Consider the following 144,179-nt stretch of genomic DNA (forward strand, 5'->3'; position numbering starts at 1 on the left):
GGACAACCAGCATGCAAATGAGCTTCCCTGAGACGGTTTCTGACAGTTTGTGCAGAAATTCTTCAGTTGTGCAAACCAACAGTTTCATCGGGTGGCTGTTCTCCAGATGATCCCGCAGGTGAAAAAGCCAGATGTGGAGGTCCTGGGCTGGCGTTGTTACACGTTGGCTGTGGTTGTGAGGCATTCTCTGGCAAAAGCTCTGGTTGGAATTCCTGCAGTCAGCATCCCAATTGCACGCTCCCTCAAAACTTGAGACATCTGTGGTATTGTGTTGTGTGACAAAACTGCACATTTTCGAGTGGCCTTTTATTGTCCCCTCACAATGTGCACCTGTGTAATGATCATGCTGTTTAATCAGCTTCTTGATATGCCACACCTGACAGTGGATGGATTATCTTGGCAAAGGAGAAATGCTCACTAATAGTGATGTTAACAAATGTGTGCAACAAAGAAAAGAGAGAAATAAGCTTTTAGAGCATATAGAAAAGTTCTGGGATCTTTTATTTCAACTCATGAAACATGGGACCAAGACTTTACATGTTGCATTTATAGTTTTGAACACAATGGTTTTCTCCATTTTGCTGTATGACCCGTACAAGTGTCACGTGACTCGTCTGAAGGTGTTAAATATGTGTAATATACAATATATACAATATATACAATATATAAATATATATATATATATATATATGCACACACTGTATATAGAGACGTGCTCAAATTTGCTGGTACCCCTCCACAAAAAATGCACACTTTTCTCTGAAATAACTTGAAACTGACAAGAGTAATGTCACGCCCTGATCTGTTTCACCTGTCTTTGTGATTGTCTCCACCCACCTCCAGATGTCACCCGTTTACCCCATTAGTCCCTGGGTATTTATTCCGGTATTCCCTGTTTGTCCGTTGCCAGTTCGTCTTGTCAACCAGCGTGGTTTGCGTGCTCCTGCTTTTTCCTTATCGCTCTTTTGCCAGTCATCCTGATTTTGACTCTTGCCTGCCTTGACTCTGAAAGCGCCTGCCTGACCATACTGCCTGCCCTGACCTCGAGCCTGTCTGCCACTCTGTACCTCCTGGACTCTGACCTTGTTTATGATCTTTAGCCTGTCCACGACCATCTGGGTCTCGCTCTGTGCCTTTAAGTAATTGAAAAACATCCACCTTTGATTATTCCATATTTAACAGAAAGACTTTGCTTTTTATTTTTTATTCTACATAATATTGTAAGTAATAAAACAAATGACAAATTATAGGACCCTTAACCTAATATTTTGTTGTACAACCTTTAGAGGCAATCACTGCAAACAAATGTTTTCTGTAACTCTCAATGAGAATTCTGCACTTGATAACAGGTCCTTTGACTCTTCCTGAGCAAACTGTTCCAGCTGTCTCAGGTTTACCTTCACCTTGGAGTTCAGCTCGTATCTCTTTTGGCAGTTATTCTTGGTTCTTTTTCTACCAATCGCACTATCCTTCTGTTCAATCTGTGGTGGATTTTCCTCGTGCGGCCACGCCCAAGGAGGTTGGCTACAGTTCCATTGACCTTAAACTTCTTTTAATAATATTTGCTGTATTTACTGTTGTCACAGGAACATCAAGCTGCTTGGAGATGGTCTTGTAGCCTTTACCTTTACCATGCTTGTATATTATTTTCTTTCTGATCTCCTTTGCTTTCTCTGCTACATGTTCAGTGTGGTGCACACAATTATACCAAACTACTTTTCTCCATTTAAATAGGCTGAATGACTGATTACAAGATTGGAGACATGTGTGCTACTAATTAAATAAATGAATTTGTTTGAAATATCACCATAATCCAATTATTTATTTTATTTTCTAAGTGATACCAACAAATGTGTCCAGGCCATTTTAGAATATCTTTGTAGAATAAGCAACAATTAATCTCTTTTCACAGGTTATTTGCTTTATTCTATGGCATACCAAAGGCATGCAAGTATACATGATAAAATAGCTTTTCATGTCATCACTTTTCAGGAGGAATGAAGCACTTTTTTGAGCTGTAAGGGTACCGACACATTTGAGTACGTCTGTATATCATGAGCGTTCATATATCTCAGATATAAGACAGGCACTTCAAAACCTTATTCCTTATAGTACATTTTTTGACTGTCCCGTTTTCCTTTTATACGTGTGCTGCTCAATGTGTTTCTATAGGCTGCAGTACTAAAGGCCAAATTCCATATTTAAAGGGGTCCTAAAATTCAAAATCAAATAGTAAAATGATCTATGGTTTGTCCATCTTAAAACAAGTTCATAGATTAGCTTAGACGTTTAGAGGTTAACTGGGATGCCATTCCTTCTTCTGGGAAACCAAAAACAACTAGCTGAAAGCCACGCCTAGAATAAACCACTTCTGTGATCTTCTAATAGGCTCACTTTGTTGCAGTATGCTGCCAATCAGCAAGTGATGTGCATGTTGCTAGTGGAAGCAAGTGTTTGTAGTTTACAGGCAGCAATTTACCAGTAAGTTATTTTCACTTCTACAATAGCTTACTGACAAGTAGTTTCCATTTAAGAAATTACAAATTCACAGCAACTTCTTGCAACAAGTCACCGTTAAAGCTGCAATGTGTAACTTAACTTTTTGGGCAGGCCAACCAAATTAACATAGAAATGTGAGTTATAGATCTATCAATTTGAGTGATTTCTGCATGGTGCACCTTTAAGTTACTGGAGAATGCACAATAACCTCTTGACACATTCTCTTACCTTGTTTACAGAACAGAGGTGTTCTACTTGCATGGGTATAAACATCAAACACTTAAACTGCTAAAACACTTCCACTGACGATTCGCACAAATACATGTATATTTGACTGTGCCCTCAGATCTGCTAATGAGCCCCACTAGCACATTGCCCACACCTATCAAGGTGCAGTAATGATTTTACCAAAACCAATATTGGGTTTGAAAGATGTCCCATTATACTCTACAATGTACCGAACTGTGCCATGTGAGTTCACATGAATCCCTGTGAAGTGTACCATTGATCTTTTCGTACCACAGATAACAGAGTACCCTAACCAAACCCTCATTTTAGAATATAGTATGAATAAGTATGAACCTGGTGGCACTGCAAATGTATCGATGCACTCCCAACCGAGAGGTTGCAGGTTCAAATCCTCAAAGAATATATGTACACTACCGTTCAAAAGTTTGGGGTTACTTAGAAATATCCTTCTTTTTGAAAGAAAAGCAAACGTTCTGTCTGTTAAAATAACATCAAATTAATCAGAAATACGGTGTAGACATCGTTAATGTTGTAAATGACTATTGTAGCAGGAAACGGCAGATATTTTATGGAATATCTACATAGGTGTACAGAGGCCCATTATCAGCAACCATCACTTGGGGGTTCCAATGACATGTGGTGTTAGCTAATCCAAGTTTATCATTTTAAAAGGCTAATTTATCATTAGAAAACCTTTTTGCAATTATGTTAGCACAGCTGAAAACTGTTGTTCTGATTAAAGAAGCAATACAATTGGCTTTCTTTAGACTAGTTGAGTATCTGGAGCATCAGCATTTGTGTGTTCGATTACAGGCTCAAAACAAAGAACTTTGTACTACTCCCTTCACAGAACAGAGCAAACTGGCTCTAACTAGACTAGAAAGAGGAGTGGGAGGCCCCGGTGCATAACTGAGCAAGGGGACAAGTACATTAGAGTTTCTAGTTTGAGAAACAGACGCCTCATAAGTCCTCAACTGGCAGCTTCTTTAAATAGTACCCGCAAAACACCAGTCTCAACGTCAACAGTGAAGAGGCCACTCTGGGAGGCTGGCCTTCTAGGCAGAGTTCCTCTGTCCAGTGTCTGTGTTCTTTTGCCCATCTTAATCTTTTATTTTTATTGGCCAGGATGAGATATGGCTTTTTCTTTGCAAATCTGCCTACAAGGCCAGCATCCCGGAGTCGCCTCTTTTCTGTTGACGTTGACAGTAGGTGACGTCAAGTGTCCTTGAGCACTACTAGTTTTATATTGTAATGTCCCCCCATACACTGCTGCTACTCTCTGTTATTATTTATGCATAGTCACTTTAATAACTCTACCTACATGTGCATAATTACCTCAATTACCTCAACATTGACTCTGTACCGATATCCCCTGTATATGGCCCCGCTATAGTTATTTACTGCCACTCTTCAATTATTTGTTATTATTATCTAGGTTTTTCGGACTGGCTGCACATACACAGTGCTGTATATTCATCTAACTCCTATAGCAGTCAGTATACACAACATAATCAAAAGTATATGGACACCCGTTCAAATGAGTGGATTCGGATATTTCAGCGACACCTGTAGCTGACAGATGTATAAAATCGAGCACACTCCCATGCAATCTCCATAGACAAACCTTGGCAGTAGAATGGCTCATAGTGAAGAGCTCAGTGACTTTATACGTGGCAATGTCTTAGGATGCCACCTTTCCAACAAGTCAGTTTGTCAAATATTTGCCCTGCTAGTGCTGCCCTGGTCAACTGTAAGTGCTTTTATTGTGAAGTGGAAAAATCTGGGAGCAACAAGGGCTCAGCCTCGAAGTGGTAGGCCACACAAGCTTACAGAACTGCACTGCCGAGTGCAAAAGTGCATAAAAATCATCTGTCCTCGGTTGCAACACTCACTACTGACTTCCAAACTGCCACACACAAGCCTGAGATCACTACGCGCAATGTCAAGCGTCGGCTGAAGTGGTGTAAAGCTTGCCACCATTGGACTCTGAAGCAGTCTAAACGCATTCTCTGAAGTGATGAATCACACTTGCCAGGATAATGCTACCTGCCCCAATACATAGTGCCAACTGTAAAGTTTGGTGGAGGAGGAATAATGGTCTGAGGCTGTTTTTCATGGTTCGGGTTAGGCGCCTTAGTTCCAGTGAAGGGAAATATTAACGCTACAACATACAATTACATTCTAGATGATTCTGTGCTTCCAACTTTGTGGCAACAGTTTGGGGAAGGCCCTTTCCTGTTTCAGCATACCAATGCCCCCGTGCACAAAGTGAGGTCCATACTGAAATGGTTTGTCGAGATCAGTGTGGAAGAACTTGACTGGCCTGCACAGAGCCCTGACCTCAACCCCATCAGACACCTTTGGGAGAGATTTGAACGCTGACTGCGAGCCAGGCCTAATCGCCCAACATTAGTGCCTGACCTCACTAATGCTCTTGTGGCTGAATGGAAGCAAGCCCCTGCAGCAATGTTCCAACATCTAGTGGAAAGCCTTCCCAGAAGAATAGAGGCTGTAATAGCAGCAAAGGGGGGAACAACTCCATAATAATGCCTGTGATTTTGGAATGCGATGTTCGACAAGCAGGTGTCCACATACTTTTGGTAATGTAGTGTACGTGCTGAATGTATTTATATAAGTCCTGCAGCATCCTTTGCTGAATGGAGAGAAAAGATCTTGAAGACTAGAACACAGTGAGAAGGAGACAGCTATCATTCTGCTATTATAATGGGACTGTCATAGAGAGAGAAAGTTGTACCACCCAATGTGTAAAACAATCTCCTCTAGTCCAGAAAGTTGCTGGTTAAAATCCTGATTGGGGAGATACATTGTGAACAATTAACTGGCAGCCGAAACACTCTAGCCTAGTTTTCAGATCCCAGGTACCATCCCTTACCCTTGATCTGAAACAGCCCCAGGGCATTCCATCTCTTCTACCCATGCCCAACATCACTCCATCATTACCACTGATGTATCCTTTAACTTCAGCTCATTAACCAGCTTTAATTATTCATTAGTCTTTCTGCTTGGTTAATTAAATTAAAGGTCCGGCTCATTGGGACTGACCCCACTGTTTTCCATTGGGAAAGAGAGAGGGAGGAGAGAGGGAGGGAGGAGGAAGAGAGGGAATAGGGAGAGAGATAGAGATGCAGATATAGGGGCTGGGGAAGAGAGAAATGGGAGAGAGAGAGAGAGAGAGAGAGAGAGAGAGAGAGAAAGAGAGAGAGAGAGGAGAGCAATGAGGGATGAGTGGAGAGACAGAGGAGAGAGAAAGATGGAAGAAGGAGAATGAGAGAAGAAAGGGAGAGATAATGAAAAAGAGAAATAGAGCGGGCAGGGGGAGTGATAGGAGGTTAGTGAGGAAAGAGAGTGATGAGAGGAGATATTGGGAATGATTTAAAGTAGGTTGTGTGGGGAAACTGTGCCGGATACAAATCAGTGTATGTGTGTGTGTGTGTGTGTGTGTGTGTGTAGTTGGGATCACTGTTGACCCATCTTATTGTTGTGTGAGTTTCACCCTGCAGCGCAGAAAGCAGTAATACTATTGGATGTATATTAGCATCAGTGTGTGTGTGTGTGTGTGTGTGTGTAAGCAGGGTTAGGCAGGTTACATTCTAAATGTAATCCGTTACTAGTTACCTGTCAAAAATTGTAATCAGTACCATAACTTTTGGATTACCCAAACTCAGTAACATAATCTAATTACTTTCAGTTACTTTCAGATTATTTTCCCTTTAAAACGCACACATTAGAAGAAGACAAAAAGGATCCATCAAATGCATTTGGTGTGTCATCATAATGGTCTCTCACTCAACAAGATCTCATAGTTTTCCTTCAAAATTCGACTAATTATGGATTAACGTCTATTTTTTACAGATTTATTCCGAGAGATTAAGGTTAGGTCTATGGTTTGGGGAACATTCTGCAAACCGCTTGCTAGAGCGTTGTGAACTGCCGCAGCACAGTGGTCTGAGCAGAGCATTTCAGCTCTTAGCATTGTGTTTTACCCAGGGCTGGGCAATTGTTTTTCTTGTTTTTGGTGAGCACCAAGGCATGCATCGACATGCTCAGGACCTTTTCAAACGTCCACATATTAAGTCTATTTTTAGTGATCAGGCTGTTCTGACTTGTTGTCAGACTGGCTCAGGTGGAACAAACTTAAAGGCCCAATGCAACTGTTTTTATCTCAATATCAAATCATTTCACAGTCACAATGAAGTATCTTACTGTGATTGTTTTCAATCAAAATGATAAAAAAGAAAAAGAAATAGCTTTTTTTAGCAATTTTTTTAGCAATAGCAAGTATTTAGCTAGTACTGGTTGGGGAGTGGTCTGAGTGGGAGGGTAAAACTGAAAACTAGCTGTTATTGGCAGAGAGGTTTGGAACTCTCATTCTTACAACATTATGAAATCAGTTACTCTCCAACCCTATGTTTGTGAGTGTATGTCTATTACCCTCACTCGGTTTGATTAATGCCCTACACCACAGGTCATGCACCGTCTCGGTTCACTATAGAATAAGTGTACGTGTGTATAGGGGCCTAAGAGTGTTTGAGTGAGTGTGTGTTGTGTGAAAGACAGCTACTCTCATTGCATTCGTGGTGACGTGCAGAGTCCATACATTCATGTATGTGAGGAGAGAGAGAGAGAGTGAGAGAGCGAGAGAGAGAGAGAGAGAGAGAGAGAGAGAGCGAGAGAGGAGAGAGAGAGAGAGAGAGCAAGAGAGAGACAGAGAGAGAGATTTCCTGCCTCCCTCTGATAGAACAGGAGCTGCTTTTCTCCTGCAGGCGGACTTGAAGCTCCTGGAGTGAATTAGAACTCTCCTAGATCTATTACAGGTTGACTGTCTCCCGCCCAGGCGTGTGTAGGCTACCATCACATAGGCTACACATTCCCGGTCTCGGAAGTTTAATTATTTTAATGACATCTGGACTAAACAGCCATCAGCTGCCCCTGTGAGACGGGAAGAACAACAGAGTTAGAAATAGCATACTGCTTGCTTTCTGACGTCCTTCTCTCCTTCCGTCAACCCCCCACCCTCTCTCTCATTCTCTTTCTCTTTCGCTCACTCAAGCGCACACACCATCCTCCATCACACACTCACAGATGAAAGTTTGACTGCGTGTGGCTTCTGGTGAAGGATAGAGCGTTTTTAACAGAATCCTCGAATCGAAGTCAGAGAGGAACGGGCACTCTCAAACCTTTTAGCAGACACCGGACATTCAGTCAGTCAAGCAGTTTTCTTGGTCCCACGGCAGGTCTCTGTCTCGCATGGACGAACGTTATTACCTGGGAAACTTTGGATGATTTTCAACAATCGCTCCTTCCAGAGAGGATGTTATCGTTAATGGTCCGTTTCACATGAAAACACTCTGTCTGAGTCTGTGTGTCTGTGCAGCCTGTGTGTATGGTACCAAATGAGGACCTGCGTGTGTTTGTTTTTGGTTTCGTCCGGCACGGCTGTGGTTTTTGGATTATTAACCGGTGAGGAGCAGTGTTAGAGATGTTTCTCTGTTTTAACGATTTACCAATTTATTTAGCCGTTAACGGCTGACCCGGAAAGTCCACATTCCGCCTCGTGACTTCGGGATTACTGCTCTGGAATCTGCAATGATTCTGTTGAACGTTTTCAGCGTGCTGTTTCTGCTGGGTGAGTACACACACACACACACACACACACACACACACACACACACACACAATGACCAAACATTCAGTTAGGGACATACCAATAGCTCATGCCTCCACACACTAAACAATTAGGGTTCTTTGGGAAGCGTTGTGGTTTTATGTGTAACCATAATGACTCAAAGATCTTCAACAGTTTTTTATTGTTCACAAAAAGGTGCTTTGCTCTTTTAGTGATAATTAAAATTTAGGGGAGGTGGCTAATTAGCATGTTTGGGGGCGTAGTTTTGTCACAGCTCTTTTTGTGCAATCGTGAGTGATAGTGTCATTCCAATGTATCTTTAGTGTTGTGTTATGCCATTCCATATTATAAGATGGTGTATGGCGAGATGACACAAGGCAGAAAGAAGAGCACGATGTTTCAAACCCAGACCGAAATACAAGCAGAGAACTTTCTCCTTTGAGTCAAACAGAAGACATAATTACATGTTACTCTCCTGAAAACACTGAGCAGTCGACGGAGAGTGAACTCTCTGAAATGTTACCTGACAGAAGTGAGGTGAAGGCTTCTGAGCCTCAACGCAATGACGAGGAAAATGCCCAGTATGACTCTGGCCCCGTGGGAGTACGTCTTGTGAAGAATGCGGATCCATTCCTTTTGGCCGATCTGTTTGTGGTATCAGGCTGGGTGAAGAAGGGTTTGGGTTTTGTCAAGAAGTTAACTTTTTGTGCGTCTGCTGGTCAGGGGGAGAAGGCGCTATGTGTTTCAGGATGAGGGTTGTGTCCTTCTTTGCTCTCCGGAGTAGAGTGCCGCTGAAAGGAGTGATAACTGGGGTGGCAGTTGAGTGTTGAAGTGAAGTTGAGGATCCCCGGTGTCTGTAGTAAAGGACCAATGCACTACCTTCATGAACATTTTTTTAATATATTTTTTGAATTCTGATTTATCAGGAGGTGCTGCAGCACCCCCAGCTATAATGGCCAGAACCCCAGAAGATTGAATTGGTGGAAGCAGCAGAGATGTTTTTGGGTGTCAGAGATTTTAGTGCAGAAAAACTGCAGGGGGTTTTGAGAGATGGGGTTCCAGCCTCCCAGGGCGACGGCCTGGTGTAGGATCTGTTAGGGCCAAAGTAGTGGAAGGGAGTGGTGGGGTGTGTTGCTGATAGTGGTAATTATATATGGCATTAGATGGTGGTGAAACTTTGTTTACTTTCCATTTTTTTTTAAAAATGAGACCATATGTGCAATGCACTATCCGAACTGTGAAAGGCAGCAAAGTGTCTAGTCTGACGGAAAACCACATGAATAAGAGTAGTATTACTTTTTATATATGACTATGACCAGTGACAGTATCTTGTGAAAGACTCATGTATTGCCTTGTGTCAATTGAAAACGATTGACTAAATCATTTAGAACTGTATGAACATGGTTCTTCATAGAACCTTCCAAAAAGGGTTCCACTATGGTTACAAGACAAAGAACCCCTATCTGGTACTATTTAGAACCATACTTTTTGTGTGTGCACTTGGTGCCTTGCTGCTGCTAGGGAAGGTTTGTGATCTAAAGGGATGTTGGTAAAAGTAGAATGTAGAGCCTATTATTTGATAATTATGTGACCTGATGTAATAAGCATCTAAAGGTGATTCAGGGTAATATATATCAAACATAGTTCTTTAGATGGTAAAATATGAAGAGACGTTCAAGCTCTCCCGTCTGGTAGAAGCTGACGGTCAAAGGGACAGCGCATGAGGCACGTTCCCTCCGTCTCAGCTGCTTGCTAAAGTGTGTGTGCATGTGAATCTGGTTGCCGCTGTGTCTGACGACTGCATGGGCTCGCGCGGCAGAACTGTCCTTGGTGCTGAAATCTGTTCACGGTCGTGGCACTAGCCTGTGGTGTGTCACATTTTTGCCTTCCACGTGCTACCTGCATGTTTGTCCAGTCAGGCACACTGTGTAATCGCTATGAGTTTTTTATAGATTCATCTAGAACCCATTACTCACAAATCCAGAAGTTTACACAGTTTTCCTATATTTACATTATTGATATTTTTGTCATGTTTTGAGGTGATCTAAAACAGGAGAGAAGAGGGAAATGGGGAGGGGTGAGAGAGAGAGAGAGAGGGGGGAGATTGGGATGGAGAGGACAGGAGGGAATGGATAGGAGTGGAGAAGGGAGAGGAGAGTAGAGGATGTGAGGAGAGAGGCTAGAAGGATGGAAGAGGTGGAGGATAGAGGAGAGGTTATTTCCCCTGACAGTATTTGACACGTTCAGAGAACTCCCCTGTAAACAGCATGTAGCCAGCTCTACACTGCTACCACACATACACCAGTAGCGTAGCCAGAAATTCATTGCAGAAATGTTGTTTGCACAGTTCACAATTGGCTCGGCAGACCTCTCAGTTTAACTGGATCCCATCCAGGATATCGGCTGAACTAATTGGGGTGGTGGGGGAACTAATAGTCTGATTCGTGACAATATTATTAATAGCCTATACTCATTGTCAAATCATGAGTGAAGATGCTGATGTACAGCGTGTGCATTTGAGGCAGCAAACAGAGACATGCTTTTTTTTATATACCAAAATGTGAATTCTTCACATCAAGTTCCATGCAGTCCAGACCTCTTGAATTAGATGTAAAGCTGTCCTATCAGACATCTATCAGAAGAGAGTCTCAGGTTCACAATGCACATATGCGTTGATTTTAGAATCAGTGTTCCACAGGTATAAAATACAGGAGTGTTGACTGTGATTAAGGCAATGGACTATGAGCTGTCTTATTTGCTAACTGAACAAATTCAGAAGCACAGTGACATCATTTCCTCAATGCGCAATAAATCCGCAATAAATCAATTTAATACACCGTCACAAAGAAATGTGTGATTTCGTTTAGGCAGGTCTTTAAGGAAGCTTATGGTGCAAAAAAAAAAATATATGTGTTTAAAATGAACATAAAGGCCAATCAGATCAGATTTTTGTTGCATTAGATTAGGCATGCACTCTCTTACACCAAACAAAGGTCATGATAATAGGCTACAATGTACAGCACAGTAAACCAGTGCAACATACAGGAAAGAAACAGGGGGAAAAAATAACCTAGAACTGCCATCATTGTCAGACTCACAGTCACAGCAGAAGATGACAGGGCTTGGTGTTGAACTTTGAAATGATATCGTCATAAGCCAAAGACTCAGTTCTCCTTCAAAAGAGAGCAGTGACAAATTGTTCAAGCACCCTGTGAGCATGGATGTCCTGTTGCACGCTTTGATCCGATTGACAGTGGAGAATAGACATTCTACAGTGTAGCTGGTGATAGGCAGAGTGATTACGTCTCGAGGAAGCCTGTTCATGTTGGGGGAAATGTATTTGGGACAGGTATCAAGCACCACGATGAGTGTCTTGCAATGTAGATGGGGAGGCAGGGTAGCCTAGTGGGTTAGAGCGTTGGACTAGTAACCGGAAGGTTGCTAGTCCCCGAGCTGACAAGGTACAGATCTGTCGTTCTGCCCCTGAACAGGCAGTTAACCCACTGTTCCGAGACCGTCAATGAAAATAAGAATTTGTTCTTAACTGACTTTCCTATAAATAAAATGTAAAGCTGTCCTATCAGGGCTCATCAGAGTTCCATTCTTGGGTTGTTACTCCAGTTGTTTTTTTTAAATCTCGGGGTGCAAGTTAATTAAGAGCCTCCTGGTTTTCGTGGTGCCCACGCAATAGCATGTACTGCTTGGCACATAAAAGCACAATACCTCTTACAGCTTTGATGTGTGCTCGACTCCTTTCAATGTAGGATGCTGCACATGCCTCTGTTGACCTGCTTAAGAATATTTCCACATCTTGACTGGTGCCATTCTTCGAAGGCTGTGGCTCTGGCCACTGCAGCCATGTATGCATTGCTAGCTTCACCTCTTAAGGATCCGTCCCTTTTTTTCAATTATCGCCTAAAATGACAAACACAAATCTAACTGCCCGTAGCTCAGGTCCTAATGCAAGGATATGCATATTCTTGAAACCATTTGAAAGGAACCACTTTGAAGTTAATGTCGGAGAATATAACACATTAAATCTGGTAAAAGATAATACAAAGAAAAAAACATGCTTTTTTGTGTGTTTTTTATTGTACCATCATCTTCAAAATGCAAGAGAAAGGCCATAATGTATTATTCCAGCCCAGGTTCAGTTTGGATTTAGGCCTCTAGGTGGCAGCAGTGTATGTGCAAAGTGTTGGCCTGATCCAATGAACCATTGCATTTCTTTTCAACATTTTGTGCCAAGACTGCCCAAATGTGCCTAATTGGTTTATTAATACATTTTCAAGTTCATAACTGTGCACTCTCCTCAAACTACAGCATGGCATTATTTCACTGTAATAGCTACTGTAAATTGGACAGTGCAGTTAGATTAACAAGAATTTAAGTTTTCTGCCAATATCAGATATATCTATGTCCTGGGAAATGTTCTTGTTACTTACAACCTCATGCTAATCACATTAGCCTATGTTAGCTCAACCGTATCGCTGGGGACCCACCGATCCTGTAGAGGTTATAACACAAAACTGTCTGATATGCTTCAAATCTTTAAAACCAATCTTAATGAACCAATCCTCCATATCCACATCAGGAAAAAGGCTGACTTTCTGGCTATACAAAGCATCTCTTGATATATTATATATTTCATCCCTTGAAATGATTCTATCCTTGCCCATAATCGTTAGTGTTGCAGGGAACGCTGGCAGTTTGCGCTGGGAAGCAGGCTCGTGTATTGCCGACATGTCTGCAGGTTCTGATGAAGCCGGGGCAAGGGCTGTGGCCGAAGGAACTGAAACCAGGGAAGTGGTTTCAGTTCCTTCAGCTTCGGGGTCAGTCGTTGGTGACTTCAGGGGTCAGTCTTTGGTGGCTTCGAGGTCAGTCGTTGATGGGTTCGGCTTCGCAGTCAGTTGTTGGTGGCTTAAGCTTCGGGGTCAGTCGTTGGTGGCTTAAGCTTCGGGGTCAGTCGTTGGTGGCTTCGGGGGTTAGTCGTTGGTGGCTTCGGCTTCGGGGTCAGTCATTGGTGGCTTCGGGGTCAGTCTTAGTGGCTTTGGCTTCGGAGTCAGCCATTGGTGGCTTCGGCTTCTAGGTCAGTCATTGGTCGCTTCGGGTTCGGGGTCAGTCGTTGGTGGCTTCAGGATCTGTCGTTGGTGGCGCAATAAGATGCTCGGGAGGAGACCGCCTATCCTCCTCTTCTATATGTGGTCGCTTCAAAGGTTTGAACAGTGAGGTTTGTTTGTCAATTTTACTTGTTTTTGTTAGTCAAGTTGGCTAGTGAGACTATAATTACGATCTTACCCCCCAGATGCTGTGTGGGTAGGGGGTGTTAGTGTCAGGGTTAACAATTATTAACATCATGATTGATCATTATTCCTCTTCTCTCTCTGCTGCAGGGTGTGTTTGTGTGGTGTGTGTGTGTGGACATGGATGGAGGGAGTCCCTGGAGTGTGTGCGGGCATTAGAGCTGTGTAACGGGGACAGCCAGTGCAGCTCCAGCTACAGGATTATGCGTCAGTGCCTGTCAGGCGGGGCACGGGATCGCCAGACCATGCTGGCTAGCAGGGAGTGCCAGGGTGCCATAGAGGTCCTACAGGATTCGTCGCTCTACAACTGTCGCTGTAAGAGAGGCATGAAGAAAGAACTACAGTGTCTGCAGAACTACTGGAGTATACACCAGGGCCTGACAGAAACCGGTGAGTTACCTGGGCTACGCACAAGGAGGGAGGGGATTGCCTGGAGTGCATCTGCTGGCTCCGAACTCAATGCTCCCTTTGTGTTTGTGTGTATTGTGTGTGTGTTCATGGAGGCTCCACACACACACAAACTCTCTCTCTTTCTGGGCACGGGTAGCTGGCCTAGTTTAGTGGTTGCGGCAGTAGGCCTCATTAAGGAGTTTGTCTCTTTGTTCTCCCTTCCTCTCTGGACGTTTGCTGCCAACACAAACCCACAAACACATGAACACACATATGACAATGCACAAACACACAGGCACACACTCAAGGGCATACACACTCTCCCCCTCAGCATGACTGGTGGCACACAGAGCTCAAGGGCACAGACAGAGACTGTTATCAGATATAATACATTTGTCACTGTGGCTTCCTGTTTTGCCCATAAAGAAAAATTAAAATGCTGTGTTTATATAAGCATCCCAGCTTTGTGTGTGTGTGTGTGTGTGTGGGGGGGGTCTGTATTATACTCTAGTATTTTCAGAAATATACTGGCTCACTAAACAAATAGAGGGAGGAGAGGAGAGGAATGGAGAAGACAATGAGGTGAAGAGAGGTGAAGAGGAGAGGAATGGAGAAGACAATGAGGTGAAGAGAGGTGAAGAGGAGAGGAATGGAGAAGACAATGAGGTGAAGAGAGGTGAAGAGGAGAGGAATGGAGAAGACAATGAGGTGAAGAGAGGTGAAGAGGAGAGGAATGGAGAAGACAATGAGGTGAAGAGAGGTGAAGAGGAGAGGAATGGAGAAGACAATGAGGTGAAGAGAGGTGAAGAGGAGAGGAATGGAGAAGACAATGAGGTGAAGAGAGGTGAAGAGGAGAGGAATGGAAAGGAATGTGTGACAACAAACAACAAATATATAAAGATAACTCTATTCCATTACTCAACCATATGAAAACAGATCTAATTACATTGAATAATCTTCCCATAAATTGTACAGGTAGAATGAACCTCTTTACAATGTCTTTGTGTTTACTTTCAGTAAGTAATACCAATTACCCCACCGAAGTATACCTGGTCACAAGACTTTATATGGGCAAATAAAACTAATAGAATGAAAAGGAAAGTTTGACATCTTCCTAAGTCAGAGGGTGGTTTTAACCTTCCAGACTTGGAATTATATCAACTCTCTACCCAGGGCTTTTACTTGTGACACATCGTTAAATGCACTAATGAGGAACAATGCTTACATCTTCAAGATGTGCACGCTCATCCCCAGAATCGTTTCACGTGTCCATTTTCAAAAGATAAAGCTAAGAACATTAACAACTTCATAGTATAACAATATGGAAGAAAATGAAAGGTATTCTACAAGAACCAATATCACTTCCTACAAAAACAACCTTATGGAACTATCATTGGATAGCTTTTCAGAATTCACTGATTGTCACGCCCTGGCCATAGAGGTTTTCATTCTCTATTTTGGTTTGGCCAGGGTGTGACTAGGTTTGGCATTCTAGTTTCTTTATTTCTATGTTGGTGTGGTTCCCAATGAGAGGTAGCTGTCTATCGTTGTCTCTGATTGGGGATCATATATAAGTTGTCCTTTTTGTTTGGGTTGTAGTTGTTTTCTGTTTTTAGTGTCTGCACCTGACAGGACTGTTTCGGTTTTCCCTCTTTGTTATTTTGTTTGAGTGTTTTGAGTATTAAATTTATCATGAACACTTACCACACTGCATTTTGGTCCACTCCTTCATACGACGATCGTTACAGAACTACCCACCAAAAAAGGACCAAGCAGCATGTTCAAGAGGAACAGGGATCCTGGGCCCGGGAGAAAAGAGAGTGGAGGACATCCTGGACCTGGGAGGAGGTTATGGCAGGGGACAATACCCTGCCATGGAAACAGGTGGAAACAGCGAAAGAGGAACGGTGACGATACGAGGGGACACGGCTAGCACGGAAACCCGAGAGGCAGCTCCAAAAAGATTTGGAGAGGGGGCACATGAGGAGAGTGGCAGAGTTCAGGGTTCAGACCTGAGCCAACTCCTCGTGCTTACCGTGGGGAGCGTGTGACTGGTCAGGCACCGTGTTATGCAACACACGGTGTCTCCAGTGCGCATTCACAGCGCAGTGCGTCCTGTGCCAGCTCCCCGCATTTGCAGGGCGAAAATAAACATCCAGCCAGGACGGGTTGTGCCAGCTCTACGCTCCAGACCTCCAGTGCGCCTCCACAGTCCAGTACGTCCTGTGCCTCTTCCCCACACTGCCCTGAGGTGCGTGTCTTCAGCCCAGAGCCACCTGTACCGGTCCCACGCATAAGGCCTGCAGTGCACCTCCACAGGCCAGAGCTTCCGCCACATTTTCTTACAGCCTTATTCTAAAATTGATTGAATAAAATGTTTTCCTCATCAATCTACACACAATACCCCATAATGACAAAGCAAAAACATATATTTTTTAAATTGTTGCAAATGTATTAAAAATAAAAAACAAAAATACCTTGAGCTCAGGTGTATCATGTTCCCTTTGATCATCCTTCAGATGATTCTACAACTTCATTGGAGTCCACCTGTGATAAATTCAATTGATTGGACATGATTTGGAAAGGTACACACCTGTCTACATAAGGTCCCACGGTTGACAGTGCATGTCAGAGCAAAAAGTATTGATCTGTGGAAGGGTACCAAAACATTTCTGCAGCATTTAATGTCCCCAAGAACAGTGGCCTCCATCATTCTTAAATGGAAGAAGTTTGGAACCACCAAGACTCTTCCTAGAGCTGGCTGCCTGGCCAAACTGACCAATCGGGGGAGATGGTCCTTGGTCAGGGAGGTGACCAATAAGCAGATGGTCACTGACAGCGCTCCAGAGCTCTTCTGTGGAGATGGGAGAACCTTCCAGAAGGACAACCATCTTTCGCAGCACTCCACCAATCAGGCCTTTATGGTAGAGTGACCAGACGGAAGACACTCCTCAGTAAAAGTGAGAAACTAGTCAAGATTGAGGGAAAGATGAATGGAGCAAAGTACTGAGAGGTCCTTGATAAACCTGCTCCAGAGCTTTCAGACTGGTGTGATGGTTCACCTTCCAACTGGACAACGACCCTAAGCACACAGCCAAATAGCTATGCAGTGACACTCCCCATCCAACCTGACAGAGAAAAATGGGAGAAACTCCCCAAATACAGGTGTGCCAATCTTATTTTAGTCAGAAAATAATGTCCATATGATACCTTGCAGTGAGCCTATCCAATTGAAAATCTCTTAGAAAAAAATATAAACTATTGGAACCCAGACTTAAAAAGAACTGATGTTCCCACAAGAGGGAAAGTTGCAGCATAACTAACAAAATGACACTAAAACATATAAACTAATATAGAGAATTTATAACATGAGACTAAATGTACAAATGTTACAGCACAACGACAGAGTCATGCCTTTAGTGTAAAACTAATAATGACTCAATAATCCATGCTTTCTGGGAATGCTATAAAGACCAGAAGTTGTGGGCGGAGCTGTCCATTTGTATGTAAACGTACTTTTAATCCATCTGTCTGCATATTTCAAGACATGGGGGTGTCAAATTATGTATTATTTACATTTTGAAAAGCATGGGCTTGGTAATGTTCTCTAGTTGTGCCGTGATTGGTTCAGTGTTCTGTCACGCATGGGATAACTACGTTACCGCAAAATCCACAGGGAAAGTTCGAAAGTTCAAGCCCCTTGGATGCTGCCATAGATTTACATTACTGTAAGTGCCCATCCAAGAAGGCTCAAAGTCATTAACCGCAGAGAAAATAAGGTCAAATCACGCTGTGTCTACCGTAGATTTGATTTGGCTAATCATGTCAACATTATTCCTTTGAAATCTTAGCTAGCAAGCTAGACAAGCAGTCATCGTCATGAATCAAGTCGACAGTGTATTGGCAAATCCTTTTCAATCCTTGTCATATAACGAGAAATTATAGATTAAATTTATCGGTGCTCATCGGCCAATGAACATAAACATTACACAGCAAGTAGGAAATCGCAAATTCAACCATTAGTGGTTTGGAAGGAATCAGTGGCTAGCTGTAAGCGTTGCAAAGCAATCACTAGCCTGCTCTTCGGTGGAGAGGGTGTGTGGTCTAAGTCTGGTTTAAGGGTCTCTTTTCTAAGCTTAAAATGATAAACATTCACATGCATCACCATGGGCCAGAAAAGGTTAAATATGTTGGCCATGCTGTCAATCCAGCATGACTTCGCCCATGTTCAAAACAACTGGAAACTCTGAACTGGGAAATCTCAGACTTCAGTGAGTTCAAGACATCTGGGAACAAGATCCGACTGGGAAAATCTGTTTTGAACGGTCATCCGACTCGGAATTCCAAGTTGGGAACACAGGACTCTTTCTAGAGCTCCGACCTGAAGATCACTGACGTCGTGATTCAACCTTGTTTTTTTACAAGTTCCCACTTGTCTTGAAAGAACCGTACATACAGAGAATGCCAGACTTTGATGACAAAGTTTGATGACAAAACATACCCATAAGAAGGACCGCTGCGCCACCTTCCTGTTCATGTGAGCACAGCACACCAAGGTGAGTCCAACAATGTATTGTATGCTGCTGCATAAATGATGCAATATGCCAGGGAGATATATATACTGTAGCTAAGATTGTAAAACTAAGTTAATATTGTGTAGTAAGTTGTTAAAACCTCTCTGGGATATGTGGGACGCTAGCGTCCCAAATTCAAATAAATTACTATAAAAATCTAACTTTCATTAAATCACACATGCAAGATAGCAAATTAAAGCTACACTTGTTGTGAATCCAGCCAACATGTCAGATTTCAAAAAGGCTTTTCGGCGAAAGCAAACAATGCTATTGTCTGAGGATAGCACTTCTGTAAACAAAGAGAGAAACCATATTTCAACCCTGCAGGCGCGACACAAAACGCAGAAATAAAAATATAATTCATGCCTTACCTTTGACGACCTTCTTTTGTTGGCACTCCAATATGTCCCATAAACATCATAAATGGTCCTTTTGTTCGATTAATTCCGTCGATATATATCCAAAATGTCCATTTAATTGGCGTGTTGATCCAGAAAAACACTGGTTCCAACTTGCTCAACGTGACGACAAAATATCTCAAAAGTTACCTGTAAACTTTTCCAAAACATTTTAAACTACTTTTGTAATACAACTATTTTTTTATGTAAATAATCGATAAAATTGATCTGTGTTCAGTACAGGAAGAAAACAAACTGAAGTTAGCTTTCTGGTCACGCACCTCTATCTAACAGTACACTTCAAATGACCCTCGTTCAAGATGGCCGTACTTCTTCATTACACAAAGGAATAACCTCAACCAATTTCTAAAGACTGTTGACATCCAGTGGAAGCGATAGGAACTGCAAGAAGGTCCCTTCGAAATCTGGATTCCCAATGAAAGCCCATTGAAAAGAGAGTGACCTCAATAAAAAGAAATCTGAATGGTTTGTCCTCAGGGTTTCGCCTGCTAAATAAGTTCACAGACATGATTCAAACAGTTTTAGAAAGTTCAGAGTGTTTTCTATCCAAATCTATGCATATCTTATCTTCTGGGGATGAGTAGCAGGCAGTTGAATTTGGGCATGCATTTCTTCCGGATGTGAAAATACTGCCCCCTGTCACCAAGAAGTTAATAGCCCTAATAATTTGGTATTTTCCCCCTCATAACTTGGCCTAATGTTCTGACTTGGTGGTGCACATGTAGCCTATAGCCTATTTTAGAGAAATGTCATAATTTAATATACTAAGAGCTTTCACTGTCTGCTTATATGCCCCCTTTATTTATCCTACATTTCTGACTTGGTGTACAGGGAGAATAATTTAAGAACAGCCCATGTACTGAATTCTGTCACTCTACATTTTAAAAGTGCTGAACAAGTAGCTATATTGACTACGTCCCTCTTAGCTCGCTCATTAATGTCTTAATCGAAATTACAGATTGCCAAATTGCCTCTTATCCTCTCATTGTTTCCTTATGCCATAGTTTGTACATCTCAATTGTCAGTAGAAACCACATTCGTTTAAGCAAGTCAACCATACCTGCTATATATTTTTTTTAAGGCAGTAAATGAGGCAGAATGAACTGTTTCGCAGCCAGACAAGGCTCCGCTGATAGCCAGGTGTAGCTGTGGTAAGGATTCACTCCATGCTTCTGAAAAGAAAGCACTGGCCGTTTTTGGGCACCGATTGTTACCGTTATAGTGCAAATAATGCATTGTTTAGTGTTGTGTAGTGGCTTTGCTGGCATGCATTAAACTTTTTTTCTTAGTTTGCCCCACCAAGATGTAAATGCTAACATCCCCACTGGGAACCATAATGACTCTAAGAACCCTTTCAGCTCTTCCATGCTTCTTTACAGTTCACAAAACGGTTCTTTGCTCTTTTAGTGATAATTCAAATGTAGGGGAGGCGGCTCATTCTAATATTTTGGGGCATGGTTTGCTCAGGCAGGTAGGTAACCCGTGATACAAGTCAGTATTCAATGTCCATCCATGTCTGAGGACGTTGGGAGATGATGTGGAAACCGGCCACTAGGGGCAACAGTGAGCACTGTTACCTTCAAGTAGGCGTCGTGGACGGGGACAGGGACGTGGACTGGAACTGGAACGGTGGACGGGCATAAGAATCATGTTTAAATCCAGTGATATAACACTTTTTATACAGTATATACAGTATATCACAAAAGTGAGTACACCCCTCACATTTTTGTAAATATTTGAGTATATCTTTTCATGTGACAACACTGAAGAAATGACACTTTGCTACAATGTAAAGTAGTGAGTGTACAGCTTGTAGAACAGTGTTAATTTGCTGTCCCCTCAAAATAACTCAACACACAGCCATTAATGTCTAAACCGCTGGCAACAAAAGTGAGTACACCCCTAAGTGAAAATGTCCAAATTGGGCCCAAAGTGTCAATATTGTGTGGACACCATCATTTTCCAGCACTGCCTTAACCCTCTTGGGCGTGGAGTTCACCAGAGCTTCACAACTTGCCACTGTATCCTCCTACACTCCTCCATGACGACATCACAGAGCTGGTGGATGTTAGAGACCTTGCACTCCTCCACCTTCCGTTTGAGAATGCCCCACACAATAGGGTTTAGATCTGGAGACATGCTTGGCCAGTCCATCACCTTTACCCTCAGCTTTTTTAGTAAGGCAGTGGTCGTCTTGGAGGTGTGTTTGGGGTCGTTATCATGTTGGAATACTGCCCTGCGGCCCAGTCTCCGAAGGGAGGGGATCATGCTCTGCTTCAGTATGTCACAGTACATGTTGGCATTTATGGTTCCCTCAATGAACTGTAGCTCCCCAGTGGCGGCAGCACTCATGCAGCCCCAGACCATGACACTCCCACCACCATGCTTGACTGTAGGCAAGACACACTTGTCTTTGTACTCCTCACCTGGTTGCCGCCACACACGCTTGACACCATCTGAACCAAATAAGTTTATCTTGGTCTCATCAGACCACAGGACCTGGTTCCAGTAATCCATGTCCTTAGTCTGCTTGTCTTCAGCAAACTGTTTGCGGGCTTTCTTGTGCATCATCTTTAGAAGAGGCTTCCTTCTGCGACGACAGCCATGCAGACCAATTTGATGCAGTGTACGGCGTATGGTCTGAGCACGGACAGGCTGACCCCCCACCCCTTCAACCTCTGCAGCAATGCTGGCAGCACTCATACGTCTTTTTCCCAAAGACAACCTCTGGATATGACGCTGAGCACGTGCACTCAACTTCTTTGGTCGACCGTGGCGAGGCCTGTTCTGAATGGAACCTTTCCAGTTAAACCGTTGTATGGTCTTGGCCACCGTGCTGTAGCTCAGTTTCAGAGTCTTGGCAATCTTCTTATGGCCCAGGCCATCTTCATATAGAGCAACAATTTATTTTTTCAGATCCTCAGAGAGTTCTTTGCCATGAGGTGCCATGTTGAACTTCCAGTGACCAGTCAGTATGAGGGAGTGTGAGAGCGATGACACCAAATTTAATTAACACACCTGCTCCCCATTCACACCTGGACCTTGTAACGAGTCACATGACACAGGGGTAGGAAAATGGCTAATTGGGCCCAATTTGGACATTTTCACTTAGGGTTGTACTCACTTTTGTTGCCAGTGGTTTAGACATTAATGGCTATGTGTTGAGTTATTTTGAGGGGACAGCAAATGTACACTGTTATACAAGCTGTACACTCACTACTTTACATTGTAGTAAAGTGTAATTTCTTCAGTGTTGTCACATGAAAATATATACTCAAATATTTACAAAAATGTGAGGGGTGTACTCACTTTTGTGATATACTGTATATATATTTGTGTTAAGCCTATCGCAAACCTTAACCATTTGGAGTTAATGTCCAACCTTAACCTTGGAACGATACAGAGAAGTAATCAAGCACTTCTAAATTTGAAGTTTGAGAGACATGGATGAATGTCTAATTCTGACCTGAGACTGTGAGAGCTAGTTGGGTTTGCTCACAGAAAACCGTACGTGATAGTGTCATACCAGTTGATCTAATTTCTTCTTATGCCATTACATATTATATATGACCATGGCCTGTGACGGCTTCTTGTGAGTGACTCACGCATGGCCTTGTGTCATTTGAGAACATTTGACGAAATCAATCAGTGGTTCTCAATTCTCTCCTCAGGGACCCCAGCTGTTCCAGAGGTAGCTCACTTGATTGAGCTAAAACACGAAAACATAATGGTTCTAAATAGTACCAGATAGTGTTTCTTTGGGTTGTAACCATAGTGGAGCCCTTTTTTGGTGCTATATAGAACCTTTTTTAAATGGTTCTTTATATCAGCAAGAAAAAGGGTTCTGCTATGGTTACAACCCAAAGAACCTCTATCTGGTACTATTTAGAACCATTATGTTTTTGTGTGTACTACAGCGTTTCCCAAACTCGGTCCTCAGGACCCCAAGGGGTGCATGTTTCACCCAGACACTACACAGCTGATTCAAATGATCAAAGCTCGATGATTAGTTGATTATTTGAAATCAGCAGTGTAGTGCTAGGGCAAAAAAACAAAATGTGCCCCCCTTTGGGGTCCCGAGGACCGAGTTTGGAAAACCCTGGTGTAGGAGATAGGAAGACAGAAGAGAGAAAAGAGGAGAGTGGAGGAGAAGATTCATAAAGCTCTGATATATCTGTTGGTCCTTTTTTATCCTGTCGACAGCTGGAGGAAAACAAAATCAGCATTCTGTACATCAAATAACAACAGAACAGATGTGTTTATATACCAGGCATATGTTCACACAAATGTTAACTACAGTTTCTAATGGCCTGAGTAAACTGTAGCTAATCAGGTGAGTCATCCTAGCTTGTTATGAATAAGTTGTTGTTTAAGACTCCCTGGGTTGCAATTGTGTCACACCCATTATTTGCTGCTTCCCACTTACAAGTAGTGTTTGACATAATGGAAGCCCACAACGTTTTTTTCTAAAATTATCAGCAGCCAAAACTGGTCTTAGAAGATGATAGGCTCTGGTTCTGCTGGCATGCATCGAAATGCGTGGCCTTTTTTTGTGTCTTTCTTTTTGCAAATGACTATGAATTAACATTATTTTTTATCCCCTAAAACGTGTTAATACCATACCTCATATTAAGGTGGTGGGAAATTCACTGTGTGACAATAACTAGCAGGTCTATTAGGTTCCAGCAGCTAGAATTTAAACGTCTACAAATCAACTTGGCGTCTTTCAACACCAGACAACATAAAGAGCTGGCTGCATATATACATATCTAAGAGATTGTACACTAGATTGTTTGTGAGGAGATTACCGCTGCTCTTGACTTACAATTAAAACCAGTCAAATGAATCATTGGCGGTGCTCACTGCTAAAGTGGATACCTATTCAACTGAAGTGCAAAGACTGGAGAAGACCGCCAATGTGACAGAGGTGTGACTCCTTCACCCGGGAACAGCATGAGCTAAGTAGGAAGGGATGATCAAACGGAAACGGAATCACTCGAACATCATTCCCCGTAAATTCAATGTGTGAATCACGGGGTTTGAAACTCATGAGGAAGCGGGCAAACCAACTTCCTTCATGAGCAATCTTTTCTGCAGGGAAGGGGGATCAGCGTCGACCCAGATCTCAGTGCCGATCTGACAAAACAGAGAGACCTACAACGAGGTGAGATCCCAGCTACACAAGCTAAACCCTGAGATGCTGTTTTGTCCACCGGTAAAATGAATCTTGACACTCCAGAACACAACACACACATTTTCCAATGTCAAGGAAGCACATCAAACCCAACACACAAGGGGACAAGCCGACAGATGGAACCACATAACTAGCTCATTATTGAGCTATGCAATCCATGCACAATCACGCAGTCTAGCCTATGGCTATGATGTTGCCCTCAGCATAAGACAATGATGAGGACACCCCCTAATGTTTGGGTACAAGGAGTAATATTAGTATTACTGCTGAGTATTGGACTTGTTCTAATTATATTTCCTATGGTCCTGGACATTTACATAGTGATGACACCATGTCAATTACTGAACAATTGACAATATCTGGGGGTGTCATTGGTACTGGGACTGCTTTCTTGTGTGGCTACAGCACATTGAATCCATTTGGGCTAAATATGACAATAAGTCGATAGCTATCCCCGACAATTTTTGGTTTAATTTTGTATTTATTTTTTACTACTGGCGAGGAGAGATGGTCATTCCATTGTGGGCTACTTACTGTAAGTGATAATGCCAGAGAAGCCGATGTTTGGAAGATATATTGGCACGGGTATTGTTAGGCCCAAGACGATGTCGGGCAAACATCGGTTTCGAGGGAATTATAACTTTTATTGAAGGGGTTACCAACATATTTAAATCATGATTGACATATTTTCATTTAAAACATTATTTTGATTAATTTATTCAGACTATCTAATCCTTCCACGAGATATAGTCCCAACACAAATTTAAGGTTGCTAACCAAGCCGGCTGGTCGGTCGTTTGTTCTATTGGTTCGGTTACGACCCAGAAGTTCAGTCTTTTTTGTTCTGTATCTATGGATGCGACCCAGTCATTCATTCTAAATGTTCCATTGCCATACTGGCTGACGAAGTTCTTATCCCTTGCTTGCTAGCTAGCCACGGCTAACTTGCAGTCTTGTCAAAAAGCGCAGCCAGAATAATAGCAAAGTAGCTGCATTCGTCTAAGCTGTTTTCTAGTGACATTTATTTGGATATCCATAACAATGAGCTGATGTGCTCACTCGTCAGTTCACTATTGTTAGCCAACAATCACATCAAACTAAAGCTGGAAAGACTGCATACTAGCTGCACTTCGTTTCATTTGACCTTTTGTCAATTGACAATTCTTTGTGTACTGTATATCCACGAAAATGATGCCAGCTGATTCATGATTTAGACTGGCTGAGAAACGCTGCCTGTCTGTCTCATCCCGACTCCGAACACATTCATTACTTAGGGGCCGGCTGGAGATCGAATTTGAATAAAGAAACAATGTTGCAAATGTCGGAGAGACAGACAGCAAGGTTTATCTTCTCGTATGCTGCTGTGGTGCCAAACTGCTGCAGAACTTTACTTGGTAGTTTATGCTGGTAACAGCTTTCACCAGCCAGCTTCAGTCCATACCGCACCAGGAGTATGGAGTTGAGTGTGCAGTGACATTCTATTTCTTAACTTTGACTTGACCACACTCATTTGGCTGAACAGCCGTTCAACCTCCGCCTTTGAGTGTGGCAAAGAGAGGGTAGCGAGTGTAGCTTTGCACAGTTCTTCAAATGGATTTGACCCGGAAAAGTCAGTGTATGTATTCACTTCACTCCAAAACTCGACTGTATTTTCAGTTGAGTCCCACCTAAACAGATGGATGTTTCTCCATTGGGAAATGATTTTATCAATTGTTTGTGGCTGGTACCCCAGTAGCTCAGCTACATTAATCATTTCAGTGGTGCCTTTATTGTGCTTTAGCGTTTCCTTAACACTGAACAAGGCCATGTTTCACAGGGATTCTAGGTTGTATGGGAGCCTTGCTTGCAGCTCCTTGCTTAAAGCAACAATGTAGTTGATGCACTGTCTCCGAATGACCTTTTCGTCCGCTGGTGCAAGACTGAGTTGGTACACCGTGCTCTCGAAAAGGTACCCAAGGTATGGTGATGGACTGAGATGTCCATCAATGGCATCTTTCAGGACATCAATTTTTGCCATAGGGTTGACTACCCTGCTGCAAATTGATGTTAAGAGGTGTACCAGATTGTACAAAGCTTGACAGGATCTGTTTGATCTCCCTCAAATGACTTCACTGCAACTTGTACGTCGGACAGGATTGATTTCAAGAATGTCAGGTTGACATAGTTGGTCTTGTCCATGTACGTGGCGTGGAGCACATCCACCATGTATCAATGCTCACTGGCCTTGGTCACCTCAAAGTGGAGTTTCAGTTCTTCCCACTGGCTCAATATACGAGTTACCACAGGCTCAATCGATAGCCAAAATGTGGCACAAACTTTGGTGATCTGCAGTGGTTTTTGTCCAAAATTAATGGTGGCATACACTGCTTTGTACGCCTCGAGCCGTTTTGTGGAAATCGAAAACCAGTTGTAGGTTTCCCTAATTACTCAACACTCTTAGGGATGGTTTCTTTGGATGCTGCACTGACAGCCAATTGTAAAGAATGGCACACACAGTCGATGAGTACCAAATTGGTCAATGCACATTTTTTCTTTAAAATCCTGTGCACCGCGTTGTGCACCCCAGTCATCACGCATTATCAGTAATAATAAGTAATAATAAACTGAAGATTCTCTTTTTAAGGTTACACTTAAGGGTAAAGTTACACAACTACCGCCTCTCAAATATAAAATATATTTAGATTTGTTTAACACTTTTTTGGTTACTACATGATACTATATGTGTTATTTCATACTTTTGACATCTTCACTAGTATTCTACATTGTAGAAAATAGTAAAAATAAAGAAAAACCCTTGAATGAGTAGGTGTCCAAACTTTTCACTGGTACTGTATCTCTTAAGACCAAAAAAATGCTGCTTCAGAGATTCCATATGTTACGCTACAACCCTGTAATTATAGGGCAAGGGGAGGGGAACCGAGGAGGGAGGGCTGAGGCCTAGATAGAAGTGGGCAGATGATGCTACAGGACTGTTTTGCTAGCACAGACTGGAATATGTTCCCGGGATTCTTCTGATGGCATTGAGGAGTACGCCACATCCGTCGCTGGCTTCACGAATAAGTGCATCAATTACGTTGTCCCCACAGTGACTGTACGAACATACCCAAACCAGAAGCCATGGATTACAGGCAACATCCGCACTGAGCTAAAGGGTAGAGCTGCGGTTTTCAAGGAGCGGAACTCTAACCTGGATGCTTGTAAGAAGTCCCGCTGTGCCCTCTGACGAACCATCAAACAGGCAAAGTGTCAATACAGGACTTAGATTGAATCGTACTACACCAGTCTGACACTCGTCGGATGAGGCAGGGCTGGCAAACTATTACAGACTACAAAGGGAAGCACAGCCATGAGCTTCCCAGTGACATGCGCCTACCAGACGAGTTAAATTACTTCTCTGCTCACTTCGAGGCAAGCAACACTGAAGCATGCATGTGAGCATCAGCTATCAGGACAGCGATTATTCACCTCGTACTGGACAAAGATTTTTTCATTAACAAGTCGGACGCAAAAGATTTACTTCAGACACCCGACAAGGAACAAATCCCTTCCTTTAAAAGTTTTGAGCTAATGCCACAACCATTTGTGGTAGATGGTGGCAGATTATGGTAAATTGCAGCATTCAAGCAACAATGGCTGACACTTAAATAACATGCCATAGAATTCTGCGGCACCTAGCAAGCTGTGCTGCAGTACACCACAACTTTTAAAGGAAGAACCACAGGACCAACGGGACATTAAAAACTGTAATATCTTATGTTTCACCGAGTCATGGCTGAACGACGACATGAATAACATACAGCTGGCGGGGTTTACGCTGCATCGGCAAGATAGAACAGCCGCCTCTGTTAAGACAAGGGGTGGTTATCTGTGTATATTTGTAAACAACAGCTGGTGCATGAAATCTAATAGTAAGGAAGTCTCAAGGTTTTGCTGGCCTGAGGTAGAGTATCTCAAGATAAGCTGTAGATATTTACCAAGAGAGTTTTCATCTATATGTTTCGTAGCTGTCTATTTACCACCACAAACTGATGCTCAATGAGTTGTATAAGGTCATAAGCAAACAGGAAAATGCTCATCCAGAGGCTACGCTCTTAGTGGCTGGGGACTTTAATGCAGTGACAATTATACCTAATTTCAACCAACATGTTAAAATGTGCAACCAGAGGGGGAAAAAACTCTAGATCACTTTTACTCCACACACAGAGACGTGTACAAAGCTCGCCCTCCATTTGGCAAATCTGACCATAATTCGATCTTCCTGATTCCTGCTTACAAACAAAAATTAAAGCAGGAAGCACTAGTGAATCAGTCAATAAAGAAGTGGGCAGATGATGCTACAGGACTGTTTTGCTAGCACAGACTGGAATATGTTCCCGGGATTCTTCTGATGGCATTGAGGAGTACGCCACATCCGTCGCTGGCTTCACGAATAAGTGCATCAATTACGTTGTCCCCACAGTGACTGTACGAACATACCCAAACCAGAAGCCATGGATGACAGGCAACATCCGCACTGAGCTAAAGGGTAGAGCTGCGGTTTTCAAGGAGCGGAACTCTAACCTGGATGCTTGTAAGAAGTCCCGCTGTGCCCTCTGACGAACCATCAAACAGGCAAAGTGTCAATACAGGACTTAGATTGAATCGTACTACACCAGTCCGACACTCGTCGGATGAGGCAGGGCTGGCAAACTATTACAGACTACAAAGGGAAGCACAGCCATGAGCTTCCCAGTGACATGCGCCTACCAGACGAGTTAAATTACTTCTCTGCTCACTTCGAGGCAAGCAACACTGAAGCATGCATGTGAGCATCAGCTGTTCCGGACGACTGTGTGATCAAGCTCTCCGTAGCCGATGTGATAAGACCTTTAAACAGGTCAACATTCACAAGGCCGCAGGGCCAGACGGATTACCAGGACGTGTACTCCGAGCATGCGCTGACCAACTGGCAATTGTCTTCACTGACATTTTCAAACTGAGTCTGCAATACCAAAATGTTTCAAGCAGATGGTCCCTGTGCCCAAGAACACTAAGGTAAATGACTACTGACCCGTAGCACTAACATCTATAGCCATGAAGTTCTTTGAAAGGCTGGTCATGACTCACATTAACACCATTATCCCAGAAACCCTAGATCCACTCCAATTTGCATACCGCCCCAACATATCCACAGATGAGTCAATCTCTATTGCACTCCACACTGCCCTTTCCCACCTGGACAACAGAAACACCTACGTGAGAATGCTATTCATTGACTACAGCTCAGCATTCAACACCATACTGCCCTCAAAGCTCATCACGAAGCTAAGGACCCTGGGACTAAACACCTCCCTATGCAACTGGATCCTGGACTTGCTGACAGACCGCACCCTTGATGGTAAGTGTAGGTAGAAACACACCTGCCATGCTGATCCTCAACACAGGGGACCCTCTGTGGTGCGTGCTGAGTCCCCTCCTGTACTTCCTGTTCATTCATGACTGCATGGTCATGTACGACTCCAACACCATCATTAAGTTTGGCGATGACACAACAGCGGTAGGCCTGATCACCAACAACGATGAGACAGTCTATAGGGAGGAGGTCAAAGACCTGGCCGTGTGGTGCAAGGATAACAACCTCTCCCTGAACATGATCAAGACAAAGGAGATAGTTGTGGACTACAGGAAATGTAAGGAGCTGTAGTGGAGCAGGTTGAGAGCTTCAAGTTCCATGGTGTCCATAATCACCAACAAACAGCATGGTCCAAACACACCAAGACAGTCATGAAGAGAGCATCACATAGCCTTTTCCCTCTCAGGAGACTGAAAAGGTTTGGCATGGGTCCTTAGATCCTCTTAAAGTGCATCATCTAGATCATCCTGACTGGTTGCATCACTGCCTGGAATGGCAACTGCTCGGCCTCTGACCGTAAGGCACTACAGAGGGTAGTGCGTACGGCCCAGTACATCACTGGGGCCTCTATTCCAGGTGGTGTTAGAGGAATGGCCCTAAAAATTGCCATCCTAGTCATAGACTGTTTTCTCTGCTACCACACAGCAAGCAATACCGGAGCACCAAGTCTAGGTTCAAAAGTTTTCTTAACAGCTTCTATCCTCAAGCCATTAGATTCCTGAACAGCTAATCAAATGCCTACCTAGACTATTTGCATTTTTTCTTAACACTTTCTTTTCTTAAAACTGCATTGTTGGTTAAGGGCTTGTAAGTAAGCATTTCACTGTTGTCTTCGGGGGATGTGACAAATACAATTTGATTTGGTTTGAGAACTAAATCTATTGGTAAGACCGAGAGCAGACTTTGCAATCCATCGAGTTAAACTCAACCATTACTTCCATGTAATCAACTCTGTTGTCGACTGGCTAACAAGCTTTGCGGCAAAGACCAATTAGTGGATATTGCAACTATTGAATCTGAATCAGGTGAATCGATACGTACTTACCCAAATTGGTACATCTGAACTAAAGCGGGTTTGCTAAAAGTCTTCAATGAAATGGCAAACTGTAGATTTCCGCCTAAATAGACCCAAAAGTAACTGCTATTCATGTATAATTCTATGACTGTGACATGCAAAAACTTGGTATATATGGAATGAACACATCTGGTAGATTATGAGGAAATGATGAGAATATAGGAGTTACATAGTTCAGAATACACTAGATAAAGCACACACAAAATAACATATATATATTTCTTTCAAAGTCATCTTTCATTGACAAGTGAATTATTGATGACTAGAGCTGGAAACACATCAGATGGCTTCCACAACATGTGAACAATATCAGAAAAAATGGGATTGATAGACCTTGCAACTAGAAATAAATTATAGTACAACTCTGTACAAAAGCAATAATGGCATTAAAATGAAGAATTGTCTATATGACAGCAGTCTAAAATAGTCATGTCAAATACCATGGCAAATGTATCTGTTTCTTTTTCATCAAAATGGAGGTAGCACATGATCTCTCTGAAGCAATCCCGTGACATGGTTTCTCCAAAGAATAGTATCCCATGCATGCCTGACCAGAAGCTCCCCATATACACGCTCTTTCGACCAAATTCTCCACGGACATACAGGATTGAAATGAAGGCTTCAGCTCATCAACAGATAGATCCCAGACAGTGTCTCCATGCTCTGTGTGTGCCTAAGCCACAGTACAGTCCCTGAATTCTGTAGTATGTCCATGTCACTTAAACAATGAAAGCTGGCGAGTGCATTGCTGATGTTGTTTTTTGCTTGAGAGGGTAGGGCCTGCTCTTTCAGTTATGACATTTTGTGCTGATAATCGGCCTGTAGAACCTATAGAACCGGCTTGTTCTATCTAAACGGTGCCGTCCTTTCCTCTCTCCTGTCTCACCGTTTCATTTGGTGGTGGCAGTGGGCCCCTGCTCATTGTGCATCGTCCTGGCTTTTTTGCGCTTAGGTCTCGGAGGTGTCGGTTATTCAGGCTGAGGCTCAGAATTAGAAGAAGAATCCTCAGAGATGTCATGATTCATTTCTTCCCTGCCATCTGAGTCGTTTTCGTTCAGATCTTGTAGCAGCGCTAACACAGCATTCGTCTTGGTCTTCTTGTCATTGAAAATTACCCAAGCTCTCACTGTGTACTCCTAGTAGGCCAGAGTAGACTGATAAAACTGCTTGGATTTCGTGGACATATAGGGTACATATCATTTTGATATTACAATTAGAATTGATCAATACAATAGAATGGCTCGCCCTGTTCTTCATTCACAATTAGTGATTCCATAATTATGCATCGTTCCCTTCCTCAAACTCATCAACTCACCCATTCTACCCCATTCTACTTTAACTTAATTTACTTCTTCTTTTGTTATGTGTGAAATTAGTTTCGGTATGGTTTAAATTTAGTTTCAAGGCAATTATCGGGGTGACTATCAACTGGGCGCGGCACATTCCACTGTCAGGAGAAGGTCAACGGGAGAAAATCATTGTTTTAAATGACGTACCCTCATAAAACTGGTTATAGCTCCAGATCGGTTTGTGATATTAAGATTCTAACAATGGCAGTGTCTTATTATATAAATTATATTAAATTATATTAAATTATATAACACCCCCTATGTTGTTTTTCTATGTTGTGTTTTGTGTTTGGCAGTCGTTAGTTGTCTCTGAAAAAAGGTGGGGTGTGGATGTGTTTTGCTTGTGTATTGTGCCTGTAGCCCCTCCCCCTCTCCCCAACAAGAAAAAGATATGGTCACAAACATATATATTTTCTATCAGCAGCCAGTCCCAAACAGATCGGTTAATCAGGGTTGGCTATCATTGGCTGTTAATCACAGCCCTTGTTTGTGGGTTCTTCGTGTTAAGTGCTTATGAAACTGACGGGACTGTGGCTTATCCATCACACACACACACACACCACACACACACACACACACACACACACACACACACACACACACACACACACACACACACACACACACACACACACACACACACACACACACACACACACACACATGGCTGAAAGGAATACAGCAGAGCAGGATTCATCAGGTATTGTTCTCTGCAACACATTGGGGAACGAAGAGCAGCCTAGTGATGCCGAACAGTTAGCATCCAAGCTAATAAATCAGCTTTCACTCTAATGACTCCGCCATGTAGCAGTCAGGCACTCCGGTATTTGGCGATCAAGCTAATCTCTCAGGTTTCTAGTATTGACTCAGGTATTTAGCATGCAGGCTAACACATCAACAAGGATAATTCAGACTAATGGATTACTCATTTAGCATTGACTCAGGTATTTAGCCTACAAGCTAATCACTGGGGTACGTAGCATTCGGGATAATAAATAACTAATTTGCCATTCAGACTAATGAGGGAGCTTAGTGCTGTTCCACTGAGGAATGGCACTGTTGTTCTCTGTGTACTCACTTCATTTTCTGGCATGAAACACACACACACACACACACACACACACAAACACACACGTACAGTCAAGTAAAAAGAAACAGCTTGTGTGACTCATGAGATGAATGATTAAGCGAATCCAAAGACCGAGTAGGCAGAAAAATAGGGTGTTAGAACATGCATATGTATGTGTGTGTGTCGCTGGTGATTTAGAGTATGTGTAGGGCTAGAACAAAACTGTGCACTGTGTGGTGGTGCCTCAGGAGAGAATTGAGAAACAGTGATTTAGTGCTAAGTATGCAACTGAACTAGAGCAGAAAGACCCTTGTGAAAAATAAATGAACTACATATGCAAGAGAAGAACTCACAGCTCGCTCATTAGTGTGTCCCACCCACACACACACACATACACCGGCAAACGCACATACACAGGAACACACATGCACACAGACAGACAGACAGTGTAGGGTAATTAAAAGTAATTATTCTCAATTCTGCTAGGTCTGCGTGGATCAGTGTTCAGGTTGTAGAGGCAGTTTACTGTTTCACTCATTACAGGATAAACCAAACAAATCTACATCCCTCCCTCCTCTCCCTCAGTAATAATTAAAAAGGGGATGAGGAGGAGGAGTGAAAGATGAGAGGAGGGCTTGAGAGAGGAATGCAGCTAAAGCAGTTTCTCACTCCTCAAATTCAGCTTACTCCACAACACGCATGCAATAACCCCCCCCACACACACACACACACACACACTACACCAGTGGTTCCCAATCATCAGTACTAGGACTTGAGAAAAGACTAATGAGACCATAGGCCTACTGGTACAATGCACATGAGGGGGTACTTCTGGGCAGAGCAAAATTCAGTTGGTGGTACAGCAGCTTCAAGTTTCAAGTTCTACTAGTATACCATATGTATGTCCAGCAAAATGCTTACTTGTAGGTTCCTTCTTGCAACAACAATACGAAACAAAAGATATTATGAACATAAAGTAAATGGCTCAGTATAATATAATGAACATTTTAGCATAAAAAGGCACACTTTACAGTACAATATTTACACGTGTTTTGGAGAAGGGGGGATTGGAGGCTAGTGTTTAAGTTGTGCAGTATTTAGCACTAATAATAATAATAATAATGAGAGTCTGGTAGCAGTCGTGATGTGTGTGTAGCATGAGTTTAAATGTGTGCGTGTGTACAGTGCCTTCAGAAAGTATTCACACCCGGTGACTTTTTCTACATGTTGTTGTGTTACAGCCTGAAAGGGAAACTATTGGTAGATGGGTCAAAAAAAAGAAGTTAAAAGCTGACATTGAATAACCATTTGAGCATGGTGAAGTTATGAATTACCCTTTAGATGGTGTATCAATACACCTAGTCATTTGATGCAGGCGTCCTTCCTAACTCAGTTGCCGGAGAGGAAGGAAACCACTCAGGTATTTCACCATGTGGTCAATGGTGACTCTAAAACAGTTTAATGGCTGGGATAGGAGAAAACTGAGGATGGATCAACAACACTGTAGTTACTTCACAATACTAACCAACAGTATCTGACAGAGTGAAAATAAGCAAGCCTGTGCAGAATACAAATATTCCAAAACATGAATCATGTTTGCAACATGGCGCTAAATTAATACTGCAAAAAACGTGTCAAAGCAATTTACTATTTGTCCTGAATAAAAAGTGTTATGTTTGGGGCAAATCCAATACAACACATTATTGAGTACCACACTCCATATTGTCAAGCATAGCGGTCGCTGCATCATGTTATGGGAATGCTTGTAATCATTAGACTGGGGAGTTATCCAGGATAAAAAAGTAACAGAATGGAGGTAGCACAGGCAAAATCCTAGAGGAAAACCTGGTTCAGTCTGCTTTACATAAGACACTGGGAGGTAAATTTACCTTTCAGCAGGACAATAACCTAAAACACAAGGCCAAATCTACAATGCATCACTGCCTGGTAAGGCAACTGCTCGGCCTCCGACTGCAAAGCACTGCAGAGGGTAATGTGTACGGCCCAGTACATCACCGGGGCCAAGCTTCCTACCATCCAGGACTTCTATACCAGGCGGTGTCAGAGGAAGGCCCTAAAAATGGTCAAGTCTCCAGCGAGGCACTTGTCATAGACTGTTCTCTCTGCTACTGCACGGCAAGCAGTACCGGAGCGCCAAGTCTATGTCCAAGAGGCTTCTAAACAGCTTCTACCCCCAAGCCATAAGACTCCTGAACAGCAAATCAACCCCCCCCAATACAAATACAATTTGATTTGATTTGACGCTGGAGTTGTTTACCAAGAACACATTGAATGTTCTTGAGTGGCCAGGTTCCAGTTTTGACTTAAATCTGCTTGGCAAGACTTGAAAATGGTTATCTAGCAATGAGCTTGAAGAATTTTGAAAAGAATAATGGACATATTGTACAATCCAGGTGTACAAAGCTCTTATAGACTTACCCAGAAAGACTCATAGCTGTAATCCCTACCAAAGGTGATTCAAACGTATTGACTCATGGGTGTGACTACTTACGTAAATGAGATATTTCTGTATTTCATTTTCAATAAATTTGCAAAAATGTATTAAAACATGTCTTTACTTTGACATTAAGGGGTATTGTGTGTAGATAAAAAAAATATATTTAATCCATTTTGAATTCAGGCTGTAACAACAAAATGTGGAATAAATCAAGGGGTTTGAATACTTTCTGAAGGCACTGTATGTATATGAGCGTGTGTGTGTGTGTGTGTATGTGTGTATATCTGTGTGGGTGTGTGAGTGCATGTGTGCTATGGTGCAGTCAGTGCAGGTGGTCAGTCCAGTTCAAGTGTTCAGCAGTCTGATGGCTTGTAGACCAAAAAAGGTAGGGAGCCACTGCTCTACACACACAAACACCAACACACACACACACACAAAGACACGCACATGCGGATTGTATATTTCTTCCTCTAGCAAACTGAGTCACTGTAATGTGAAGCATTTTAACTTTGAACTAACATTGAGTTAATTTGAACTAGAATTGAACTTACATTCAGCTAATGTGGACCTGAACTGAAAATAACATTGACTTGGAGACGTATAAATGCGTAGACCAGGTGCGTTCTGAGCCCTCTCCTGTACTCCCTGTTCACCCACGACTGCGTGGCCACGCACGCCTCCAACTCAATCATCAAGTTTGCGGACGACACAACAGTGGTAGGCTTGATTACCAACAACGACGAGACGGCCTACAGGGAGGAGGTGAGGGCCCTCGGAGTGTGGTGTCAGGAAAATAACCTCACACTCAACGTCAACAAAACTAAGGAGATGATTGTGGACTTCAGGAAACAGCAGAGGGAACACCCCCTATCCACATCGATGGAACAGTAGTGGAGAGGGTAGCAAGTTTTAAGTTCCTCGGCATACACATCACAGACAAACTGAATTGGTCCACTCACACAGACAGCATCGTGAAGAAGGCGCAGCAGCGCCTCTTCAACCTCAGGAGGCTGAAGAAATTCGGCTTGTCACCAAAAGCACTCACAAACTTCTACAGATGCACAATCGAGAGCATCCTGGCGGGCTGTATCACCGCCTGGTACGGCAACTGCTCCGCCCTCAACCGTAAGGCTCTCCAGAGGGCAGTGAGGTCTGCACAACGCATCACCGGGGGCAAACTACCTGCCCTCCAGGACACCTACACCACCCGATGTTACAGGAAGGCCAAAAAGATCATCAAGGACATCAACCACCCGAGCCACTGCCTGTTCACCCCGCTATCATCCAGAAGGCGAGGTCAGTACAGGTGCATCAAAGCTGGGACCGAGAGACTGAAAAACAGCGTCTATCTCAAGGCCATCAGACTGTTAAACAGCCACCACTAACATTGAGTGGCTGCTGCCAACACACTGACAATGACACTGACTCAACTCCAGCCACTTTAATAATGGGAATTGATGGGAAATGATGTAAATATATAAACAATGCTACCTTATATAATGTTACTTACCCTACATTATTCATCTCATATGCATACGTATATACTGTACTCTATATCATCGACTGCATCCTTATGTAATACATGTATCACTAGCCACTTTAACTATGCCACTTTGTTTAAATTCTCATCTCATATGTATATACTGTACTCGATATCAGCTACTGTATCTTGCCTATGCTGCTCTGTACCATCACTCATTCATATATCCTTATGTACATATACTTTATCCCCTTGCACTGTGTATAAGACAGTAGTTTTGGAATTGTTAGTTAGATTACTTGTTGGTTATTACTGTATTGTCGGAACTAGAAGCACAAGCATTTCACTACACTCGCATTAACATCTGCTAACCACGTGTATGTGACAAATAAAATTTGATTTGATTTGAATGTAATACCCAGGGAGAGAGGAGGCAAACCTCATAACAATTGTGATGTCGATGTTTATAGTGTTTCCATAACTATAGGGCCAGATTGGCATTGTGAGCATTGGTGTTTTCGTTACCCACTTCCTGTCATCATGACGGGTTTTGACTGAGCGTTTTGATGTTAGCCAGGCAGGTGGTCAGCTAATAATATCAGCTCTCTCCTGAGCAATATTTATGAGCACAGAGAAATAGAGAGAGAGACTCATACGTGTAATCAGAGGTAGTGTGTTGGAAGCGAAACAGCGACTTTACATAAATTACCCACCTGTAATCTGAACGCCCCCTCAATGAAGTCTCCTCAGGGGTGTGTGTGTGGGTGTGTGTGTATGTGTGTGTGTGTGTGCGTGCATGTTTTGGAATGGAGTGTAGCAATGAGGAGGAGGCCAAGGGATGGTGGATTAGCTCTCTGATGAGCAATGGCATTGGTGAGCTGAGCCTTGAAGGAATTGGCAAGGTGAGGTTGGAGGATTGCAATAAAGCTGACCACACACATGCCGGTCAGGTGAGAGGGGAGGGTTGTAGGAGAGGAAGAGGTGGAGGACAAAGGTGAGGAGAGGGGATGATAGAGAAGACAGGATAGGAGAGGATAAGGATTTGATGGAGTAGAAAAGAGATGGGAGGAGAGGCGAGGGGAGGGGGAGGTTGAGTCAGTAACTGTATGTGTAACTGCAGGTGGAATCAGTCTTACATACAGAAACATTGCTTCAGAGCCTCATAAATAAACATGGAGCCTTGTCACCTGCTTCACTAAACCTCTAAGGTACCATACCCCTACACACGCACACGTACACGCACACATGCACACACACACAAACCCACACACACACGCACAAACATCAAAGTAGAGAGTCACCAGCAGAATTCAATGTGCTTGGTCAGGTCTAGTGTGAATTCTTGATAATGTGTAGTCAACTGTTAAAAGTAAGGCAACATTGTTGCTGGAATTGAAAATGAAATGGTATATGCGTTTTGATTTTATGTTCTAAGAGTGGTTTAATGGCTGCTGTCCTGGGTTCCATCCCAGTGCTAAAAAGCTCCTAATACCTCTGTTTCTATGTAACACACACACGCTCGCTCTCTCACACTCACTCATGTTTTTTTGTGTTCCAGGGGAGGACTTCTATGAGCTGTCGCCCTATGAGCTCCACGAATTCTCAGAAGAGTTTAGACACGCCTCCATCATCTCAGGTACCACTGGATGTGTGTGTGTGTGTGTCCAGGCAGGTCACACCAGATCGACTTCAGTATTCAACGTTTGCCCTGTCCCCCGGGACGTTGGGAGATGCCTTCAATACTGTCCACTAGGGGCAACCTGAGCACCTATTACCAATTAGTAGGCTCCTGGCTTGCTAGGGCATTGTGGATGGGGATAGAGGAAGGCCTTTAACTGCACACTCTGGCTTCAAGGAAAGGGAAAGGGGGATAACCTAGTCAGTTGGATAACTGAATGCATTCAACTGAAATGTGTCTTCCCCATTTAACCCAACCCTGGGTTCAATCTCAGTGTTAGGCTCTAGATTTGATTTGTTCTGTTTTAAAACTATCCCAAGCCTTAACCCTTACCTTAACCAGTCAGAATGAATGCCTAAACTTAACTGTCGAAATTTGACATTTATCCCCCACCTTGGACAAATGTTCAATACTGAAGTTAGACCATGATACCTTGTTGCTATGTCTGTTAAGGTAACAGGGTTGGTGTATGTCGGCCTGTTTCTGATAAGGAGGGGCTACTTAGAATACAAATCTCCCCTGTTGATTGAGATGAATGAACAGAAGCCATTTCCTGTGTGTGTGTGTGTGTGTGTGTGTGTGTGTGTGTGTGTGTGTGTGTGTGTGTGTGTGTGTGTGTGTGTGTAACTGAAGCTATCCTCCATCCCCGCATGAAAAGCTATTTTCTTTCCAATTTCCTTTTGCACCAGTTCACATTTCTCATTATTTAAAGCACTGAGAAGTCATCTGCAGCTTCTCTAGGAGACATACGAGCTTCACTACAGAAGAAATTACATCCACCACACACATTCCGCCATTTCTTGGTATATGTGGAAGAGAGAGTGTTTATATTTTATATAATTTGTGTATTCCCTCTCAGTTCATCAAAGATAAACACTCTATCTGACGATTGATCATACTTCATTTGAACTCTCTCTCTGTTTCGGTATTTCACACAGACTCCTGACTCCTCTTTAGATTCAATCGGAAGATCCACGTTAAAATGTAAACATACGTTTCGATGGAACTGACAGTCTTTGCAACCGCGGGAGCATTGCCTATAATTGTCAGTCGCGCTACAAAGAGGATCTTCAGAGCTACAGATTGCATTGAGCCCTTAAAGCGGCAATCTGCAGTTCAAACAATAACAAAGCAGACACCCTGCCACTGATTTGGTAAACAGCTGAGGGATGGGGCTGAAGAAATTGAACCACTTTCAAATTCATGGTCAGAGCTATGGATACAAGGGCTGACCATCAATCATATCACAATTAGAGTTGTAAACATGTTTTGAGGCTCCAAAGTGTGTTCACATTCACATTGTTTTACAACCAATGGAGTAAAACAAACATAGTTTGGGTTCTGACAGGGAACGACTGTTCAACTAAGCTCATGAGGCACCTATAAGTTATATTCTTCAAGAATCAATGGATAGATATGATTCATTTAAAGGGGAATTTCACCCTGGAGACCCTGTTTTTTAATCATGTCCAAGTCAGTGAGATGTGTTTCACACATACAGTACCAGTCAAATTTGGACACACCTAATCCTTCCATGTTTTTTATTTATTTGTACTGTTTTCTACATTGTAGAATTATAGTAAAGACATCGAAACTATGAAATAACACGGTTTACCAGCAAACGTTAGCACATGACTGGTGTTGGCTAGCTAGTTAGCCTGGTGCTTGTGAACTTGCTATCTGCCAAGCTTTTACATTTGTAACTTGTTAGCAAACATGTAACACCAGGAAATGTAAATCATTTTAATTGACAAGGGTTGATATTTTAAATGATGATGTAAGTTGGATGCATTTCAAATCTCGCAAAATTATAGGTATGATGCGAGATAGGATCCCCCCCCCCCCATCCATTGACTTTGACAAGTCATTCTTGTCTATAGTAACCTTTGGAAGGTTTTGTTGTAGTAATGTCTTTGTGTTGTGTTTTGAGAATCTTCAGAGAGAAAAATGAGGTGGTTGTGTAATTCAAAATGAGGTGGTTGTGTAATTACTGTTGTAGTCTTGACTTTATACTTTTCAGTGTACCTCGTGCTCGTGTACCCAAAATGCAGCTACTTTGTGGTGTATTTCCGCAGGACACTGTGGAAGGATTACAGATAACCCGAGTTTTCCAAAGACAAAAGGTAAATAGAGAAAAGGGGTAGCCTAAATTGATTACGTGGTCTGTAAGGTACTCTGTGGTCCTCAGACTACCTCTAACCACATAACACAAACCCATACGAACATTACCCAATTCATCTTTATGTCATGCTCAGTAGCAGTGCGTGGGTAAAAGCACTGGGGAAGCCAGAAAAAAAGAGCCATATTACAAACTGTGTTGTGATAATTGCGTTGTTTGCTCTGTAACCTGTTAGTTCATGTGCCTTGCCGTCGTGACATATGGGCCTAAGGCAGAGACAATAAGAAGACACAGTGGCAGAATAAATTCACCCACACCTTTGTTTCATCACAAAACCGGGGAGCAACCAGTGGAATCCATAAAGCATATCGCATGAAACAAACAGTTACGTGACCTACAGGTCAATCAAGTTCATGTTTCTTACATTTTTGGACTACTAAACGATTATTGATTTAGAACACCGGAGAAATATTTGGCTGTCCATGTTACTGGTGTGTGTGTGTGTGTGTGTAAGTACAAAAAACATGTTGACTCACCCTACTTGTAGAGAACCGCTAATGCCATCCTCCTCTCTTTCTGTTGCCAAAACGGTCTATGACTTTGTCATACAGTACACACTTTTAGTTTGTTGTCGTAGGTTGCATGGCTAAAACACTTGCTCGTTAGCCTAACATGCTTTCGATGAGCAAGTGTAACAGTATAACTTTAGAGCGTCCCCTCGCCCATACCCGGGCGCGAACCAGGGACCCTCTGCAAACATCAACAACAGTCACCCACGAAGCATCGCTACCCATCGCTCCACAAAAGCCGTGGCTCTTGCAGAGCAAGGGGAACTACTACTTCAAGGTCTCAGAGCAAGTGACGTCACCGATTGAAACGCTATTTAGCGCGCACCACCGCTAACTAGCTAGCCGTTTCACATCCGTTATACAAGCTAGTTAAAATGAGCATACTACATTTAGCTACATTTTGAACTTCCTTTCAGGGGTACAATGTATGAATTTACGTTTGGATCAGAATCGCTGTTATAATTGTTGTCCAGTACGAAGAATTAAGTGAAACCACAAGTCCAAATCCCCTTCTCCAGCCATAGCTAACTTAGGAAAGGGACAATTTTAGCTATCTAGACACCGGAGAACAACAACTGGCAGCAAGATTGCTAGCCAACTGAGAACCAACTAACTAACCAACCAAAGATTATTTATACACATTCATCATTGCTACCAACACACAGAGAGTGAGTTAGCTATATCGGCAACTCTATTTTTTAGTAACATAGTGTTTTCCAGACAAGAGTGTAATTGATGGATACCAGATTTAGCTGCTCATATTTGCTGATATCTGCTGTGCTGTACAGAAACCCAGCCTAAAACCCCAAACAGCAAGCAATGCAGGTGTAGAAGCACGGTGGCTAGGAAAAACTCCCTAGAAAGGCCAAAACCTAGGAAGAAACCTAGAGAGGAACCAGGCTATGAGGGGTGACCAGTCCTCTTCTGGTTGTGCCGGGTGGAGATTATAACAGAACATGGCCAAGATGTTCAAATGTTCATAAATAACCAGCATGGTCAAATAACAATAATCACAGTAGTTGTCGAGGGTGGAACAAGTCAGCACTTCAGGAGTAAATGTCAGTTGGCTTTTCATAGCCGATCATTAAGAGTATCTCTACCAATCCTGCTGTCTCTAGAGAGTTGAAAACAGCAGGTCTGGGACAGGTAGCACGTCCGGTGAACAGGTCAGGGTTCCATAGCCGCATGCAGAACAGCTGAAAATGGAGCAGCACCATGGCCAGGTGGACTGGGGAGGGCAAGGAGTCGTCATGTCAAGTAGTCCTGAGGCATGGTCCTAGGGCTCAGGTCCTCCAAGAGAAAGAAAGAAAGAAAGAAAGAAAGAAAGAAAGAAAGAAAGAAAGAAAGAGAGAAAGAAAGAAAGAGAGAATTATAGAGAGCATACTTAAATTCACACAGGACACCAGATAAGACAGGAGAAGACAGGAGAAGTACTCCAGATATAACAGACTGACCCTAGCCCCCCGACACATAAACTACTGCAGCATAAATACTGGAGGCTGAGACAGGAGGGGTCAGGAGACACTGTGGCCCCATCCGATGATACCCCGGACAGGGCCAAATAGGCAGGATATAATCCCACCCACTTTGCCAAAGCACAACCCCCACACCGCTAGAGGGATATCTTCAACCACCCACTTACCATCCTGAGACAAGGCCGAGTATAGCCCACAAAGATCTCCGCCACGGCACAACCCATGGGGGGGGACCAACCCAGACAGGATGATCACATCAGTGACTCAACCCACTCAAGTGACGCACCCCTTCTAGAGACGGCATGGAAGAGCACCAGTAAGCCAGTGACTCAGCCCCTGAAATAGGGTTAGAGGGAGAGAATCCCAGTGGAGAGAGTGGAACCGGCCAGGCAGAGACAGCAAGGGCAGTTATTTGCTCCAGAGCCTTTCCGTTCACCTTCACACACCTGGGTCAGACTACACTCAATCATATGACCCACTGAAGAGATGAGTCTTCAGTAAAGACTTAAAGGTTGAGACCGAGTCTGCGTCTCTCACATGGGTAGGCAGACCATTCCATAAAAATGGAGCTCTATAGGAGAAAGCCCTGCCTCCAGCTGTTTGCTTAGAAATTCTAGGGACAATTAGGAGGCCTGCGTCTTGTGACCGTAGCGTATGTGTAGGTATGTACGGCAGGACCAAATCGGAAAGATAGGTAGGAGAAAGCCCATGTAATGCTTTGTAGGTTAGCAGTAAAACCTTGAAATCAGCCCTTGCCTTAACAGGAAACCAGTGTAGGGAGGCTAGCACTGGAGTAATATGATCACATTTTTTGGTTCTAGTCAGGATTCTAGCAGCTGTATTTTTGCACTAACTGAAGTTTATTTAGTGCTTTATCCGGGTAGCCGGAAAGTAGAGCATTGCAGTAGTCTAACCTAGAAGTAACAAAAGCATGGATTCATTTTTCTGCATCATTTTTGGACAGAAAGTTTCTGATTTTTGCAATGTTACGTAGATGGAAAAAAGCTGTCCTTGAAACACTCTTGATATGTTCCTCAAAAATTAACCAGAAACTGGTAGCTACCATGGCATACCCAGTTAGCAATGATCACTCAGGAGGCCGGCATCCTTCCAGAGTGGTCAAGTGCCATGCGACAGCTTTTTGCCCATCGCCTCATTCATGGTGCACCTGCGATAGGCTGCCGTGCTCTTGCTGTTAACATGGCGTATTCCCCTCACACAACCTACCCGCCTTTCACCCACCCTTCTCCCGACCGGCGACCCAACAGATGCAAGTCCGAAGCGGGATGCTTTTTCAGCGACAAGCCAACGGCATGCCCTACTCCCTGTCGCCACTTATTTACGTAAAATATATTTATTGATTTTTATTATTTACGATTCATTGGATGCTATGGCCATTTGAAAAAGGTTTTTGGAAAAGTACTGTAAATGGTTATGTGCAAAACATATCAGAACACAAAGTCCTGGTGGATCCACTGGTGACAACAAATCAATTACTTTCTGTTGGTTGCTGTATGGCATCAGTGGACACTCAGACTGCTCTCAGGGCAGATCTGACGGTTTTGACTAGCAGAAGTTACTTTCTGTTGGTTGCTGAATGGCATCAGTGGACACTCAGACTGCTCTGCAGGGCATCAGATCTGCTCTCAGGGCAGATCTGACGTTTTGACTAGCAGAAGTTACTTTCTGTTGGTTGCTGAATGGCATCAGTGGACACTCAGACTGCTCTCAGGGCAGATCTGACGGTTTTGACTAGCAGAAGTTACTTTCTGTTGGTTGCTGAATGGCATCAGTGGACACTCAGACTGCTCTCAGGGCAGATCTGACGGTTTTGACTAGCAGAAGTTACTTTCTGTTGGTTGCTGAATGGCATCAGTGGACACTCAGACTGCTCTCAGGGCAGATCTGACGGTTTTGACTAGCAGAAGTTACTTTCTGTTGGTTGCTGAATGGCATCAGTGGACACTCAGACTGCTCTCAGGGCAGATCTGACGGTTTTGACTAGCAGAAGTTACTTTCTGTTGGTTGCTGTAGGGCATCAGTGGACACTCAGACTGCTCTCAGGGCAGATCTGACGGTTTTGACTAGCAGAAGTTACTTTCTGTTGGTTGCTGTAGGGCATCAGTGGACACTCAGACTGCTCTCAGGGCAGATCTGACGGTTTTGACTAGCAGAAGTTACTTTCTGTTGGTTGCTGAATGGCATCAGTGGACACTCAGACTGCTCTCAGGGCAGATCTGACGGTTTTGACTAGCAGAAGTTACTTTCTGTTGGTTGATGTATGGCATCAGTGGACACAGATCAGACTGCTTTCAGGGCATCAGATCTGCTCTCAGGGCAGATCTGTTTTGACTAGCAGAAGTTACTTTCTGTTGGTTGCTGAATGGCATCAGTGGACACTCAGACTGCTCTCAGGGCAGATCTGACGGTTTTGACTAGCAGAAGTTACTTTCTGTTGGTTGCTGAATGGCATCAGTGGACACTCAGACTGCTCTCAGGGCAGATCTGACGGTTTTGACTAGCAGAAGTTACTTTCTGTTGGTTGCTGAATGGCATCAGTGGACACTCAGACTGCTCTCAGGGCAGATCTGACGGTTTTGACTAGCAGAAGTTACTTTTTGTAGAAGGATAGAACTAGGATAGAAGCAGCAGTTTAGGAGAATTAACGTGCCAGGTTAGGAGAATTAGGTTAAAGATTATGAAAAGGGTTGTCTAAAATGCTAAAATTGTCCCTTGATGCACCAAAAAACTATCTAGCTACATCCAGGCTTGCTCTGATAACAATTTGTTTCCACTAATGTGATTCTGCTTTGATGTTGGACTCTTCAACTTCTTCTGTGGGGGTTAATAATTATTAGATCGGACCCTTTTTCCCGCCTAAAATGACATACCCAAATCTAACTGCCTGTATCCAAGCACCTGAAGCAAGGATATGCATATTCTTGATACCATTTGAAAGAAACAGTTTGAAGTGTGTGGAAATGTGAAATGAATGTAGGAGAATATAACACATTAAACATGGTAGAAGATAAAACAAAGAAAAGACATGCATTCCATCATCTTTGAAATGCAAGAGAAAGGCCAGTATAAGACTCAAGGCACAATTTAGATTTTGGCCACTAAATGGCAGTAGTGTACAAAGTTTTAGACTGATCCAATGAACCATTGCATTTATGTTCAAAATGCTGTATCAAGACTGCCCAAATGTACCTAATTGGTTTATTAATACATTTTCAAGTTCATAACTTTGCACTCTCCTCAAACAATAGCATGGTATTATTTCACTGTAATAGCTACTGTAAATTGGACAGTGCAGTTAGATTAACAAGAATTTAAGCTTTCTGCCCTTATCAGATATGCCTATGTCCTGGGAAATGTTCTTGTTACTTACAACCTCATGCTAATCACATTAGCCTGCGTTAGCTCAACCGTCCCGCGGGGGGACACCAATCCTGAGGTGCCACCACCTACTGTACATAGTGTGGACCTCTCTACTTTCAGGATTGAGAGTATGAGTCAGATTTTACCCTACAGTATATCAAAAACCTTAATGCATGTGACATTATTGGTAACAGTTCAAAGTCTTAACATCCTCCCAATGAAATGGCTATGGATACCAAACACTATAGCAATGCAGACTTCATTGAAATAATAGATAGCAGCAACTATGGATTGGACAATATCCATGTATGACAGTGCAACATCTGAACAGGTCCACTATTTGACAAAGATGACGAAGAAGCAAACAACAACGAGATGCTACAATTCAAGTTCTGTCAATGATTTTGATTTGATGTTATTGGTGAGATGCCAAATTGGCTTCCGTTTACAATTTTTTGGATGAGCCAGGACCATTCACAGTTGAGCTTACCCAGTTTAGCTCAACACTGATTGGCTATTATTGTATTCAAAAAAATATCAAGGGAGGCCAAATGCTTGCTTGCTGGCTTCCCTGCATTTAATTCTATGGGCAGCAACGATGTCAATACTCTGTTTGGCCAGATAGCATCAGAAAGATGAGCTACTGTACACATAGAGACAGAGGGGCACTGTTTCGCTTGCTTGGATGCTTCCACCGGTGAGATACATTCAGCCTCTTGCGAATTGAAGGAAAATTATTAAATAAAGAGAGACAAATGATAAAATTCTATGTGTTTTTTTATTTTTATTTTTTAATTTGGGGGGAAAAAATGGCATCCATGAATAGACACCACTGGTCATGCTTACTGTAAATTGAGCTATCTTAGCCATCAGCTTGTAAATATTTTTGCTAAAATTACCTTCACCTTGTGCAGAGCTAAGGGTTGGAAGCAAATACTGGTGGAATCAGATTCTGTACCACCTACAGCAAAATACACAATTTAACCACCCCACTAATTGTATCGATCTCTATTAGACTGGCTAGCGTAGCACACCTAACATGGACATTTCAATTGTCTATTTTCTGACCATGGCCTCATTCACGTGGTACCCGCGATAGGCTGCAGTGCTCCTGCCGTTAATGCCCTCACACAGCCCACCCGCCTTTGATAGTCATCTACTGTTTTATTCAAGTGGGTGAGGCAGTTTAGGGCGTGGCATCTCTTAACAAAGCAAAATCCTTTATGGCTACAAAGGAACAGTTGGTATTGTCTTGAAAATATAGTAATTAAATCAATGGAAAAATGTAGGCTGTTTTGGGGCTTAATCAATATATCATGAATTAACTTAAACTGAAAATTATTAAGGGTATCCTCTGTTTTTAAATGCACTGTGTCCAGATGTGTGGTTGTATTGTGTTTTTACATTTGGCAAATAAATCGAATCAAATTAAAATGACAACAAATGTAAGGTATTTCTAGAAACAACAAAAACTGCTTGCAGCCTCTGGCTGGCTGTGGTTAGCTGGAAGGTGGCAGGCCCAATTTGAGATTACAGAAATTCCTTGCTATTGTCTTTCAAATTCACTCATGGCTAGATGGCTGGCCGAAGGCTTATGTCTGTCCTCTGAGTGGAGGCTAAATGGCAGCGATTCAAAATCAGCCTGCCAAGGGTTTATAGCTGTCCTATGAGTGGGGGCTCCCCGCCAGAGATGCAAATCACATCTTAAAACAGAAAACTCTGTTGGTGGTAAGAATTTGTAGCCTTGGTCATACAGTAGGGAAAGTGGAAAATAGCAACTCTTTTGCTGTCTGGGTAGGCTAAATTGATTGACAGTGTGTATCCAAAAGATGGCTATATGATAAACTGATGGCTTTCAGAGTTCAATCCAGCACTGTAGCTAGCTAGCTAACAACATTAGGTTACCTCTAATCGAGAATATTCCATTTTGTTTCGAAGGGGAAAAAAACGATGGTATCGCATCACTTCTCAGCTGGCATCAAAGTGTATTCCCAGAAATCCCTCTGATCATTTTTGTAAGCATCCTTCTTCTTCGCTGCAAGCCACTGGCAGCATCGTGGTTAATCTCCGGTATGTAGAACGGTGAAAGATAACTCCTTTTTGTGCTTGTTTGTAATTAGCACAGAACACCACACGAGCATGATGACAAACGTTAGTGAAAAACAAACCTAATTATGCATGGTGTGGATCATTTTAATGTCTATGACAAAAACTTGAATAACATAGTATGCAGTGGCAGAGCCAGGATGAAATGTCCCTTTAAGTGTCTAAAAATGTATATAGCAAGTGCAGATTGCCCCTTTAACTGTCAGAAGACTCCAACAGCGCAATGTGTGTGTTTGTATATGTGTACGTGCAAGCCGGTGTGTGTGTGTGAGTGTATGTACTTGTGTGTGTGTGTCTGTTGTTTAGAGTGAGGTGATGAGCTTACAGACAGAGATAAAAGGATCCTATCAGTCTGATTGGATTTATAATGACCTCATGTGAAGATGCCCACTCTACCCTAGATAGTACACTATCCAGTCACCATGCAGAGATCGGCAACTGACAAAGAGACAGTGAGAGAGAGAGAGAGGAGAGAGGGGAAAGATGGACTGGAAGACAGGAGAGAGAAAGAGCTGAAAGACAAAGAGAGAGAAAGAGCTGAAAGACAAAGAGAGAGAATGGGATAGGGAGAGAGTGAAAGAGAGAGGGATGAGGCGACAAGAGTGGGAGAAGGATGCAGAGCTAGAGAGAGACAGATTGGGAGGGAGCGGAAGATAAGAGTATGTTATAGAGTATGTTATAGAGTATGTTATAGAGTATGTTATAGAGTATGTTATAGAGTATGTTATAGAGTATGTTATAGAGGAGTGTTAAATAGCATGTGCAGAAGAAAGAGGAAGAAAGAAGAGTGGAACATTAAAGGATGTCTTAGACAAGACTGTTACCAATCGATTGGAGGGAAAGGCTAAGCGTGACAGAGAGAGAGAGAGAGAGAAAGAGGGGGTGTGTGTGCATGTGTGTGCGTGACAAAGGACATTTGAGGAGACAGCGGAGAGACAATCACCAACGAACACACTTCGTTATCCAAAACACTGAGACGCATCAATATAGACAGCTCTGATGCAAATATGTGTGTGAAAGAGAGGGAGAGAAAGTGTGTATGTATGTGTGTGCAGTTGTGTTTGTGTTTATGCATAAATATTTCTCAGAAGAGAGCTGATGTGATGTTTTTCCTGTTGGTCAGTGTTGGGACGAGCGCAAGACAACCCTATAATATAAGCCTACACATTTTATTTTTATTCAACCTTTATTTTAAGCGGGAAGACAATTATTGAAATGCGCCCTGTATATCCGACATAAATATACTATACACACACACACACACACACACACACACGAATAATCTATATATACAAAAGTATGTGGACATCCCTTCAAATGAGTGGATTTGGCTATTTCAGTTACACCAGTTTCTGACAGGTGTATAAAATCAAGCACACAGTCATGCGATCTCCATAGACAAACATTGGCAGTAGAATCGTCCTACTAAAGAGCTCAATGACTCTCAACGTGGCACCGTCATAGGATGCCACCTTTCCAACAAGTCAGTTTGTCAAATATCTGCCCTACTAGAGCTTCCCAGTCAACTGTAAGTGTTGTTGTGAATTGGAAACGTCGAGGAGCAACAATTGCTCGTTAAAATCGTCTGTTCTCAGTTGCAACACTCACTACCGAGTTTAAAATTGCCTCTGGAAGCAACGTCAGCACAAGAGCTGTTTATCGGGAGCTTCATGTAATGGGTTTCCATGGCCGAGCAGCCGCACACAAGCCTAAGATAACGAAAAAGCAAAGCCACGCGTCATATGGAGTGGTGTAAAGCTCACTGCCATTGGACTCTAGAGCAGTGGAAACACCTTCTCTGAAGTGATGAATCATGCTTCATCCTATAGCAGTCCAGTGAAGGGAAATCTTAACAATACAGCATACAATGACATTCTAGACGATTCTGTGCTTCCAACTTTGTAGCAACTTTGGGGAAGGCAGTTTGGGGAAGGCCCTTTCCTGTTTCAGTATTTCAACACCCCCGTGCAAAGAGTGAGGTCCATACAGAAATGGTTGTCGAAATCAATATGGAAGAACTTGACTGGCCTACACAGAGCCCTGACCTCAACCCCATCGAACACCTTTGGGATGAATTGGAACACCGACTGTGAGCCAGGCCTAATCGCCCAACATCAGTGACCGACCTCACGAATGGTCTTGTAGCTGAATGGAAGCAAGTAATTGCAGCAATGTTCCAACATCTAGTGGAAAGCCTTCCTGGAAGAGTGGAGGCTGTTATTACAGCAAAGGGGGGACCAACTCCATATTATTGCCCATGATATTGGAATGAAATTTTGACGAGCAGGTGTCCACATACTTTTGGTCATTTAGTGTGTGTGTATGCAGATATACATATATATACTTATGTGTGTGTAGTAAACTTAGAAATAGTTTTTTACATTGGATAGAGACTAGAAAATGGGATATCATTCACTGCAGTTGAGGAACAATGGTAAAGTGATTCTGCTTTGAAAGTTGATTAACTTGTAACCCCACTTTTGAGAAAATGACCCTTGAATTATTTGATACACCTACTGGAGAGCTCTTCTTTCACACCCTCTAAGCCTTAGCCCCACGCATCACTTTAAGGATTCACATGTGAGGCCATGTGCTAAACAGAATGAGTAGTGTAGTAAACAACCAAAGATTTCAAGACAAAAGTAGTAGCCTACAATACGGAAAAACTCCAGGTAAAAATACACTTAATCTAGTCCTTGGCCTACATCCTAATCTGACTGTGGTGCAGGTCATGTTCTTCACATTACCGTCTCTGGTAAACACACACTATATCAAATCAAATCTACATTTATATGTCACACGCACATAAAAGGTGTAAACGGTACACTGAATTGGTTACTTGCATAATAGCAATATCAAAAACAGAAAGTGTCCAGATAGAAATATTTTACAAACATTTTATAGTTATTAGATGGCACTTACCCGATACACAGGAAATGCTAAAATCACCCACATCTTGCTAAGTGGATGGGTTGTCGAGACATGTACACATTATCGAGACATGTACACACTATTGTCGAGATATGTACACATGTTCATGAAATACAATAGACGACCGTAATCACCCCCAGACACATCTGGCTAACTTGATGGGTTATGTAATCATCTGGCAAAGTGGAGTCTTTTGTTTAGAACCTGCATAATCCCAACTCATCCCACTACCAATGCAAACATTGTCATAGCTGTAGTATTAGGCTATAACTAGCAAAGAAAATGGATTTCTGATTCAAATAATATTACCACACAGATAATACACGTAACATTAGCTAGCTAGCTAGCCAACAGTACTCTGGGGCGGCAGCGTAGCCTAGTGGTTAGAGCATTGGCCTAGTAACCAAAAGGTTGTTAGATCAAATCCCTGAGCTGACAAGGTACAAATCTGTCCTTCTGCCCCTGAACAAGGCAGTTAACCCACTGTTCCCAGGCCATCCTTTAAAATAAGAATTTGTTCTTAACTGACTTGCCTAGTTAAACAAAGGTAAAAAAAAAAAAAAAAAAACTTGCAATGAAAATGACAAAATAAGAAACATTTTGTTTATAGCTACATCTTGTTTGGCCAGCATTCTGTCAAGTCACTCCAGTTCACAACCATAACTTTTTCCAACTAATCTGTCCATACCGCCTGCTAAATTCAGGACATTGTTAAGAAAAGTAGCTAAACTTTTGTAGTTCTTGATGGCTTACATTATATCTTCCAAAAATGGCATGGAAGAAAGGACTATCAACACATACTGAGCAGCTCACGTTATAGACAGAAGCATGCTACATGGCAGACCAATCCAAACTCATCTTCTGGCATGTCCAGCCTACCCATTATCTCCGGCAATCATGCCTAGTGGGAAGGTTCCTACCTTTTTCTGTGGCTAAACTAATTAGGCTCATAATTTAACAATTTTATTAAGGCACATGAAAGTTCACATATTCCAGAAGGCATTTCTTCCCAAAAATTAATTTTGATTAAAAACAATTTTTTTATGTTCAAATTTCTCTCTGGTGAAATAGTGATGTGCGACATGTGCCTAGTTTCCTGAAACGAGTCACATATTACACACATTAAAATACAAAAACAGTCATGTGAAGGAAACACATTAAACATCACAAATCACCCAGAAAAACAGTAACATTCCTCCACAAATATGTCCCAATAAATACATTAAATTGCCCGAACGGCACCAGAACATCAAGACTAAATGTACTTTGAATTTTTTTCTCCAGCAATATGGTGCAATTAAACTAAAAGCAGATTTACCTAGCTCGGTGGAGACCCTACGAACCTCAAGAGTTAATCCATCCTGTAAATGGGTTAGGCAACTCATGTGTCTATATTTCAAATACAGCTTGAGATGAAGAAAGTTTTTGAAGTAGGGCCTTGTAAATAAAAAGGGAGTTATGTAGAAATCTATCAGGCTTTAGCGAAGTCCTGCCAATCTTTTGATACAGGATGCAGTGATGAGTATCAAAACTGTCTCCTGTAACAAAACGAAGGGTACTATGGTACATGGCATCCAAAGGTTTAAGAGCAGTAGCAGCTGCACTTTGATAAATAACGTCACCATACTCATGAACCGACGAAGAGGTTGACTGAATGATCTGCTTCCACCTGCTTAGAGAAAGGCACGATCTGTTTCTGTAGAAAAAGACAACTTTAAATCTTAGCTCCTTAACCAGCTCATCTACTGTAGGTGAGCTTTCAATTCTTAACCTGTTTGGGATAGTGGGCAGCATTTTCACGTTTGGATGAAAAGCGTGCCCAGAGTAAACTGCCTGCTACTCAGTCCCAGTTGCTAATATATGCATATTATTAGTAAATTGACTAATGGTGTTGATATAAATAGTGAAGAAAACAGGTCCCAATATCGACACGGGGTACACCTTTTATGTACTTCAAGAAATTCAGAGTTAACCCCATCAATCACGATGGCTGTAATAGTGTTATGCCCAGGCCTAAACCCTGATTGGTTTACATTCAAAATGCATTTCTCAGATAAAAAGAGTAAAGTTGTACATTTACCAAGGTTTGAAGAGATCTAGCTAGACATGGATCACTATTAAGATAATTATTGAGATCACTACTATCCCAACCCTTGTGGAGTGGCAGCACAAGAGCCGATTTCCATACTTTTGGAATACTTCCTGATAACAATGTTAAATAACCAAATGTGGGTTATTGAGCCGACAATGATGGATGCTGCACACTTAAAGCAGACCAGGATCCAAATTGGTCAGCACCTGTGGATTTCCTGTTGTCTATTGCTAGCAAGCATCCAGTACTTATTTTTCTGTAAATAACCTAAAAGAAAAGCTTTGACAATCATTTCTCTGATCATACAGCAAGTTTCCACCGAGCCCAATATCATTGTGAATAGGATTATACGGAACCCAAACCGGCTCCTCGCGTGTGCCATCGTGCATGAATTTATTTTGTTCCCTCACACCAAAAGCGATCAAGACAACGCAGGTTAAAATATCAAAACAAACTCTGAACAAATTACATTGATTTGGGGACTGGTCGAAAAGCATTAAACATTTATGGCGTTTTAGCTAGTTAGCTTGCACTTGCTAGCTAATTTGTCCTATTTAGCTAGTGTGCTGTTGCTAGCTAATTTGTCCTGGAATATAAACATTGAGTTGTTATTTTACCTGAAATGCACAAGGTCCTCTACTCCAACAATTAATCCACACATAAAACGGTCAACCAAATAATTTCTTGCTATCTCTCCTCCTAGGCGTGTTCTCTTCTTGACTTTATATTGAGATTAGCAACTTTCATAAATTAGGTGCATTACCGCAACTGACCTCATTCGTCTTTCAGTCACCCACGATGGCTCTGGTTTGGGTTGAGTGTTAGAAGGTATTTCAAAAAGTCTGTTAAAATTCACTCAAATAAAATAGGTTGGTGAGGAATCAGCTAAATGTCAATCCACACAGATTGATAGTTAGTTAGACGGAATCACACAGTTTGTAGGATCACCACAGTTATAGGCAGCAAACCAGAGCCCAACGACAGACTAGAACCCAGCCAGCACTAGGACCCAGCATATAAATACACCCAAGGCACAAACTCACCAGCCTAACAACAGCAAGGAGAGAGCAGTGACTTACTCAATGTGATTAAATGCTGGGGCCCATCAAAACAACAACTCAATGGAGGCCATGTTACCAGTATACTAGCCAAGAAAGAAGCACCTTGGAGGGTATGTAGTTTCCAGTACAGGGTGGTGGAAGCCGGGAGGGAAGCAAGCGCTATACCGGGTGGTGGGAGAGTAAAAAAAAAAGTAAATCCAAGTATACTAAACGAAGTGGAGTTTGTTTGGTAGAAATTCAAAACCACCCAAGGCACAATGTCAAGTGGAAGGATGAAAATAGCAGTAGGAAGGTGTCTGCTCAGAAAAAATGCCCCAGTGCAGAGAAGGGTGCCCAGGTAAATCGAAGTAGGCCTCAAAAGTTTCAGCAGACCTGTTTTGTATGTATCCTTAAAAGTCAGTATGCACTATTGTCCAAAGTGTTCACAGTTATATGAAACAAGCTACAAACACTGATCAGAGAAAAAAAGACATGCTTGCCGCCATCTTGAAAAATGGGTGTGACTGAATCACATGGTGACCTAACGGACATCATTATTACAGGCATAACGGGCATAACACTATTACAGCCATCGTGATTGATGGGGTTAACTCTGAATTTCTTGAAGTACATAAAGGTGTACGGGGCGACATGTGTCGGGGCGGCAGGGTAGCCTAGTGTTTAGAGCGTTGGACTAGTAACCGGAAGGTTGCAAGTTCAAATCCCCGAGCTGACAAGGTACAAATCTGTCGTTCTACCCCTGAACAGGCAGTTAACCCACTGTTCCTAGGCAGTCATTGAAAATAAGAGTTTATTCTTAACTGACATGCCTAGTAAAATAAATTTAGACCTCTCATATCATTATTATGGATGAGGAGAACAGACAAGATAAGGAGGTGAAGATAGCCGAAGAGAGCAAAGAGAAGGGAAAGGAAAGTGGAGAAGAAGGAGAAGGAGGGTGAGAAGGAACCAGAAAAGAAGGAAGGAAGAGGGGATATACACTGAACAAAAATATAAATGCAACATGTAAAGTGTTGGTTCCATGTTTCACAAGCTGAAATAAAAGATCCCAGAAAGCTTATTTCTCTCAAATGTTGTGCAGGAATGTGTTAGTGAGCATTTGAAACTGTGTTTGCACATCCAAAGAATTTGTCTGTCAGAAACTGTCAGAAACTGTCTCAGGGAAGCTCATCTGAGTGCTCGTCGCCCTCACTAGGGTCTTGACCTGACTACAGTTTGGCGTTCTAACCTGCCTCAGTGGGCAAATGCTCACCTTTGATGGCCACTGGCACACTGGAGAAGTGTGCTCTTCATGGATGAATCCCGGTTTCAACTGTCCCAGGGCATACAGCGTTTATGGCGTCATGTAGGCGAGCAGTTTGCTGTTGTCATGCTTGCTTGTATACACAACAAGATCTCACGGTTTTGTCCACGTTTCTCCAAACGTCAAATTTCAAAGTTTCTCAAAACTTCAAAGTTTGGCCCTTAAGTTTGTATAGAGTTACGGTAACAACAGAAACAACTCGCTAAAGTGGAACTGACAGCGATTTAAATACATTGCAGATATGATAACAAACACACAATCATAATATCAAATTCCCAGTTTATGCTACACAGCCATCTTTATAAGAGGTTTTAAAAATAGGTTATATTTGAGTCAATGTTCCATGATGTACACTAAGGCATTCTTGGCAGAATAGATGGATGCAGTTCAATGCATGATTAATATAATTCACCAATACATTTCTTGGTACTCCAAAAATATTGCTATCAGGTTGCAAATCACAATTGGCCTGGTACATTGTTTGCTGCCTCTATTCGGGATGCACTGTTTCAGTTTTAATGGCTCAATATTTTGGACTAAAACTAACTAATGTAACTATGCATGGGCAATGATCACAAGTCAGTCATAGCGTGTGTGTGACTTTTTCCCCTCATGTCGTTTTTCGGTGGATGAACACAGCTAGTAAGAACTTGAATGACTGTTAACCAGTTAGCATATCGCTAGCATTCACAAATTCACTCTGGCTATCTACTCTGATTTCAGAGGACTCTTGTCTGAGTGTGCCAGAGCGCAGAATAACTGATGAATTTATGAACGTGCAACACCCACTGACACCGCACATTGACTCGGTACCGGTAACCCCTGTATATAACCTCATTATTGTTATTTTTTTGTGTTACTTCTTTTTATTTTTTTACTTTAGTTTATTTAGTAAATATTTTCTTATCTCTATTTTCTGAATTGCATTGTTGGTTAAGGGGTGGTAAGTCAGCATTTCATGGTAAGGTCTACACCTGTTGCATTCGGCGCATGTGACAAATGAAATTTGATTTGATTTGATATGACCAAAAGGTGTTAGTAAATGTAGGCGAAGAAAGTAACACTTAGTCTCGAACGCCCTAGATAACATGTAAACGGCCTAACCAGCTCTGCTAGAGCGAGTAAAATGGTCAGAGTGAGGTGTTCTCTCGTTTGTGTCTGGAAGTAGCTAACTAGCAAGCTAGACAACTTTAGCTAGTTAGCTTTGGGTGCTTGGTTGGGACGAGTAGGCCACAATTCCCCATCGTTTATCAGTGCAATTTTGACGGCCAGCTAATTGAAAAAATTTGAGAGGGTTTATCTAATGTTCCTTCGTTAATTTTAGCTCATCTTTGTCTGGCTAGCATTAGTTCTTGATCTTTTTGTTGTTGTTGTGCTGATGGAGAGAGAGCCTACCTTTTCATGGTTGTTTAATCAATAGGACTGTAAAGTTCTGTACTGTAAGATGACTCCCGTGGTGTTTACAGATTTGCAGAAATGAATTCAGGTGTATTTTGTGGGTTTTGGTGAATGCGTTGTAATGATCTCAAGTCGCGCTGTTGCAACTGCCCGTAAACACACAGCCCAGTTCAAACGTGAATGATGGCAGGCCTGTGTGGCAAATAAATGCCTACAGTAGCTCTGATTGGCTGAACGAGACAGATGTTTTATTAGGTTTCATTACTGCAGTTAATTGTCCAACCGCACGGCCACTTTCAAACGCACGGCCTCTTTCCAAATCTAATTTTCACAAATGCCTTCGCATACCTAATTCCCAAACATTATATTAATTTAAAAAAATGGGAAAATGACCATATCTTAGTGCTCGCTTGTCAGAAAATGTAAAAAAAAAAAAAAAAAAAAAAAAAAAAGTGATATTATTCCTATGAACAGATGTCATGTTGCTAAAATCCTGCCAGTTCCAGTTTAAGTTTAGGCATTCATTCCGAATAGTTAAGGTTTTGGTGAGGTTTAAAACGAAAAACCAGTGCCTAACACTTGGATTGAATTTGCGGCCCTCTGAGCCAGAGCCGGAGCTTGCGGCTTACTCCCATCCACTACCCCCATCCACAACTGGGCTCCAGAGTGGCGCAGCAGTCTGAGGCACTGCATCTCGGTGCAAGAGGCGTCACTACAGTCCCTGGTTTGAATCTAGACTCTATCACATCCGGCCGTGATTGGGATAGTGCGGGGCACTATTGGCCCAGGCGTCGTCCGGGTTTGGCCGGGGTAGGCCGTCATTGTAAAAAATAATTTGTTCTTAACTGACTTGCCTAGTTAAGTAAAGGTTAAATAAAAAAATATAAAAAAATCCCTAGCAAACTGCAAGCCTAGTTAATGGTACGGTAATAGCGCTCAGCGTTGCCCAAAGGGGCTGGTTTTTAAGTAATGTCCCGATGTCCTTGGTACCTGGATGGACATTGAATTTCACAACCTGGCTGTGCATACGTGCATGATTGCATGCTCGAGTGTGTAATTGCATGTGTGTGTGTGTGTTTGTGCATTGTGAAACCTGCTACATGCACATGAAATCTTTTGTGTGTGTTCCCTGCAGTACGTCTGAGCACAGGGGACTCTAGACATTGATCATTATCTAAGTGAGGGGGTTTGAATACATTCCATGTTCGGTTCTGTTTTATCAGTCTCTGGTTCTAACAAGGTTCCTCTTTCATCTGACACATCATAGCTCTGTCTGTACAGCAGTGGAGGCTGCTGAGGGGAGGACAGATCATAATAATGGCTGGAATGGAGTCAATGGAATGGCATCAACCGCATGGAAACCACATGTTTGATGTGTTTGATACTATTCCTTTTACTCCATTCCAGCCATCATTATGAGCCATCCTCCCCTCAGCAGACTCCACTGCTGTACAGTTCGCTCTGCTCAGTACTGTCTAGCTTCACATATACATCTCCATATCTTTTTCTACCATATTCTTTCCATCTATCTAATTCTACAGATATCTGTGTGCATGTGCGTGTGTGTTTTACGTCTGTCGTTGTGTGTGTGTGTGTGGCTTTGGTTAGGCTAGCCAGCTGTGTCTATGCTGCTCCCAGGTGTCTCTCTTAATCTTTCCTCTCTTCCCCTCCTTGTCAAATTCCTTCTCCTTTCCTTTTCCGCTCCTCACTTTGCCAGTTTCCCATCTTCCTCTCTCCGCCTCTTCTCGTCCCCCACTCCCTCTTCTCATCCCACACTCCCTCTTCTCGTCCCCCACTCCCCCTTCTCGTCCCCCACTCCCTCTTCTCGTCCCCCACTCCCTCTTCTCATCCCACACTCCCTCTTCTCGTCCCCCACTCCCTCTTCTCGTCCCCCACTCCCCCTTCTCGTCCCCCACTCCCTCTTCTCGTCCCCCACTCCCCCTTCTCTCTGACCTTGTCTAGTGGGGAGGGGGGGTGTAGTTGAGAGGCTGTCCAACTGCAGCACTTTAATAAAACATACGTGTAAGACACTATGTGTAAAAGTGTGTGTACAGATCTGAATGTGTGTGTGTGTGTGTGTGTGCATTGCGTGTGTACAGATCTGAATGTGTGTGCGTGTGTGTCTGGGGGCAAGGGCTTTGTGTGTAGATGCCCGTAAAGGCTGTGTGAGAGAGATAACAGCTGACCCAGGGCAACACTGTAATTGGCCCATGCACTCACTCTGGATATTGCTCTCTCTCTCTCTCGCTCTCTCTCCATCTCTATGGCTCCCTCTCCTGGGATCCCTCACTTTTCCCCCTGAATACTTTAGCACAGGAAGGAGAGGAGAGGAGGATGGACATGAGATTAAGAGATAGACAGGGCCTTGGGCTATGGGCTTGAGACTCTTTAACAAGAAGACACGGTTTAGATTGCAATCAAAGCCCTCGCGCGCGCACGCACGCACACCAGCCAGTTAACCCATGATACAAGTCAGTATTTGACGCCAATCCATGTCTGGATAGGAGGCGTAGGTGGAGAGGGAGAGGGGAGAGAGACAGAAAGAGAGATAGGGATAGAGAGAATCAGAGGTGGTCTACAAATCAACTGCTCGAGAAAATATTGGCCCGCGGCTGATTCTAGTTGATGATCCCTCCATCTTAGCATTCGTCCACCATTGTAAGACATACTTTTTAAGCTATAGAAATGCATCTATTAACATCTACATTTATTTTTGCCAGATGTATTATATTGCAGACAAACAAATGCGTATGTTTTAATTATATTATGTGATATAAACATAAAGAAAAAATGAAAATATATATTTTTAAATCCTTAAAGTATCATTTTTGGAATGATATTGTAACGGCCTTCTTCCTGGGAAGGAGAGGAGGACCAAAATGCAGCGTGGTTAAAGTTCATGGTTCTTTAATAAGAGAAACTTAACATGAACAAAATACAAAACGTGGCAAAACCAAAACAGTCCTATCTGGTGCAGCAAACACAAAGACAGGAAACAACATCCCACAAAACCCAACACAAAACAGGCTACCTAAATATGGTTCCCAATCAGAGACAATGACTAACACCTGCCTCTGACTGAGAACCATATCAGGCCAAACATAGAAATAGACAAACTAGACACAAAACATAGTATGCCCACCCGGCTCACATCTTGACCAACACTAAAACAAGGAAAACACACAAGAACTAAGGTCAGAACGTGACAGATATAATGTTACTGTCTTCACTACAACAACAAAATACATATCATTTTGTCCTTGAAACATTTAATTTAAATGCTGTAGAATTCCATTCATTCCTATGGAGGAAGGATCCGTCTGGGGAGGGCCAATATGGCCGACCGGTGGCTTCAAAGCCTCTCACTGGCCAACACATAGCATCAGCAATCCAGGGTTTATAAAATACATAATTGGAAGGAACACACAGCCAGAGAGATATAGAGATATATAGCACAGCGTTCCCCAAAATTCCCCAAGGCCCGAGTGAGACTAATCCATCCTGGCTGTAATTGAGTTTAATAGGTAGAACAATTGATGCCTAAACTTAACCTTAAACACTTCAGAATTTGACATTTGGAACAACTTAGAAATGTGAATTTTCAGAAACATGGATGAACTTCTAATTCTGACGTGAGACCTTGAGAGCTAGTTCACACACAACCAAACACTTATGTGAAATGTCCTACATTGTCATTAGGCAATTTGAATCTGCCGCGATAAGAGTAAATGCCCATTCCGAGAGCAACACACACACACACCGCACATACCGGAAAATAATACAGACATGAGTGCACACATCAGTAATTCTGTGCAGCTGGAAGGTGAAGCTGTAATGAAGTCGTTATTCTCCAGTCATTAAGGCTTGTCTACTTCAATCACCCTGAGCTCAGCTCATTTGACACGATCAATACACTACAAGGAGGGGGAGGTGTGTGTGTCAGAGTTGCCCTACGGGGACCAATAGTGCTCTATTAGAAGTCTAATATAAGATGTGGAGTATGAAATAAAAATGCTGATTTAGAATGTGTTCCCACTACAACAAACCGTGTCACCGATAATGAGAATAAGGGCTTGAACTTTACATAACAGTTTCTCCTTCCCACTGACAGTATTGTTTCTTTAAATTGTGTGTGTGTTGTTTGTGTGTGTGTGTGTGTGTGTGTGTGTGTGTGTGTGTGTGTGTGTGTGTGTGTGTGTGTGTGTGTGTGTGTGTGTGTGTGTCTGTGTGTGTGTGTGTGTGTGTGTCTGTGTGTGTCTGTGTGTGTGTGTGTGTGTGTGTCTGTGTGTGTGTGCTTCTGCTTAAACAGATATTATCCTGAGTTTATATTTGGCCACAGTCACATTAGACCAGCCCGCGTGCCGAATTTGGCCCCCAGGTGGTTTTATTTGTCCCCCCAAGTTTTCTGATCAAAGACATACATATATCATTTTTTGTGTAGAATTTCATTGTTGGACATAGACTGTAAAAACACCAGGAAATCAGCTCAGAAATCAGAGTGATTTCAATTTAAGAAATCTATTCTCAAGTATTCCCACGCATAATAGAGAGACACGTGATTGTATTCAAATGTAAGTAAGGTTTGAAATTATCATGTTTCAGTCAAACATTATTTCTGTTTGGGCTTCTTGTGGTCAATTGAGAGTCTACAAATGATTTGTAATTAATTTCCGTCCCCCCGACCATCTGCTCCAGAAAAAAAATTGGCCTTCAGCTGAATCTAGCTGGTGATCCCTGCATTAGTCTATTATTGGTGATGTGTAACAAGACGAGCACTGGGGTCAGACACAGATTGTGTCTGTTATTAACTTTTAGTACTCATATTAGCCTTTTCCTCTCTAGCTTTCTCTCCTTCTCTCCATCTCTCTCGCTGCCTCTCAATTCAATTCAAGGGGCTTTATTGTCATGGTAAACGTGTTTACATTGCCAAAGCAAGTGAAGTAGATAATAAACAAAAGTGAAATAAATTATACAAAAATTAACAGTAAACAGAAAACTCACAATTTCCATACGTTTCAAATGTCATATTATGGCTACGGTATATATAGTGTTTATATATATATATATATATATATATATATATATATATATATATATATATATATATATGGGTAGTATTAACAATGGTGTTTGTTCTTCACTGGTTGCCCATTTCTTGTGGTAACAGGTCACACATCTTGCTGCTGTGATGGCACACTGTGGTATTTCAGCTAATAGAAATGGGAGTTTATCAACATTTTATTTTTTTTCAAATTCCTTGTGGGTCTGTGTAATTTGAGGGAAATGTGTGTCTCTAATATGGTCATACATTAGACAGGAGGATAGGAAGTGCAGCTCAGTTTCCACCTCATTTTGTGGGTAGTGTGCACATAGCACACTCTCTCAAGAGCCAGGTCTGCCTACGGTGGCCTCTCTCAATAGCAAGGCTATGCTCACTGAGTCTGAACAAAGTCAAAGCTTTCCTTCTTTTTGGGTCAGTCACAGTGGTCAGGTATTCTGCCACTGTGTACTCACAGTGTACTCTCTCTCTCTCTCTCTCTCTCAACCCCACCCCTCTCCCAGACTCCTCTCTGTCCAAGGCCAACCCATGCTCAGAGCCAGGAAAACCGTGTAACCCATGCCTTGACGCAGCCAAGGCATGTAACCTCAACGAAACCTGCAAGAGACAACGCTCCAATTACATCGCTATCTGCAACAAGCCTCCTCAGCCCTCACAGGCCAACCAGGAGCCTTGCAGCCGCAAACGATGTCACAAGGTGGGTGGTGGTTGGACTCAAGTCTGAAATGATCCTATTCCCTAGTAATACACTACTTCTAACGAGAGACCCATCACATGGTGGATGATGATGATGATGTTGATGATGAAGATGACTATAATGATTGCAATTTGTCCTGTGTGTCCCCAGGCGCTGCGTCAGTTTTTTGAGCGTGTGTCGTGGGAGCTGAGTTACCCCCTTTTGTTCTGCTCATGTCCTGACCAGGCCTGTGCAGAGAGACGTAGACAGACCATCGTACCTGCCTGCTCCCACCAGGAGAAACACAGACCCTCTTGTCTAGAGCTACGGCGCAACTGCCGCTCCGACGCACTCTGCAGGTAGGCTACACGCTCACGCACACTCAAGTGTACACACGCATCTACACATGCATGCACAAACACACTTCCAAACACACACTCAAGTGTGTACACTCATCAACACACGCATGCATGAACACACACACACACAACCAGACACACATTGAGCACTGGGATCAGAATCTTTTGGCTGCCTCATGAATTAGATTTTCTCTCTTCCTCCAACATAATGTCCCAAATATCCCAGCAGTTTGTGCGGGCTGTTTGGGTGGTTTGGTGTTTGTGTGTACTGAAAGGCTTTCAGGGCATTTTAGAGAGTGAGAGAAAGAAAGACAGAGATGGAGAGAGAAAGAAAAAGAAGGGTAAAAAGAAAGAGTGAGGGGGCAGAGGAGAGCGTAAGAAGAGGAGCGAGGGGAAGAGAAGAGAGAGAGAGGTGGAGAGATTAAGAGAGAGGTAGAGGATGGTAACTGCGGCTATAACTTGGGGCCTCTGAGTTGGACGCTGATTGGAGCAGGCAGCCATGTTCTCATTAGCTATGCAAATATTGTAAATATGTAATGACAATTAATTAAAGAGAAGATTTAGTCAGAACAAAACCCCTGATTATAACCAAATACACACTCACAGATGCACCGGGGTGGGGAGGGGGGGCTTTAGAGCCCTATTAAAACGAGGTAGATTGGTCCTACTACTTTTCAAATATGCAAAAATGTATCTGAAAAGTAGCCAACAACTGTCGTTTTATATAATAACACAAAGACATCCATTGTGACATACAAGTGTATCCGAAATGCAGCTGTAGTTGCCGTAGGCCTACACATCATTTTTCTGTGGGAGAGTTTCAGAAAAGCAAACTAAATCAAACTACGTCCGTGTTCTATATTCATAGCTGATGTGAAATGTCCTACATGGCAGAAGCCAATTAGAATCTGCCGCGAATAACAGTAAATGGCCATTCCCGAGAGCAACACACACGGACGCACACACACTAGAGCAGAATAGCAAGGAGCGGTGACAAAGTAGGCTGTGTCGTTTTCATAATATTGACATCACTTTTAAAGTAGCCTATCACATAACTACTATGTGTAATGAAATTGATAACAGAGTGAGCGGTTCGTCCTGTACTACTGCGACATACAAAATGTCAAAAATGTTGGCCCTTCTGAAATGCAGCCATATACACAACTCTCATTTTGCACACAAGAAAGCATGCAATGTTGAAGAGAAGCACGACACACACCGTAGCCATCGATTAAGATCACTTCATTGGTCAATTGCACACAAGGTCCAACCAGAATTTGACTTCCGCTTTTAAACCCAACTCCTCCAAAAGACACACATACAGCTGTTTTTTTGGAGAGGTACGGGGAGCTGTCACACTGGGAGCCCAGGAGCTGTTCACTTGCAGACAGATTTCTCCTGTCGGAACCGGGATATGAACTGGTAACCCTCTGATTGCTGGCTCGCCTCTCTAACGGCCAGGCTACCTGCCACCCCAGGACAATGGACAGAAGGCAACTTAAACAGATTTACTTATGAAAGCAATGAAAATATGTTCTAGTTTTTTGTTCTTGTTCCTGGCGTGATTTGTCATAAACTCACGACAGTTTGATTTAGCATTTTTCACCAGTCAGTGTGATGAAAGGATAACGTTAGATGCACCAACCAAGAGGAGCACCAGGTCAGGGGTCATCTCCGAGCACAACCAATAGGCTACATTGGCCATTTTCTCAGCAAATAACGCAAATCTGTCTATCTAACAATAGCAATTAGACCCGCAAAAGCAAGAAATTACATTAAGACTCAATTAAATCTAAAATATGCATTAAAGTAAAAAGCAAACGCCTAAACTATATATTACTTTTTTTTTAAATGGACCAACAACCAGTTGTCTTACATGAGGGAAAACAAACGGTTTTACCATTTAGAAGAGTTGCAGCCTCCTCTATGCTGTGTTGAACCGTGGAAGGAAAGATGTACTTCAGGGTGGAGAAGGAAGTTTTGCACAGTGCTGAAGCTGCCCCAAATGTTAATCCAAGTTTCAGTGCCTACAGCACAGGCGGCATTGCTGACAAAGGCCCGCTGTCATTTTGGAGAACACTGAGTGGGGTCCTTGTTGTAGCTGGGTGTGGTTGCGATTTCTCTTCGCAAGACACATTAAACTCAGCTTCCACTAGTTCAGTTTTGGTTAGATCCAACAAAGGCTTGACCTTGTTCACATCAAAATGTTTGGGCTCAGGATCCATGGCAGACAGGCTCCACCAGTCGACTATTTGGTTTGCTAAATCGTGATGACATTTCCCCAGCACGGCATCCAAAATGCTGAAAACAGTTGATCACTTCTCATATCCATCACCATGCTGACCCACTATGCTTTCAGTACTCTTGCAGAGATTTACTGATGAGTCTCCATAGTTTGCTTGGAGCTGGTGTGCTCATGACCTCCTGGCATTCACCCGAAATCTTTTAGAATTCAGCATCATATCGCAGTTTATCAACGCACCCATAAGTACTGTGGACAAGTTTGACACCGGTGTGGAGATCAGTTGCTTCAGACTGCAGTAACTTATTAGGAGGGTCGAGGAGCCCCAGCATATTGTGAATTATTGTTAGCAATGAACTTAAACCTCTGCTCTGTCACTGTTTTCAATAAGCCTGTGGCCTTGAGTCTCACGTCTGTGCCATACGTGCAAGGAGATTCAAGCATCTCTGTGATGTTGTCACTTGATTTCAAAATGACTGACACACACCACAACCAAATGCGATTCAATTTAGCATGCAATATTTTCTGCACACCCCCGTGTTTTTCCCAGACAACACTCTAGCTGATGCCAACATTTGTTAGCGCTGACTCTGATAGATAGATGCCCCCCCACAAAATAAAATAAAATGGGTAGGGAAGCACCTGCCCCATAGATCCGTTCCTGTCTCCTCTCCTCTCATAAATATACAGTAGGTGTTGTTAAAATGGGAGTGTAGGTTATTTCTGACCAATTATATTTAAGGTCAGCAGTGTCAGTTATACATTTCCATATTATTATAATTTCACTGTGTTTGGTTTGTGTGTGTTTTCCTTCTGCTAATGTACATATTATAATAAGGTGTTTCCCACGGGATAACTGTGAATCTGCTTCACTGTAACTGACAAGTCAGGGTCAGAGGGAGAGAGAGAGAGAGAAGAGCACTGGGAAGAGAGAAAAAAGAGAGGGATAGAGTGAGAGTGGAGAGAGAGTTGAAAGAGCGGTCGGGAGAGAGGAGTGGACAGAGAATCTATGTCCTTATATGATAAGCATGTGCACTACTTTGGCTAGCCTAGGCTGTTAGCTTGGATACTAGAATACAGCATAGCAGTTAGCTGTCAGACAGTGAGTCTGTCTTGTCTTTCAACACAGTTCTCTTATCGAATATGAATTTACACGCACACATAAAAATACACACACAAATGTACACAAGCATGCACACACTTTGATCTTTGTCAATGAGTCAGACACCACATCCACCATCACAGCTCCCCCAAACAAAGGGCACAGAAGTCAGTGTGAGTGTCAACTTCAAAGGTTCCTGTGAAGCATTGCTCATCCATCCTAAGACACCTAAACTCATACCGACATAGACACCAAAACACACACACAGGCATAAGCACACACTCCCAAGGAATGACTGACCTCTATGAGAACGTCAACAGCACAGCATTCAGACCTGTCAGTCATACACACACATGCAATTTGGTAAAAAGTAGGTACATGTTTTAATCGCTTATTAATAAATAATCATCCAAATTGTTATTAATGAAAACACTATAACTAATCCTCCCTCCTAATAAGAGAGGGACATTTGAAAATATCTTAAAGATATGTGGGTTTTTGGTAACAGAATGACAACACTAGGCAATATTTTTCTTACATTTACAGAAGGCCAATCATTTCTGCAAAACTAAATACACATGTTGATACTATTTGGCGGTCGTCTTTACTTCAAGACTATTGTTTTTTATGTATTTCTAAAACCTTTTAAGACTTTTTCTGCTAGGTATTTTCTAAGATCCCATTTGACCAGAAATCAAAGCCTTTGCTTATTCCACATTTGTAGGATGGAAAATTGTTGAAGACTATATAACAATTTATATACAGTGGGGAGAACAAGTACACTGCCGATTTTGCAGGTTTTCCAACTTACAAAGCATGTGGAGGTCTGTAATTTTTGTCATAGGTACACCTCAACTGTGAGGGGACGAAATCTAAAACAAAAATCCAGAAAATCACATTGTATGATTTTTAAGTAATTAATTAGAATTTTATTGCATGACATACGTATTTGAACACCTACCAACCAGTAAGAATTCCGGCTCTCACAGACCTGTTAGTTTTTCTTTAAGAAGCCCCCTGTTCTCCACTCATTACCTGTATTAACCGCACCTGTTTGAACTCGTTACCTGTATAAAAGACACCTGTCCACACACTCAATCAAACAGACTCCAACCTCTCCACAATTTTTGTATTTTTATTTTTTATTTCACCTTTATTTAACCAGGTAGGCTAGTTGAGAACAAGTTCTCATTTGCAACTGCGACCTGGCCAAGATAAAGCATAGCAGTGTGAACAGACAACACAGAGTTACACATGGAGTAAACAATTAACAAGTCAATAACACAGTAGAAAAAAAACAGAGTCTATATACATTGTGTGCAAAAGGCATGAGGAGGTAGGCAAATAATTACAATTTTGCAGATTAACACTGGAGTGATAAATGATCAGATGGTCATGTACATGTAGAGATATTGGTGTGCAAAAGAGCAGAATAGTAAATAAATAAAAACAGTATGGGGATGAGGTAGGTAAAAATGGGTGGGCTATTTACCGATAGACTATGTACAGCTGCAGCGATCGGTTAGCTGCTCAGATAGCAGATGTTTGAAGTTGGTGAGGGAGATAAAAGTCTCCAACTTCAGCGATTTTTGCAATTCGTTCCAGTCACAGGCAGCAGAGAACTGGAACGAAAGGCGGCCAAATGAGGTGTTGGCTTTAGGGATGATCAGTGAGATACACCTGCTGGAGCGCGTGCTGCGGGTGGGTGTTGCCATCGTGACCAGTGAACTGAGATAAGGCGGAGCTTTACCTAGCATGGACTTGTAGATGACCTGGAGCCAGTGGGTCTGGCGACGAATATGTAGCGAGGGCCAGCCGACTAGAGCATACAGGTCGCAGTGGTGGGTGGTATAAGGTGCTTTAGTGACAAAACGGATGGTGATAAACTGCATCCAGTTTGCTGAGTATAGTGTTGGAAGCTATTTTGTAGATGACATCGCCGAAGTTGAGGATCGGTAGGATAGTCAGTTTTACTAGGGTAAGTTTGGCAGCGTGAGTGAAGGAGGCTTTGTTGCGGAATAGAAAGCCGACTCTAGATTTGATTTTCGATTGGAGATGTTTGATATGAGTCTGGAAGGAGAGTTTACAGTCTAGCCAGACACCTAGGTACTTATAGATGTCCACATATTCAAGGTCGGAACCATCCAAGGTGGTGATGCTAGTCAGGCGTGCGGGTGCAGGCAGCGAATGGTTGAAAAGCATGCATTTGGTTTTACTAGCGTTTAAGAGCAGTTGGAGGCCACGGAAGGAGTGTTGTATGGCATTGAAGCTCGTTTGGAGGTCAGATAGCACAGTGTCCAAGGACGGGCTGGAAGTATATAGAATGGTGTCGTCTGCGTAGAAGTGGATCAGGGAATCGCCCGCAGCAAGAGCAACTTCATTGATATATACAGAGAAAAGAGTCGGCCCCAGAATTGAACCCTGTGGCACCTCCATAGAGACTGCCAGAGGACCGGACAGCATGCCCTCCGATTTGACACACTGAACTCTGTCTGCAAAGTAGTTGGTGAACCAGGCACGGCAGTCATCAGAAAAACCGAGGCTACTGAGTCTGCCAATAAGAATATGGTGATTGACAGAGTCGAAAGCCTTGGCAAGGTCGATGAAGACGGCTGCACAGTACTGTCTTTTATCGATGGCGGTTATGATATCGTTTAGTACCTTGAGCGTGGCTGAGGTGCACCCGTGACCGGCTCGGAAACCAGATTGCACAGCGGAGAAGGTACGGTGGGATTCTAGATGGTCAGTGACCTGTTTGTTGACTTGGCTTTCGAAGACCTTAGATAGGCAGGGCAGGATGGATATAGGTCTGTAACAGTTTGGGTCCAGGGTGTCTCCCCTTTGAAGAGGGGGATGACTGCGGCAGCTTTCAATCCTTGGGGATCTCAGACGATATGAAAGAGAGGTTGAACAGGCTGGTAATAGGGGTTGCGACAATGGCGGCGGATAGTTTCAGAAATAGAGGGTCCAGATTGTCAAGCCCAGCTGATTTGTACGTGTCCAGGTTTTGCAGCTCTTTCAGAACATCTGCTATCTGGATTTGGGTAAAGGAGAACCTGGAGAGGCTTGGGCGAGTAGCTGCGGGGGGGCAGAGCTGTTGGCCGAGGTTGGAGTAGCCAGGCGGAAGGCATGGCCAGCCGTTGAGAAATGCTTGTTGAAGTTTTGGATAATCATGGATTTATCGGTGGTGACCGTGTTACCTAGCCTCAGTGCAGTGGGCAGCTGGGAGGAGGTGCTCTTGTTCTCCATGGACTTCACAGTGTCCCAGAACTTTTTGGAGTTGGAGCTACATGATGCAAATTTCTGCCTGAAGAAGCTGGCCTTAGCTTTCCTGACTGACTGCGTGTATTGGTTCCTGACTTCCCTGAACAGTTGCATATCGCGGGGACTATTCGATGCTATTGCAGTCCGCCACAGGATGTTTTTGTGCTGGTCGAGGGCAGTCAGGTCTAGAATGAACCGAGGGCTATATCTGTTCTTAGTTCTGCATTTTTTGAACAGAGCATGCTTATCTAAAATGGTGAGGAAGTTACTTTTAAAGAATGACCAGGCATCCTCAACTGACGGGATGAGGTCAATGTCCTTCCAGGATACCCGGGCCAGGTCGATTAGAAAGGCCTGCTCACAGAAGTGTTTTAGGGAGCGTTTGACAGTGATGAGGGGTGGTCATTTGACTGCGGCTCCGTAGCGGATACAGGCAATGAGGCAGTGATCGCTGAGATCCTGGTTGAAGAACGAGAAGGATATCATGGCCCTGCGGAGGTGTATTTGGAGGGCCAGTTGGTCAGGATGACATCTATGAGGGTGCCCTTGTTTACAGATTTAGGGTTGTACCTGGTGGGTTCCTTGATGATTTGTGTGAGATTGAGGGCATCTAGCTTAGATTGTAGGACTGCCGGGGTGTTAAGCATATCCCAGTTTAGGTCACCTAACAGAACAAACTCTGAAGCTAGATGGGGGGCGATCAATTCACAAATGGTGTCCAGGGCACAGCTGGGAGCTGAGGGGGGTCGGTAGCAGGCGGCAACAGTGAGAGACTTATTTCTGGAGAGAGTCATTTTTAAAATTAGTCGTTCGAACTGTTTGGGTATGGACCTGGAAAGTATGACATTACTTTGCAGGCTATCTCTGCAGTAGACTGCAACTCCTCCCCCTTTGGCAGTTCTATCTTGACGGAAAATGTTATATTTGGGTATGGAAATCTCAGAATTTTTGGTGGCCTTCCTGAGCCAGGATTCAGACACGGCAAGGACATCAGGGTTAGCAGAGTGTGCTAAAGCAGTGAGTAAAACAAACTTAGGGAGGAGGCTTCTGATGTTGACATGCATGAAACCAAGGCTTTTTCGATCACAGAAGTCAACCAATGAGGGTGCCTGGGGACATGCAGGGCCTGGGTTTACCTCCACATCACCCGTGGAACAGAGGAGGGGGAGTAGTATGAGGGTGCGGCTAAAGGCTATCAAAACTGGTCGCCTAGAGCGTTGGGGACAGAGAATAAAAGGAGCAGATTTCTGGGCATGGTAGAATACATTTAGGGCATAATGCGCAGACAGGGGTATGGTGGGGTGCGGGTACAGCGGAGGTAAGCCCAGGCACTGGGTGATGATGAGAGAGGTTGTATCTCTGGACATGCTGGTTGTAATGGGTGAGGTCACCGCATGTGTGGGAGGTGGGACAAAGGAGGTATCAGGGGTATGAAGAGTGGAACTAGGGGCTCCATTGTAAACTAAAACAATGATAACTAACCTGAACAACAGTATACAAGGCATATTGACATTTGAGAGAGACATACAGTGAGGCATACAGTAATCACAGGTGTTGAACTGGGAGAGCTAGCTAAAACAGTAGGTGAGACAACAACAGCTAATCAACTAGCACAACAACAGCAGGTAAAATGGCGTTGACTAGGCAGGGAGGGTCGGATTAACTACACACAGAGCCTGAGTTCGGCTGGGGCCGACAGATAAAACATAAACAAGCAGAATGGAGTACCGTGATTAATGGACAGTCCAGCATGCATCAGCTATGTAGCCAAGTGATCAGTGTCCAGGGGGCAGCGATGGATGGGGCAGGGAAGCTAGACTGGCGAGTATTATCCAGGTTTTAAAAAATGGCTGGCTGTGCAGAAGGTAAAAGCCGCTAGCAATGGCTAACAATGACTAAATAGCTTGTAGCTAGTTAGCTGGTTAGCTTCTGGAGGTTCTTGAATGTGTTCTAAAAATTAAAAATAACAGCGATTCCGTATCACATTGGGTGAGGCAGGTTAACGGAAGGTATAATCAAATCGGACCGGGGCTAAACAAGCTAGCAGTTAGCAGGCCGAATTAGCAAGCAAGCAGATAGCAAGGGCTAGAAAGTTAGCCTTTGGGGGATGTCGCGATGGGGTGAGTCTGTTTATGCCTCTTCATGTGGTGACATCGATAGGCCGATCGTGGGTCCGGATATTGTAGCCCAGGAGTATGCTTCGGTGGTAACACAGGAGCTCTGGCCCAGGCTAGCTTCAAGCTAAGTGGATGGAAACGCTAGCCAGGAGTAATCATCCAGGGTTGCGGTTAGCTAGTTAGCTAGTTGTGAAGATCCAGCTGAAAATGTTCCGTTTGCGGTGGGAATCCGGGGATAAAAATAATAGGTCCGTTATGCTCTGGTTAGAGTCACGTTGTTCGAACTGGCGAGACCTTTCCGAGCTAAAGGTTAGCTGATGACCGGTTAGCTGATGACCGCTAGCAATGGTTTGCTGATAGCTGGCAGTTAGCTGGCTAGCTTCAGTTGAGGGGTTCCGGATCCGAAGTAAATATAAATACTTTGGAAGAAAAAAAAGCAGATCCACGCTACATTGGGTGAGGCGGGTTGCAGGAGAGTATTTAGATGTTGAGATTTAGCAAAATGTTTTAAAAGATATGCGAAAAACAATATGTAAAAAAAACGATATATACAAGGGACACGACAAGACGTCTGACTGCTACGCCATCTTGGATCTATACAATGGCCCAGACCAGAGAGCTGTGTAAGGACATCAGGGGTAAAATTGTAGACCTGCACAAGACTGGGATGGGCTACAGGACAATAGGCAAGCAGCTTGGTGAGAAGGCAACAACTGTTGGCGCAATTATTAGAAAATGGAAGAAGTTCAAGATGACGGTCAATCACCCTCGGTCTGGGACTCCATGCAAGATCTCACCTCGTGGGGCATCAATGATCATGAGGAAGGTGAGGGATCAGCCCAGAACTACACGGCAGAACCTGATCAATGACCTGAAGAGAGCTGGGACCACAGTCTCAAAGAAAACCATTAGTAACACACTACGCCGTCATGGATTAAAATCCTGCAGCTCACGTAAGGTCCCCCTGCTCAAGCCAGCGCATGTCCAGGCCTGTCTGAAGTTTGCCAATGACCATCTGGATGATCCAGAGGAGGAATGGGAGAAGGTCATGAGGTCTGATGAGACAAAAATAGAGCTTTTTGGTCTAAACTCCACTCGCGGTGTTTGGAGGAAGAAGAAGGATGAGTACAACCCCAAGAACACCATCCCAACCATGAAGCATGAAGGAAACAGCATGACAACGACCCAAAACACACAGCCAGGGCAACTATAAGGAGTGGCTCCGTAAGAAGCATCTCAAGGTCCTGGAGTGGCCTAGCCAGTCTCCAGACCTGAACCAAATAGAAAATCTTTGGAGGGAGCTGAAAGTCCGTATTGCCCAGCGACAGCCCCGAAACCTGAAGGATCTGGAGATGGTCTGTATGGAGGAGTGGGCCAAAATCCCTGCTGCAGTGTGTGCAAACCTGGTCAAGAACTACAGGAAACGTATGATCTCTGTAATTGCAAACAAAGGTTTCTGTACCAAATATTAAGTTCTGCTTTTCTGATGTATCAAATACTTATGTCATGCAATAAAATGCAAATTAATTACTTAAAAATCATACAATGTGATATTCTGGATTTTTGTTTTAGATTCCGTCTCTCACAGTTGAAGTGTACCTATGATAAAAAATTACAGACCTCTACATGCTTTGTAAGTAGGAAAACCTGCAAAATCGGCAGTGTATCAAAAACTGGTTATCCCCACTGTGTGTATATATACACACCGTCGTTTTCATGACGCACTTTAGTTTGTGTGGAGAAATAAAAACCCTATTACGTATTCCTGCGCCTGTCTCATATCATTATACAGTGGGAGACATATATAAGTGCATTCGGAAAGTATTCAGACCACTTGATTTTTTTCCACATGGTGTTATGTGAAAGCGTTATTCTAAAATGGATTCAATATAATTGTTTTCTCATCTATCTACACACAACACCCCCGATAATGACAAAGCGAAAACAGGTTTTTAGATTTTTTTTTACAAATGTATTAAAAATAAAAAAAACAGAAATACCTTATTTACAAAGGTATTCAGATCCTTTGCTATGAGACTTGAAATTGAGTTCCGTTGCATTCTGTTTCCATTGATCATTCTTGAGATGTGTCCTGCCCTGACCTTAGTTATCTTTGTTTTCTTTATTATTTTGGTTAGGTCAGGGTGTGACAAGGGGGTTTGTTTTAGTTTTTGTGTTGTCTAGGGTTTTTTGTATGTCGAGAGATTTTTCTAGTCTAGGTGTTTATATGTCTATGGTTGCCTAGATTGGTTCTCAATCAGAGGCAGCTGTTTATCGTTGTCTCTGATTGGGGACCATATTTAGGTAGCCATAGTCCTTGGGTATTTTGTGGGTTGTTATTCTATGTTTAGTTGCCTGTCTGCACTAGCCATATTAGCTTCACGGTTCATTTTGTTGTTTTGTAAAGTTTGTTCAGTGTTCTCTCTTTCATTTAAAGAAGTATGTATTCATATCACGCTGTGCCTTGGTCTCCTCCATATGATGACCGTGACAAGATGTCTCACTTTTATTTATTTTTTATTTAACCTTTATTTAAACAGGTAGGCAAGTTGAGAACAAGTTCTCATTTACAACTGCGACCTGGCCAAGATAAAGCAAAGCAGTTCGACACATATAACAACACAGAGTTACACACGGAGTAGCTAGTAGGGGGAGATAAGTGTTTCCAGTTTCAGAGATTTTTGTAGTTCATTCCAGTCATTGGCAGCAGAGAACTGGAAGGAGAGGCGGGCAAAGTAGGAATTGGCTTTGGGGGTAACAAGTGAGATATACCTGCTGGAACGCGTGCTACGGGTGGGTGCACGCTGTATAATGATATCAGACAGGCGCTGGAATACGTAATTGGGTTTTTATTTCTCCACCCAAACTAAAGTGCGTCATGAAAACGACGGGGACGAAGCCCAAAACAAACACGTGTGTATATATAACACAGGGATGTAACCCAAACAAAAGAGTGAGGTGTAAACATGGGACGAGACCCATAATAACAGGTGCACAACAACCCGTAGCACGAAAGCCGATACAACAGAGCACAGGTACTCACAATACCAATAGACATGGGACAATAATCGACAAGGACAATGCAGAACAGAGGGCACATAGATACACATACTAATTAGGGGGAATGGGAACCAAGTGTGCGAAATGAGAGAAGATAGTCCGGGGTTGATGGTAATGAATCCAGTTCAGTGACGCCTAGAAGGCCGGTGACTTAGACCTCCGGAGCTGGTGAACGGAATGAGCAGCAGTACCGGGGGGATCCGTGACAAGATGTTTCTACAACTTCATTGGAGTCCACCTGTGGTCCAATCAAGATTGGACATGATTTGGAAAGGTTACATCCCTGTCTCTATAAGGTCCCACAGTTAACAGTGCATGTCAGAGCACAAACCAAGCCATGAGGTCAAAGGAATTTGACCGTAGAGCTTTGTGTCGAGGCAAAGATCTGGGGAAGTGTACCAAGAAATGTCTGCTCATTGAAGGTCCCCAAGAACACAGTGGCCTCCATCATTCTTAAATATAAGAAGTTTGGAACCACCAATGACTCTACCTAGACGCCCAAACTGAGCAATCTGGGGGAAAGGAATGGCCTTACTGAAGAGCTCTGCCTTTTTTTCTCCACACATAGTGTTGTGTGTTCCTTCCAAACAACTCAACAGTAGGTTCATCTGTCCACAGAATATTTTGCAGTTGCACTGTGGAACATCCATGTGCACTTTTGCAAACTTCAGACGTGCAGCAATGTTTTTTTTTTGGACAGCAGTGGCTTCTTCCGTGATGTCCTCCCATGAACACCATTCTTGTTTAGTGTTGTACGTATCATAGACTTGTCAACAGAGATGTTAGCATGTTCCAGAGATTTCTGTAAGTCTTTAGTTTTTTTCTTAGATTTTTCTTAACCTCATTGAGCATTTTGCACTGTGCTCTTGCAGTCATCTTTGCAAGACTGCCCCTCCTAGGGAGAGTAGCAACAGTGCTGAACTTTCTCCATTTAAAGACAATTTGTCTTACCATGGACTGATGAACATCAAGGCTTTTAGAGATACTTTTGTAACCTTTTCCAGGTTTATGCAAGTCAACAATTCTTAATCATAGGTCTTCTGAGATCTCTTTTGTGCAAGACATGGTTCACATCAGAAAATGCTTCTTGTGAATAGCCAACTCAAATTTTGTGAGTGTTTTTTATAGCTTTTGGAGAAGTCATTAGCCTAGGTGTTCACATACTTTTTCCAACCTACACTGTAAATGTTTAAATTATGTATTCAATATAGACAAGAAAAATAATATAATTTGTGTGCTTTTAGTTTAGCTTGGGTAGGGGGCAGTCTTTTCACGTCCGGATGAAAAGCGTGCCCAAAGTAGACTGCCTGTTACTCAGGCCCACAAGCTAGGATATGCATATAATTGGTAGATTTGGATAGAAACCACTCTAAAGTTTCTAAAACTGTTAAAATTATGTATGTGATTATAACAGAACTGATATGGCAGGCAAAACCCCGAGGACAAACCATCCCAAAAAACTATTTTTCAGCCTACCACTGTTTTCAATGGCTGTCACTTTTATTATAAGGCAAAATCCTCCCAGATTGCAGTTCCTAGGGCTTCCTCTAGATGTCAACAGTCTTTAGAAAGAGTTTCATGCTGGTTTTTTGAAAAATGAGCCTGAAATTTTAGTTTTTCTAGGTGGCTCCCATTTTGTCTGTAGTGTTTCCAAGCGCATGGAAGAGAGAGCATTCTTTTGTATTTTTCTTCGGTAAAGACAATAACGATTCTCTGTCTTAAATTGTATCATTTATTTATGTATTAGGGTACCTAAGGTTTGATTATAAACGTTGTTTGACTTGTTTGGAAAAGTTTATTAGTAATGTTTGAGATTCATTTTGTAGGCATTTTTATGGAGGGACACTGGGTGGATTATTGACTGAAGCGTGCCAGCTAAACTTTTTATGGATATAAAGGACATTATCGAACAAAAGGACCATTTGTGATGTAACTGGGACCTTTTGGAGTGCCAACAGAAGAAGATCATCAAAGGTAAGGCATTTATTATATCGCTATTTCTGACTTTCGTGGCGCACCTGCCTGGTTGAAATGTGTTTTTCATGCTTTTGTACGCGGGGGCGCTGTCCTCCGATAATCGCATGGTGTGTTTTCGCCGTAAAGCCTTTTTGAAATCTGACACAGCGGCTGATTTAACAAGTAGTTGAGCTTTATTTTGATGTATTACACTTGTGATTTTATGAAAGTTAAATATTTATAATTCTGTAGTTTGAATTTCGCGCTCTACAATTTCACCGGATGTTGGCCAGGTGGGAGGCTACCAACTTAATGAGCCATGATTGTTGGAGTCATGCTTTCTCACACAGTCATGGGTGAACAGGGAGTACACGAGGGGACAAAGCACGCACACCTGAAGGGCCCCAGTGTTGATCATCAGTGTGGAAGATGTGTTGTTGCCTACCTTTACCACCTGGAGGCGGCCCATCAGGAAGTCCAGTATCCAGTTGCAGAGGGAGGTGTTTAGTCCCAGGGTCCTTAGCTTCGTGATGAGCTTTGTGGGAACTATGATGTTGAATGCTGAGCTGTAGTCAACGAACAGCATTCTCACATGCAGTGGGGCAAAAAAGTATTTAGTCAGCCACCAATTGTGCAAGTTCTCCCACTTAAAAAGATGAGATAGGCCTGTAATTTTCATCATAGGTACACTTCAACTATGACAGACAAAATGAGAAAAAAAATCCAGAAAATCACATTGTAGGATTTTTAATGAGTTTATTTGCAAATTATGGTGGATAATAAGTATTTGGTCACCTACAAACAAGCAAGATTTCTGGCTCACACAGACCTGTAACTTCTTCTTTAAGAAGCTCCTCTGTCCTCCACTCGTTACCTGTATAATGGCACCAGTTTCAACTTATTATCAGTATAAAAGACACCTGTCCACAAACTCAAACAGTCACACTCCAAACTCCACTATGGCCAAGACCAAAGAGCTGTCAAAGGACACCAGAAACAAAATTGTAGACCTGCACCAGGCTGGGAAGACTGAATCTGCAATAGGTAAGCTGCTTGGTTTGAAGAAATCAACTGTGGGAGCAATTATTAGGAAATGGAAGACATACAATACCACTGATAATCTCCCTCGATCTGGGGTTCCACGCAAGATCTCACCCCGTGGGGTCAAAATGATCACAAGAACGGTGAGCAAAAATTCCAGAACCACACGGGGGGACCTAGTGAATGACCTGCAGAGAGCTGGGACCAAAGCAACAAAGCCTACCATCAGTAACACACTATGCCGCCAGGGACTCAAATCCTGCAGTGCCAGACGTGTCCCCCTGCTTAAGCCAATACATGTCCAGGCCCGTCTGAAGTTTGCTAGAGAGCATTTGGATGATCCAGAAGCAGATTGGGAGAATGTCATATGGTCAGATGATACCAAAATATAACTTTTTGGTAAAAACTCAACTCGTCGTGTTTGGAGGCCAAAGAATGCTGAGTTGCATCCAAAGAACACCATACCTACTGTGAAGCATGGGGGTGGAAACATCATGCTTTGGGGCTGTTTTTCTGCAAAGGGACCAGGACGACTGATCTGTGTAAAGAATGAATGAATGAATGGGGCCATGTATCGTGAGATTTTGAGTGACAACCTCCTTCCATCAGCAAAGGCATTGAAGATGAAACGTGGCTGGGTCTTTCAGCATGACAATGATCCCTAACACACCGCCCGGGCAACAAAGGAGTGGCTTCGTAAGAATTATTTCAAGGTCCTGGAGTGGCCTAGTCAGTCTCCAGATCTCAACCCCATAGAAAATCTTTGGAGGGAGTTGAAAGTCCGTGTTGCCCAGCAACAGCCCCAAAACATCACTGCTCTAGAGGAGATCTGCATGGAGGAATGGGCCAAAATACCAGCAACAGTGTGTGAAAACCTTGTGAAGACTTACAGAAAACGTTTGACCTCTGTCATTGCCAACAAAGTGTACATAACAAAGTATTGAGATAAACTTTTGTCATTGACCAAATACTTATTTTCCACCCTAATTTGCAAATAAATTCATAAAAAATCCTACAATGTGATTTTCTGGATTTGTTTTCTCATTTTGTCTGTCATAGTTGAAGTGTACCTATGATGAAAATTACAGGCCTCTCTCATCTTTTTAAGAGGGAGAACTTGCACAATTGGTGGCTGACTAAATACTTTTTTGCGACACTGTAGGTGTCCCTTTTGTCCAGGTGGGAAAGGGCAGTGAGGAGTGCAATAGAGATTGCATCATCTGTGGATCTGTTGGGGCGGTGTGCGAATTGGAGTGGGTCTAGTGTTTCTGGGATGATGGTGATGTGAGCCATGACCAGCCTTTCAAAGCACTTCATGGCTACTGACGTGATGCTATGGGGCGGTAATAATTCAGCCAGGTTACCTTCGCTTTCTTGGGCACAGTGCTATGGTGGTCTGTTTGAAACGTGTAGGTATTACAGAGGGAGAGGTTGGAAATGTCAGTGAAGACAATTGCCAATGTGGAATCATGTAGTAAGCAAACATACGGACATATGGAATCATATAGTAACCAAAAAAGTGTTAAACACATCAAAATATATTTTAGATTTGCGATTCTTCAAAGCAGCCACCTTCTGCCTTGATGACAACTTCGCAGACTCTTGGCATTCTCTCAACCAGCTTTTTATTTTTTACCTTTATTTAACTAGGCAAGTCAGTTTAGAACAAATTCTTATTTTACAATGACGGCCTATCCCGGCCAAACCCTCCCCTAACCCGGACAACGCTGTGCCAATTGTGCACCATCCTATGGGACTCCCGATCACAGCTGGTTGTGATACAGCCCGGGATCGAACCAGGGTCTGTAGTGACGCCTCTAGCACTGAGGTGCAGTGCCTTAGACCACTGCACCACTCGGGAGCTTCATGAGGTAGTCAAATGGAATGCATTTCAATTAACAAGTGTGCCTTGTTAAAAGTTCATTATCGCAGCATTCTGCAGCAATATGCCATTCCATCTGGTTTGCGTTTAGTGGGACGATCATTTGATTTTGAATAAGACAATGACCCAAAACACACCTCCAGGCTGTGTACTGCATCAAGTCACCCGAACTCAACCCAATTAAGATGGTTTGGGATGACTTGGATCTCAGAGTGAATGAAAAGCAGCCAACAAGTGCTCAGCATATGTTGGAACTCCTTCAAGACGGTTGTTTAACTCTTTTTTTGCTTACTACATGGTTCCATATGTGTTATTTCATAGTGTTGATGTCTTCACTATTATTCTATAATGTAGAACACAGTAGGAATAAAGAAAAACCCTTGAATGAGTAGGTGTGTCCAAACATTTGACTGGTATTGTACACATAGTGTATGAAAATGCTGCATGTCATGTTTCAAAATCGATATCTTTCTTACCTCTATATTGTTTATGTCCTCCGGATTTGAGAAGACGAGTTCAATGGTAAGCCTATCAGGTAGCCTAAATTCTCGCACAGCATCTAGCCTAGGTTACTCGATGCTATTTCAGTGATTTATGGTCACTTTTGTTTCTCTGGCCTGCATTGATTTAGTCACCCTTATTTTGACCATCCTACAACGGGAAATCGCCAATAAATGTTGAACGAATTATGATACAGCCATGACGTTTTGGCCATTGGTTTTCTTAGAGGATCATCTACACAATTACCCATTGGTCAAAATATGTGGTTTTGATTGGACACCCTATACCAAGCTAGGAAGCTGATGTCATATAGAAATATGTGTTTTTCATGTTAATGGTAGGGCAGAAAGAAATAGTATACTGCTTTTGACCTGGGTACATATGGCTCTGGTCCAACGTAGTGCACAATATAGGGAACAAGGATAGGGAACAAGGTGCCATTTAGGACATATTGAGGGAAATATTCACAACTGAGAAAGGCCCTTTTTGTTTCTCTTTTGAGTTTCTCTTTTGAGTTTCTCTTTTGAGTTTCTCTTTTGAGTTTCTCTTTTGAGTGCACATCGGCGACTTTGAACGTCCTTGGTGTTTTTTTTAATGGGCATTGAGACAAAACTGGAAGATATCAACAGGACATTCATGCTCGGCTCACATTCCCTTCCCCGTGAGAGACTGAAAATGTAAAGCAAATAATGATCTCTGTGCGTTTCTTTTTCCACTGGCTACCTATGCCTGCGGAGGTGTCTGGCACTCTATAGTACAAAGCAGATAGCTACTGTTTGGCCTTGGTTAACACCGCTTCATAGCCTTACATAGCCTCATTCACAATGCAATGAAAGACGGCTTACTTTGGCTTGAGGTAATGTGAATGCAATGTCGTTTTTATTCAACCTTCCATTATCATTGGCTTGTGTCGAAGTCTATTATTCCCCCTCTTAAATCAATTGGAGAGGACTTTGAGAATGGGTCTAGGTTGGGATTGAGACTCTTCAACAGCAAAAAGTAGTTGCTGGGTAGATAATCAATAACCATTGTAATTCAAGACAACTGATTCACCTTATTTTCAAACTACAAAAAACTATAACATCTCCCATAAAATAGCCTTACAATATGATCATAATGCTTACTGTAAGTACTATAGTGGGTGGTGCCAATGGCTTCGTGGGTTAGAGCATGAGGCGGGCAATATTAGGGTTGTGGGTTTGATTCCTGCATAGGCCGCGTATGTACAAAACATTATCGTCACCTGCTCTTTCCAATACATAGATTGACCAGGTGAAAGCTATGATCCCGTATTGATGTCACTTGTTAAATCCACTTCAATCAACTGCAAAGCTGCTAGGTTTTTCAAGCACACACTGCTGGATTTTTCACGCTCAACAGTTTCCCGTGTGTATCAAGAATGGTCCACCACCCAAAGGACATCCAGCCAACTTGACACAACTGTGAAAGGCATTGGAGTCCCTGCGGAACGCTTTCGACACCTTGCAGAGTCCACGTCCTGACAAATTGAGGCTGTTCTGAGGGCAAAAGTGGGGTGTGCAACTCAATATTAGGAAGGTGTCCATAATGTTTTGTACACTCAGTGTCCCTGTCTTTAAGTTCCTTCGGGGTGAAATGCTGAAATGGCGATATTACGAGGAATGTTTTTCATCTGCCCGTGTGTGTGCATGTAGGTCAAGACTGGCTGATTTCCATACCACCTGTCAGATGACTGGTCACTCCATCAACAGCTGTCCCCATGATAACTACCACGGCTGCCTAATGGCCTATGTAGGCCTCATTGGTGAGTACATACACACCCTCTCTCGCAACTCGATCCCCAAAGAAAACGCCATACCTAACCATAACTGCAGATACAGAGATATGACATGGCTTGCCATTTTTATTTTAAATATGGCGTGTGGGGCCGTCTGAAGATCATGGAGTGTTCCACATAATTTTCTGTATGTTAGTAAAACTGTGAGTAATTAAAACCGAAACTAACCTTGATTTTTGTTCAATTTAGGCATTGGAGTTATTCTTTGGCTTTAATTCCGAGTGGTTACGGTGGTTAAGGTTTGGGGTAGGTTTAAAACAGAAAAAAAACATTACTAAACGATTGCCTAGCACTGGGATTGAAAACGCGATGCTCGGTTGAAGACCATTTTCAACCCTATCCCCAGAGGCCTAGCTCGTCGCAAGCCTACTAGATGGTATTAGGGGCTCGCGTTGCCTCTAGTGGATGGTAGGAAATTGCTATGTAAATTAAATGTCACCCCTTGCCATAATTTCGTCATTTCAAATATGCCTAAATATGCCGCAGTCCACTAGAGTTTGGCTTCCTCTCTCCATTTAACAGCAATTCGCTGTAGGGTATCCCAGCAGAAGTGTTCTTCAAATGTACTCTTGGTTCTGAATATTGTCTACTCCCTCCCTCTGTCCAGGGTCTGATGTGACTCCTAACTACATGGACAGCAGTCCCAGTAACAGCACCATCTCTCCCTGGTGCTCCTGCAGAGGGACTGGCAACCAGGAACAGGAGTGTGACGCCTTCCTCAGAGACTTCACACACAACACCTGCCTCAGTGAGTGGAATGCAAGTGTGTGTGTGTGGTTGTGTCCCTCTGTTTCTTTTTCTAACAGTGACCTAGCTGTAATACCTGCACTCCATCTAGCCTTTCTGTTCTTTCTTCTTCTCTCTCTCGCCTGCCTGTTTCTGTAGAGAATTCCATCCAGGCGTTTGGCTATGGATCAGAGGGGAGTGTCCTTCCCGTCACAGAGTCTTTGGCCACGCCCTTTCCTCCCATACAGCCACCCCTCAACTCTAAGCCAGCTCCTTCTCTCCAAGCCAATGACATCCAGCCTCTGGATAGCGCTTGTGTCTTCTCAACCTGTGCCAACCTTAAGGTGTGTGCGTGTCAATGGTTATCAATAGTGACGTTAGTTCATGTGACGTATCTACTTTCATAGTGTATAAATGATTGAATCATCCGACACTTGACCGGCTGAGGAAATATCTAGTCCTGACGTTCTAAATATTCCGTAACTGGGATGGAGGCTGGAGGGGAAATACACACACGGACAGAACACATCAGGGTAACTGTGAGATGGATGGAAATATTCATGCTGTGTGTACATGGATGACTGTGTGTGTGTGTATACTGGACTGTATGTTTGGCAGCTGGCAGTCTAATCCCAGGACTTCTGTCTCCTGCACGGAACCCCTGACATTCAGACTGATCACGAAGAGGTCGGGGGGAGGGAGGTGTGTGTGTGTTTGTGTGAGTGTGTTTGTTTGTTATACTAGTTATTCATCTCTCAGTTCTCTGCTCTCTATTATTCTCTTGATTTCCTGACCATGAAAAGAGCTCTTCCTGTTCCGAGAGGAGATAAGATCTGATTGGCTCTCCCACCCAGAAGATGGGCAGGGATATGCTAATGAGACCCATAGAGTCGCTGATGGGGGGGGAGAGGGAGAGAGACTGTCCCTCTGGCAGTGTGAGGAGTTAATCACAGACTTCGTTCTCTCCTCCTGTAACTGCATTTAAAACATGAGCTGATAATGTGAGGAATCATCTGCAATATATATATATATATATATATATATGTGTGTGTGTTGTTGCTTATGCTGTGTGTACGTCGATGCTGATGGCGTGTTTTTTTTTCCAGGATGGAGGACAAAAGTGCATTCCTTCCAATGACTTCGAGTGTGAAGAGGTGAGCATGAGTGTTTGCGCATTGGTGTGTGTGTGTGTGTGTGTGTCTCTTTGACTGTGACAGAACTCATAACAGGTTTTCTGAAAGCAGCAGCCCTCCATCTCTCCTCCTCCGTGACACTGTCCATTTCTCTCTCCTCCTCCATGTTCTGTCCATCTGTCATATCTGCTTTACTCTTCTCTGCATCTCCATCTACTCTGTCCATCCATCCATCTATAAACATCTTCATCACTATGTTCATCCATCCATCTATTCACTCATAACTCAACCCTGTCATGCTGCTCTTTCTCTCATCTTCGCTCTCTTTTCAAAGCACATTTACATCAGTACATCATGACTAATTCTCTTTCTCCCTCTTTTTCTCTCTCTCCAATTACCTTTACATGACCTCTCTTTACCCCCCCCCTTCTCTCTCTCTCTCCCTCTCAGGCATTATTGGCCCAGGGTTCAATGGACTCTGAGGGAGAGGAGGAGAAAGCCCAGAGGTCTGCAGCAGCCCCTGGACCCCTGGGTGTGAGAGGGTGTGTGAGTGTGTATGTGACCATGCTGGGGCTTCTGCTCCAGGCTCTGTAGCACACATACTCACCTGACCCCTAATCTATAAATCCCGTCCTCGGGTTCAGACAGGAAGCTAGAACGCCACGCACAGGAACTTCTGTGACATCCCATCCTCCACTGCCATGTCAACCAAAACAATAACAACAACATCAATAGAAGAGCCGAGAGAAGAGGAGAGCAGAGGATAAGAGAGGAGCAAAGTGAGAATGGAGAGGAGAAGTGAGGAGATGATGAGGATAAGAGAGGAGGGGAGGGAGAAGAGATGGGCACTGATCCTACCGCACAGAGAGAAAGAGAACAATAGAGAGAACATGAGACAGATGCTGAATCGACTGAAGGATGTTTTGATGGATCACCAGAGAGACTTGAGCCTCTGATGCTGTCCTATTCTCCTACCCGAAACATTGAGGACTGAGTTCTACATTACCGTACTTTGTATTGATGCGTTTCTGAGTGCATGGACACTTTGGCTGAGCTGGCAGTTCTGATGTCTTAACTGGTAGAGAGTACAATGAGCTTGTGAAGTGTGTTGCCAACAGACGCACTTGTTAAAATAATGGGAGACTGCACCTCCAGAAATTCATGCTCATACACATTTTAAAAGAGACTGTAAACCTCAAGTGCGGAGAATGGGACAGAGCAACAATCAAGGAGAGGACTAATGTGCTAGAGCCAGTGACTATATACTTTGATTGAATGGACTATACTGACATTGGACCGGACAGTACTGACTATTGTGATTGGAGCAGAAAGTCCAGAGAGGCGGGACTGTTCCTCTGTCTCTTACCTCAGTAATACACATCACCTTCACACACAGAGACACAAATCACACCCTTGCATCTCTCTCTCTCGCTCCCTATAGTCTTCACTGCCTGGTAGACAGGGTTAACACACATACACACGTGTGTTACACATGTGCGAACACACATTCAAATATATACATACATACATACATACATACATACATACATACATACATACATACATACATACATACATACATACATACATACATACATACATACATACATACATACATACATACATACAGCTGAAGTCAGAAGTTTACATACACTTAGGTTAGAGTGATTAAAACTAGTTTTTTAACCACTCCACAAATTTCTTGGCAAGTCAGTTAGGACATCTACTTTGTGCATGACACAAGTCATTTTTCCAACAATTGTTTACAAACAGATTACTTCACTTATAATTCACTGTATCACAATTCCAGTGGGTCAGAAGTTTACATACACTAAGTTGACTTTGCCTTTTAAACAGCTTGGAGAATTCCAGAAAATTATGTCATGGCTTTAGAAGCTTCTGGTAGGCAAATTCACATCATTTGAGTTAATTGGAGGTGTACCTGTGGATGTATTTCAAGGCCTACCTTCAAACTCAGTGCCTCTTTGCTTGACATCATGGTAAAATCAAAAGAAATCAGCCAAGACCTCAAAAAAAAAAATGTTGACCTCCACAAGTCTGGTTCATCCGTAGGAGCAATTTCCAAATGCCTAAAGGTAACACGTTCATCTGTACAAACAATAATACGCAAGTATAAACACCATGGGACCACGCAGCCGTCATACCGCTCAGGAAGGAGACACGTTCTGTCTCCTAGAGATGAACGTACTTTGGTGTGAAAAGTGCAAATCAATCCCAGAACAACAGCAAAGGACCTTGTGAAAATGCTGGAGGAAACAGGTATAAAAGTATATATATCCACAGTAAAACGAGTCCAATATCGACATAACCTGAAAGGCCGCTCAGCAAAGAAGAAGCCACTGCTCCAAAACCGTCATAAAAAAGTCAGACTACGGTTTGCAACTGCTCATGGGGACAAAGATTGTACTTTTTGGAGAAATGTCCTGTGGTCTGACGAAACAAAAATAGAACTGTTTGGCCATAATGACCATCATTGTGTTTGGAGGAAAAAGGGGGAGGCTTGCAAGCCGAAGAACACAATCCCAACCGTGAAGCACGGGGGTGGCAGCAGCATGTTGTGTGGGTGCTTTGCTGCAGGAGGGAATGGTGCACTTCACAAAATAGATGGCATCATGAGAGGGGAAAATGATGTGGATATATTGAAGCAACATCTCAAGACATCAGTCAGGAAGTTAAAGCTTGGTCACAAATGGGTCTTCCAAATGGACTATGACACCAAGCATTCTTCCAAAGTTGTGGCAAAATGGCTTATAACTTGTTAGGGATAGCCACCTTTTTAAAATTTTCGCCTAAATGACATACCCAAATCTAACTGCCTGCAGCTCAGGCCCCGAAGCAAGGATATGCAAATTCTTGGTACCATTCGAAAGTAAACACTTTTAAGTTTGTGGAAATGTGAATTGAATGTAGGAAAGAGAATATGACACAATAGATCTAGTAGAAGAAAATACAATCTTTGAAAAGCAAGAGATAGGTCCCAGTTCCAACCATCACTCTGGTTGTAATTCGATGGTGTCGACAAGATGGTAGCAGTGTAGTTGCAAAGTTTCAGACGGATAACGTGAAGTATGAGCGAGCTACATGACCTTTAGTGTGAAGTCACCCAGGTACATTTGGGCAAATCGTGAAAGAGACATTTGCATTCATATAAAAATGTTCTGCAAGAATATCGTCAAATCTGTATACTTGGACTTTTCCAGTATTAGTAGCCACATTATATACGTTCAACATTTGCAAAACAACCAGTTTTCATAACTCTGAATATTCTTATAATTTTTGTTGAAAAGGAAAAGGCATGCTGTCGTGCAAGGTTGGTAGCTACATTTGACTACATATACAGGGTTTCCGGATACTCCCGTAAAGCCCAGCTCGTTGGCTATCTAGCTCGCATTGTTTGACCCCGATTGGTGCTTATTTGACAAAGTTAGTCGTTCAAGTGAAGACCGCGTCATCGGCGTGCCATGAAGGCGTCGCTCTCTGACCAAATATGGTGTCCTATAGGATATACTACACCCCTAATGATATAGTGATGTCTGGTTACGTTCTAGGATCTCTGAGGAATACATACGAGTGGGATTTGGCTGGTTGAAACAACGTTTAGGGTTAGATTTTTACAGATTCCTTTCTTTGGAGTGGAAATACAAAATTACAATACAAAATTGATCGTACATGCTATATGGACCTTTTATAGGATATGAAAAATGATTTTATCTAACAAAACCACACTTTATGTTATCTCTGGGACCCTTTGGATGATAAATCAGAGCAATATTTCAGAATGTAAGTACACATTTCACATTCAGAGGTGAATTTATCAAACCTATCGCGGTGAAAAAAAGTGTTTTGTTAGGAGTTCTCCTCAGACAATAGCATTACATTTCTTCACAGTAATATCTACTGTAAATTGGATGGTGCAGTTATATTAACAAAAATGTAAGCTTTCAGCTGATATAAGACACTTCTATGTGTTGACAATTGTTGTTACTCTAAAATCTGCAATCATGATTCAAGGCGCTGCATGATTTACAACTGTCCGGTTGATGGGACGCCTATCCCTAATTAAGGGCAACCAAGTCAAGGTATTGGAGTGGCCATCACAAAGCCCTGATCTCAATCCTATAGAAAATTTGTGGGCAGAACTGAAAAAGTGTGTGCGAGCAAGGAGGCCAACAAACCTCACTCAGTTACTCCAGCTCGGTCAGGAGGAATGGGCCACAATTCACCCAACTTATTGTGAGAAGCTTGTGGAAGGCTACCTGAAATGTTTGACCCAAGTTAAACAATTTAAAGGCAATGCTACCAAACACTAATTGAGTGTTTGTACACTTCTGACCCACTGGGTATGTGATGAAAGAAATAAAAGATGAAATAAATCATTCTCTGTACTATTATTCTGACATTTCACATTCTTTAAAATAAAGTGGTGATCCTAACTGACCTAAAACAGGGACATGTTTAACTAGGATTAAATGTCAGGAATTAACTGTCAGTGAGAAACTGAGTTTAAATGTATTTGGCTAAGGTGTATGCAAACTTCCGACTTCAACTGTACATACATACATGCATGCATACACACACACACACACGTGCATAAACACCACCTCAATGACACCTTGCAGACTTCTGCAGACATTATTGTAAGTTAAAGTGGTTTTCTATCTCAGTTGTGTTGTTGAGAACTGCTAAAGGCAAACAGAGTCAATGTAAAAACATGATCAAAAAAAGTCTCACTGCACAACTGTGTGCGGCAGTTTGAGTGTATACATTTGTATTATATAGCTGTGTGTTTGTGTGTGTGTGTGTGTGTGTGTGTGTGAGCGTGAGTGCGTGTGTGTATTATAATTGTGTGTAATATACCTCTGAGACTGTGGAGTATTTTTCTATGTTGGAGACACGGAGCACGGACGTGGCACACACTTGTTGTGTGTAACACAACTGTTGCTACGGAGACTGGTGGTGCCAACTCTCATTTGTGTCCGGTCTTATTGTACTTGTCATCTTTTCTTTTCCTGCCGGGAGAGAGAGAGGGGGGGCGGAAAGAGAGGAGGAGAGAAGAAGAAGGGGAGACAGAACATGAGAGAAGTTAGAGGAGGAGGAGAAAGGAGATGAGCGGAGGCTTAAAACGTGCAGGTTTCTGTGTAAGCTTTAACGGAATTACAGCAGTGTATATGAAATATGTGTCTAGAGGCCTCAATAAAAAACCTCTGTAACATTGCCTGAGTCCTCTGTGTGTTTTGGCTGAAGACTTCATGAGATCTGACTGATGTCTGTCTGCGTTTTCCTACTTCAATCAGCAAAGGTTTTATTTAGTACAAATACCATATTAAACTTACGCAATAAGGCCCGAGGGGGGTAGGTATATGTCCAATATACTACGGCTAAGGGCTATTCTTAGTCAGGATGCAACCGCGCTATACCATGCCTGTCAGCCAATCCGCATTCAGGGCTCACACCAGCCAGTTTATAATATGTTATAACTAGTGTAGTATTACTATATTTATATACTATGGTATTCACTTTAGTGTTTTTGCAGACATTACTGTAGTATTTACTATACTGTTTTTGTTTTATTATCTTTGACATAGAAGTGGGGGTTTTCTCCTTGAATCCTACTGGACACATTCTAAAAGAGCACATTTTCCATAACCTGTAAGTAAGTATGAACGGCTAGGTTCAGAGCTTCTGCTCTTTTCTATAACCTGTAGGAGGGTAGGACTGGAGCCTGGGATATTTCAGAGCTTCTGCTCTTTTCTATCCATGTCAATTCATTGGATGAGAGGAGGAGGCAAATCAGGCGCAAGGCGGGAAGGAGTAGTTAACTCTAGGCTTGGTGTGAATGCTGAATTCTGATGTGAATTTACCAGTTGTGCAGTCATAAATACGAGTTGGATGCATTCACATGCTTTGAACTCATTGGGAAACGCTGATTGGCTAATGGCAAACAAGCAGCATCATCCATAAACTAAAAGGACAGCGATCATGCTTGTAAACAAATTATATTGTTAAAAAAAACATAAAAGATTGCTTTTTATAAATAATGTTTTGTTGCATTTAACAGCCCAAAATGCTGTTATCGGGGTCATTTCCTTGGTAGGTGACGTCAGAGTTCAGTATGTAGGAGAAGTCAGAGCTCAGGGATGATAGACGAGTTCCCCACTAGTGATTAACAGTTGGGGGGCTTGTTCAACTGGATTTTCCCCCCAGTCATATGTGGTAAATACCACCTTTCCACTTGGTTATGAAAACAGCATACAGGTGCATTCGGTGGTGCTCATGGATCAAGGATCATAACTCAATCGGCTAACATATTTCCCAACATGATTTTAATTCAAACAAACGTTATAAAGCCAAAATATGGAGATGATAAGAAGTCAAGGTCTTCTACAACAGGGTTATTCAACCGCAGCCCACTCAGGGTCAACAACAGAATAAACACATTTTGAAGTACATAACTACAGCTGTAGGATAAATTTTTTTAGCCAGTTTACTACAGCTGGAAAATAATCCTACATCAACAGGAAATGTGAATTATTATGTGGATTTTTTAGGACATTTCTGTAGGGGTTGATACATTTTTGTTGTAAGGGAAAATAAAGTCGAACATTTCCAAGTGGAAATTCAAAACTTCAGGAGACTTTTTAATAAACCTAAAATACACTGCAGGTTTTACATTTCTTCAACTGCAGTCAAGTTCTCCTGCAACAGGGTGACTAAATGAAGACGCTACATCTGTACCTTGGAAAAGAGGAGAATATATTTCTGATGATGTCATCTTTATTTCTCAACTCCTAATATTGAGCAAATTAAACTGATTGGAGCTAATTGCACTTACTGACATCTGCTTTCAAAAATAACCTGCGAATAGGGCCTGCCGCTGGCTGCTGATAAGCGTTCTTGACTTGCTCATCAAATTTTGCCAACACATGGCTAAACTTTGTATAACCAGCTAAACAGCTGCTCTTAGCTAAAATGTGTTTGGAATTACAGGTAGCTGCCAAAATAAAGAAAACGCTTGAGTAAATGAGAGCTACAAAGTACTGCATATTGAAAGCAGGGGCTTCCACACAGTTGTAGTTTGAGTAAATTAAGCAATTAACATCCCATCATGCTTAGGGTTATGTATAAAAATGTCCAGTTGCCCATTATTGTGGCTACCATGGCTAGAAGACGAGATCTCAGTGACTTTGTAAGAGGGGTCTCAAAGGAGCATAGGGGGTTTAATGTGTGTGTGTGTGTGTGTGTGTGTGTGTGTGTGTGTGTGTGTGTGATCTCTCAAACCAATTGAACTGAACACTCATGGGAGATTCTAGAGCAGTGCCCGAGACAGCGTTTTCCACCACAATAACAACGAAACACACAATGATGGAATTTGTCACAGAACAATGGTGTCACATCCCTCCAATAGAATTCCAGACTTTTGTGGACTCTTTGGCAGGGCATATTGCAGCTGTTCTGGCAGCTCATAATGGCTCATCAACCCTATCAGGGCACTTTATGTTGGTTTCCTTTATTTTGGCAGTAGTTTTCCCACTCATGGGTGGCACTAATTGGGATATGAGTGGGGTTTACGTACCATAGTATACTACCATACATACCATAGTATACTATGTTAAACTATAGTACATACTATAGTACACTATGTGACATTTCTAATGGTACAGGGTATTGCAATGTAGTAAAGAAATTCTATAGTAAGTTCTAATGCAGTTTTTCTCAATCGCGTACATGCATGTTTTGGAACTGTGGACTTTTGCAAAACAGTAAATACATTAATCAAAACTATATTTGACCATCAACATTGCAAATACATTCATCGAAAGAACACAACTGCCTGCAAAAAGATTAACGCAACCATAGTTATCTCTTGAGTCCAAGCAGATAAAACAAAGTTTGTCCGTGTTTAAGAAATCCCAGTAGATAAACACATTTTCTTTACAGTCACTAAATCAGGTCAAAATTGAAAGTATAACTATCCACAGGTGCAACATTATGGGCAATTACTCTCCTTTTACATTTATTTCACTAAACAATTTCATACACATCAAATATTATTCCCAGTGTTGGGGAAGGTACAGTAACCTTAGTTAAGTAAACTACTTTTTTCTTAAGTGTAGCATATAATGTAGCTTAAACACAAAAAAGGATGTTTCAAGTGAGAATTGTGCAGGTCTGATGCCGAAAAGAAAGGAAATTGTTGCCTACTTGACCCATATTTTATTTTTGGAAAAAGAAGTTGTGTGTAGTTCCAGTAGTTAGCTACACCGCTACATGGAAAAATGTAATCACTGTAACTACTGAAAACACTACCACGATTTGAATTTAGTTCAACTACCACCAAGTTACTGCAAAATGTAGTTATATTACTAGTTAAACTGCATGTAGATCACTACTCCCCAACACTGAATATTCCTGATAAAAAATATATGTTTTTTTAAATGAGAAATTTGTTAGCAGGATTCATTCATTGGTATCATCACAACACAATTCCATGTATTCAATACAAGGGTTGGTTTACTGATAGTTTTGTCAACTTTCTATTGGCGCACAGACACACAATCCACACTAGAGATAAGGAAAAGAGATGGAGGAACACAACAATGGAGCAACACAACTGATATGAATCCACACCAGAGCAAAGCTCTATAATGGGAGGTCACAATGTTGGAGATGATGACTTAGGAGTAACCCAACTTAATTCTCTGCATGTCTGCAGTATTGTAAAAAATGATAACAATTACACAGTGCCCATTGCCTCAATCTTTCCATATGTAGTTCATGGTATGAAACTGATGGGGTAATTTTGAATTTTGTGCAGTACAATTTACTGATTGTTGGGAACTGTGAACACAATTGCACACAGATTCTCATCTGATGAAAACAATGTGTTAATATTCTGTGAACAAAACACTTAACAGTAAATGTAGTATTCACTGATGACATGTATATGTAATCATTTGCAAAAGGTGGTCTACGATACAGATGAAGTTGGAAGTTTACATACACCTTAACAAAATATATTTAATCTCAGTTTTTTACAATTCCTGACATTTAATCAGAGTAAAAATTCCATGTCTTAGGTCAGTTAGGGTCACCACTTTATTTTAAGAATGTGAAATGTCAGAATAATAGCAGAGAGAATGAATTCTTTCAGCTTATTTTTCTTTCATCACATTCCCAGTGGGTCAGAAGTTTACAAACACTCAATTAGTATTTGGCAGCATTGCCTTTAAATTGTTTAAAATGGTCAAATGTTTCGGGTAGCCTTCCACATGCTTCCCACAATAAGTTGGGTGAATTTTGGCCCATTCCTGGCCCATTCCTCCTGACAGAGCTGGTGTAACCGAGTCTTGTAGGCCTCCTTTCTCGCACACGCTTTTTCAGTTCTGCCCACAAATTGTCTATGGGATTGAGGTCAGGGCTTTGTGATGCAGACTCCAATACCTTGACTTTGTTGTCCTGAAGCCATTTTGCCACAACTTTGGTATGCTTGGCGTCATCGTCCATTTGGAAGACCCATTTGTGACCAAGTTTTAACTTCCTGACTGATGTCTTGAGATGTTGCTTCAATATATCCACATAATTTTCCTCCCTCAGGATGCCATCTATTTTGTGAAGTGCACCAGTCCCTCCTGTAGCAAAGCACCCCCACAACATGATGCTACCACTCCCGTGCTTCACGGTTGGGATAGTGTTCTTCGACTTGTAAGCCTCCCCCTTTTTCCTCCAAGCATAATGAGGGTCCTTATGGCCAAACAGTTCTATTTTTGTTTCATCAGACCAGAGGACATTTCTCCAAAAAGTACAAACTTTGTCCCCATGAGCAGTTGCAAACCGTAGTCTGACATTTTTATGACGGTTTTGGAGCAGTGGCTTCTTCCTTGCTGAGCGGCCTTTCAGGTTATACCGATATTGGACTCGTTTTACTGTGGACATAGATACTTTTGTACCTGTTTCCTCCAGCATTTTCACAATGGCCTTTGCTGTTGTTCTGGGATTGATTTGCACTTTTCACACCAAAGTACGTTCATCTCTAGGAGACAAAACGGATCTCCTTCCTGAGCGGTATGACAGCTGTGTGGTCCCATGGTGTTAATACTTGCATACTATTGTTTGTACAGATACACGTGGTACCTTCAGGCATTTGGAAATTGCTCCCAAGGATGAACCATACTTGTGGAGGTCTACAATTTATTTTCTAAGGTCTTGGCTGATTTCTTTACATTTTCCCATGATGTCAAGCAAAGAGGCACTGAGTTTGAAGGTAGGCCTTGAAATACATCCACAGGTACACCTCCAATTAACTCAAATGATGTGAATTTGCCTACCAGAAGCTTCTAAAGCCATGACATAATTTTTCTGGAATTTCCCAAGCTGTTTAAAGGCACAGTCAACTTAGTGTATGTGAACTTCTGACCTACTGGAATTGTGATGCAATGAATTATAAGTGAAATAATCTGTCTGTAAACATTTTTTTGAAAAATTACTTGTGTCATGCACAAAGTAGATGTCCTAACTGGTCTGCCAAAACAATATTGTGGAGTGGTTGAAAAACGAGTTTTAATGACTCCATCCTAAGTGTATGTAAACTTCCAACTTCAACTGTATACAAGTCACATATCCAAAAATTGTACACGATTGAGAAGACTGCAATGACTGAATATTACAAAATTATATAGTAAGCACTGCACGATCAAGGGGTACTACAGTGTGTATTATTGTATTATAGAGCATAATACACAATTATATAGTAAGGACCACACATTATCAAGGGAAAATACGGTGTGTAGTATACTATTCTACAGTATACAACATTTTACTACAGAATACTATATAATTCTACAGTAGAAAAGTATTAGAAAGTTAACTGTAGTATTTTTTATGTGGGTAGAGCTACTACCTTAAAGTTACATTTAGGGTTCTCATAAATTTTATGTGTCAGTGCTGATTTTCATTCTTCTCCTCTAATCAAGGACAGATTGAGACCTGGGACACCAAGTATATCATATTTGACTCTCCATTATAGAGAAAGCTTGGTCAGAGAATATCTTTATTTCACAATCCCCCTCTTTCACTTTTTTGATACACCTCTTTTTTTCTTTCTTTCTTGCTTTCTCTCTCTCTCTCTCTCTCTCTCTCTCTCTCTCTCTCTCTCTAGTGCACACGTCTGTCTTCCCATCCCACCTCATGCTGTTATTGTTTATCTTGGACTCAGATCTAATACAGGTTGTATGAAAGCAGCAGCTGTCCATCTGTTCTCCTCCTCTGTCACGCTCTGTCCATCTCTCTCTCTTCCTCGTGCTCCTCCTCTACAGACTGTCCAGATGTCATATCTTCTTTACTGTTCTCTACATCTCCATCTACTCTGTCCACCCATCCATCCACTCAGCCATCCATCCATCTATCCCATTGAATTAAAGCAGTATTTTACCTGTCCAGACTGACATATTTAACCCTCACAGTGGTGTCTGCATTGCGTCTGTAAGAAAGCTGTTTGTCTGTGGATTCATCATTATTACTACATTATCACACGCACACAAGCACGCACACACAAGCAGAGACAAACAGACAGACAGACAGACAGACAGACAGACAGACAGACAGACAGACAGACAGACAGACAGACAGACAGACAGACAGACAGACATTCAGACAGACAGACAGACAGACAGACAGACAGACAGACAGACAGACAGACAGACAGACAGACAGACAGACACAAGACAGACATACACAGACAGACAGACAGATAGACAGACAGACAGACAGACAGACAGACAGACAGACAGACAGACAGACAGACAGACAGACAGACAGACAGACAGACAGACAGACAGACAGACAGACAGACAGACAGACAGACACACTGTGCCTCTGTCATCTGCGAGAGCAGTTAATCACAGTCTTCATTCTCTCCTGCTGTAACTGTTTTTCAAACATTAGCTGATAATGTGAGGATTTATCTGCAGTGTGTGTGTGTGTGTGTGTGTGTGTGTGTGTGTGTGTGTGTGTGTGTGTGTGTGTGTGCCTGTGTGCTTGTGTGTGTCTGTGTGATTGTGTGTGTGTGGTTATGCAGCAGCAGAGACAAAGGGGCATTTAGCCCTCCTGCCCTATCGCTATAGCAACATGTGCGAAGTGCGTAGGGAAAAGGCTAATTACGATGAAGAGGAGGGGAGGGGGGATCGACAGAGGTGAGAACAGGAGGAAGAGGGGAGAGAGGGGTGTTTTAAAGAAATGCCGGAAAAGGAAGAGAGAAAATAAAGAGCAGTCTCTGCCTCACATTCTCTTTTTCTCTCTCCCATTCCTCCTCCCTAGCCCTCTATAGATATTTCTTTCTCTCCCTCCTAGTCTCTATCACTACCACCCACTTTTTCCCCTACTCTGTCTTTCTGGCACGACATGATTTCACCAAACAGGACACGTTCCTGGATCGTCTTTATTATGTTGCCCCTGACAACAAGTCCATCAACCAATCAGACCATCGCATGCCTTGTGAAATCATCAGCATGTGCAAGATGTGCAATGCCCCCCTTGTACCCCCCAAAATTCAAAATGTCTTGTTCATTTATTAACTAACCTACTGTGCGCTGCTGCAAATCTGCACTGCTCTTCAATAGAAGAGGTAAGCTGTTATTCAAATGTTCCTTTACCATGAACCTCAAGTCCAAAAATTCCAAGTACAATGTTAGCAAACATTATTCTTTGTTTGGCCTTCTTGTAGATCGCAGCCTTGTTATAGACCATTGCTTAGCAATTGAGCTAGCCTGCTAAGAGAAATGAATTGTAAAAAGTGAGCAAGCTAACATTTAGCTAGCTGGTACTGCAGTGTCATCCTATGCTGCTTATTAGCGGATAATACGTTTGGATGATTATTGTAGAAGTTGTTGAAGTTTTGCAAGTACTGTAGCTGGAATGGAGGTAAAATAGATAGCTGGTAATATATCATTATCAGCCAATAAGAAGCTAATACTAAGCACATGTGACATGTAACATTAGGCAAATTCTCTTGCGCAAAATTAATATTAAAAGTATGATTAATATCTTCAACATCAACACCAGACCTAGCTAAATATTAGCAATGGATCGTGGTGCTGGATAGTCATTGATGTCTGTTCTGGATCGTCATATCCCTGTGTCTGTTCTGGATCATCATATCCCTGTGGTGGTCCTGGATCATCATATGACTGTGTCTGTCCTGGGTTGTCATATCACTGTGTCTGTCCTGGATCGTCATATCCATGTGTTTGCCCTGGATCGTCATATCATTATGGTCATCCTGGATCGTCATATCACTGTGGCGGTTCTGGGTCGTCAGATGACAGGCCTGGATTATCAACTATTAATCTTATTCAGATGATAAATAGCTTTAGTTGTAACTGACATCAAACATTTGTGCTTATTGAGTTTTACACGTCAGATTGAATTTTTCAGATGGGCATGGAAGGCTTCATAAAAAAAACTGTCATTGGGGAAGAATGAAAGAAAGGAAAGAAGAAAAACATGGACATTGTAGTCCACATCATAAAACCAGATGATGACGAAGATAAATATATTTCTGAATTGGTCAAAGGGCAAGTTCCACCTTCATCATGTAAAACATGCAATTCTGCATGCCCCAAGGACAAAGTCAGGGGATACTATTTGTCTCGTTGTGTGCGGTCCGGCCAGACGTTCAAATGCAGTGAAAGAGCTACAGGCTGCAAGGCATACATGTCCTTTAAGTTAAGAAAAGACTGGTTGGATTGCAAAGTAATTGTACAGAGGACATTTAGTCACCACAATGACCATGATCCACAGTCCCAAGAGGACGGCCATTTCCAAAGAATATGCCCTGAAATGGTCACTCAAATTGAAGAAAGGATCTCTTTAGGAGTGAAACCCGACATCATACTCCTTCAGGCACACCCAAGGTCTAGGTCCCAAGGACACAGTGATTTGTGACTCGTTTCAGGAAACTAGACATACGTCGCGCATCACTACTTCACAGGACAGCCATTTGAACGTAGACACATTTTTTATCTAAATGCGTTTTTTGTCAGAAGTACCTTCTGGAACATGTGAACTTTCATGTGCCTTAGTAATAAACATATATGCCATCTGTAAATATGAATAAAATTGCCTAGTTGGTTTAGCCATGGGAAAAAATGATAGGAACCTTCCCGCTACCCATGATTGGCTGAGATAATGGATGGGCTGGTCATGCCAAGAGATGAGTTTGGATTGGTCTGACATGTAGCACGTTTCTGTCTATAACGTGAGCTAGTCAGTATTTGTAGTTAATCCTTTCTAAGGCAGCTTTTTTATATATATCAAAGTGTTGCTCTCCATTTTCTTGAAGACCGAGTTTTGAAATCAGTGGAAGGCCCGGTGGAATTAAAGTATGATAGCTAAGGAGATGAAGAAAATTCTGGCCTTTGATTGCAAACATGTAGAGGAGGTCGAAAAGAGAACACACAGGAGACTGTATTAAACACCTGTCTACGCTAGCTAATGTTACGTGTGTGATCTGTGTTATACTATTCTTCATATCTCAGAGCTATTTGCATTGCTAGTTATAGCCTAATGTTAGCTAACTAACATTGAACCTGGTTGTTTAGCTACCTGCAGATTCATGCAGGGTAGTAACGTCATGAGTTGGGATTATTGTTAATTGTTTAGTTAGCTAGGTACATGTCTAAACAAAATACTCCACTATGCAAGTAACCATTTCAAAAGAATATTCATGATGTCACTGCGACAACTGTCGATAGATGTAGCTGGTAAATTCGCTCTGGATATCTACTCCGATTTCAGAGCACTCTCGTCTGTGTGCCAGAGGGCAGAACAACTGATGAATTTATGAACGCTCAACACCCGTTGAAAATGGCCGGTGTCAGTAAACTTTGGCAAAAAAACGTAGTTAAATTGTTGCCAGCAGCACAGTTACAGTCCCCAATGCTCTGGATAACATAAAAACAGCCTAACCAGCTCTGCCACGGCGAGGAAAATGGTCAGAGTGAGCTGTTCTCGCATGTGTCTGGAAGTAGCTACCAAGCTAGCCAACGTAAGCCAGTTAGCTTGGGAGCTTGACTGTTGTTGTTAAGTCAGAACACTCAGATCAACCCTACTCCTCGGGCCAGTGTCCAGTGTGCACTCTGAACACTCCGAGAGCAAACAAACAATCTGACAATGCTCTGAGTTTACGAACGCACAGGGTGCACTCTGGCACTCCAGATGGAATGTACGATTACACCCGTACTATAAACCAGCCTTTAGTCTTGAAAATCTTTGGTTGTTAGTACATGGCCTCACATGTGAATCCTTTTAAGAGATGGGCTCAGGCTCAAGAGGGTGTGAACGATGCTGAATTGGTGTAGACAACAAAGAGCTCTCCAGTAGGTCTACCAAAAATATTCAAGGCCCATTTTCTCAAAAGTGAGGTTACAAGTTTAGCAACTTTCAAAGCAGAATTACCTTCCCATTGTTCCTCAACTGTAGTGTATTATATACCATTTTCTAGTCTCTACTTTTATCCAATGTATAAAAACACAATTTCAAATGTTGCTACATAAGACCGAATCGAGCTGGTCTGTCACATTTGAACAACAGAGAATACATTGTCACTCCAAAGGACATACAAATATTCGTACTGGTATGCTGCACAAGAAACATTTACACCAAGATGATTCTGAAAGTACAGTGAGATTATTAGCAGGTCCTTGTAAAGACCGTGTTTCATTTTACCAGCAATTTACTTCTGAACAAGATCTGGATATTGTTCTTCAGACTTTGTGTCACGTTGTAGAATGATTAGAGAGAGGCGCAGGAATACCAAATCGTTTTTTTTAATTTCACTACCCAAAATAGCGTACGTCATGAACATGATTGGGACGAAGCCCAAAACATAACACGTATATATATATATATATATATATATATATATATATATATATATATATAAATAAAATAAAATATATATATATATATATATATAAAAAAAAGTAGAGACTAGAAAATGGTATATAATACACTACAGTTGATGAACAATGGGAAGGTAATTCTGCTTTGAAAGTTGCTAAACTTGTAACCTCACTTTTGAGAAAATGGGCCTTGAATATTTTTGGTAGACCTACTGGAGAGCTCTTCGTTGTCTACACCAATTCAGCATATATATATATATATATAACACTGCCCTGTAACCCATACATAGAGCAAGGTGTAAACCTCTAATAAATGCATGGGACGAGACGCGTAATAACAAGTGCACACTAACACGGTAACACGCAAGCTGATACAACAGAGCACAGGTACTCAAAAGACCAACGGACATGAGACAATAATCAACAAGGACAATGGGGAACAGAGGGCACATATATACACATACTCATCAGGGGGAATGGGAACCAAGTGTGCGTAATGGGACAAGACAGTCCGGGTTTGGTGGTAATGATCCAGTTCAGTGAAGCCCAGAAGACGGGTGAAGTAGACGTCCGGAGCGGAATGAGCAGCCGTGTGGGGGGAATCCGAGACACTTTGTCCATAAGGAATAACTTGGAAGAGTATGGAAATAACATTGTGTTTTTAGATGGCAATCTGTGTCAATCAGCACTCCTTTCCACTTTTTACTTTGGCAGTTAGACATTTTCATGGACATTCCTGTGGCATGTCCATTGTTTCCTATCCCACTAAGGTATTACATCCATAGAATAACATTCTTTTCAAATTCTTAATGTACGTTAATTCCAAAACCATGTAAGAAGCATAAAAAACTGAAATCACCTGAAATATGTGTCCATTATCCAATTCATACTGTAGCAGTTGTTTCATGTCATTTTAGAGTAACACATATTTGACAGCAGTATAGGTAACAAAGGGGAGTGTGGGGTTTTCCTCATTGTCTGTACGTTAATTTAACCCTGCGCTCAAAGACTTCAGAACAATTGAGTTGAGTATGCCATTCCGAAACGAGTCACTCTAAAGCAATAGCCAGCCTGGATTGTACTATAAGCAATGTACCTCATATTTTTGTTTTATCATTCTGCTGTATTTTCAGATGTTTCATGGTTGACAAAAATATGTGCGAAATCAATACATTGAGAGCAGAGGTTCTCCTGGTTTCACATCCTTCCAGTAGGTGTAAATAATGGCGGTCCTGGATTGTCACGTGCTTCTGGCCAAGTAAAAAAAAAAAGCCTATATTAGTAGGAAAGAAGTTTTATTCAAAACGCAATGTTTGTTTTATTGAACTCCACATGTTTTTGTTTGTAGGCAGTCGTCTGATCGTTGATGAGGTGCAACGGTATGTAGTGTTTCACTAATACAATAGCTTTATACCGCTATTAGCATGTACTTTATGCTGCTGTATGTACCCTTTTATAAGCTAAGGGAAAAAAACGTTTTCTGTTTTTCTTTGAGGTTTGACTTTGAGGAAACTGACAAGGATTTTCTGATGCACTTTGAAGATTACCCTGCCGTCTCTCAGTACTTGAAGCTGTATTGGTAGAGGATTGGCCGAACACAGGCAGATTTTGGACGTTGCTACAAGCATGGGGATTCTGACACCAACAATTTGGTTGAACGGTAAGTAAATCCAAATTCACAAAAACCCTTTGTAACTTATAGTTGTTGCATGCAAACTAATCCTTTGTGGCATGCAAACTTATCCTCATTCAATCAAATTCAATAGATATTCCATCCCACTTCATTTTATTACGACATTTTATTTCCATAGCAACTTTAAAGCTAGAATCCTTAGTTGATACATCCAGTTTTGGACGTATAAGTTAATTATATAAACCATTTGATTTTTGAAGTATATAACTTGTAAATTCCTCACAAGCTTAGTTCACTTAGTCACTACAAAATATCTCAGAAGTTACCTGTAAACTTTGCCAAAACATTTAAAACTATTTTTGTGATACAACTTTAGGTATTTTTAAACATTAATAATCGATCCAATTGAAGACAGGTCTATCTATGTTCAATACAGGAAGACAACAAACCAAGCTACTTTTCAAGTCTTGCGCAACTCTCAACAGTGTTACCCAGTTCCTAGATGGCCGTACTTCTTCATTGCACAAAGGAATAACCTCAACCAAATTCCAAAGGCTGGTGACATCCAGTGGACGCGGTAGGAACTGCAAACAAGTGCCTAAGAAATATCGTTTCCCAATGAGAACTCACTGAACAGACAGAGATCTCAAATAAATTATCTTAATGGTTAGTCCTCGGTGTTTTGCCTGCTACATAAGATTCAAACAGTTTTAGAAACGTCAGAGTGTTTTCTATCCAAATCTACCAATAATATGCATATCTTATATTATTGGCATGAGTAGCAGGAAGTTGGAATTGGGCACGCTATTTATCCAAAAATGAAAATGTTGCCCCCTATACCTTAAGAAGTTAACTCAATGTGTTTACCTTGGTGTTATGGATTATCATTGTCTTCATCAGACATGTAATCAGGCATATTAAATAAATCAGGTAAATAGGGTTCTGAGGTGTCTCCTTCAGGGGTCAGTAACGGCATGGCAAGAACAGTCTCAGCAGCTTTGCTGCACAATTTCTTAACATAAAATTAAGCCAGAAATCAACCAATGAAATATTGTAGCTCCCATAACACCAAATAATGACAGAACCCATCGGATTCCAATCGTTGTAGGTTGGTGTTCATTTGCGAGATCACTGCTGAGCTCTTTTAGATGTTCCACTACCATAGTCAAGTTACCCTCACCCCGGGGTATGAATGTACAGCAATGGTCACCTATCATTTTGTACACTCCACCCTCTCGTGCTAGCAACACGTCAAGCACTACCCTATTCTGTATAGCCGTTAGGTGAGCGGCTTGCAATTCCGTTCTTATTATCTCAAATCCTGAAGTGGTTCAATTGACTTAAGATTCTAAATTATATCCTAATCAATCTAAATCGTGTGCATTTTCCGATGCCCCATACCAAGGAATTAACCCACGCCAAAATGTTTCAAGTTTCGAGGATCGTCGTGACTCAATTGGAACGTCATTTAATTGTGAAATGCTCCTTCTAAACCGTCTTCTAAAACTAATGGGGGAGTTGGTTTTATGCATTACAATAATGGAGATATTCAGTTTACCAAAAACACAGCACCCTGACCAATTTGTTGGTAAATAAAGATATGCCATATCACCACAGATCCAGTAATGATCAGTAAACGTGGCTGAGCCATATTGGTGTGGAGAGTAAATGTCTGTTTCTGTCTGAATAGTGGTGTACCCCACATTCAGTGTAATGGGAATGCTAGAAGCGCATGTTCCACTTATCCAGCTACATCCTATTGGGAAGACACTGTAATTAACACATTGACATTCCCAGATAGGATTCATTGAATTGTGGTATGGAGATATTACTTGGGTGGTGGCAATGGCAGGTTCGGAATGGGAACAGTACAACATTTAAGTGTCACATGAGACATTGTCAACAACACATTTTTAAAATGCAAGCGTGAGATAAGAGCATGGACAGCGTGAGGAACCTTGAACGGTTAATGAGCACATTACAACAATGCTAGCACCAGCTAACGCTGCTTCAATAGCAGCCGCTACAGCCCTGAGACAACATACCAACCCTCTAATCACACTTTCAAGTCTTTTAGAATAGTAAGCAACATGCCGTTGCTTCCCCGTTGCTTCTGAGTGAGGACAGATGACATGAAACCATTTTTCTCACAAACAAACAGATTGAATGTTTTGGAGTGATCTGGCAATCCTAAACAAGGAGAAGAGGTTAGCAATTGTTTCAATTTGTCAAGTGCTTGAAGTCCTTCATGTGTTCACTTTATCTTATCATTAATCACCATCTTGTGGCCATGAATGAGATCAGAAAGTGGCTGAGTGACTTCAGCATAATCAGGTAGCCTGGCTCTGCAATAGCCTGCCGTTCCTGTGAGTGTCATCATGTGCTGTTTCGTGAATGGCTGTGGTAACGAGAGCAGCCACACGCTCCAAACCCAATTTCCTACAATTAAGTGGAATGTCATGTCCCAGATATTTAACTGTTTTAATTTTTTTCTGAGAAACTTTGTGGCCATTTTCAGCAAGAAACACTAACAGAGCTCTGGTGTCGACTTCGCATGCTTGTTGGGTTTCAGAACTCGGGTACAGGTCGTCGACATAATGTATTAACATACAGTAGTTCCGTCTTTAAAAGACTTAGAGGTACCCAGCGTCAAGGCTTCATTGATCCAGACCACCACAAGGGGGGAGTAGAGCACTCATTATGCATATGGGTCCCAAGGCTTTTAAATGACCAATCATATCGAGTGGTTCCAATGATGAATTTTGACGCGAGCCACCCTTACCTTGTGGCGTTCTTCAACTTTGATGGCTGACAAAACATCACGGTGGAACCAGATGTAAGTTGTTATAACGTCATAACGAGTCAAGCAAAAAACTTACAACTGAGAGGAATATGTAAGTTAATGTAGAGACAAACATTAATGCATGTTTTTTGGTCATAAAGTTCATTTAGGAAAATTGCTATTTAGCAAGTCATCTGACTAGCTAACCTTAGCCAGCTAGCTAGTGTTAGGAGAATTGCATTTGTAATTGGTGTTGTTTAATGTTTTAGGGACTCCTGAGAAAACCAGCAAACCAGGCTGTCGTCTTGTGAAACAGTGGCTGTAAAGAACCTAGCTGGCTAAAGTATTTACTGAAATTGAATGTACAATTGTGTAAGCTTGCTTTGCAATGCAGCTGAAGTAACATAGCTAGCTAACTATTTACTTGATTATTGTGTAGTGGAGGATAAAAATAACTGTATGCCTATGGATGTGTAGCTAGCTACAGTTTGTAGCCGATCTGTGTATGGACCCTAAAACGTTAGGTTCTGAACTAATATTCATACCAATCTATGAACCTCAGCAATATTAGTTCTTGGAGTCAACTTCAAGTCTGAATGGCGTTAATGAAGCCTATGGATAGAGTAGAATATAATAACTTTATTGTGCCAAGGATGCAAGTCCTATATACACACGTACTGTAGTTATTACCAAGCATGAGATTCTCACATTGTAGCTTGTACACTTAATATATTCACTGATCATGTACTCTTCCTTGGCAAATAAAGGTGCGGTTCAGGTATGAATCTCTGAGACATTCTTTTTCAGTCATATCAAACTCCATTATTTGAATGATGTTGTGTCTGCATGTATGTATTACAATTATACACTTCAACAGTGTTTACCACTCCTTCTCCTGGGACATCAATGATTACACATTGTAACTATGCAATAGACTCAAAACATGATTGATTTGTAATTCATATGTACAGAAAAATAACTATGCATATCTAACTCCTTTCATCTGCATTAATCTGAGGACACAGGATAGTATTTCAATGAGATGCATAATTTCAACCAGTGGAGAATGTGAAACGTTTCATTGAAAGAAGTTCATTATCCAGGTGTTAAAAATACATAAATGCATTATAATTATGATAATTGTAATATTATAAATACATGTTCAATCTGTACTTCAATGCACATATGGTGTGCATTATAAAACGAGGAAGAAAGACGAGATGGGGAGAGGTGTAGAAGACAGAATGGGAAAGAGGTAAGAACAGCGGCAGACAGCATATTATTCATGAATTACAGTGCCACCCTAATATTTTCTGTGTTCATCACAAATAAAACCTGTTATGGCAAGGCGATCCCCTGGGGGAACTCTCACCCCCCATTCACCTGAAAAGGTGGCACAGGGAATTCAAAAATATTATTTAGAAATATTTAACTTTCACACATTAACAAGTCCAATATAGCAAATGAAAGATAAACATCTTGTTCATCTACCAATCATGTCTGATTTTTTACATGTTTTACAGCGAAAACACAACATATATTTATGTTAGACTACCACCAAATAAAAAAAAACACAGCCATTTTTCCCAGCCAAAGATAGAGTCATAAAAGCAGAATTAGAGATAAAATGAATCACTAACCTTTTGATAATCTTCATCAGATGACACTCATATGACATGTTACACAATACATTTATGTTTTGTTCGATAATATGCATATTTATATCCACAAATCTCGGTTTACATTGACGCCATGTTCAGAAATGCCTCCAAAATATCCGGAGGAATTATAGAAAGCTACGCCAGATAACAGAAATACTCATCATAAACTTTGACTAAAGATACATGTTCTACATATAATTAAAGATACACTGGTTCTTAATGCAACCGCTGTGTCAGATTTTTTTTAAACGTTACGAAAAAAGCCTACCATGCAAGAATCTGAGACAGCGCTCAGACGTAAATATATTTCTCCACCATGTTGGAGTCAACAGAAATACAAAATTACATCATAAATATTCCCTTACCTTTGATGATCTTTCATCAGAATGCAGTACAAGGAGTCCTAGTTCCACAATAAATCGTTGTTTTGTTCCATAATGTCCAATACTAGTGTCCAATTAGCTGCATTTGCTAGCACATTCAGCTCACGTGCCCAGAAGCTGACGCTGGTCCATGAGAACTCGGACGAAAACTTCAAAAAGATATATTCCAGGTCAAATAAACTGGTTAAACTAAGTAGAGAATCAATCTTCAGTATGTTATTTTCATATATATCCAATAACGTTCCAACTGGATCATACGTTTTCATCTGCAGCCAAATGGAACGACGGTGACACCCACAGAGAAATGCGCCACAGGGAAATTGCATTCTGCAAAAACCGTGACTATTTCCCCTCCCATTCGGTCAAAGTTCACACCAGAGGCTCCATTCCACGTTCTACTGAATGAGGGCATCTAGTGGAAGGCGTAGGAAGTGCTAACATATCCATATCTTATTTGGAAGGGAAGGGGCGATGACGTCAAATTTGACCCACATTCAGAATTTCACTTCCTGTTTGGAAGATTGCCTGCCCTATGAGTTCTGTTATACTCACAGACATAATTCAAACAGTTTTAGAAACTTCAGAGTGTTTTCTATCCAATAGTAATAATAATATGCATATATTAGCAATCTAGGACAGAGTAGGATGCAGTTCACTATGGGCACGCAATTCATCCAAAGTGAAAATACTTCCCCCTATCCCCAACAAGATAATTATTAAGAGCGGGTGAGGTGGCGATGACGGGGCTGGCTTCCTCTCTCACATCAAAACATACCTGCAGACAAGAGAGCATGATTAACTTCTTGGTGACAGGGGGGCAGTATTGAGTAGCTTGGATGAATAAGGTGCCCAGAGTAAACTGCCTGCTACTCTGTCCCAAATGCTAATATATGCATATTATTAGTAGTATTGGATAGATAACACTCTGAAGTTTCTAAAACTGTTTGAATGATTTCTGTGAGTATAACAGAACTCATATGGCAGGCGAAAACCTGAGAAAAATCCAACCAGGAAGTGGAAAATCTTGTGTTTGTAGTTTTTCAACTCCTTGCCATTCCAATATACAGTGTAAATGGGGTTATATTGCACTTCCTAAGGCTTCCACTATATGTCAACAGTCTTTAGAACGTTGTTTCAGGCTTCTACTGTGAAGTGGGGGTGAATGAGAGGGGATTGAGCCAGGTGTCTGGCAGAGTGCCACAGGCTCTGAGGCGCGGTCACGAGAGAGGTAGCTCTTGTTCCATTGCTTTTCTACAGACATAGGAATTCTCCGGTTGGAACATTAGTGAACATTTATGATAAAAACATCCTAAATATTGATCCTATACTTAGTTGGACAAGTTTCTACGGGCTGTAATATAACTTTTTAAACTTTTCGTCCGACGTTCGGCTAGACCTGAACGCGCGTTTGGATTTGTTTACCAAACGCGCTAACAAAAGAAGCATTTGGACATAAATGATTAACTTTATCGAACAAATCAAACATTTATTGTGGAACTGGGAACTGGGATTCCTGGGAGTGCATTCTGATGAAGATCATCAAAGGTAAGTTCATATTTATAATGCTATTTCTGACTAATGTTGACCGCACAATATGGCGGATATCTTTTTGGCTGCTTTGTTGTCTGAACGTTGTACTCAGATTATTGCATGGTTTGCTTTTTCCGTAAAGTTTTTTTGAAATCTGACACAGCGGTTGCATTAAGGAGAAGTATATCTCTAATTCCATGTACAATACTAGCCCCAAAACATCACTGCTCTAGAGGAGATCTGCATGGAGGAATGGGCCAAAATATCAGCAACAGTGTGTGACAACCTTGAGAAGACTTACAGAAAACGTTTGACCTCTGTCATTGCCAACAAAGGGTATATAACAAAGTATTGAGATAAACTTTTTGTTATTGACCAAATACTTATTTTCCACCATAATTTGCAAATAAATACATTAAAAATCCTACAATGTGATTTTCTGGATTTTTTCCCCCCTCATTTTGTCTGTCATAGTTGAAGTGAACCTATGATGAAAATTACAGGCCTCTCTCATCTTTTTAAGTGGGAGAACTTGCACAATTGGTGGCTGACTAAATACTTTTTTGCCCCACTGTATATGTGACGCAGACACCTATCGGAGCGTACATGAAACATTTAAATATAGAATATATGTGTCTCACCACTTGGTTATTGCAAGGCTAACCCCCAGGGAAATCATGACTTGGCAGCAACAGATAGTCCAGTGAAAATGGCTGTGTTTATGTGGTGTAAATATGAAAATTAGCAGCTGACATCTTAAGTGTTTTTTAATTAATGCATGTGAGACAGGTTTCATGTACAACAAGGCAGCCAGAGATTGAGAAAAAGAACACAGAACAGTTCAATTACGTCTGGTTATGGACACTTTTGCCAGCAATAAACATTCCACGGCCTGTTCCTCGGACAGTGAACATCTGGCAATATCTAGAGGGCCAGGAGGTATGCGGTCAACAATGCTTGACTCAGGGAGGAGGACGCCCCTGCCATGCATAGTCCCATGGGATGTTGGCTATCAACAACAAGGCAACTCCTATGACTAATTGGGAATGGGACGCAAGCGTAGGATTGATCACCCTGTCGCTGGCCGCCTTTGGGGAGGGTGTATAGTGTGAAAGGCCGAAACACCCTAGGAACCAAAGGTACACTACTGACGATGCGCTCCCCAAATTTCCCCACGCTCACTGTTCATTAACTCTTGGAAGTGCTTGCACAAAGGATAGTAACATCTCATCCTGTGTTCTTGGAATCTACATTTTCGACCCCTTGGTCAGCTCCCTCTCTGAAAGAAAACAGCTTGTTTTTTTAAAGATATGAAAACAATAACTGAGATATGACTGTTCAATCTAAAGCATCAGTTGTAATTTTTTAGGATACGTCAATACAGCCCAGTGCTGCTAACCTGAGATGCCATCTTCGTAGGTGTCCGCTTTGACTTCCTTTGTGTCGGAAAACAGTTGATTTCAGAACAATTATTTTGGATTGAAAATAAAAAAGGTTTTGCTCTCCAAAAAGACACAAATGTACCTCCAGAGCATATAAGAATTTACCTGTGAATAACCACACCTTCATACAAATGTGCTACTGTATGCAGAATTCTTGACGCACAACCGAAGATACTGCCATGTCCTGCCAGCACGCCCACAAGCGAGCCACTCAGGAGCAGAATGATGACGTTTGGAAGAGGGAATGGAATGAGATGGGAAAAGTAATTTGTTGTAAGTTGGGGAGGAGGGCTAATAGCTGAACAAAAGAATAGTCTAATAGCTAAGCTAAGTGTGAAAACCCCCCCTCCTATCACAGGCCAGATTTGTCTTAATGACCAAGGGGTAGCTTGCTACTCAGTGTAATAAAGTAATGACTTTCAAATAAGTCACCTTACACGTTATGTTAGCTGACAATTTGTTAGCTACGCTGTCCTTACGAACCACATAGCATATCGTTACAGCAGTATGTACCCGTATGTTAGCTAGTTACCTAACGTTAATAGTTATACATCAAACTTGGTACCTATAGGCTATCTAACTACCCAACATTTATTGACTTGATTATTCTCATCATTCTTAGCTTAGCTAAATGGTATAGTCGTTGTGCTTTCTCAATGGACATTTGGGTGCTTTCGTAAATTCGCTTTGGCTATCTGCTCTGATGTCAAAGCAGTCTTGTCTGTTGTCTATAGGCTGGACAATAGAACGAGTCAAAACAGCTTAAGAACGTTGGCTAAACTGGAACACTAGCGCAAGCCTATAGCAAATGAATGGAATTGAACGTTCGCAGAGCCTGTTTTGACTGGAGTGATGCTTTGAATTCCATAAAAAATGTATCCCTTTTTATTTTACCACTACAATCTGTTAGTCGGACGAAACTGAAAAGAAAAACTTGTGTAGAAAGTAAACATCCATACCTCGATGGTGTCAACTGTGCTTATGTCTGCTTATGTCTGCGCAATGAAAAAGTAGGGAAAAAATCAAATCTTCGGACTATTTCTGGTTTAGCGATTGATGACAAATGAGCTCGCTGCCCAGACGCAGAGTGTGCCGCAGTATGACACAACTTTTAACGGAGGAACCACTGTACTCCCATGGGGGGGTATGAAACCCTCTAAATTATGTGCCAAAGCAGAAGAAAATACCACCAGAGATTACGAGTAACCTTGGGGGCAGAAGTCCAACAATTGTTTAGGAACGTAAACACGAACTGGGAATGTGATTCTGGTGTGACGGGAATGCTAAAAAAGCGTTAGCCAAATCAAAAACTGAAAACCATTTAGCCGATGCTGGCACAGCAGATAGAATCGGAATGGGGTTTGGCACAACAGGAGCCCTTGCATAAACTGCATAGTTAACAGGTCTGAGATCTTGAACAAAATGCCAATCACCTGAGGCTTTTCGGACAGGAAGAATGGGGGTATTACACAGAGAGTCTGGACAAGGCACAATTGCTCCTCTTTCCACCAATGAAGCATGAACATTGGTAATCCCCTTGATAGCTTCCTGACTTAGGGGATACTGAGTTCATGCCTGGTCTGTGTGTGTCCTTAAGTGTGACAGTAAGCGGTTCAACCCCCCTCATTCGCCCAATGTCATACTTAACTTTAGCCCGAAAAGAGTCCGGGAGACCAAACAACAAGGATGACTCATTCTCCAAGGAAATCATCTGTTTAGTTGGTTAAGTGCTACCAACGCCATGTACACCTCGTTAAACATGTACAGCCTCAAAAAACGGAACACACAAAGTATGTAGTCTGGGGGAGAATTTAGACCCATCCGCTCCAGTCAGTGACCTGCAAGACAGACTTCAACCAAATACCAGTATCTTCCCAAGCAACATCATCTGTTTTAGCTACCGATACATGTGGCACTCTGTCACTAAATACATACAACAAAGCCTGTTCTTTAATAAATGTAACACTTAAAGCGCAAAATTGGGGCCCACTATTACACGTCACTGCAAAGTAAGCTCTCTTGGGGTATGGTCCCTGTCAGCCATTTTTGTTCATAATCTAAATCTCGTATCAATGGTGAGAAATGTGCGGAACAATGTAAACCAGTCTGTGACATAAAACTGCTTTTCTGTTTCCAACAACTGCGAGCAGTTGAGAAAATTTAATCAGTAGGGTGTCAACCTTTTGCGACGAGCAAACCCGTATCTGGGAGCGTAATCATAGCCTCAAACGCATTAGCATAACGCAACGGACATAAATACCCCTAGAAACTTTTCCTATTCATGAAAATCGCAAATAAAATGACATAAATATATTCAAACACAAGCTTAGCCTTTTGTTAACAACACTGTCATCTCAGATTTTCAAAATATGCGTTACAGCCAACGCTAGACAAGCATTTGTGTAAGTTTATCATGGCATAATGCTATGCTAGGCTCTGCTGGCAGCAGGCAACATTTTCACAAAAATAAGAAAAGCAACCAAATTAAATCCTTTACCTTTGAAGAACTTCGGATGCTTTCAGGAGACTCCCAGTTAGATAGCAAATGTTCCTTTTTTCCAAAAATATTATTTTTGTAGGCGAAAAAGCTCCCGTTTCTTCACCATGCTTGGCTGAGAAATCGACCGAAAAATGCTACAACTATAACGCCAAACTTTTTTCAAAATTAGCTCCATAATATCGACAGAAACACGGCAAACGTTGTTTAGGATCCATCCTCAAGGTGTTTTTAACAAATATATTCAATAATATATCCGTCGAGGCAGTTGGTTTCTCATAAGAAGCGATTGGAAAAATGGCTACCTCAGTATTTTACGCAAGGTTTTCTGCGGGAGACACCATGTGACCACATGGTCACATATATGGTCCCTTACAGCCATTCTTCAAGGGAAATGCCTAAAAAGACGTCACAATGCTGTAGACACCTTGGGGAAAACGTGGAAAACGTAAGCTCATTCGTAGCTCATTCACAGCCATATAAGGAGTCATTGGCATGAGGCGGTTTCAAAAAATGCGGCACTTCCTGAAAGGATTTTTATCTGGGTTTCGCCTGTAACATCAGTTCTGTGGCACTCACAGACAATATCTTTGCAGTTTTGGAAACGTCAGAGTGTCTTCTTTCCAAAGCTGTCAATTATATGCATAGTCGAGCATCTTTTCATGTCAAAATATCTTGTTTAAAACGGGAACGTTTTTCATCCAAAAAATAAAATAGCGCCCCCTAAATCCAACAGGTTAACAGGTAAGGGCATTGTGAGCAACTCTTTCATAGTCACTTCCGAGACTCCTACAGAGGTAACTGATTCATTTGACATGGGAGGTTTGGACATAGATTTAGAATTTATGACAGACATTGCAGCGCCAGTATCTACTAGAAATTCAATTGACTCACCATTGACGAAGAGACAAACCATGGGGGTTTGAAAAATGTGTTTGTACACCTTCTAGCAAAATGTCCTTATTTTCCACAGTTATAACAAACAAAGTTATTGTCCTGTTGTTGCTGCTGTCTGGCCCACCTATCAGCACTGGCTCCCCCTCCCCCTCCTCATCCTCTACCCCTTCCTCTTCCCCTCTGTCCATAATTTTGCCGCTGCTGGCCCTGTCCTTGATAAAAAGCCATTTGTGCAGCTTGTAACTTCACTCCTTATTATTCTATTCTCTGTTTTGTCTTGTCTTCTTGACACAGTTGCTGCCTCTCAGCATGTTTACAGTGTTCAATATCAGCTTGTAGACTGGTAGTTTCCCAGCCAATGCAAGTCATTTTAACCTGTTTAGGGCTGGCAAAAGTCCATTCATTAGCGCAGCTTTAAGACAAAGAAAGCTCTTTACCCAACTCACTATTCAAAGTCTAGAAATATACATGTTTTGTGCGCTTGTAGGAAGCAATCACTACCCCATTTCTGACTACAAAGTATCTATAATTGGGCTAATAACTCACTAAATAGCAAAGAATATGAACAAATATGCACGTGTCTACATGCAGCTCTCGATTTAATCTTAAAACAAGCTCATCTTCTCATCACCGCTCATGCTGTAAACACAGTCCAGTTCAAATTGAACGGCACAGATCCATATAGGGCAATGGTCAATTTGCATATAGTCCTACTGCAGCTCTGATTGGTTATGCTGCACTTGTCTGTGTTGAGTACCCAATAGAACCCTGCTCCGATGCGTTCTGCCTACAACAACATTTTGCATACTAAGTCTTGAGTAGTTTGTTTTGTTTCGGTATGTAAACATTGAAAGTGGCAAATATTGCATTGATTCGATCACATTTCCCACAGTAAAGGGAAACGTTGATAGTGTAACTAAGGGAGAAGTTCCATCTTGTACTTCTCTGTGCAGGATGATATTTCTTCTGCGAGGCAGTCCAGGGGAGATGCACACCCGTGCACACACAAAGTTTAGAGCGAACATTGGCCATGAGGTGTTGCTTTATTTTGTTACAGGTCTTCAGGGTGATGTCCTTGATGCCCATGACAAGTTTCAGAACAAAGTGACCTGGAGTGATGTGTTTTAATAGGGCTTTAGAGCCTTCCATAGGCATGGGTCAGCCATTTTTCAACATATCGACTATTAATTGGCAATTTATTTAGGGACTGGTAGTTAGTGTCTATGCACCAAATCTTGTGTTAAGATGGCCCGGGTGTGCAAGCCATCTGCAGCTGAGATCGCACACATTTTCCATATCAAGATGAGGCTGCAATGGGCAGATGTGGGTGGGTGATGTTCTTTTATACTGTGTGATCGCGTCAAAGAACATCACACACCCATAACCGATAGGGCAGCTATCCATAGTTGCACGCAGAAGACTAAGGTGTCGTTGGAAGACTACAGACATCGGCTGGAGACCTGCTACCGTGAGCATAGCGGGCTGAAACCAATGACTGATGACTGCCGCTATGATGACTACGACAGCCTCTTTAGAGAGACGATTGTGAGGATCATACAAGAAAAATCAAGCAATTGTTTCTGCATAGGTGCAAAAGTCAAAACAAATACCATACAGTGCCTACGAAAAGTATTCAGAATCTTTGACCGTGCTTCCGAGAGCCTTGTGTGCTTCTGAGAGCCGTGTTGAGTCATCAAACCAAGCAATGTTAAATGTTTGCACACACGTTCTCTTACACCAACAGGGTGATTGCAGAAGCACTCGGCTGGCCAAATGCTGTAAGACACACCAGGGGTGTGCTCTGATGGGACATGTGATATTAAATCTATCAGGCCTATGCATCTATTGGTCAGCATTCCAACAGCAGATGTTAAAACTTCCTTGGGGTTCAATTCAACCCTGTTGGATATTCTTCCAAATACCTGTAAGTCATGAATAACTTTGAAATAGCTCTCTCTTGTGACGCAGCACATCAATAAGGTGATCCAGTCACCGGTTATGATGACCAAAACTGATGAATCTAAATCATTACCTCTTGTTTAATTATCTACTTCTTTTTGAAGAGAACCCAGTTGAAAAGCAGTGCCTCTATATATAGCTTGCACAAATCTCTCTATGGACAGTGAGGGTGACAGAGCGACAAGGTCTCCCTATTTCTCTGACTGCAGCAATACAGAAGCTGTAGGTCAAAAAGAGACATTCTCTTTTCTCCACTATTAGTAAGCTACAGTATAAATGTATGCATTTATGGAGCTGTACTGAACTCTGCTACATTTTAAAGCTACAATCCCGTTTTCCATTAACTACAAATGATGGCACATATCCAGAAGATTTTGTCATAACATTTAGAAAAAAAGTAATATCCTGGTACTCCATTGTTTATTTTATGATTAGCACATTTGTTATAAAAAAAAAGATTCTAATCATGTAGCCTGTGTACGTAATTGAAAGTCATTCACATATTACATATTATAGCAATAAAATGCTACAATTCCTTTTTGCACAGGAATAAATTGTGGTATGCATTTGGCAACATATTACCTTTTTGTTGGTGGTTCTGTCTTTGAGAGCCTGCTCACATTCAGGATAGCTATGTAAGACCAATATTACCGCTGTCAACATATCTGACTATTGCTGCTCTTTTTTCCCAATCTTACGAAGCCTGGCCTGGATCATTGCTAGTATCTTCCACCTCCCGTCCTTTGCCGGAATGCATGGTTGCCCCTGAAATCTTCAAGACATTTTCCTGTCTTAAGCACAGCAGCAATGCACCATGGACTCCTTCCTCTCCTTTGACTGCCAGCCGACATCAGCAACCTGCCAATGTCAAAACAATTCTAACACTCGTCGTGGAAAATGATCACAACTAGTCATGCTATCCTGTGTTGTACTGCTTAAAGAATAGTCTCTTGTTTATATGCCAGTGTTTTTTCTAACCTGATACAAACTTGTCTTGGTGTGACTAAGTCACAAGACTGGACGTACAGCTAGGAGATGTTTGGGTGCGACCGCAGCATGTGAAATCCCGTGGGTTTACTATCTACAGAAAGGCACATGTATGGAACCTTGCCAAAAGGAGTACACTATAGCGTTTGTTGTTGTGAATGCAGTTAGATGGTTGAGCCCTCGGGCAATCAACCTTGTGCTCTTTTAAAGTCTTCACAGACAACTAATGACCTTTTACAAGGTACCGCTTTTACAAGGTACCGCTTTTACAAACTATCTGCTGACTGCCACATATACAGAAAGGGGTTGTATTTTCTCTATAAAAGCAGAGACCTGCCTATGTTTGTTAAGATTTCAACCCTGAACCTTTCTTGGGAATGTTTATTGCTTCATTTTTGCAAATCGTATAATAAAGCTGTTGATGGAAGGATCTGCAGTCTCTCTCTTCCCCTAGATTTTCCCTGACAAACTGGCAACAAGGATAGGCTGCTAACTCTGCTTGCTGATTGCTCCCGAGGAGACTGAGGTTACCTGTGGGCAGGGTTGCATTAGACGTGGCTCAGGGAGCCCACACTCCGACTAAAATGGATCAGAAAAGGACCTGCCTTGGACCGGCTGGGAGCGTCAGTGAGTGGATACGCCATTCCGGACAGACAAAATAAATTAAGGGTGAGACTGATTTTCTTTTAATTAAACACCATAGAAAATCCAATCATTAGTTCATTAGTTTAGGGATGTTAGGCTTAGTGGAAATAATAAAGGAAAATATGTTTTAAAAAATACATTTCAATTAGCAGGTGTGCCTTGTTAAAAGTTCATTTGTGGGATTTCTTCCCTTCTTAATGCATTTGAGCCAATCAGTTGTGTTGTGACAAGCAATATGCCATCCCATATGGTTTGCGCTTAGTGGGACTATCATTTGTTTTTCAACAGGACAATAACCCAACCTACCTACAAGCTGTGTAAGGGCTATTTGACCAAGAAGGAGAATGATGGAGTGCTGCATCAGATGACCTGGCCTCCATAATCACCCGACCTCAACCCAATTGAGATGGTTTGGGATGAGTTGGACCGTAGAGTGATGGAAAAGCAGCCAACAAGTGCTCAGCATATGTGGGAACTCCTTCAAGACAGTTGGAGAAGCATTCCGGGTGATGCTTGGTTGAGAGAATGCCAATTGTGTGCAAAGCTGTCATTGGCAAAGGGTGGCTACTTTAAAGAATCTAAAATCTCTTCTATATGTTTTCTCTTTTTTGGTTACTACATGATTCCATATGTTATTTCATAGTTTTAAAGTCTTCACTATTATTCTACAATGTAGAAAATAGGAAAATACAGAACAACCCTTGAATGAGTAGGTATGTCCAAACTTTTTACTGTAACTGTATAATTACAAAATAATATACGGGGTATTGGAAATAATGCAGACAATTACATTTTACCTTTATTTAACTAGGCAAGTCAGTTAAGAACAAATTCTTATTTTCAATGACGGCCTAGGAACAGTGCCTGGTTAACTGCCTGTTTAGGGGCAGAATGATAGATTTGTACCTTGTCAGCTCGGGGGTTTGAACTTGCAACCTTCCAGTTACTAGTCCAACGCTCTAACCACTAGGCTACCCTGCCGCCCCATGGAAGCTGCAATCTATCTGCAATATTAAAGTTGATCGACCCCCTAAAATAAAACCATGATTCAACTTTGACATTATGTGGTTTTATGTGTAGGCAAGTGACCAAAAAAATCTCAATTTAATTGTTTTTAAATTTAGGCTGTAACACAACAAAATGTGGAAAAAGTCAAGGGGTGTGAATACTTTCTGAAGGCACTGTATCAGATAAAGTGTCGCTGTGAGGAATTGTTGTTTTCTAAGATAATTTCCGGCGAAATAGGAACATTGTTACAGAATCCCCTGCCAAGTGCACTACAAGACACTATATGACGTTGTTGTGTGCTGTCACGGATCCCTCTGGTACTGTTGCTCATTCCGCGCAACAGTTTCGGAGGTCTACGTCATCGGCCTCTGGGAACTGAACTGTGTCATTGCGCACATCTGGTCCTCATATTCTCCCCTGATTAGCAATTGTATAAGTGTGCCCTTTGTTCACTGTTGTCTTGTGGATTATTGTTCCAATATTCGTTGGTTGTGTGAGGACCTGTGTTGGTTTGGCTTTCGTCCCGCTTGTATTGCGCAGATGATTACGGGTCTCATCCCATACATGGATCTCGCCCCGGTGTATTTATTCTAGGTACTCCTCGCTCTTTTGTTTGGGTTTCAACCCTGTGTGTTGTATACATGTTTGTTTGGTCTTCATCCCTGTGTCTTTACATTGCACGCTGTAATTTGGGTAAATAAATACCCATGTGTGCATTTGTTTATTTGCTTTCTGGAGCAGCGCTGTCTTGCTCTCACCCATCCTCGCCCTTTCTCGCCCTCACCTGAGAAATCAATATCTCATCTACCCCGTGGCTTCAGCCAATCATACAATTTTCACGTGTCTCACCCCGGTGCATGCTCTAGCCATGCAGTCTCTCCAGGCCCTGATTGACTAGCCAGCCTGACCCATGCTTTCCAAGGGAGTAAATAGTACCCGTACCCTAAATGTATTTTTCCAGTCTGTGGGTGGACAGAGAGATGCATGGGTTGTGTGACTACAAAGTAAGTTATTGTTGCTTTTTAGCTTGGCTTTGTATACCTCTGTTAGTGGTCTATAGCTATTGCTTCATTATAAACAGTATCTTAGCTCTCTTGCTAATAACTCTTATGTTATCTCCAGTTAGCATACTGTACGTAGCTACTGAGTCTTCCACCTCAAAAAGCACGAGAGAGAGGATTTCGGCACCCACCATCTCAGATTGTTCTGAAATTGTTTCTGTAGTTAGAAACATATATTAGCATTCCTGAAACATTATTTTGTTGAAAGATTATTTGAACTATGAGAAATTAGGCTAATGCCGAAATTGGACATTTCAATACAGTAGATTTTATTTAACTAGCCAAGTCAGTTAAGAATTACATTCCTACACCGGGCCAAACCCGGACGACACTGGGCCAATTATGCGCCGCAGTTTGGGACTCCCAATCACGACCGGTTGTGATACAGCCTGGAATCAAACCAGGGTGTCTGTAGTGATGCATCAAGCACTAAGATGCAGTGCCTTAGACCGCTACACCACTCAGGAGCCCCACGAAATTATATATAGTATAATTTTTCTATGTTTGGCAAGTAGTATGAAGTAGTATGAAGCTGCGTCTTTGAGTAGTCTTTATTCATACTATGAAGTATATTCTCAGTGAATTTGGTGTTTTTTTCCCCACCTGTTCAGTGAAATTAGCATTGTAGTCGCATTTCCCCCATACATGTGTGTGAAAGTACCAGGATTTTCCCAATAGATGCCGCTGTTACTACCAAACTCTTTTAGCGATTTTGCAACTCTTTTGTGTTTATGGAAATGATCACAAACATTGTTTTGTAACTTTAGGTAGAAAACCAATAGCTTTTGCTCATGATGAAAATAAATGTTGTTGTTATCCTCACAAGTCAAGCCAGTCCTCCATGAAAGCAATTTAGTTTGTCCTTCTCTTAGCAACCTTATTCTACAACCCAACTCTTTTTCAAAAGTCCAACAAATGGCTATCCCCATGGTGCAATTATCATATGAAGACTTTTCAGAGGAGCCCAAGAATGTGATGGAGAAATGGGCTAGAGACTAAAATGTCGTGACAACCCTAATAAAAAAATGCAACAAAATAATTTGAAAACATCTCTATGTTGTTTCATTAGTGACATTTACTGATAAACCCGACCTATTACCATTGCAAAACACAGACGGTATTGGGACTTTCATCACTGGAGACCGGTAGAGACCATAACATTGAAACCATTAGATCTAACTGTAGCCTGGGCCTCCCGATTGTTGCAGCGGTCTAACATGGCCATCGCGTCCATGTTGGTTTTGTCCCTTCACACCATACGCGATCAGGACACGCAGGTTGAAATATCAAATCAAACTCTGAACCAATTATATTAATTTGGGGACATGTCGAAAATTGATGGCAATTTAGCTAGGTAGCATGCTGTTGCTAGCTAATTTGTCCTGGGATATAAACATTGGGTTGTTATTTTACCTGAAATGCACAAGGGCCTCTACTCCGACAATTAATCCACAGATAAAACAGTAAACCGAAATCATTTCTCGCCATCTCTCCTCCACTCTTCTTTTTCTTTCAGCTCATTGAGCGTCACAAATAGATCCAAGTTCTATTTTAGCACTCGCCTATGCCTAAGAGAAGGACAGCATGTGTGTTTGAATTGCATTCATGGAGGACTGACTTGAATTGTAAGAACGACCACACCATTTATTTTTACCATGTTTAAAAGCTATTGGTTTTCTACCCAAAGTTGCATAAGGGTCCATTTAATAAACATGAGAGACGTGCAAAATGGATAAAGGGTTGTTGCAGGAACAGCTACCTAGTGGGGCAAAACCCTTGTATTTTCCCACTAATTGATGTGAAAAAATGCAACCGACTTCAATGACTAATTTCTCTGATGGGGAGAAACACTGGGGGACACACACATTTGTATTGAGAATACATGACACGGTATGAATTAACAATACTCCAAGCTGCAGCTTCATACTAATTGTCAAACATAGAGAACTGATACTGTATCCTGACCGTCAAGGTGTTTTTTTTTGGGGGGGGTCGTTGTGGCTGTCTGTTAACCATTTATGTGGATTCCTCACATATTGCTGAGAAGTGGTTTGTTCCAAATTTGGGTATTATATAATATAATTATTTAATATTATATGAATCCTATAAATTGAATTGGCCTATTTGGGTGCAATCAATTAGCAATTAGCTCAAATTATCTTTCAACAAAATAATGATGCAGGAATGCTTATCTTAGCTGTTTCTAATTGCAGAAATAATTTCAGAACAATCTGAGATGGTGGTTGCCATGGCTTGCTGAAATGAAATGGAACAACCCTACTTCCATACAGTCCACTCTTTTACACTGCTGTTTTTTTTAACCTCTTGTTAGTAAACATTCTTGTTGTAATATGTAATACATGGTTACTAGATAGTCCTTTCCTATCATGCCATTGTTGTTGTTTATCATGCTATTACACTGCGGTAGCTCATTCATGTCCATTCACTACTCTGCTCTATCCATTGTAGCCTGACACATAAAAATGTATCATTCTTTCTCCGTACCTTTCAGTACTCATGTTTATCTTCGTCAGGGTGTGGAAATAAAGGTCCATGTGTGTGTTAACTCCTGGGCTGCCTCATTCCCCTCTTACTGGGGGCAGTTTCAGTGAGTCACAGGTCAGCAAACACTTAGAGCCGGGACACTCTCTGTCAAACAGGTCAATTGTTGGTCACAGAGTATCGGTGTCGTGCCGCCGTGTTAGTCAGACCTTTTCAGCTCACTGACTTTTTCGACTGACTGACTCAACAGCCAATATTTGACTTGAGCAGAAGACAATGTTGCAGACAACTCTGGAGCACTTCAGATGTCTAAATCTAGAGTTAATACTGAAAGTATTGCTCAACCAAAGTTCTACATACCATTTAGATCAAACGTCTAACAGACATTGCCACGGGAAATAGGGGCGAAAACTGCAGAAGAGCTGTAAGAATCTGTTTCTCAAACTAGACACTAATGTACTTGTCCTCTTGCTTAGTTGTGCACCGGGGCCTCTCACTCCTCTTTCTAGTCTAGTTAGAGCCAGTTTGGGCTGTTTCTGTGAAGGGAGCAGTACACAGTGATGCATGAGATCTTCAGTTTCTTGGCAATTTCTTGCATGGAATAGCCTTCATTTCTCAGAATAAGAATAAAGTGACGAGATTCAGAAGAAAGTCCTTTTTGTTTCTGACCATTTTGAGCCTGGAATCGAACCCATAAATTCTCATGCTCCAGATACTCAACTAGTTTAACGAAGGCCAGTTTTATTGCTTGTTTAATCAGTACAACAGTTTTCAGTTGTGCTAACATAATTGCAAAATGTTTTTCTAATGATCAACTAGCCTTTTAAAATGATAAACTTGGATTAGCTAACACAACGTGCCATTGGAACACAGGAGTGACGGTTGCTGATAATGGGCCTCTGTATGCCTATGTGCAATTGAAGTCAGAAGTTTACATACACTTCGGTTGGAGTCATTAAAACTTGTTTTTCAACCACTCCACACATTTCTTGTTAACACACCATAGTTTTGGCAAGTCGGTGAGGACATCTACTTTGAGTATGACACATGTAATTTTTCCAACAATTTTTTACAGATTATTTGATTTATAATTCACTGTATCACAATTCCAGTGGGTCAAAACCCCACATACACTAAGTCGACTGCCTTTAAACAACTTGGAGCATTTCAGAAAATGATGTCATGGCTTTAGAAGCTTCCGATAGGCTAATTGACATAATTAGAGTAAATTTGTACCTGTGGATGTATTTCAAGGCCTACCTTCAAACTAAGTACCTCTTTGCTTGAAATCATGGGAAAATCAAAAGAAATCAGCCAAGACCTCAGAGAAAAATTATAGACCTCCACAAGTCTGGTTCATCCTTGGGAGCAATTTCCAAACGGCTGAATGGACCACGTACAGCTGTACAAACAATAGTAAGCAAGTATAAACACCATGGGACCACGCAGCCATCATACTGCTCAGGAAGGTGACACGTTCTGTCTCCTAGAGATGAACATACTTTGGTGCGAAAAGTGAATATGCTGGAGGAAACAGGTACAAAAGTATCTATGTCCCCCAGTAAAACGAGTCCTATATCGACATAACCTGAAAGGCCGCTCAGCAAGGAGGAAGCCACTGCTCCAAATCCGCCATAGAAAAGCTAGACTACGGTTTGCAACTGCACATGGGGACAAAGATTGTACTTTTTGTCCTCTGGTCTGATGAAACAACTAGAACTGTTTGGCTTTAATGACCATCGTTATGTGTAGAGGAAAAAGGGGGAGGCTTGCAAGCCGAAGAACACCATCCCAACCGTGAAGCACGGGGGTGGAAGCATCATGTTGTGGGGTGCTTTGCTGCAGGAGGGACTGGTGCACTTCACAAAATAGATGCCATCACGAGGATGGAAAATGATGTGGATATATTGAAGCAACATCTCAAGACATCAGTCAGGAAGTTAAAGCATGGTCGCAAATGGGTTTTCAAATGGACAAGGACCCCAAACATACTTCCAAAGTTGTGGCAAAATGGCTTAAGGGCAACAAAGTCACGGTATTGGAGTGGCCATCACAAAGCTCTGACCTCAATCCCTGTGAAAATATGTGGGCAGAACTGAAAACACGTATGCGAGCAAGGAGGCATACAAACCTGACTCAGTTACACCAGCTCTGTCAAGAGGAATGGGCCAAAATTCACCCAACGTATTGTGGGAAGCTTGTGGAAGGCTACCTGAAACATTTGACCCAAGATAAACAATTTAAAGGCAATGCTACCAAATACTAATTAAGTGTATGTAAACTTCTGACCCATTGTGTATGTGATGAAAGAAATAACAGCTGAAATAAGTAATTCTATCTACTATTATTCTGACATTTCACATTCTTAAAATAAAGTGGTGATCCTAACTGGCCTAAAACAGGGAATTTTTACTCTGATTAAATGTCAGGATTTGTGAAAAACTGAGTCTAAAAAGGATCGGTGTCGGTGAACCTGGAGGGTGCACAAATCAAATAAATAGTCATAAATATTATGGATTTTAAACATTTAGGTACATATAAGTGTCTTAAATCGGCTGAAAGCTTAAATTCTTGTTAATCTAACTGCACTGTCCTTTTTACAGTAGCTGTTACAGTGAAAACATGCCATGCGATTGTTTGAGGACAGCGCCCCACATGAAATTATTTTCCACCGGCACAGGTTTCATACATTCACATATAACGATTAAATATTCACTTATTTTTGAAAGTCTTCCTCTGATTTGTCATCATCGTTTTGTTAGATAAAATCCTTCTTTATATCCCAAAAAGTCTGTTTAGTTGGCGCCATCGATTTGAGTAATCCACTTGTTCAACTTGCAGAGAAAGGATTCTGAAAATCTACCCCTTAAACTTTGTTTCAACAAGTCAAAATACGTTTTTATTTACTCCTCAGATACCCTAAAATGTAATCAAGCTTATAATATTTATTTCAGTAAGAGGTATATTCAATAGGAAACAGATTTAGCAGGTGCATAATTTCTTCAATGCACGCACAAACACGAATTTCCAAAAATGTGTCCTTCTACGAAAACGGTTATTTCTTATTAGTTTTGAAGTTACAAGCCTGAAATCTTGAACATAGACTGCTGACACCATGTGGAAGCCATATGGAATGCATCCAGGGAGCTAATTTACAATTTGACCTTTCTCTTGTTTCTTGGAAACATCATGATTTGGGGCTGTTTTTCTGCAAAGGGACCAGAACGACTGATCCGTGTAAAGGAAAGAATGAATGGGGCCATGTATCGTGAGATTTTGAGTGAAAACCTCCTTCCATCAGCAAGGGCATTGAAGATGAAACGTGGCTGGGTCTTTCAGCATGACAATGATCCCAAACACACCGCCCGGGCAACAAAGGAGTGGCTTCGCAAGAAGCATTTCAAGGTCCTGGAGTGGCCTAACCAGTCTCCAGATCTCAACCCTTTAGAAAATCTTTGGGGGGAGTTGAAAGTCCGTGTTGCCCAGCAACAGTCCCAAAACATCACTGCTCTAGAGGAGATCTGCATGGAGGAATGGGCCAAAATACCAGCAACAGTGTGTGAAAACCTTGTGAAGACTTACAGAAATCGTTTGACCTCTGTCATTGCCAACAAAGGGTATATAAAAAAGTATTGAGATACACTTATGTTATTGACCAAATACTTATTTTCCACCATAATTTGCAAATAAATTAATTAAAAATCCTACAATGTGATTTTCTGGAGAAAAAAAATTCCCCAAAAATTTCCAAAAAATTCAAGATAGCAGAAGTAATGGGTCCTTGAGGCACACTTTTTCCTTGTGAGGAGAAGGACCAGTACACCAAATTCTGTGACTCTAGGTCAACCGGGGTAGCAGGGCTGTGCCACCTATTGGCCGATGGGTGCCATTTCTGGTTTCTGAGTAGCACTTGACATTTTTGACCAGTCGTTGTTGCGATATAAGGCCAGTGGCTGAAAACACGGAGTAAAAAGAACTTCAAATACAATAGGGTTTCAGCTCTTCGGGCCTCAATCCTAACTGTAGAAAATACAGAGTGCTACACAACAGAAATCATTTGACCGAACGCCTGAAGTCTTATGTAGTAACATTTCGAAAACGTTTTTACATTGGATAAAAGTAGAGACTCATAGCTAGAAAATTGTATACCTTACACTGCAGTTGAGGAACAACGGGAAAGTAATTCTTCTTTGAAAGTTGATAAACTTGCAACCACAACTTTGAGAAAATGGCCCCTGATTGTTCTGGTACATCTACTGGAGAGCTCTTCTTTGTCTACACCCATTCAGCATGATTCACACCCTCTTAAGCCTTATACCTACCCATCTCTTTAAGGATTCACATGTGAGGCCATGTGGTAAACACACGTTATATACAATAAAATCTGTTTATTTGTCACATGCACAGGTTAAATGAGGTGTAAATGACACCGTGAAGTGGTTACTTGCATAGTGGTAATATCAAAAACAGAAAGTGCCCAGATAAAAATATTTTACAAATATTTTATCATTATTAGATGACGCTTACCCAACACACCTGTCTAAATTGATGCTTCATGTGAAGGAAATGCTATAACCACCCCCCAGCCACATCTAGGTAAGTGGATGGGTCACTATTGTCTAGACATCTACATGTTCATGAAATATAATTGATGGCCGTAATAACCCCCAGACACACCTGGCTAATTTGATGGGTCATGTAATAATCCAGCTGAAGTGGAGTCTTTCGTTTAGACAAGTAGCTAGCTAGCTAGCTAGCCAGCTAAAGAATGAACCGGCATAATCCCAACTCATACTACTACCAATACAAACATTGTCATAGTTATAGTATGACTCTGCAGGTAGCTAAAGCTAACAAACTAGGTTCAATGTTATCTAACTAACATTACGCTATAACTAGCAATGTAAATATATATTTTTATAATAATACTACACAGATCATACACGTAACGTTAGCTAGCGAACTAACAGTACGCTTTAACTTGTAATAAAAAATACTTTCTGACAAAATTAGAAAGTTATATCTAAAAAGGCAGCCCATCACAACTTTTCCCAACTGATCTGTCGATAGCCCCTCCTAAATTCAGGGCATCAATGTTGTTGAGATAACTAGCAAAAGTTTTTGAAGTTCTCAGATAGCTAACTTTAAATCTTCCAAAAAAGGTGCAGTAGAAAGGACTGTCAACACATACGGAAGAGCTCCCGCTATAGACAGAAGCATGCTACATGGCAGACCAATCCAAACTCATCACCCGGCATGTCCAGCCAATCATGGCTAGCGGGAAGGTTCCTGTCTTTTTCAGTGGCTAAACCAACTAGGCTCGTAATTTGACAATTGTATTTGTATTTATGGATGGAATGCCAGTTTGTTATTTTGGCACATGAAAGTTCACGTGTTCCAGAAGGCATTTCTGACAAAAATAAATGTTTAAATTTAAATGCTGATTCCTGTAATGACGTCCGACATACACATAGTTTCCTGAAACGAGTGGTCACAAATGTTTTCACAATTAATGCAAAAACATCTTCCTTGGTGTCTTCAGTCGTCTGACATTTTACAAAAAAAGCACAAAATGATGTGAACAGAATGACAACTCTTCTAGAAGCATAAGACAAGCTATGTACACACCCTGAACAAGTTCGTGAAAGCGTTGGCAGTCATACTGTATTCTCTGTCATCGTTCTTCATTGAATTTCCTCAGCTGTGACTGTGTGTTGTTTTCTTTTCTTGTGCAAGGACTTTGAATCCTTGAAACTCTGGATCAGATAAATGGAGGTATTTGAAAGGTGGAACCAACAGAGGTACAATATTACCAGGGTGACATTGGTTAAGCAGTTGTACTGCCAGGGCCCTTGTGGTTGCTCTGAAGCCTGTTTTTAATCATCCTAGTTGATGGTGACGATTGAGGGGCTACTGGTCATCCAGAGGTTAAAGAGCAACTTTAGTTGTGACTTTTTTCCTTACACTGCCCTGGTTATCAAATGATAAGTGCAACTTGGTTGTGGGATGTGTTTGAAAATGTCAACAGTCATGCAGGGACCACTCAACAATGATCGTACGTGTCAGAAGGTTAAAGGCTTGAATGTCATAATGCTTAGTGTTATGATAATTAGTTGTCTATTATATCTCGATGTGTATCTGATGCTGCCCTTCATCCCTAATTCTCTGTTGGGCTCGCAATATCAAGTGCACCTAGTGTGGTCTCAGTCAAATGATACATTGTCTATACTATAGGCTATAGACCTAGTCTATATGAAGAGCATGTTCTGAGAAGCACAGGGCAAAGTTATATTTCTAAGAAAATGTACTTCCTCCCCAAGATTTTACGATGCTGGGTTGGTGAATGTAAAACTAGGTTACAATGCATTACACATGGCAATGGATAGGCTATCCCAATCATAAGCCTTGTCCTGCCCTGCTCTTGCTGATGTAAACCCCATTGTGCTGCCTAACCAAATGGCTGAGCTGTTTACGGTGGCACTTCAGGAGGCACGTTTTATTTGTGTGGAATAGGCCTACTGAGGTCCTGTTCCGTTTGAGAGGGAGAGCGCAAAGATAAGAAGGATGGCCGGAGGTAACATTGCTACCGCTATAATTAATTTTAATAAAATTATTCGTTTTGTTGCCCATAATGAAGCTATTTATCAGAGTTATTGACCTCACAATGAGCCATATTCAAATAATTTATATAACTTACTTTACTATGACGTGGCAGCCGCGGGGAAGGTGTGAGGGAAAAATGATGTTTGCAGGATCTATTAGATGTACCTATATTATTATTTGTAGCTTCATAATACGAGCTTAGTATAGGAGCTTACTGATTAAAGGAATGAGAATGAAACAACCCTTCTGTTATTGTTTCCAATCATCTTTGCATCTGAGTTGCTTGGTCACATGACATAAGACAAAGAGCCTCTGAGAGTGACCACAGTTCTTCCGTCCATCCTATTCTTTTACTATTTTGTACGGGCACAGCTGTGTGGAGATATGAAGAGAACAGAGGCTAGCTTGGTAGAGAAAGGAGTAACGGAACTGCCGTTATCACTTGGTTGTGCACTATGAATTCACAGACACATGATACACATAGCCACAAGAAGAAAACAACGTAGCTTATGATGCCCCGATCTGCCAGAGAGGGGTGGAACCAACCATGACTAAGCATTTTGGGGGTTTCTATATAAACCCCTTGCGTTCTCCGTATTGTTGAAGAACGCCTAGGTCATAAACCCCTAAATACCTAGGTTATGGAGTTCTGAAAAAGGGTCGTCTATGACGAGTGAAATCAGTGATAATATATTATGTAAATAATAAAATACAGGTAATTCTCTGGGTTAGTATATGAAGATGTAAATTTATGCGTTATGGTATCCCAGGAACTAACGCTGAGATAGAAATGATCTAATTGATTAGTGTGTTTTGGGAACAGTACTGTGTGAATGTGATATGAGAGAATTAGAAATTTGGATAATACGAGATTTACATTTGCATTATAAACGGGTTGGAATGTGGATAATACCTTTCTATATATAACAGTTATCTAGGGGTTCTGTCCATCACTGCCCATTGTAGTAATATCACAAGGTATTATTGAGCGGAGATGCACACGGAGTGGACAGCACATGGGTGGTGAAAGTAGGCTAATTCGAAAATGCCTAATTATTTTAAACAGTCTTCCTTTTAATTTGACTTTAGGCTATTAACAACAAGAGGGCTATTGTGTTGGAGCCTATTTCTTCCTATTCAATAAATAAGAGGTAGGCCTACCTGTTTGCCAGATTAAATTATAGTTTACTATCCATAGATTTTGTCAGCCAATTCCTTCAATCACCATGCACTCCTTTAATATCTCAGAGCCAGTGAAGGGCTTGGTATGTTAAGTTAAAACCAGGACTCAAATTGAGGGGGTATGTGAGGGTAGTGTGGCTTTTGTTAATGAAAATGCTAAAAGATAGGCCTACGCTTCTTAGCTTAAGATTTTGTAAAAAAAAAATGTAATGGACCTGATTATATGAAGCGATTTATAGATACATTTTAATCTGCAATGCTAGAAACTAGCTGGAAAATGCAAGGTAAAGACATTCAGAGAATGCGCTACAACTTTCTATAGCCGAGGCAACAAAAAATGGATTACCTTGCTTGGGAAGTAATGTGTGTTTCTGTCACTAACCATTGAGGTATGTTTTTATTTTACCCCGCTCAGCATTTCAACAACACATCAACAACAGCCCTTCGACAACATAACTAGATATTTCACATTTAGGCTGCATAACAATACCATTTTAAAAAATTAACTTAGAATGACATAATAATGAAACGAAAAATGCCTTATTAGGCTATACACTCATTCTACGGTGCTTTTGAATTCACTTTTAAAAACACGAGTTTGGCCAGTCTTTGGTTTGAGGATCATGCGGTGAGCTATGAATGCCTAGTTTGTTAATCAAATCAAATCAAATTGTATTTGTAACATGCACCGAATAAAATAGGTTCACCTTACAATGAAATGCTTGCCTACAAGCCCTAACCAACAATGCAGTTAGAAATAATAATACAATACCTTTAAAAAAAATAAGAATAAGAAATAAAAGTAACAAATAATTAAATAATAAATAATAAATAATTAAAGAGCAGCAGTAAAATAACAAAAGCGAACAAAAGCGAGGCTAAATACAGGGGGTACCAGTTAGTCGAGGTAATTGAGGTAATATGTACATGTATGTAGAGTTATTAAAGTGACTATGCATAGATAATAACATAGATAATAACAGAGTAGCAGCAGTGTAAAATGGAGTCTATGGCTAAGGTGGCTGGAGTTTTTGACTATTTTTAGGGCCTTCCTCTGACACCACCTGGTATAGAGGACCGGGTTGGCAGGAAGCTTGGCCCCAGTGATGTACTGGGCTGTACGCACTACCCTCTGTAGGGCCTTGAAGTCTGATGCCGATCAGTTGCCATATCAGGCAGTGCTCCAACCAGTTAGGATGCTCTCGATGGTGGAGCTGTAGATCCTTTTGAGGATCTGAGGATCCATGCAAATCTTTTCAGTCTACTGAGGGGGAATAGGTTTTGTAATGCCCTCTTCACGACTTTCTTGTGATGCTTGGACCACGTTCGTTTGTTGGTGATGTGGACAAGCTCTCAACCTGATCCACTACAGCCCCGTCGATGAGAATGGGGGCGTGCTCGGTCTTCCTTTTCCTGTAGTCCACAATCATCTCCTTTGTGTTGTTCAAGTTGAGAGAGAGGTTGTTGTCCTGGCACCACATGGCCAGCTCTCTGAACTCCTCCCTATAGGCTGTGTCGTCGTTGTAGGTGATCAGGCCTACCACTATTGTGTCATTTGCAAACTTAATGATGGTGTTGCCTGGCAATGCAGTCATGAGAACAGGTATTAAAGGGGCCCCCATGTTGAGGATCAGCGTGGTGGATGAGTTGTTACCTACCCGTACCACCTGAGTGGCCCGTCAGGAAGTGCAGGATCTAGTTGCAGAGGGAGGTGTTTAGTCCCAGGGTCCTTAGCTTAGTGATGAGCTTTGAGGGCAGTATGGTGTGCAGAGCTGTAGTCAATGAACAGCATTCTCACATAGGTGTTCCTTTTGTCCAGGTGTGAAAGGGCAGTGTGGAGTGCAATAGAGATTGCATCATCTGTGGATCTGTCAGGGCGGTCTGGAGTGGGTCTAAGGTTTCCGGGAAATTGGTGTTGGTGTGAGCCATGACCAGCCTTTCAAAGCACTTCATGGTTACAGATGTGAGTGCTACGGGTCATTTAGGCAGGTAACGTTTGTGTTCTTGGGCACAGGGACAATGGTGGTTTGCTTGAAACATGTTGGTGTTAAAGTCTCAGACAGGGAGATTAACTCGGCTTCCCTGTAATACGGTAATAGTTTCCAAGCCCTGCCACATCCGACGAGCGTTGTCGTCGAAATTCAGTACTTTCTTCAAACAATCATCTTTATTTAATATTGATTAATTATTGCAACAATGAAACAGTCTTGACTTATTAATTTTTTTATTAATTATTTTCTGTTTTATTTATTTAAATTTATTGCATCGGTACCCCAGGTAATCTTAGGTTTAATTACATACAGTCGAAACTATGGCATATAAGAGCAACGTAAACTCACCATCATTACGACCAGGAATACCTTTCCCGAAGCGGATCCTGTGTTTTGCCCACCACCCTGGACAATGGATCGGATCCCAGCCGGTGAACCAATACAACGACGCTGCAAAAGGGGCAGACGAAGCAGTCTTCTGGTCAGGCTCCGGAGACGGGCGCACCGCTCCCGAGCATACTACTCGCCAATGTCCAGTCTCTTGACAACAAGGTTGATGAAATCCGAGCAAGGGTAGCATTCCAGAGAGAGACTGTAATGTTCTTTGCTTCACGGAAACATGGCTCACTCGAGACACGCTATTGGAGTGGGTACAGCCAGCTGGTTTCTTCACGCATCACCCCGACAGAAACAAACATCTTTCTGGTAAGAAGAGGGGCGGGGGGGGGGTATGCCTTATGATTAACGAGACGGGGTGTGATCATAACAACATACAGGAACTCAAGTCCTTCTGTTCACCTGACTTAGAATTCCTCACAATCAAATGACTATCGTATTATCTACCAAGAGAATTCTCTTCGATTATAATCACAGCCGCATATATTCCCCCCAAGCAGACACATCGATGGCCCTGAACAAACTTTATTTGACTCTATGTAAACTGTAAACCACATATCCTGAGTCTGCATTCATTGTAGCTGGGGATTTTAACAAGGCTAATCTGAAAACAAGACTCCCTAAATTCTATCAGCATATTGATTGTGCTACCAGGGCTGGTAAAACCCTGGATCATTGTTATTCTAACTTCCGCGACGCATATAAGGCCCCCCTCGACCTCCTTTCGGAAAAGCTGACCATGACTCTATTTTGTTGCTTCCAGCCTATAGACAGAAACTTAAACAGGAATCTCCCACTCTCAGGTCTGTTCAACGCTGGTCCGACCAATCTGATTCCACGCTTCAAGATTGCTTCGATCACGTGGATTGGGATATGTTCCGCATTGCGTCAAACAACAACATTGACGAATACGCTGATTCGGTGAGCGAGTTCATTAGCAAGTGCATTGGCGATGTCGTACCCACAGCAACTATTAAAACATTCCCAAACCAGAAACCGTGGATTGATGTCAGCATTCGCGCGAAACTGAAAGCACGAACCACTGCTTTTAACCAGGGCAAGGTGACAGGAAACATGACTGAACACAAACAGTGTAGCTATTCCCTCCACAAGGCAATCAAACAAGCTAAGCGTCAGTATAGAGACAAAGTCGAGTCGCAATTCAACGGCTCAGTCACGAGATATGTGGCAGGATCTACAGTCAATCACGGATTACAAAAAGAAAACCAGCCCCATCACAGACCAGGCTGTCTTGCTCCCAGACAGACTAAACAACTTCTTTGCTCGCTTTGAGGACAATACAGTGCCACTGACACGGCCCGCTACCAAAACCTGCGGACTCTCCTTCACTGCAGCCGACGTGAGTAAAACATTTAAACGTGTTAACCCTCGCAAGGCTGCAGGCCCAGACGGCATCCCCAGCCGCATCCTCAGATCATGCACAGACCAGCTGGCTGGTGTGTTTACGGACATATTCAATCAATCCTTATCCCAGTGTGCTGTTCCCACATTCTTCAAGAGGGCCACCATTGTTCCTGTTCCCAAGAAAGCTAAGGTAACTGAGCTAAATGACTACCGCCCCGTAGCACTCACTTCCGTCATCATGAAGTGCTTTGAGAGACTAGTCAAGGACCATATCACCTCCACCCTACCTGACACCCTAGACCCACTCCAATTTGCTTACCGCCCCAATAGGTCCACAGACGACGCAATCTCAACCACACTGCACACTGCCCTAACCCATCTGGACAAGAGGAATACCTATGTGAGAATGCTGTTCATCGACTACAGCTCAGCATTTAACACCATAGACCCTGAGTCTCGACACCGCCCTGTGCAACTGGGTACTGGACTTCCTGACGGGCCGCCCCCAGGTGGTGAGGGTAGGTAACAACATCTCCACCCCGCTGATCCTCAACACTGGGGCCCCACAAGGGTGTGTTCTGAGCCCTGTACTCCCTGTTCACCCATGACTGCGTGGCCATGCACACCTCCAACTCAATCATCAAGTTTGCAGACGACACTACAGTGGTAGGCTTGATTACCAACAATGACGAGACGCCCTACAGGCAGGAGGTGAGGGCCCTCTGAGTGTGGTGTCAGGAAAATAACCTCACACTCAACGTCAACAAAACAAAGGAGATGATCGTGGACTTCAGGAAACAGCAGAGGGAGCACCCCCCTATCCACATCGACGGGAGAGTAGTGGAGAGGGTAGAAAGTTTTAAGTTCCTCAGCACATCACGGACAAACTGAATTGGTCCACCCACACAGACAGCATGGTGAAGAAAGCGCAGCAGCGCCTCTTCAACCTCAGGAGGCTGACGAAATTCGGCTTGTCACCAAAAGCACTCACAAACTTTTACAGATGCACAATCGAGACATCCTGTCGGGCTGTATCACCGCCTGGTACGGCAACTGCTCTGCCCACAACCGTAAGGCTCTCCAGAGGGCAGTGAGGTCTGCACAACGCATCACCGGGGGCAAACTACCTGCCCTCCAGGACACCTACACCACCCGATGTCACAGGAAGGCCATAAAGATCATCAAGGACAACAACCACCCGAGCCACTGCCTGTTCACCCCGCTATCATCCAGAAGGCGAGGTCAGTACAGGTGCATCAAAGCAGGGACCGAGAGACTGAAAAACAGCTTCTTGATCTGGATAGAAAACACTCTACATTTTTCAGAAATGTTCGAATAATGTCTGTGTGTATAACAGAACCTATATGGCAGGCGAAACCCCGAGGAAAATCCATCCAGGAAGTGGGATTTTTTTGATGTGGGTATTTTCAATTGAATGCCTATAGAGTATCTAATGGGTTAGTACCTAGATTGCAGTTCCTATGGCTTCCACTAGATGTCTACAGTCATTAGACATTGTTTCAGGCTTGTTTTCTGAAAAATAAGAATGAGACCTTTCTCTCAGTGGACTGTAGAATCATGCAGTGCTGGTTTACGTGTGTGACCGAGTGTGCGCCCTTCGTTGTTTTTCCTTTCTATTGAATACGCTATTGTCCGGTTGAAATATTATCAATTATTTAGACAATTGACAACCTGAGGATTATTTATAAACATTGTTTGACATGTTTCAACGAAATTTACTGGTTCTATTAGGATGTTTTCGTCTGCTTGTTTTGACCGCCTTTGAGCCAGTGGATTACTGAACAAAACGCACCAACAAAACTGAGTTTTTGGGATATAAAAGAGGGACTTTATCGAACAAAATAAACATTTATTGTGTAGCTGGGATTCTTGTGACCGCAACCAGATGAAGATCTTCAAAGGTAAGTGATTAATTTTATCGCTATTTCTTACTTTCGTGACTCCTCTACATGGTTGTAAAATGTTTGTATGCTTTTGTAAGCGGGGTGCTGTCCTCAGATAATCGTATGGTATGCTTTTGCTGTAAAGCCTTTTTGAAATCTGACAAAGCGGGTGGATTAACAAGAAGTTAATCTTTAAGCCGATGTATAACACTTGTATTTTTCTGAATGTTTATTATGACTATTTCTGTATTTTGAATTCTGTAATTTCACTGGATGTTGTCAAGGTGGGTCACTAGGAGGAACGCCTGCGCCAGAAAGGTTAATTTCCCTGATGCCAGAATGTCTAGGAACCCATTGTTCTAGTCCATCTCTGTCCCAGTTAAAACCATCCTACATCCATGCAACACATCTCCCTCATTGCAGCACCGATGATAGAATAGAACGTTTTATCACCCTCTAGTAAAACCCATTTCCTCGACGCCCAGACTAGCTGCAGGAAGCTAGAATGGACACCATAAAAACTCACCCTTAGCAGGCCAGTCTTACTCTTAGTTAAAAATATAATAGTTTACTATTAATATCAAACAAATCAGGTAAGTGTGTAATTTTTCTTTCACAGCGTCGGAGCCGGTGTAGCACGATTCGATCTTAGTCCTGTATTGACACTTTGCTTGTTTGATGGTTCGTCCGAGGGCATAGCGGGATTTATTATAAACTGCCGGGTTAGAGTCCCACTCCTTACAGCGGCAGCTCTACCCTTTAGCTCAGTGCAGATGTTGCCTGTAATAGTCCATGTCTTCTGGTTGGGGTATGTACATACAGTTACTGTGGGGAAGACGTCATCAATGCACTTATTGATGAAGCCAGTGACTGATGTGGTGTACTCCTTAATTTAGCCTAGCAGATGCTCCTTTATTCCCATGCTCTAATCACAGTAAACACAAATCTGTTTTGTAACAACAATATCATGGGGTCATACCATGGATCATTAAGCTTTTTTGATTTAGAATTTTAGGACCTCTGTATTATTAATTAACAGAATATAGAATTTTCGTCTTTACTACTAAAAGCCCATAGAAATGCATTGAACAACACATTCATAAATGGCATAAAAGACAATGAAAAAGTAAATCATATGGCATAAGGTATTGCAGTGTCTGTCTTATACCTAGGAAATCTCAGGAAATATTTGAGTTTCTTGGACACACACCTCCATGCTTCCATTCATTTGTATGGGTTACCTTCAGACGAGTCATACCCATACAAATTGTGGGGGTTGCAGAGCAATATACACTGTTGTGGAATATTCTAATCAAGTGAGAGACTTTAGCTTGTCTGGAAGCAAACCATCAGTGTCCGTGGCTGGTTTTCCCTTTGTAATCCGTGATTATCTGTAGACGCTGCCACATACGTCTCGTGTCTGAGCCATTGAATTGCAACTCCACTTTGTACTGACGTTTTGCCTGTTTGATTGCCTTACAGAGAGAATCACTACACTGTTTGTGTTCAACCATATTCCCGAGTCAGGGACTACGCCCCTGCATTGATTATAGAACACTGAATAAAGCCACCATTAAATGCAGTGGTTCCCGCTTTCAGTTTTGCGGGAATGCTGCCATCTGTACACGGTTTCTGATTTGGGTAACTCAGTCACCGTGTCAGTGTATATGTCGATGTTATTCTCAGAAGCTACCTGGAACATATCCCAGTCCGCGTGATCAAAACAGTCCTGAAGCATGGATTCCAATTGGTCAGACCATAATTGAATAGACCTTAGCACGGGTACTTCCTGTTTAAGTTTCTGCCTATAGGAAAGGATGAGAAAAATGGAGTCATGATCTGATTTGCCAAAGGGAGGGTGGGGGAGGGCCTTGTAGGCATCCCGGAAGTTGGAGTAGCAGTGGTCGAGTGTTTTAGCAGCGCAAGTACTACAGTCAATGTGTTGATAGAACTTCGGTACCGTTTTCCTCAAATTTGATTTGTTAAAATCCCTAGCTACAATAAATGTGGCCTCAAGACATGTGGTTTTCAGTTTGCACAAAGTCCAATGTATTTCCTTGAGGGCTGCCGTGGTATTGGCTTGAGGGGGAATATAGATGGTTGTGACTATAACCAAAGAGAATTCTCTTAGGAGGTAATAAGGTCAGCATTTGATTGTGAGATATTTTAGGTCGAGTGAACAAAAGGACTTGAGTTTCTGTTTGTTATCACAATCACACCATGAGTAGTTAATCATGAAACATACATCCCCGCATTTTTTCTTCCCGGAGAGTTCTTTATTCCTGTCTGTGCGATGAACCCAGCTGGCTGTATGGACGGGGACAGTATATCTGGAGAGAGACATGATTCCGTGTATGTTACAGTCTCTGATGTCTCTCTGGAAGGAGATCCTCGCCCTGAGCTCATGTACATTATTGTTCCGTGGCTGAACATTAGCGAGTAATGTACTCAGAAATGGTGGATGGTGTGCACACCTCCTGAGTCAGACTAGAAGTCCACACCGAATACCTCTTCTCCGCCTACAGCGCCATGGAGCAGTTTCAATTGAACTGGGGGGTACGAACAAAGGATCCAATTTGGGAAAGTCGTATTCCTGGTCGTAATTCTGGTGAGTTACCACCACTCTGATATCCAAAGTTCTTTCCGGCTATGTGTAATAACAAAAAATTACTTTCTTTGCTAAAAATGTAAGAAATAACATACAAAAAAACAAAATACTGCAAACTTGCTTAAGAATTAGAAGCAGAGCTGCCATGTCTGTCGGCAGAGGTTGAAAAGCTATAACACATGTTTTCTCAACAACAGGTTATGGTCAATAATATCAAAGGCTGCATTGAAATCTAACATTACAGCTCCAACGATCTTCTTACTATCAATTTCTTTCAACCAATCATCAGTCATTTGTGTCTTGGGTAGCGGAATGACTTTGGCTTCCCTCCAGGCCTGAGGACAAAGACTTTCCTCTAGGCTCAGATTAAAGATATGACAGATGAGAGTGGCTATAGGGTCAGCTGCCATTCTCAGTTTCTTTCCATCTAAGTTGTCAATGTCAATCATTTTTCCACCTCTCCCACACTAACTTTACACAATTCAAACCTGCAATGCTTTTCTTTCATTATTTATGTTTTATACATGAGTACAATGGCTCAATGTTCATTTGTTGGCATTGCATGCCTAAGTTGGCCAACTTTTCCAATTAAGTAATAATTAAAATATTTGGCAAAATCAAATGGTTTTGTGATGAATAAGCCATCTGATTCAATGAAAGATGGAGTCAAATTTGTCTTTCTGCCCATTTCATTAAAAGTACTCCACGTCTTTTTCCATCATTATTTATATCATTGATCTTGGCTTCATAATACAGTTTCTTCTTTTGTTGAGTTTAGTCATATAATTTCTCAATTTGCAGTAAGTCAGCCAGTCAGATGTGCAGCCAGAACTATTAGCCACACATTTCGCCCCATCTCTTTAAGCCATACAGTTTTTCAATGCCTCGTCAATCCATAGAGCCTTAACAGTTCTAACAGTCAATTTCTTAACAGGTGCATGTTTATCAATAATTGGAAGAAGCAATTTCATAAATTAATCAAGTGCAGTGTCTTTATGCTCCTTATTAATCACATCAGACCAACAAATATGTTTAACATCATCCACATAGGAGTCATAGAAAAATCTTTTGTATGATCTATTATACACTATTTCAGGTCCAGCTTTTGGAACTTTGGCTTTCCTGGATATAGCCACTATATTGTGATCACTGGACAGATAATACCGGTCCCAGCAACTAATGACAACTGCGTCGCGGGATCCAAACTCAAAAGCCAGCTAATAACCAACATTTTCAAAAGACTTTCAAAACTTTCCAAAACAACAAACCGTGCTCTCCCTGACAGGAAGTGATGACGGAAGTGACAAAGAGAGAGAGAGAGAGTGGGAGAGTGGCTCCGTCTGGAATACATTATTCAAATTCCACAAGGCTGGATATCTAATGATGTTGGCTTTAATCATTTTCAATAAGGTGCCATACTGTGTAATGTTTAGGGTCATAAAGATGGGAAATTATAATAACATGTTTCCACCAATTTAAAGCAGTGCACACAATTATTCTGTATTTGCTGGATGGGCATTTGCTGGATGTTTTTGCCCGGTGGAGGAGACACATGTGCATGTGCATGTGCATGTGCATGTTGATGATGTCACAAGGGACAACATAATAAAGACAATCCAGGAACACATCCTACATGGTGAAATCATGACATGCGTCTCTCTGTGTGATAAAGCAATCCTAGTAAACATCAGGAGGAATTACAAGCAGATAATCACATGACACCACACACAGACACACAGGCACAAGCCCACAAACAAACACACATGCACACACACACAGGCCCAGGCACGAAAGGCCTCCAAGGATAACAGTAGCAGTCTTCACAGTGTGCACACACACCACCTGTGTCATGTGTTGATGAGTGTGTCGGCTGAGATCAGTGTATCTTGTTCTGTCTGGCACTCTGAGGTTGACTTCTCTCACTCCGGTCTATAACACTCTAGCACCAGGAGACTGCAACATAGTTGAGAGAGAAGATAATGGGAAAGAGGGGGGAGAGAGGGGGGAGAGAGAAGGACTATAACACCCTAGCACCAGGAGACATTGCAACAAATCAAATCAAACTGTATTTGACACAAGTGCCCAATAAACAGGTGTAGACCTTACATTGAAATGCTTACTTACAAGCTCTTTCCCAACGATGCAGAGCTAAAAAAATAAGAGTAAAAATACAACATAAATAAAAGCACGCAATAATTAAGCTATTCAGGGAGTACCAATACCGTATCAATGTGCAGGGGTACGAGCTAGTTGAGGTAGGTATGTACATTTATGCAGGGGTAAAGTGACTAGTCAACATGGTAGAAATAAGAGTAAAAAAACAAAGTAGCAGCAGTGTTCATGATGAGTCTAAATGTACATGTCTGAAAGTGTGTGTCTGTGTGTGCGTGCCTTGTATGAGGCTATATTTGTTGCACCTGTTAGTGAGAGAGCTGTACCAATTTAACTGAAATGTGGTAGTAGTTCCCTATCAATTGAATGTGTGTAGGGTACAGATCAGAGTGGCAGCAAGTCTCAAAGCTGTAATGGTTGAGTGATTAGCCATGTCTTTTTGATCGGTTTTGCCCTGCACTCACTGCCAGTTTAGAAGCCTTTCTTAAGGTCTCTTACAAGTGCAAGCGATATAAAACACCAACTATTAACTGGTATGCTGCAGTGTATAACTACACACTCACTGTTAGCGATTGCTGTCATTTTTATGATAATAGAATTCAACACGTGTTGTTTTGCTGTGTATTCACTGCAGTATTCTGTAAATCATGGCGCAGTGTGGTAAGCTGTTGTGGGAGGGGAAAGAACTACATATTTCGAGGCTTGGAAATAGATGTATTTGTTGCACCCATCAGTGAGAATGCTGTACCCATTTAACTGATGTGTGGTGGTAATGCCGTAATAATGGAATGTGTATAGGGGACAGATCAGAGTCACAGTAAGTCTTAAACCTTTACTGATTGAGTGGTTTGCCCTATCATCTTGGAAGTCTTTGTGAAGGCCTCTATAAAACACCAAATATTCATAAAGATGCTGCAAACTTGCTTCCAAAATCACATTATGATTACAGTAGCATGTCTATTCTTACAGTATAGTAGGCTAATTTTATAATACTGTATCATTGCTCTGATATTACAGGTACTTGTGGCAAGTTACTATGAATATTACAGTAAAATACAGGACATGAGCCAAAGACGGGTGAAGATACATCATAAAGGTATCTCAATCTCTTGAAGACTTAACTACATCAACATTCTCAGTAATGGTTAGAAAAACATTTGACTTCATACGAGTCAACATGGGCAAGCATCCCTGTGGAACGCATTCGACACCTTGTAGAGTCCATGCCCCGACAAATTAAGGCTGTCCTCAAAAAGGGGGGTGCAACTCAATATAAGGAAGGTGTTCATAATGTTTTGTAAAGGTGTTCATAATCTTTTGTAAACCAAACATTAGGAACACCTTCCTAATATTAAGTTGCATATATATATATATAGTTTGTGTAAATAAATAAAACAAGAAATATCAGAACGAGCAATGTCAGAGTCCAGAATATCTCTCTCATATATATATATATATATATGAGAGAGATATTCTGGACTCTGACATTGCTCGTTCTGATATTTCTTGTTTTATTTATTTACACAAACTATTTAGATTATGTTCATATTGTTTTGTATCTCTGGGTATTATTACGCCAATGTTGGAGCTAGAAACACAAGCATTTTGCTGCACTTGCAATAACATCTGCAATTCTGTGTACGTGACCAATAAACTTTGATTGATTAGTGATGTACTGGGCTGGCCACACTACCCTTTGTAGAGCCTTGCGGTTGAGCAGTGGTGTAAAGTACTTAAGTAAAAATACTTTATAGTACTACTTAAGTAGTTTTTGAGGGTATCTGTACTTTCCTTTACTATTTATATTTTTAACAACTTTTACTTATTTTTACTACATTCCTAAAGAAAATATGGTACTTTTTACTTTGTACATTTACTTCTGATACTTAAGTATATTTTAGCAATTACATTTACTTCTGATACTTAAGTATATTTTAGCAATTACATTTACTTCTGATACTTAAGTATATTTTAGCAATTACATTTACTTCTGATACTTAAGTATATTTTAGCAATTACATTTACTTCTGATACTTAAGTATATTTTAGCAATTACATTTACTTCTGATACTTAAGTATATTTTAGCAATTACATTTACTTTTGATACGTAAGTATTTTTTTAAACCAATGCTTTTAGACTTTTACTCAAGTAGTATTTTACTGGGTGACTTTTACTTGAGTAACTTTCTGTTAAGGTATGTAATACTTTTACTCAAGCATGACAATTTGTTGTTTTTTTCCACCACTGCGGTTAAGGGGAGTGAAGTTGCCGTACCAGGTGGTGATGCAAGATGCTTTCGATGGTGCAGCTGTAGAACTTCTTGAGGTCTGAGGGCCCATGCCAAATCTCGCCAGCCTCCTGTGGTCATAGGTGTTAATAGCATGAGCATTCTGTCCAAAAAGTAAATATAAATGTGAAAAAAAGGAACTAAATAGCATAGTTGGGTTGGAGCTCATAAAACTGTGACCGTTTGCGTCTGCACCATCTTTTTAGGCGCCTTTCTTTGTCCGGAGAGGGGAGAGAAAAGGAAGAGGTGGGAGAGAAAAAGAGGAGAGAGCAAGACTATAACACCCTAGCAACAGGAGACATTGCAACATAGCCAAGGGAGAGAGAGAGGGAGATTGTATCAAGAGGAGAAAGCAAATCTATAACACCCTAGCATCAGGAGATATTGCAACATAGCCGAGAGAGAGAGAAGAGAGAGAGAGAAGAGAGAGAGAGAGAGAGACTGTATCACCATACCACCAGGGGACTATGACACTCTAACACCAGGAAACACACATATGGCTGGTGAGAGAGAACGAGTGAAAGAGGGAGAAGGAGAAAGAGAGAGAGGGGGAGAGCAAGAAACTCTAACACTTTAACACCTGGAGACACAGAAAGAGAGAGATGGGGAACAGGAGAGAAACAGACAGAGAGGGAGATTAGAACTGCTTATCTTTTTTGCACTGTTGTTTAATTCCTTTTCTGTCTTACTTTCAACAATCCCCCCTCCTGCTTCTCTTCATAATTTCAAAATGTCATCAGGATTAGAATGTTATGGTGTGGTTTTGTTCTAACAGGGAACAGAGAGAGACACAAACAGAGGTAACTAACGTGTATTCTGTGCGGAACCGATATGATTCATCTGGATTAACGGGCATGTGTGCAACCATGCAAGTCTTTGTGCGTGTGTGTGTGTGTGTCTGTCTGTGTGTGTGTGTGTGTGTGTGCGTGTGTGTGCATGTGTGTTTGAGTGTGTGTGTGTGTGTCCAGCTCATTGATTTCCACTCACACTGTGTGTGTAGTTAATAGACCCAAAGCTTCCTTCTATACACTCCAGTAGACACAGTGATTACTCTGAGAAAACAAGGATGAGTGTCTCTCATCTCCTTTCCTCTCCTCTCCTTTCCTATACTCTCCTATTGTTCCCCTCCTTCTCTGCTGTCCACCCCTCCCTTCTCCTCCCATGACGGATTGATGCAGCAGTACTCTCTTGTTGGTTCGTGTCCGGAATTTGGCATACTGTGTGTACTAACCGTACTACATTCTATTTACAATGTACAGTTGAGTAAACTTGAATGCAGTAAGCGACAAATAACAGCACCATAGGCTCATCCAACTGAGAATACACATTCGAAAAGGTGAAAAATAAACACCTTTATAATAAAGTATTTTCAGGCTAACAATAAAATGCAATTCCTAATTTCATGAGTAGACTAAGCATAGGATAATATTTGGTAACAGTACACTCTTAGAAAACATTTTTTGGGGGAGGGATAGGGTTCTACCAAGAACCGTTTGGACCTGAAGATCCCTTTTTGGAAGACAAGGGTTCTTTGTAAGGCAAAGGGTTATACCTAGAACCTTTAACATCCTATGAACCATTTTTGGAGAAAAGGGTTCTTTGATAATTCTTTGGAAGGCAAGAAGGGTTCTTTGGAAGGAAAGAAGAGTTCTACATAGAACCATATATCATATTTCCCAGAATGCTCTACTGCAGGTCAGATTGTCAGAATTGTTTGTTTTAATATAGATGTTTTAACCTGTACATTTATTGGTTGATGGATGTTATGCTACACAAAGACATAAACTCAGCAAAAAAAGAAACGTCCTCTCACTGTCAACTGCGTTTATTTTCAGCAAACTTAACATGTGTAAATATTTGTAAGAACATAACAAGATGCAACAACTGAGACAAACTGAACAAGTTCCACAGACATGACTAACAGAAATGGAATAATGTGTCCCTGAACAAAGGGGGGGTGGGGGTCAAAATCAAAAGAAATAGTCAGTATCTGGTGTGGCCACCAGCTGCATTAAGTACTGCAGTGCATCTCCTCGTCATGGACTGTACCAAATTTACCAGTTCTTGCTGTGAGATGTTACCCCACTCTTCCACCAAGGCACCTGCAAGTTCCCAGACATTTCTGGGGGGAATGGCCCTAGCCCTCACTCTCCAATCCAACAGATCCCAGACATGCTCAATGGGATTGAGATCCGAGCTCTTCGCTGGCCATGGCAGAACACTGACTTTTCTGTCTTGCAGGAATTCACACACAGAACGAGCAGTATAGCTGGTGGCATTGTCATGCTGGATGGTCATGTCAGGATGAGCCTGCAGGAAGGGTACCACATGAGGGAGGAGGATGTCTTCCCTGTAATGCACAGTGTTAAGATTGCCTGCAATGACGACAAGCTCAGTCCGATGATGCTGTGACACACCGCCCCAGACCATGATGGACCCTCCACCTCCAAATCGATCCCGCTCCAGAGTGCAGGCCTCGGTTTAACACTCATTTCTTCGATGATAAACACTGGGCATCTTTCTGTTGGTGTTTTTCAGAGTAGAAAGGCCTCTTAAGTGTCCTAAGTTTTCAGAACTGTGACCTTTATTGCCTACCAGCTGTATGCTGCTAGTGTCTTAATGGCCATTCCACAGGTGCATGTTCATTAATTGTTTATGGTTCATTGAACAAGCATGGGAA

The 144,179-nt window shown here is 41.9% G+C and overlaps 1 protein-coding gene across 1 annotated transcript; it reads left to right on the forward strand.

Moving 5' to 3' along the window:
• Window positions 1-7,561: 7,561 nt before the first annotated feature.
• LOC112231489 (GDNF family receptor alpha-2) lies at window positions 7,562-85,728 on the forward strand. The gene is made up of 10 exons (XM_042311629.1): window positions 7,562-8,395; window positions 13,789-14,088; window positions 38,657-38,734; window positions 62,774-62,967; window positions 63,118-63,305; window positions 82,144-82,253; window positions 82,894-83,034; window positions 83,172-83,356; window positions 84,119-84,166; window positions 84,596-85,728. Exons 1-10 carry the CDS (start codon window positions 8,356-8,358, stop codon window positions 84,737-84,739), a joined length of 1,428 nt encoding a protein of 475 aa, XP_042167563.1. The 5' UTR covers window positions 7,562-8,355; the 3' UTR covers window positions 84,740-85,728.
• Window positions 85,729-144,179: the final 58,451 nt, after the last annotated feature.

The sequence above is a fragment of the Oncorhynchus tshawytscha genome, linkage group LG33 (assembly GCF_018296145.1).
Source record: "Oncorhynchus tshawytscha isolate Ot180627B linkage group LG33, Otsh_v2.0, whole genome shotgun sequence".
Taxonomy (NCBI): Eukaryota; Metazoa; Chordata; class Actinopteri; order Salmoniformes; family Salmonidae; genus Oncorhynchus; species Oncorhynchus tshawytscha.

What these genes read in the sequence shown, in the direction of transcription:
- LOC112231489 (XM_042311629.1), top strand. Translation starts at nt 8,356, where the DNA reads ATGATTCTGTTGAACGTTTTCAGCGTGCTGTTTCTGCTGG. An exon ending in CCAGGGCCTGACAGAAACCG is followed by an intron (nt 14,089 to 38,656) that starts GTGAGTTACCTG and finishes TTTGTGTTCCAG; the next exon opens with GGGAGGACTTCTATGAGCTG. An exon ending in CACACACAACACCTGCCTCA is followed by an intron (nt 83,035 to 83,171) that starts GTGAGTGGAATG and finishes CTGTTTCTGTAG; the next exon opens with AGAATTCCATCCAGGCGTTT.